The sequence below is a fragment of the Mesocricetus auratus genome, unplaced genomic scaffold (assembly GCF_017639785.1).
Source record: "Mesocricetus auratus isolate SY011 unplaced genomic scaffold, BCM_Maur_2.0 Super-Scaffold_100037, whole genome shotgun sequence".
Taxonomy (NCBI): Eukaryota; Metazoa; Chordata; class Mammalia; order Rodentia; family Cricetidae; genus Mesocricetus; species Mesocricetus auratus.
Genome location: NW_024429215.1, coordinates 4,099,960 through 4,212,770, shown reverse-complemented (window position 1 = coordinate 4,212,770; position 112,811 = coordinate 4,099,960). Strand labels below are relative to the sequence as shown.

The window sequence follows — 112,811 nt, the reverse complement described above, 5'->3', positions numbered from 1 at the left end:
AGCATCTTCAACAAATTGTGCTGGTATAACTGGGTACTGGTATGCAGAAGACTGCAGATAGATCCAGGTTTATTGCCTTGTACAAAACTTAAGTCCAAATGGATCAAAGATCTCAACATAAATCCAGCCACACCGAAACATTTAGAAGAGAAAGTGGGAGATACTCTTCAACGAGTTGGTACAGGAGACCACTTCCTAAACATAACACCAGTGGCACAGGCACTGAGATTGACAATTAACAAATGGGACCTTCTGAAACTAAAAAGCATCTGTAAGGCAAAGGACACAGTCAAAAAGACAAAAAGGCAGGCCACAGAATGGGAAAAGATATTCACTAACCCTACATATGACTAATTTGGCTAATCTCCGAAATTTACAAAGAACTCAAGAAAGAAGTCTCCAAAACACCTAAGGATCCACTTGAAAGGTGGGGTACAGAGCTAAATAGAGAATTCTCAGTAGAGGAGGCTAAAATGGCCAAGAGACACTTAAGAAAGTGCTCAACATCCTTAGCCATCAGGGAAATGCAAATCAAAACAACTCTGAGATACCATCTTACTCCTGTCAGAATGGCTAGAATCAAAAACACCGAAGACAATTTATGCTGGAGAGGATGTGGAGAGAGAGGAACACTCCTCCACTGCTCGTGGGAATGCCGACTCATACAGCCTCTTTGGAAATCAGTATGGAAATTCCTCAGGAAAATGGGAATTAATCTACCACTAGACCCAGCAATTCCACTCTTAGGCATTTATCCAAATGAGGCAGGTTCATACAACAAGGGCATCTGCTCCACTATGTTCATAGCTGCATTGTTTGTAATAGCCAGAACTTGGAAGAAACCTAGATGCCCCTCAACTGAAGAGTGGATAGAGAAAATGTGGTACATTTACACAATGGAGTATTACTCAGCAGAAAAAAACAATGGAATCTTGAAATTCGCAGGGAAATGGATAGCACTGGAAGAAACCATCCTGAGTGAGGTAACCCAGTCGCAAAAAGACAAACATGGTATGTACTCACTCATATATGGATTTTAGATATGGATCAGGATAGTGCCAGTCTGCACTTCCACAGATAGAGAGTCTGGGAAACAGGAAAGAACCTAAAAGATATGCATATATGGATAGTACCCAAGAGAAGAGGATGGAGACAAGATCCACTGAATGGATGGGGAACACGGCGAGGGGTGGGGGGGAGTGGGACCTGGGAAGAATAGAGGGGGTAAAGAGGAAGGGAGTTGGTCATGGGGGAACAGGAAGTTGAGGGGGTGGGGGTACAATAGGGGGAAGAGGGAATCAGGATTGAAGATAGATCACGCACCAGAGTGACCTCGAGTGATCTAAAGGTATAACATCAATTGGCAAGCTAAGCAATAGTGGAGAGACCACCTTGAATGCCCATTCCTGATAATGAACTTGATGTCTATATCCATCCGGGAGCCTTCATCCTGTGACTGATGGAAGCAGAGGCAAACACACAACTAAGCACTGAACTGAACCCAAGGAACCCAGTGACAGAGAGAGAGGAGTGATGAGCAAATTGGCAAAGAATGGGCTGGCAAAACCAGCAGAGACAGCTGATCTGAACAGGGGAGTGCTCTTGGACCCCAGACCGACAGTGGGGAGGCCAGCATGGGACTGATCTGGACCCCCCAAATGTGAGTGTCAGCAAGAAGGCCTGGGCAACCTATGGGGCCCTGAGCTGTGGATCAGTGTCTATCTCTGGTATACAGACTGTCTTCATGTGCCTATAGCACAAAGAGAGATGCTCTCTCAGCCTGGACTCTTAGGGGAGTGCCTTGACCCTACCAAGAGTAAAATGGCAGACTCTAGATATCCCCTATGTGGAAGGATTTGGCAATAGTGTGGGAGGGAGGGGGGAAGGGGAGTGTGGGAAGAGGGGAGGGAGAGGGAACTGGGATTGACATGTAAAACAAGCTATTTAAAATTAAAATTAAAAATGATAAAAAAATAAAAATAAAAAAATATTTGATCTAAACAATGTGTTAATATTATAACAATGAGAGTTGAACTGAAGAAATCCAGTGGCAGAGAGGGAGGACTGATAACCAAAGGGGTTAAGACTGGGCTGGTTTAACCTCCAGAAACATCTTACCTGACAAGGGTTAGCTCTTGAATCCCAGACTAATGCGTGGGAATCCAGCATGGGACTGATCTAGACCCCCTGAATGTGGGTGTCAGTGAGGAGGCCATGTAATTTATTGAGCCTTGGGTATTTATCCAGGGTATACAAATGGACTTTGCACAGCCATACAAAAATGAGAGATGCACTCTTGTGGGGACAACAGACCTTGGCCAAAGACCCACTTCCCCATCAGCCTGGGACCAGGCAGCTGTAAGACAATGTTTACTAAAAACAATACAATGCCCAGGGCAATAAGTTCCTGAAAAGGGCTTGCCCATGGGAACTTCCTTGACCTAGACCTTTTCCAAAAACTAACCTCCTCTTCTGACATGCCCAAGTCAGTTTTCTGGTGTCAGAGCAGAACCAGCCAGGGAAAAGGAGAGAGCAGAAGCTTTTCTGGAGGGAGGCCTTTCTTGGGCGAGGGTCTAGGCCATGCATTGGATGAAATAGCAGACTATGGACACCCCCTGGAGGGCCTCACCTTCCCTGGGGTAATGAGGGAATATTGGCGGGGCGGGGGGGGGGGGGGCTGGTGGTAGGGCACGGGAGGAGAGGAGGGAATGAAAGAGGGACCTGGAATTGACATGTGAAGCAACCTTGTTTCTTATTTAAATTTAAATTTAAAAGGAAAATATATAAGAAGAGGTATAACAATGAAAGGATTTTTTTTTTTTTTTGGTTTTTCAAGACAGGGTTTCATTATGGAGCTTTGGAGCCTGTCCTGGAACTATCTCTTGTAGATCAGGCTGGTCTGAACTAGGAGAAATCGGCCTGCCTCTGCCTCCTGAGTGCTGGGATTACAGGAGTGCACTACCACCATCCAGCCAATGAAAACATTTAATATTGTGTGAAGAGACAATCAGCAATGGGAAATGGGAGAGTGACAGCATCACTCACTAGCAAAGTCAAATAAAATTCTATTTTCTCTGTGCATTAATTTTCACATAGAGTCTTCTAATGCCCACAATAGGAACATTCTGATATGATCCTCTGGAATTCTCTAGAAAATTTTGACTGAGAGAGAATCTGGCAAAACCAGTTTCATGTCCTGTTTCTACCATAACTTCAGCCCTTACCTACCCCTGCCTCAGTCCTGCTAACAGACTTGGATCCTCTGCTACTGTCTCCTCTCTTCACCATCCAGGATTCTTTGTTCTGCATCACAGGTGATCAGGACTGACTGAGCAATGTGAGACTGACTGCACAGAACAAAGAGATTTGAAATAAATCACCAGGAAGTTTTCATGCATGAAAAATAAAAGATGCTAATAGCTGCCAGAAGGACAAACTTGAAGGAGAGAGTGTTGGGGTACCCCACATTGAGGAGGGGTCCCCAAGCTGAATTTGTCACCCCACGAATCAAGAGTCCATGTGCCAATTGATGCAACACGCAAGAGGCTTTATTTAGGCATCTGCAGATGGGCCTCTTGGTCGGCTTTTAGACTGATTGGCCCCGAGGTTCAGTTACAATCAGCTTTTAAAGACAAAAACAACAAGCCTTTGGGAGGGGTCTCTATCTTGTGATGGGGGGGTCACTACTGACCAGGGGAAGTAGATGTCTTCCTGACCTATACGTTGTAAATTCCTCAAACCTTGGTATGAGTTAATCATCTCTCCCTAAGTAAATGGTGGTTATCTCCTTGTTTCCCATGAATCTTGTTTGCCCATCTCTGATGCCCTGGTCAGTTCCTCACAGGTGGTCAGCAGCCCGGAATTGGCCTTTTGTGTGTTTACAGCCCTTCTGCAATTAAGGTTGCTAAACCATACATTCCATTCTGTGGTTTGGCCAGTTCCTGGGATGGGGTCCTTTGTTCACTTCCCAAGTTCTCTAGTGGGGTGCCCTCCCTGTTTAAGCTTATATTTTATTTCTATAAATTCAGGGTCTTTCAAGACAAAAGGTATGGGGAAATGTCTCTCTTCCTCTCTATGAGGATGTCAATTTATTCTCTGATATGTGGACTCACATTCACACAGCTCACACACATGCAGAGATGTTTCCTCAGGAACCCAAGAAACATAAAGGCAGAGCTCTTCTTACTCACAGAAATGAAACTGTTGCAATTTTGCATCAGGAGATCTGTAAAAAGGACTGAAAACCAGAAAATGGCTCCACCAAGAAGCACATTCCCAGCACAGAAACCAACAATCCTGGGGATAAAATAGAGCTGACCGACAGGATATTCAACGTGGGTCTGGTGGACACCTAGGAGAAAGGTGGAGGACAGGGTATACAAAGAATGGACACCAAGACAAGATTCTGAACAAGGTGACAACTTTATTTCATCCTAAAGGGGTTTATATAGGAGAAGTGAGGAGGGGAAGCGGGGAAGTTGTACTTGCAGCTGCAGGGGCAAGAGGTCAGTGGGAGAGGTGGTCTGCTGTGTTGCCTGGCTACCTAATCTCCAGGGCAAGAGGTCAGGATTAGGAACTACTATGTTGCTTGGTAACCTGACAATAGGGTCCAGCCCTATCTATTACAATTTACTACTGCTCAGGCCTATCTCCTGAGGACCTTGTAGTTTTCCAATTATGCTAATCTTTAACTGACAGATGAACTGCAGGCTTGTTTCTTGGAGTTTGCTTTATGTCACAAGGGGTAGCAGGGTGGTCTTAGTGTCACGTCTTCTCTAAAAGTTTGTGATGCAGCCTAGCTGACTGATGGCTGGAGGTCCCTGACATCTCCCCCTTTCTGGTTAAACAGACATTAGGTGCAGCCAGAGTATAAGTTACCCGAGAAACACAGTGATGATGGAGCCTTTCTTAAGTTAGATCTGAGAGGCTTCCACCTTACGAGTATGGATTACTTTGCCAGCTGTCAAAGCTCTTGACTTAGGGGGTGAAAGCATCATAAGGGAGCCCATCCTCAGTCTGCCATCAATTGGTGTGGTTATTTTCGTGGGTAAAGGGGATTTCCAAGGCCCCGGCTGGGGCTGCAAAGGGGAGCATGAGCAGATTATGTGCCCTGGGGGAGTTTGTATCATTTTTGCTATGCGAAGACTGGGAACATTAGGCAAAAGTTGCCTTCCTCCTTGCCACTACTATCTTCAGCTTTATGATAAGGACCACTCTCCTTCATGGCCAGCCTCTGATAGTGGATCTGGATAGGCCTTGTGACATGATTATCTATTTGCTGCTTAATAAAATCTGTCAGACGCCTAAGGGCCCATGGGCCAAAAGAAATAAACAATATAAAGCCCCAAAATGTTGGGCAATAAGGTAGATAGTCAGGGAGAAGTAGAAAACTCTACTGTTGCCCCTCTCTTTTCTCCAAACCCTCTCTGTTTTTCCTCATATTATCTTTGACTCTCCCTATTTGTTAACATAGAAACAGCATTCTTCTTTATGGCTGCATAGATTCCTCCTTGTTAGAGAGCAAGGAATGAAATCCTAGTGCCTGCTCCTGTGGCTCCCAGCCCCAAAAGCACATCTTGTTTAGATTAATAGTTAAAGCAGGGAACTAATCTAACTAAAATATAAAACAGGGACAGAATTTAGGAGGTGTGAGTAGATGCAGGTGATAAGGCAATTCTGACAGGCCCACCATTCCCAGGGATCAGATAAGTAGAGATAGTATCAGGAAGAGAGTGAGGTTGCAGAGGTGAGGATGGGTAGAGGAAATTTGGAAACTGGGCAGGGGAGGGGGCTGTGCAGTCAGGAACTCTGGTTCAGCATGTTTCACTGGAGCTGGTTTGGACAGCTTTCCATGGTTTCAGGTCCATTTTTTTCTTTGCTCCATGCATCCCACCAAGTTTTTGGCAGCCACAAAGCTTTTTTTCTTTTCCTGTAAGAAACCACAAACTTTTCCTCCACCCCAAATTGGGCCTTTTCCACTGTCTTGTGTATGGATGTTTTATATGTTGCTCGAGTTCCATCATGCCAGAATCTGTCTGTAGTTGATTGTTTGACTATCATCCACATTTTAAAAATTTAAATGAATAGTGCATGAATCAATACATCCTGTAGAGAAAGGTGATTTTACAGACATTTTTTAGGCGGCATGTGACTAAGGTTCATTGTGGAATATATCTGAATAGCTACTCCCATGCCTGGCTAAGGCCGGATACTCCAGGTCCCACTAAAAGGGGCATGAATTAGATGGCTCGCTTATGTCTAGGAATAAGATAATCTATGGGCTCACTTCCTGGAATAAACTCTACATCTGGGAGGAGGGTAGATAATACACATAACCCTGTCCAATTTGTAGGCAACATGGAATAAGGCATTTCATTTTCACATGTAAACATTTAACAGGTGGGGTTTAGTGACATTACTATTACTCCTCCTTTTTAGTTTTGTAGAAGTCGCATTTTTAAGGAGCTATACGCATGCTCCACAACTCCCTGAGGACTGTAAGGAATACCTGTTGTGATTAATTTTTAATTAAGTATAAAATAGCTGAATGCTTTATTCAAATATCCAGACCTATTGCCTGTTCTTTATCACTTTTGGAACTCCCATGTAAGCAAAACATCTTAAACATTGATCCATCACATGCTTGGTAAATCTCTCAGTTGTGGTCACCATCAGAGAACCTGAATACCTATCAGTTGCCATGCGTACGTTTTTTAATTTGTCAAACCCTGTAACATTTGTCATAAATGATTAGGAAATAGGCCTCTAGGGCTCATGTTTAAGTTAGTTACAGATAAATATTGTGGGCACACCTCACTGTTTGACGATTTTGACAAGCAGCCTCTGTAGTTAGGCCAAACTGCTTTTCTAGATCTTTGCTATTTTGATGATGACAATTGATGAGACTGTAGAGCTCTCTCCACCAGAGTTAAAGTGACCAACTTTGTTACTTTATCTGTTTACTCATTTCCCCTGGCCAGTGGGCTGGGAAGGTTTGCATGAGCTCTTATGTTACCCACAAAACATGGCAGTTGCATTTTTGATTTATTTAAATAATATTTTAACCTGATCATTGTTAGTTCCAATGTACTGAATTATCTTCATTATTTGAAGAGCCTTAAAAACATAATGATTGTTAGTATACAATTAAATGAATCATTTATTGGAACTTGGAAAACCACTGTAACAGCTTGTAACTGGAGTATTGGAGCTGAAGGCAGAGTTGTTTGTTCCACATATTTCTTTCCATCTGTACCATAAGCTGCTTTTTCATTAGAATAACCATTAGTAAAAACTAGTACAACTTTTTTTAAGGGACTATCTTTTACTATTTTGGAGGATATAAAATAATGTATTAGCTCAAACTATAACAGTCTATAAGCTGTAAAGTGTTAATCAATTTTTCCTGAAAACTGAGTGAAAAGCAACTGTTCACAAATCACTGTTTTGAAACAATAAATTAGGAGTACCTGGGGCCCTGCCCTCAGAGGAGTGGAGGCAGCTGTCCACTATTGATGTTAACATTCCCGTGTTAATTATAAATCATAAAGATCCTCTGCTAGTTGTAGAGATTCCCTGGCCCAGGGGATAATCAACAGACCCCATGTCCTCAGTATCTCTGTAAGCCTTATCTTATTTATATGCACCCTGCCCAAAACATGCACTGTTTTACTCCAGATCTTGTATGATCTTAAGCAACCCATGGAAGGTGAACCCTGTGGTCCTTTAATTAAAAGCTTCCCCGCTGCTGATGGGCATCTCATCTCTGTCATAGAGAGAATCCAATCTGACTAGCCTGAAGTAAAGAAACCATTTCCTTTGCATCAGAAGTGTCAACTCCTTGGGTTAGTCTCTGGGAACCCACAAGCCTGGCACAACAGTATTATATTTTGTTGTCTGTCAAAATATCTCCCAGATTCCATATGGTATTTCCACACCATACAGATTACTGCTTTAAAATAAGGATTTAACACTTTGCCTCGGGAAAGAGCATAAGCCTCCCATGGTTTTGTATTGTGAATATAACATCTGCTGATGCCAGACTTTAATAGACTCATTTGTGCCACCTTCCTTTCTACAAGGTCTTAGCATGGCCTGGCATGCTGTATTAGCATTCTCACAAGCTAGTTGTCTCAATCAAGAGTTAACACCTGTATCTCCCCTTATTTTGGATGATGTTTGTACTTGCCTAAAGACAAATTTGAAATAACTCCTTAGGTCCTTGCCTGCTCTTTCCAAAACCTCCAGCCTGTGTCTTGGTGGCTGAAAGCCTGTATTGAGTTCTGGCTGCTGGGCCAATCTGCCCATACACTGCCATAAAAAGTTAACTGCTGATCTACATCTTTGCCATTCCTTAGCTAGCACTTTATAACAAAAGGGAGGGAGGTTTTTGTACTCTCTCTCTCTCTCTGTCTCTCTCTCTGTCTCTGTCTGTCTGTCTCTCTGTCTGTCTGTCTGTCTCTGTCTCTGTCTCTCTCTCTGTCTCTCTCTCTCTCTCCTTTGTTTGTCACCTCTAGTGGTGTGGGGCCTAACAGCTAACCTCCTGGGTCAGGATATACTTGGAGAAGTTGATGCCTGTATTACCACTGATCACAAGTGCTTCTATGAGGGGATATTAAATCAAGAAGAGTAAGAGAGCAACAATTTGAACAAGGGCAGGCCATCCACACTAACTACAGAGATGATCCTTATTTTGAGAAAATTAGACAATATTCTCAGTTCCAGCCCCAATCTTAAGGGCCACTGCTCATCCCCCCATACCAAAACTTCAGTGGGTACCTGTGGACCCCATATGGGTTAAGCAGTGGTCTAACCTTACCCCTAAACTACAACAACTTCATACACTAGTTGAACAACAGCTAGCATTGGAACATATACAATGTTCAGTGAGTCCTTGGAATTCCCTGATGTTTGTTATAAAAAAGCCCAATGGATCTTGGAGGGCTTTTACATGATTTAAGAAAAATCAATGAGAGGATGATACCTTTTGGGACCCCTGCAGAGAGGACTCCGCTGGATTCCACCTATTCCCAAAACTCATTATGTAACTATTATTGATATTAACAATTATTTTCTATCCTGTTACATCCAGATGATGTAGAGAAATTTGCATTTTCCTTACCCTCAACAAACTTTTGTGGACCAGTCCTGAGATTTGAATATACCATCCTACCCCAAGGCATGGCCAATAACCCTCCCATTTATCAGTACTACATGTCACATATCTTTTCTTCTTTGATTAATCATTCTAATGTTTTATTTTATTTTTATATTTATATGGATGATATTATTTTGGGTTGTTCCAACCCATCTGATATCCAAGACCTTACTGCCAGACGTCTTGCTATTTTACAGGCCAATGATTTTTACGGTGGCTCCTGAAAAGATTCAGAACTATTTGCTGTCGTTCTTGCTTTGGGCATTATTCAAGAGTCATTAACTTATTTTCTGACAGCCTGTATATTGTTAACCTATTATCCAACCCAGCTGAGGCCCCTATTAGGCTGGATTCCAACTCCGTTTCTCCTCATATGATTCAAACCTGCTCCCTACTCAAACAAAGGATCAACCCCATTTTTCTTCAACATCTCAGGGGTCTTCAAATTTTACTGGAATTTCTCTCTACAGGAACCATTTTTTTTTTTTAAAAATGGCTTCTATGCCTCAATATACTACTGTTGCAGAAGCTACACACATCCACCTACTGACCCATGCCAATTGGAAGGTTCTTAAACACAAGTGTCTACACATACCAGTTAAGGACCTTAAAAGTATTGTCTGAACTTGTAAATCCTGTGAGTTTTTCCTCCAGATACCTCCCCTTCAACTACAGGAAGCAATCCTTGAGGGTGCTGCCCTAATCATGTTTAGCAACTTAATGTTACACATTATTCCCTATTTGGAAAACTTAAATATCTTTTTCTTTCTGTTGATATCTTTTCCTATTCCTGCTGGCCACTGACACACACAGGGGAAGAACCTAAGCATGTTATTAGCCATATGCTTCAATGCTTTGCCACCCTTGAATTACCAGATCAAGTCAAAACTGATAATGGTCCCTGCTTTGTAAGCAAGGCCTTTGTAGATTTTGTCCAAACATGGGAAATATCACCTTCGACAGCATCCCATATAACCCCCAAGGCCAGGCAATCAGTGAAAGATACAATCAATTCCTCAAGTCTCAATTACAAAAACAAAAGGGGGATCCTTACCCCCACACAACCAACTAAAAATCATTATTAAGCCTAAATATTTAATTTTTTCTATAGAAGATAAGCATTCATCGCCTTTTCAAAAACACTGATCCTCACCCATTTGCTACTGTTCTATCTGGGTCAGATGGAGGGATCCCTTAACTGGGACCTCCTGGGGAAGCCCAGATCCCTCCTCACAGCTGGGAGAAGATTTGGATGTGTCTTCCCTCAGGAGGAAAAAAGACCCATCTGGGTACCAGCGAGAGACATAAATTATTTATCCAACAAGAGGACAATGACAATCACTTCTACAGGGAGTATTCTACCCATGAGGATTGTGTCTCTGTTTTTCCCCCAGAAACGATTGGTGATGTGGATGCTGCTACCTTTCCTGGTGCTGGCAATACTCATCTTGCCCAGTGACAGAGGTTTTGGAATCCCACAGGACACCAGAGATATCTTGACCAATCAAATGGGGAAACCCTGTGACTTCTAGGATAGAACGTATTTTGTATCTCCCATAAGTGGAAGAGTCATCCATCAGGTGGACTATGGCTCTAAGATAGCAGTAAGTCACATCAATACCTCTGCACCCCTACTCTCCTCATCTAACAAATAGGTATGCATAGAGAAACCCCAAATTATGCCCATGATGGAGGACAAGCCAGGGCCCTGCCCTTGTCTTCTGGAAGCTTGACCCAGGAGGGGAGTTCTAGATAAAATTAGGAAACAACAAGTCCAAAAAGGATAGAACAACTTGTTTTGGCCCAGTATCCAGAGCTTATCTGTCACCCTATTGCTCTTCCTGAAAATCAGGGCAACCTGGTCCTGGACCGCCATACAAATGGTAAAGAACATTGTTAAACCATAGGGCTCCCTCTCTTATGGAGAGTTGCTGACTTTACCTCTGATCTGGACCTCCCAGGCCGCATGCAGTGGTCACCAATGATGTGATCACAGATGTGGACATTATTCTTGGAGATGAAGCCATCATGTGCCCTCTTTCTATTATATAGGAGAGAGACCCAAAAGACATATACAATGATACCTCTACTCACAGGATTGGTAATATCCATGGGTATGGCTGCCAGAACAGCAGGGATAGGTACAGCAGTCCATCTCCATAGAAAGTTCTCTCTCCAGTTGATCAGTGACATAAAAACTGTGTCCAGTACTATCCTTCATCTCCAACAACAACTAGATTCCTTAGCTAATGTACAAAACCGAAGAGCACTAGACCTGTTAATGGCTGAAAAGTGAGACATATGCTTGTTTTTACAGGAAAAGTACTATTACACCAATAGATTTGGAATTGTTCATGACAAAATCAAAAGGCTTCAAGTGGGCTTGGAGAGGAGACTGCAGGACCTCCAGGACAACCCACTGTGGACAGGCTTACATGGCTTCCTAACCTACCTCCTCCCTTTGCTTGGACCTTTCCTTCTCCTTCTCCTCCTGCCGCTCCCCTCCCCCACCTCCTCCTGCTCCTCCTCACTGTCATACCCCACATGATAAATAAGGTTGCACAATTCATTTGCCAATGGCTAGCAGTAGTAAAACTTCATCAGGTCAAAGTCCATTATCACAGGCACCAAACTACTCGAATGATTGTCTGTATGCCTAGGAGCATTCCTTCCTCACCCTGCATCTGACCAGTGATGGATAAGATCTCAGACAAGCTGGGACAACCTAATGCAGGGCATGGAATAGATTCTGAATGAGCTGGATGCCTGGTACCCAGTGATGGGTAAGACAAGTGCCATGATTTCTTCCATGCTTACAAAAACAAAAGGGGGAGATTTGGGGCCTAAAGAAGTCCAGGCAGAATGCCCAGTGCAAATCCCTGAGCCTGGTTAGAATTTGGCAACCTGTCTTTGGCTTATAACTTCCACATAGGGATGACTCAGCAAGGCCTAATATAAAACTGTCTCTGCCAGCTACTGCTAAGATGCTAACATGGTAAAATAGTATTGGCTATTACATTTTACCCCATCATATTCAAAAAATCTTAAATTCAAAAAAAAGTGAGTGAGCAAGCTACGCTGGTACACAGCTTTAACTGATCAATCATGATGCAGATGCAGGAGGATACCTGTGAGATGAGGTTTGGACTAGATGGTGATTCAGAGTCAGATGCCAACAGAGTGAGACACTTATTCAAATAGTATGGTCTGACACCCCCAAACTTAGCAGACATACTGTGCTTTACTCCAAGATTTAGCATTAAGAACTCCGCATAAGAATACACATTTCCAGAGCTAGGTGTGGTTGTTCATACCTATAATCCCAACACACGTGGGAGGCAGAGGCTCTGTTGCCTCTCATGGGCTACTGACTATCCCAAGCCATGCTTAGAGGTCCAGTGGATTCTGGGACGTTTCATGTTCCCAGAAGACCATGTTTCATGTCATCCTCCAGCCCACATTCTGCCATCAAGGGATGCCCAGAGAACTAGTAGGAAATTGCAGGTTTTTGTGTCCCTTCAAAGTTTAGTATCGCATAGCCTCCTCTAGTCCTGCTCACTACACAGTTTCTAGTCCCCTAGTCACATTGTCACCCACCCACCTCAACATTAAATTTCCAACCCTCCTAATTGTGGCTGATCTTGAAAACAGCAAATGTCCACAATGAACCTCTGATGACTTTTGGCATTGGCGTCTTTTCTGAGTTTCCTGTGAAATTCCATTCATCCTCCTCCCACTTCTCCAGTAAGGTCTTTTGGAAACCTTGGCTGCTTGAAGAAACTATTTCTATTCTGCCTGCTGGTTCGCTCACTCTATTTAACAAGTTTCACAATTGAGCTATACTTTCATGAGATGCTGTCACAAGCCCCATTGATCCAGTCTGGGAGGCCAAAGGCATTCATCCTTTTGGGAAAGAATGGGGCAAAGATGAATATCTTTTTATACCCAAGCAGGAAAAATGTAAAAATTCTGCACCATTCCATATTAATTACTTGAATCCAATTTTACTTTGTGCTGGAATTATTGAAACACATATTCAGATGTCACTGAGTACTGCTAGTGCTAAACTATCTTTTGACCAGTACTGGTTTGGCCTATGGAGGCAGCATTTTCAGCCAGGATGTGGACTGTTCTATTAGTCCCAATATTCTACAGATATGCACAAGTGAGTAATTTATTAATGTCATCAAAGAGTAGTTTTTATCTCTGTATTTCACTGCAGGGAGAATCCATCCATGACAGTTGGTGTACTGGGTGGCTTTCTATGTCAACTTGACCCAACATAGAGTACTCAAAGAGGAAGGAGTCTCACTTCAGGAAATGCCTACTTGGGATCCAGCTGTAAGACATTTTTGCATTTAGTGATCAATGAGGGAGTGCTCAGCCCATGATCAGTGGTACCAACCCTGTGCACTGCTCCTGGGTCCCGCAATATGATAGGTTGAGCAAGCTATGGGAAGCAAGCCAGTTAAGGTTCCCTTCCATGGCCTCTGTGTCAGCTCCCGCCTCCAGGATCCTGCCTTTATGAGTTCCTGCCCTGACTTCCTTTACTGGTGAACAGCAATGCGGAAGTGTAAGCCAAATAAACTCTTTTCTCCCCAACTTACATTTATGTCATGGTGTTTTGTCACAGCAATAAAAGTCCTAAATGACAGTGGGTATAATAATCAAACAGTGGCAAAGACAACGAAACAGAGTTGCTGAAGTATTCAGGATGTACCTTCCTTAAGTTTCGCTGCTGAAAGAATCTTCCATGTTGATTCTTTTCATATACTTGAGATATTTGTTTTTCAACTGAGGATAAGATAATATCAGATGTACCTTTGAAAAAAATGTTTACCTTAAAATCTTCTAAGCAGGGTGGCAGAAGCTTTTATCCAAGCACCTGAGAGGGAGAGACAGAGGAGAGGGAGGGAAGGAGGGAGAGAGGGGGAGGGAGACAGAGAAGAGAAGAGAAGTGAACAGAAGAGAACAGAATAGAAGAGAAGAGAGAAGCATGAAATTATCAATGAGTTCAGTCTAGCTTTGCCTCCAAAGAAAGTTCCATTCAGGTAACATGGTGAGTGTAAGCATTGAAAGTCCAATGGAAAGAGATCCTTGCTGTTGGGAGCCAAGGAGTACCATGAAGTCCCTGTAAGTATAGATACTTATAGACCTGCTCCAGGGAAAGTTTCCCACAGTGTAGCAATTATGGTCCTGGAAGGAGAGGACTCCCCAGTCAAGTCATCACTGTTCTGCTCCGGTTCCCTGAGTATAACAACTCTGCTCTACTAGGGAAAATTTTCCCCAGTGAAAATTTTAAGAGTTCTGTTGTGCTCTGCTCTGGCAAAAGATGCTCCTTTGATGCTCCACTCCATTGCAGTGAAAGAAGGTCTCACTCAGACCTCATTAAAGTGATTTGTTAGGAGGAATGAATCCTGGAGGTCAGCTGCCTCTGTCGTGGTAGAAAAAGGCTGCAGCAAACTGAACAGGCACAGAGATTATGTAGGTTTTATTGGCAGAGATTTAGAAGGTGGACAATTTCAGGGTGGGAGTTGGTCAGATACCAATCCCTGAGCTTGGACAAACTCAGAGTTTGGCTGGAGTTCACACTCAGGGATTGGCTGGTTTTTTTCTGCTCAGGTGTTGGTTGGTTTTTATACTGAGTTGGTCAGGGGCAGAGTGTGTTTCTTTGGCTCTGGTTTCAGGGCTAAAGTGTGTTTCTTTCACTAGCCCTTTTTAACCTTTTGACTCTGATTTCAGGGCCAGGCTGTGTTTCTTTCACTGGCTCTGGTTTCAAGGTCAGGATGTGTTTCTTTCACTGACTCTGGCTTCAAGGCCAGGGTGTATTTCTTTGGCTGGCCCTTTTACCCAAAGTGAGACCCGGTCTGAAAAAACAAAAACAGCTGAAAAAAAGTTGTTTAACAGCAACACTTTGTCTGGCAATTTTTTATACCCAATTCATTGATAATGGCTGATGATCTGCCTGAAATCATTTCTTAAAATTTCTGAGCTAGGCTTAAGAAGTGCATCACTGATCAAGAGCAATTGTTGTACTTGAACAGAATGATGGCTTGAATCCCTCATTTATATTTTGCCTGCAGCAGTCTGTAATTAGTATCACAGGTGCCTCAGGACATCTGAAACTCCTCTGATCTTTGCACGTACTGGGCACACAGATACTACACAAAACCAAAAGTAGTCAAAACACACAGCCACATAAATTAACACTTTATAGAATCTGAGAGAATAATAAACGAAAACCCGCAAGTTGGTCATGGATGTCTTATTATAGATCCTTGGGAATATAAGTCATATTCTATTCTCAAGTGTATCACATGCACAAAAGCAAAACATAATTTTCATAGCACAGGGTGCTTGAGAAACAAGGAGATAAGATTTCAGTTGATGGTTGGAATTGAAGTAGACTGAGGCACATAATATCATTTATTACATGGTGATTTATTGATTTATTCAGTGACTTACAAATAAGAGCTTCATAATTAATGTAGCGTCCTGGGTGTTCATTTGGGATTGAAATGGATTGGGGACCAGGCTGGAGGGAAGAATGTACACTACACTGATGAACAACCTTTTTGCCTCCATTTTGTCTCTGTTTTGTTCTGTGTATGTGACTCTAGACCTCAATGAGTCAATCTCTCTATTTTCCATTCTCTCTTTCCACATTCAGGAGGGCTGCCCTCTCTGCCACATTCTCCCCAGACCACAGCATTCTATTTCCTCCTATTCCATAACAAGATAACCAATTGTAGTTTGAAGAAAGTTTACATTCTCATTTAATAACCCAAACCCTCATGGTTGGGCAGACCATCAAGTAACTTCCAATTATGTCACATTTAGAAAAAAAATGTTTTCTGGCATTCTCAGAGAAAAAATTACATTTGAAATTGGTTCTAAATTAACACATTTAATTTTACTCAAATGAATTTCCTTTTCTTTTTTGATTTTTCGAGACAGGGTTTCTCTGTATTGTTTTAGAGACTGTCCTAAAACTCGCTCTGTAGGCCAGGCTGTCGTCAAACTCACAGAGATCAAATAAATTTGGAAATAATAAAAGTCAAAGTAGTTTGGTTGCTTCAGGCCTTTAGTCCAAGAATTTTGGAAGTTGAGCAGATCTTTGAGATTGAGGCAAGGCTTTTTTACCAGAATGTAATAGAATACTCTGGTCTACACAGAAAAATCATGTCTGAAAATGCAAACAAGATAAAACAGAAATTAAAGTCAAAAATACAGAAAAGAACCAGACATGAATTATCCGTGTGAACACAGGAAAGAATATTTTTCATGTGGGAAATACATGAATAAAAGGGATCTGGGAAACCTATCATGTACAACACAACAAATCACTAGTCCTTACAAAGAGTGGACAAAAGTATAACCAGTAATCTAGTAGCCCCAACGCCACCTGTGAGCCCTGCCCTACAATCCTGAGAAGATATCTTTTTCCATTCTAAGAGGCTGTGTTTCACAACTACAAAATCATTGTGTGCTGGTTTTCTGAAGTCCTTGAGATACCCTATATTCCCCGTTTGCCTTACTGCTTGATTATCTTACTGCTTAGTTTGTTACATGGTCCATGCCTCCAAATTCCACCCCTCACTTCCTTTCTCTCCAAATCCACTCCTCCATTGTGCTTCAGAAAAGAACAGGCCTCCCAAGGATATTTCCCAAGCTTGGGATAACCAGATAGTAAGACTAGGTACAAATCTTTATGTCACAGTGGAACAAGGCAAGTCAGGAAGAGGAAAATGGTCCAAAGAGCAAACAAACAACCAGAAACAGCACAACTGCCATTGTTAGGAGTCCTACAAAAACACTAAGCTAAACAGCCATATTCAATATGCAGAGGATAGTGTAGACCCATGCAGGCTCCATAGGTGACATTTAAGTTTCTGGGAGCCCCTATGAACCCTGCTTAGTTTATTCTGGGGGCTTTGTTCTTCTTCAACATTACAGGGTCACACAATTTTCCTCTCTGTACAAGGCTCTGCGATGCTTTTGCTTATGGCTCACATGCCACATCTTTACCCTTCCAATCAAATGTCATAATCTGTAACCTGCTGATGCATTTGTTTGCATTTTTGCTCACTAACCACCCATAATTTCCTTTTCACAAGAAACAAGGTAAAAAGAGAGATGCTCATGCACTGTGCCTCTCATGATGGGCTTTTGTTGCAGCTGGTCAGTGGGTGTCACTCATCCAAGTCAGCACTATCTTTTCTTTCCGACAGATCCAACCTGAAGACATTCTTCAGTCTGGAATTTCCATGCTACAACACACTCATGAACAACATTCTCAATGGTGTACATTGAGATCTACACACTACCTAGTGAGTGTCCAGACTCAAAGTCCTCAACAATGACAAATCCTTCTGACAAAGAAACAGGAAGACACAGTGTCAGTGGTAATCAACTTACTTCAGCCACCATTCAAGTCATGTGCAGTTTCTTCAACCACCAAAATGATTAACGGTAAGATCCAATTATATCACATGGGTTGTTTACAAAGTGACTAATTATATTGTAGCACATTCTTGCAATAATGAATGATTATTTACTGAACAACAAGCATAGAAACAGAAACAGAAAAATATATATTTGACATGAAACCCTGACATGCTTGTAGCATGTTCTCACTCAAACTTCAAAACACAATCAGTAAGAAGGTCTCTCATCGACAGGTGGTTGTGGACGCCCTTAATCCCAGCACTCAGGAGGCAGAGTCAGGCAGGTCTCTAAATTTAAGAGCAGCCTGTTCTACAAGAGCTAGTTCTAAGACAGACTCCTGTGTCGACTCCCCCCCCCCCAAAAAAAGAGAAAATCTCTCTTCTCTGATGATGCGAATCAATCAAGAGAAATGGGGAGTTTCTATAAAATAAAAAAATAATGCTAGAAGATATGGAATTCTGAAAAAGCACAGAGACTTCAAAACAATATGGACATTAAACAAAGATCACAGAATCCTTTGCAATTATTGCAGTGAAAAATCATTGTATAATGGTGTAAAGACACATATCAAGATATATCAATGGGAAAACAATGGAGACTGAGTTAAATCCTCTGTAGAGGACCTAAGTGATTTTTATCAAAGTCCTGCTGGCATTATATTACCTGAGGGGATTACTGACCTGAAAAGTAGACTCTAAAGAAAGTACTAAAACCTTCAAAGATCAGGAAACAAAGAAAGAAGCACAGATCATATAAATGCTTTTAAATACTTTTGTAGTATGAAAAAATAAAAGAAATAAAGTTTATACAATACTGAAGTGGTAACAGCAGAGCAGTGCAAAGGTAATGGGAACATCATCATTCCCATTCACTGTCAAATAAATTATATTTCCCTTAGTATTAATTTTTACATTAAAATTCAGTAATGTATAGAGTAAGATAATCTTGAGATTATTTACAAACACAATCGAGAGGCATTTAAAGAGAAACAGAATGTGGGAAAAAGATGAACTTCTTTTGCAAAGTAGCACGTTCTTAGACTTAAAATTTGAGGTCAAGGCATTTTTAAAATGTATAGGTTGTATTAATCCAGCAGCATTTATATTAAAATGTCTTTTAGCATGTATTGCTCCTTGCTCAGCAGTCAAACAATTCAAAGACAACACAATAACATACAGTACCCAGACTCTGTGTATTTTTCATCTTTACCTAGCTTTTTTAATGATTATTTCTTTTACATTTTTTGATACAGAGTCTTTCTGTGCAACATTTGGTGTCCTTGAACCCACTTTGTAGATCAGGTTGTCCTTGAAATCACAGAGATCTGTCTGACTCTGCCTCCCAAGTGCTGGGATTAAAGGCATGTTCCACCACCACCAGCTACTCTATTTCTTTTTTAAGGACTTCATCCTTTTTCCTTTCTCTCCCCAGACCATATATATATATATATATATATATATATATATATATATATATGCTGTAAGCTGTTTAGAGGTTTCTCTCTTTTCTGAAAATCAGTCTTTACTGTATATATCTATCATTTTCTGACCAGGTGAGTCTTTAAGCTGCTAAGTAGCATGCTAAAATTAAAGGAGCAGCTGGCCCCGCCCTATTCCATCAGTTTCTGAGAATCTAGAGAATCTGGGCTTCATGGTGGAGTTTTGTGTTCATGTCACCACAAAGAAGCATGCTGCAGGCTGCTCATAAACACCACTTAGTTTGCCTCTAGCAAACAGAGCCCACCCAAGAATATGTTGCTTCCAAGTAGGAGGGCTTGACTTTGTTCTTTTGTGTTTAGAAACTTTGTTTAACCTTTTGTCAGGTTTTACATGGAAATTCTTATCTTAAGTTTGGTGACATTTGTGGACAGTGTTTCTCTCTCACCAGGTCCTGCAGCCATTTCATTCCAAATAAATACACAAAGGCTTGTCTTAATTATAAACTGTTGCCCATGGCTCAGGCTTCTCATTAGCTAGCTTTCTAATAATTATTAACCCATTTCTATTAAACTATCTATTGCCAGGAGGCTGTGCCTTACCCTTAATGCTCCAGCATGTTACCTTCAGCAGCTACATGGAATCTCCCTCAAGACTCCTCCTTCTCCCCAGTTTTTCTTCCTGAATTCTGCTAGTCTCATAGCCAAGCCTATACTGCCTGTCTGGCGACTGACCAATCATCATTTATTTATCAACCAATAAGAGAACAGCATACAGAAGAACATCCCCCATCATATAAATGCTTTCAAATACATCAACACATAAGACACATGAGAAAATTAAGTTTAAAAGTATTTTCTATTATAACGGTATGCTACATTGTATATTCTTTCTCTGTGGAAACAGGACAATACAATAGTCTCTCAAACAGTAAAGTTTTGGGAAATATAAGATATACATTTGAGAGGTAGGCCAGCATCCCATTGATCTTCTCTCTCATTCCATTCTCTTGGGCAGACACCCCCTGCCCAAACCACAGGCCACACCTGCCAGAAGACCAGGTAGGCTACATGACTACAGAATTTTCCCACTCTCTAGATAAAAGCAGATCCAATGCTCAGTTGTCATTCCTACCCTTTTCATTGTGTCTCAGCCATCAGCACTTGTAGACACCCCTTGCCTTAACATAGGTCATACCTGCCAGAAGACCTGGGTAGCCTGCCTACCCATGAACATCCTCATCTGTCTTTGTGCCATCCTCTGACAATAGCTCCATTCTTCTTTCTCTCCACATAGCCAAATACCAGCCTCCAAGTCTGTGAGAGAATCCCTGCTGGACCAGAAGACTCACAAGAACTCAACAGTGGCCATCTATGCACAGACATCCCCAAGTCTATCAGTGTCCAGCTGTGTCACCAACCATTCGTCCCTCCTAGTCAATGTGTTACAGTCCACAACTTGGGTGGTGACACTCTACTAAACAAGAGATCATGATGCCCACTGGAAGTCCTACTCCCTCAAAGACCACACAGGCAGGAAACAGCAACCAATAAACAAAACCCCCATTCTTCAAAGACAAACCCAGATATCAGCACTTAGACCTATAATCATCCCAGACCCAGATGCTTATATACCAGCATTAGAACACAATCAACAACAACCAGGGCAATATGTCACAAGCAAAACTCAGCTATTCTACTACTGCAAGGTCTGGATATAATAACACAACTGGGGCATAACACAATAGACGTCTTTAAAGAAAAAGTGAATACAATCCTTCAAGAAATCAAGAAATATGGTCCATCATGACAAAGTAGGCTTCATTCCAAAGATGAAAATCTGTCAAGGTAATCCACAATATAAAGAAACTGAAAGAAAAAAAGCACATGGTCATCTCATTGGATGTTTAAAAATTCTTTGACATAATCCATCACCCCTTCATGATAAAACTGTTGGAGAGCACAGGAATATAAGGAACATTCCTAAACGTAATAAAGACGATATGCAGCAAGCCAATGGCCAACATCAAACTAAATGAAAAGAAACTCAAACTAGTCCCATTAAAATCAGGAACAGCTGCCCACTCTGTCCCTATCTATTCAATATAATATTTGATGTTCTGGCTAGTGTAATAAGGCAACAAATGAAGACCAAGGGAATACAAATTGGAAAAGAAGTCAAACAATTGCTATTTGCTGATGATATGATAGAACACGAAAGTGACCACAAAAATTATACCAGGGAACTTCTATGACCAATGAACACCTTCAGAAATGTAGCAGGATACAAGGTTAACTGAAAAGAACAATCAGTAGCCCTCCTACATACAGAAGATAAATGGACCGAGAAAAAAATCAGAAACATTACCCTTTATGATAGCCACAAATAACATAAAATACCTTGTGGTACCTCTAACCAAATAAGTGAAAGACCTGTATGATAAGAATCTTAAGTCTTTGGAGGAAGAAATTAATGAAGATATCAGAACATGGAAAGATTCCCAAGTTATTAGATAGGTCAGATTAACACACTAAAAATGGCAATCTATCAACAATCTACAGATTCAATGTACTACCCACCAAATCCAAGAAATGTTTTTTTTACAGATCTCCAAAGTACAATACTCAGATTCATATGGAAAAACAAAAAACTATTAATAGCCAAAACAATCCTGTACAATAAATGAACTTCTGGAGGCATCACCATACCTGATTTCAAACTGTACTCTAGAGTGACAGTAATTGTAAAACAGCTTGGTATTGGAATAGAAATAGACAGGTAGTACAGTGGAAGATTATGATATCAATCCACAAAGAAGTTCAAACTATAAATTAGAAAAAAGAAAGCATCTTAAACAAATGGTGTTGGCATAGCTGGAGGTCAATATGTAGAAAAATACAAGTAGATCCATATCTGTGGTCATGCACAAAACCAATGTCCAAATTCATCAAAGACCTGAACACAAAGCCAACCATACTGAACCTCAGAAAGAAAGCATTAAATACCCTTGAACACATTGGCACAGGAGATCACTTCCTAAATATAATTCCTATAATACAAACATAAAGAGCAACAATGAATAAATGGGACCCCCTGAAACTGAGAAGCTTCTGTAAGGCACAGGACATGGTCAAAAAGAGAAAACAACAGCCTAGGGAATGGGAAAAGAGCCTCACCAACCCCACATCTGACAGAGAACTGATATTGAAAATATACAAAGAACTCAAGAAACTAGAATCAAAAGTCCAAATAATCCAACAAAAATGGGTTAGATGTCTAAATAGAGAACTCTCAACAAAAGAACCTCAAATGGTTTAAAGACGCTTAAGAAAATACTCAGCATCCTTAGTTATCACAGAAATGCAAACCAAAACACCTCTGAGGTACCATCTTACACCTGCCAGAATGGCCAAGAACAAAGTCTCCGATGACGGCTTATGGTGGAGAGTTTGTGGAGTAAGAGAAATACTCCTCTACTGCTGGCTGGAGTGCAAAGTTGTACAGCCACCTTGGAAATCAGTATGGTGGTTTCCCAGAAAACTGTAAATAAATCTACCTCAAGACCAAACAATACCACTTTTGCACATTCACACCACAAGGACATGTGTATATCTATGCCCATAGCAGCATTATTTCTAATAGCCAGAACCTGGAAAGAACCTAGATGCCCCATAACCAAAGAATAGATAAGCAAAATTTACACAGTGGAGGACTACTCACAGGTAAAAAATAATGACATATTGAAATTTGCAGGTAAATGGATAGAACTAGAAAAAGCCATTCTGGGTGAGGTAACCCAAACTGAGAAAGGCGAATGTAATATGTACTCACTCATGAGTAGATGTTATGCATAAAGCAAAGGATAACCAGACTACAACTCAGAACCCGAGACAACCTAGGTAACAAAGAGGACCCTAAGAGAGACCTACATGTTTCCACCCCAGAAAGGGAGCAAGACAAGATCTCCTGAGTAAATAGGAAGCATGGGGGGCAAGGAAAGGTATAAGGGCAGAGGGGAGAGGGAAAGGGGAGCTGGGAAAATGTATGAGTCAATAAAAAATAAAATCAAAACCCCACAACCCTGGGAATTCTGGAAATGGAAATTCTAGATAAGTGAACATGAACTAGAGATATAAACATCACCAGCAGAATACAAAGTAAGGGAGAATCTCAGGCATAGAAGATACTATAGACATTTGGTTGTTCAGTTTTTCAATACAGGGTGGCTCTGTGTAGTCTTGGAGTCAATACTTCTGCGTTTTTCTTCAGTACTTGAAAATGAATTCACATATGACCTGGGGATGTTGTTTTGTTTTCTTTTGAGATATGATTTCCCTCTAAAGACCAGGCTGGCCTTGAACTCAGAGATCCACCTGTCTTTGCCTACTAAGTGTTGTTTTAAGGTTTGGACCACCAGGCCTAGAGATAAGACATTTTTTTGTTTTTTTGGGACAGGGTTTCTCTGTGGCTTTGGAGGCTGTCCTAGAACTATCTCCTGTAGACCAGGCAGGTCTGCCTCTGACTCCTGAGTGCTGAGATTGAAGGTATGAGCCACCAATGCCCTGACTGAGTAGACACTTTTTAAACATTGCTACTTCCTAGAGATAAAGAAATTTGTTGGACCTTGTCCACTGCTTATGACAGCCAGGGTTTATGCTGAGGTCCAAGACATATGTTGTCTACAAGGCCATGGGAATTCCCAGGTATGGGACACCACCTGTGGCCATTTTGTTGTTCAAGGGCCATGTTACCACCTGGTCCATGTTGAATGGAGTGGTCTGTCCTCCCACTGGGGGGGGCATGATGACATGTGAGCCTGTGATGCTGCCAGGGGCCATTTCTGGGTCAGGGCTGATGTCACTAACTCCCAATACCACCAAAGGTTTTGCAAATATCTGGGGTCTGATCTGTCACCTAGGGCCATGTTGGTGTATGACTGCCACACTGTCACTGGAGCCCTAATAACTAGAGGGGCCTCTTGCTACCAGGTGTGATGATAACATCTGAGCTTGGGCTGCTGCCTGGAACCATGTCTGTGTCCATGGTCCTACCCCAGTCGAGCTCAGTGATGCCTGTGACCTGTGGTGCCAACAATGGCCACATAAATATCTGTGGTCTAGGTGACATGCTGTGTCCATGTTGGTGTCCACAGCACATGCTGTGAGTGGGTCCATGGTGTCTTCTGGGCCTGAGCTGCAGCTGAGGGCCATGTCTAGGTACTCCAGACAGGATCTATGTAGATCTCTGTGTCTCCTGATACCATCAAAAGCAATGCCAATGCAAGGGGTCTGGGCCAGCACTTGGGGCCATGTTGATTTCCAGTTGTCTACTGCCAAGGAGACCATGCAAATGACAGGAGCTACTTGCATGAGCATTCTCATTCTTTTAAATACATTTGTTTTGATAACAGAAAACATTTCTAATTCATCTGAATGCATTGTCTCATATGCCTTGTATTTACATATACCTATTCCTAATTATTCTGTAGCAGAATCCATGAAATTGTTACTTTTAGTATTCTTTGTGTCAAATTTTAGAAAACTTCAAATAACATTAATGTTTTCCAATTCTTGTTTTCCGTCTACTTCATGGTGGTAAATATTCCTCATAAAATAGCCTCAGAAGTTATTTGATTCTATGTGTTTGGACCATTGAATATATGCAATGATTTACACTCCTTCCTCTCAATAAAAACCTGAATTTAATGCATCTATTGATTCTGCATTCCATATTCTACTTCTTTTGTCTAGACAGGGTGCAACATTGTACCTAGGCCTCAGCATCTGAACTGAGCATTTCGGAATAGATTCATGTGAACCCAGCTTCAGACAGTACTGATGTAGTTTTTGTATTTAAGCAAGGTCAACAGGTGTACAAATTGAAAGCTTACTTTTGCGCATTATAACTTGACCATCTGAGATGTGACAATGAGATTCTGTTGATATCAGCACATATTTCAGGAAGTTGAATTCCTGCATCTAGATCTCAAATGTGTATGTGTCGCACCTGCTGTGCGGCCTGCATCTGAGAATGTAGCGAGGTGGTCGGGATAGATGACACAGAGACCGGTCGGTTGCTTTAAGAAAACTTTATGCTTCCCAAGTCAGCTTAGGAGGAGATTCCAAGTCCACTTAGGAGAGAGAAGTCTCAGGAGAAGTCTCTCTAAGAAAAAAAGAGCTTCCCTTTTTAAGGACTCTTGCCATCCATTTACATACCATTCTTTCCAGACTTCTCACCCTCCTGGCTGGTGGTTTAATCTCCGGCCCCAGAATCGGGGAGACACCGCAGGGGGGGACAGGAAGAGGCATCTAGCCGCAGGGAGTGTGAAAGTCATGGTATCTCAGTGAGCGAGCCTTTATCTGAGCCCTATCAAGAGCTTTAAAGCACTGAATTGTTTTCAGTAAACATTACACAGATGCCTGCTCCCAGGCCAAAGGGGAAGTGGGTTTCTGCTCAAGGTCTGGTGTCCCCACATGTATGTTACATTCCCTAGAAGTTTGCTGATTGCAAGACTATTATGTCATCCTGTTTTTCACAGAGATTGAAAGTACAATGCCACATCCCCTGTGCAGCCTGTATCCGAGAATGTGGGGAGGATGTCGGGATTGATGACACAGAGACCAGTCGGTTGCATTAAGAAATCTTTATGCTCCCCAAGAAGGCTCAGGAGAACTTCCCAAGAAAACTCTTCTCTCCAGAAAAGCTTCTGCATACATACACCCCCCCCCCCCACACACATCCTCCTTTCTCCTCCTAGCTGGTGGTTAAATCCCTGGCACCAGAATCGGCAGCAGTAGGGGGCAGGAAGAGGTGGCTAGCCTTTGGAAAGATCAAAGTAAGGGTGTTTCAGTCCGCAAGCCCTTATCAGGAACTTATAGCTCCAGTAAACATTTCTTAGGGCACTGGATAGTTTTCAGTAAACATTGTCTCACAGCTGCCTGCTCCCAGGCTGATGGAGGAGTGGGTTGCCAGCCAAGATCTTTTGTTCCCATAGTACAATAGACTCTGAATAGTTTAGAAAGTATCTTTGATTAAAATCAAATTGTATTTTATCTATCTACATATATTTGCCATAATGTATGTGTCCTGTGTATGCCTGTAAGTTGCAGCACTGGATCCCATGGGTCTGAGATTAACTTGTGTTTTGTAGTGCCATGAGTGTACTGGGAATCAAACTGCATTTTCAATCACTTTAAGAAATTACAGACTGCAAACTGGAGACAAATTTTTCAAATTCAGTGATTGTGGCAAATCTTTTATCTATTACTTAGGTCTTAGAGAATACCTGAAAATTCATGGAGGAGAGAGACCTAAGGATATAAGCAACATAGTATGTCTTCCTATACATTGTCTTTGAAAGAGTAACAAAGCAACAGTTCTAGAAACCTCTTGTCCTTTAAAAATTGCTATGCCTGATCTATATAATAAACATGTATCAATTTCATTAATTCACTTTTACCCAAGAAATAATTTTGTGAAGCAGTGTATGGTAATTAGGTAATTTTCTATTACAGGGTCAGTTATCATTCAAGGATGTCTGTGGACCTCTAACAGGAGGAATGGGAATGTCTAGACTGTGCTCAGAGGGCTTTGCACATGGATGTGATGATGGAGAATTACAACATTCTGTTTGTTGTGGGAAAGTGTTCTCCTCTCATAGGATTCCTTTTTCATCTTTTAATTTCCTCACTTTGTGTATCTGTAAAATCTCTGAAACTAGAAAATCCCAGAAATGAGGGAAAATTTGGTTACCTATACACCTTTTTATTTTTTATTTATTTTTTGTTTATTCGAGACAGGGTTTCTCTGTATTGTTTTGGAAGCTGTCCTAGAACTCACTCTGTAGACCAGGCAGGCCTCGAACTCACGGAGATCCACCTTCCTCTGCCTCTGGAGTGCTGGGATTATAGGCATGTGCCATCAATGCCAGGCCCAATACAACTTTTTTATTTATTTATTTATTTTTTGGTTTTTCGAGACAGGGTTTCTCTGTTGCTTTGGAGGATGTCCTGGAACTCATTTTGTAGACCAGGCTGGCCTCGAACTCACAGAGATCCACCTGCCTCTGCCTCCCGAGTGCTGGGATTAAAGGTGTGTGCCACCAACGCCTGGCCCAATACAACTTTTTAATGGTGCTTCATTTAAATTTTCTGTGATCCCTTGAAGAATAGCAAAAGCTATCGTTAACAGAAAGTCAGAAATATGTGGCTGAAGCTGCCTGATTTAGCTGCTTCCTGGGACTGGAACATGGACCCCTTGTTCAACCCCGCCCTGCCACCTTTCTGTCCACACTGAATAACCTTGGCTATTCTGAAACTTGTTCTGAAGCTCAGACAGGTTGTGCCTTTATTGTGCTGAGGCTTACATGCCATTTTTGTGTAATTTAGAGACAATTCTGTCTCTTTGTCAATCCTTTGAACTGGTTTTCAATTTTTAATTTTTTTGCAAATGTTTGTGTGGGCTCACCTGATTTGGATGTTTTGGTAAAAGCCTGATTTGTGTCGTGACTTTTTGGCATTTTCTTGTGTTTTGTGCATCATTCTCCTTGTGGTATAGTATTCAGTTTGTCTCATGGAAAGCAGAAATCAGTGCAAGAGGAAATTATTACTGTTTTAGTTTCAGCTCTGCTTAATGACTCCTTTAAATAACATACAAGGTTGAGGTGCTTAGTTCTTCTAGAATATCATCTTTTTTAATTCCGATTTCTTTTTGTAGGGCTGGTAGCCCTGCTCATACTTCCTTCTGTGCCTCCTGGGCAGCCTGTATCCAAGAATATGGTGAGGTGGTCGGGATAGATGACACAGAGACAAGTCGGTTGCATTAGGAAAACTTTATGCTCCCCAAATTGGCTTAGGAGAAATTCCCAAGAAAAACGCTTCCCTTCAGAAAGACTTCTGCCTCCATACACGCACAAATCTCCAACAGACCTCTCACACACACACCCCTCTCCTCTTTCCTCCTGGCTGGTGGGTAAATCTCTGGCACCAGAATCGGGAAGAGCAGGGAGTAGCTAGCCATTGGGAAGATCAAAGTCAGGGTGCTTCAGTGACCAAGCCCTTATCATGCCCTTATCAGGAATTTATGACACTGAATTGTTTTCAGTAAACATGTTTTCAGTAAACATTTCCTTGCAGCTGCCTGCTCCCAGGCTGATCAAGGAGTGGGTTTCCGGCCAGGGTCTGTGAACCCCACGATTCCTCCTTTTCTATATTCTTATGAGGCACTCCTGTCTTAGGTCAAATGGGGTGGCCCCCCATCCCATCATTAAGGTACCCGACTACCCCTGCCTTAAGTGGGGGGGAGGAGAGGGGGTGCCTCTACCCCATAAGTTGCCCATCATCAGAGAAACCTCATCTTAGAATCATCTGTTATCAGGGTTTATGGCTATCAGGATTGCCATTGGCTAAGGCACGTTTGAACTCAGCATGAAGCGAGAATGCCTACTGCTACTGTCACCATTCCTACGACGCCCACTGACATAGCACCTCTCTGTCATCTACCCATTCCCCGATCTGGGCCATAGCATTCTACCACCAGCTTTCTGTGCTACAAGGGTGATTTACAGTCACAATTTGACAGCCAAAACAGTGATAAAGTTTACATTCATTCCAAGATATACTTAGGAAAGCATTTAGAAAGTGCACTTGCACAGATACATTGGGTACAATCATTCATGTTACGCATGTAGCATTATAAAAAATATGAACAAGACGCTTGTTGCACTATTTACAGAGTACCAATTTGTTCCTGTGGTGATGCAGTTTGTTGATTTAATGTCAGTAGCCTCAGCTGGATATGTAACTTGAGTCAAAGTCTTTTTGTCACAATAGGACAAATTGCATTTCTCCAGAAAAAATACACTGGCATAGGTGCGATTCCAGAAACAAGAACCACGAAGTCTATACTTCAAGTGACCATGTCCTGTTCAAATACTGAAAAGAGTCTTTTGCCACTCATCACAGTCCATACCAATGTCCAAATGTTTTAAATGGGTCCTTTTTTCCTCCCAAAAGGAAAAACTGGCAAAATGAATTCTGTTGTTTTAAAGTGTGTCAAGGGCAAACTGCTAATCTTCCAGTTTCTTGTTGGCTTCGGGATGAAAACTCACGGGTTCAGAGGTTGATGTAGCAGGCCTGATGAGAAACTGGAAATCTCAAACCGGCTGTTTTATTTCTTTCTCTGGATGTAGATTTGATGACATCAAGGGTCAGGAACACTGATTTAGGAGATCTCGAACTGGCTTGGGCAGGCTCCCACTGTCTCAGGTCCAGTTTTTTTCTGCTCCATGCATCTCACCAAATGTTGTAACAGCTGCCAAAGCTTTATTCTTTTCCTGCAAGAAAACACAAACATGCCCTCGACCCTGTGGGGACACCAGACCTTGAGCAGAAACCCACTTCCCCTTTGGCCTGGGAGCAGGCAGCTGTGTAATGTTTACTGAAAACAATTCAGTGCTAAAGCTCTTGATAGGGCTCAGATAAGGGCTTGCTCACTGAAATACCATGCCTTTCACACCCCCTATGGCTAGATGCTTCTTCCTGTCCCCCCTGTGGTGTCTCCCTGATTCTGGGGCCGGAGATTAAACCACCAGCCAGGAGGGTGAGAAGTCTGAAAAGAATTGTATGTAGATGAATGGCAGAAGTCCTTAAAAAGGGAAGCTCTTTTTTTCTTGGAGAGACTTCTCCTGAGAACTGTCTCCTAAGTGGACTGGGGTCTCCTCCTAAGCTGACTTGGGAAGCATAAAGTTTTCTTAAAGCAACCGCCCGGTCTCTGTGTCATCTATCCCGACCACCTCGCTACAATCTCGGATGCAGGCCACACAGCAGGTGTGACACGACCCCAAATTAGGGTCTTCTCCACTGTCTAGTGTATGGATGTCTCCATTTGACCTGAGTAATAGTTGTTCAAGTTCCATTATGCCAGTATCTGTCTGAAGCAGATTACTCACTGGCATTTACATTTTAAAAATTTTTAAATGAGAAGTGGATTATTCAATGAATCATGTGGGGACTGGAGATATTGCTCCCCCTTTTCAAATTTTTTTTAAAAATTTTGTTTGAACTGTTGACATTGGACCATAACAGTAGAAGTATTTGTCTACCCTCCTTAGTCAACTATCTAGGTGAATTGGGATCAGTATTTAAATTATTAGTATATATCCTTTAAAAGGGACATAACCATTAAGTACTTTTGAGAATCATTTAAGGATTGTAAACTATACCATGTCCCAAAAATTTTTGAAAATTATCTGAAGTCTGTGAGTGATTTTTTTTTCTAACAGGGAGCTCTCACTAGCTGACAAGGCCTTGTTTGCATCTGAGCTGACAAGGCTTAATTTGCTTCTACACAGACACCTTCGAGGGTGGGGCCTGGCATCAAAACAGTGGGAGGGGTTTTCCTCACCAGTGCCCATACTTCCCTTACCTGAGTTTGGCAATGTTTGGATCACTTTTATCATGGCAAGCATTCATAGTGTCGGGAGCACTATCAGGGTAGACATGCCTGGTGCACCGTTTGGGGACCCAAATAGGCTTCTCACTTCCTGGAGGGAAAACACAAACAGCCCCTCGGACCCTAGTTAATAGGAGAATGGGTGGCTGCCATTTTCCTGTAATTAAGTCCTTCCATCTGACCCATCCCAAAGACTAGGAGGGTTTGTTCCAATGTCTCTCCATAGCAGACAAATTATTAGTGTCTATGGTCAAAAAATTTAAAATATAAAGTATGGTGGATAACTGAATATTGGGGGAGGTGACATATTCCCCCTTTTTTATTTTTTTTTTAAATACTGTTTGAGAGTGGCATGGGTACGCTCCACAATGGCCTGTCTGGTGGGGTTGTGAGGAATACCAAAAGAGTGGACAATGTGATCTTCACTGCAAAAGGCAGCAAAGTGATTGCTGACATAGGCAGGGCCATTGTCTGTTTTTAGGGCATTGGGAATGCCAATGTAGGCAAAGGCCTGCAGGCACTGAGAAATAACATCTTTAATCTTCTCTCCTGAGTAGAGAGAGGCAAAAATCAGTTTAGAATTCGTATCTATCGAAACATGCATGTATTTTAATTTCCCTGCCTGTGGCAGGTGAGTTATATCCATTTGCCAAAGATAGTTAGCCCCGAGGCACCAGGTATTTACCCCCCATTGGGAGAATTATGATAAGAGGCACAGACAAGGCACTGAGAGGTAATCTGTGCAGCCATGGATAGGGGGCACCCAGTATGAAGTTTAATGGAGCTGGTATTTAGATGTTATCGCTCATGGAGCTGGTAGGCAAGCTGCTCCTGAGTGTTTAAGACCCTAGGGCGGGTCAAGGAGTCAGCAAATTGATTGCCCTGGGCAAGGCGTCCTGGAAGGTTAGTATGTACATGAATAAATCCCACATAAGCAGGGTAGATGCGCTGCCAAATAAGATGTTGGAGCGGAACTAATAAGGAACGAACCTGAGAGGTTGGAAGAACATATCGAGAGGTTTCTAAAGGTCTGACAATGTTGGCAACATAGCCACTATCAGTAAATAAATGAAAGGGCTCCCCCTCAAACATTTGGAAGGCCATCAAACAAGCAAACAACTCTGTAGCTTGTGCTGACATTTGCCCTATGGGTACCCTCTTCTGCACCTGAGAAGAAACCACCACCGCGAAACCTTTAGAGGAACCATCTATAAAGACTGAGCGAGCACCAAATATAAAACTCTCCTTTAAAACCTTGGGAAAAATCACAGGGTGTTGTTTAAAAAAAACATCAAGGGTGGCGCACGCCTTTAATCCCAGCACTCGGGAGGCAGAGGCAGGCGGATCTCTGTGAGTTCGAGACCAGCCTGGTCTACAGAGTGAGTTCCAGGACAGCCTCCAAAGCCACAGAGAAACCCTGTCTCGAAAAACCAAAAAAAAAAAAAAAAAAAAAAAAACATCAAGGGGCTATTGGGATACTGATTATCAAACCTGTAGATGTAATAAACAGGGTCCACCCATCATGGAAGGTCTGTAGATGTTCCATCTTCTCTTTATCATAAGGAAGAATACTTTTATCAGGACTCTTTCCAAAGGTTTGAATGCTAAACTTGTGTGCCTTCCATAACAATTGTAAAATCAGATTATAGTAGGGGATCACTACCTTCTTAGGGAAGGCTGACAAATGTATCCAATATATAGGACCAGTCTGCCAAAACACGGCAGTGGGCAAAAAGCTAGATGAAAGTACAACCAGAACAAGAGGCTGCCCATAATCTATACGCCGAATGTTGGCTTGCTCTATACTTTTTAACAAAAATTGTAGGGCATCCCTGGCCTCTGGGGTAATCTGTCTAGGGGAAGTCGGATTGGGATCCCCAGGAAGAATATCATAAAGGGGTTTAAGAGACACTGTTTCAATAGAAATAGAAGGGCGAATCCACTGCATCTCTCCCAAAAATCTCTGCCAGTCATGAAGCATTGTTAAATTTGAACAATCAATTTGGAGTCTTTGGGGTCAGAGGCCAGTTTGTTGAATTTGATGACTCAAGTAATTATAAGGGGATCTCTTTTGGATCTTTTCAGGAGCCAAAATAAATCCACAGGCTGCCAGGAGCTCTTGTAGCTCTGCTAAGGCTATGTAACATTGCCTCTCCGTGGCTGCGGCCAAAAGAACATCGTGCATGTAGTCGACAATGTAAACATCAGGGAACTTACATCTGAGGGGTTCTAAGCAGGCAGCTACATAAATCAGGCATATAGTTGGATTGTTAGCCATCCCTTGGGGGAGCACCATCCATTGGAACCGAAGTGCAGGCTCCCTAAAGTTAATTGCAGGAAGACTAAATGCAAACCGAGGACTATCTTGAGAATGTAGGGGGATGGAAAAGAAGCAATCTTTCAAATCAATGACAATCAAATGCCAGTCTTTTAGGAATGGCCACAGGTGAGGGCAAGCCAGGCTGGAGCGCCCCCATGGGTTGCATGGTCACATTTATGGCCCTCAGGTCTTGTAGTGACCTCCATTTTCCTGATGGTTTTTTAATTACATATATGGGGTTATTCCAGGAGGACGTAGAGGGGACCAGATAGCCCACCTCCAATTGTTCTTGAACTAGCTGATGAGCCACCTGGAGTTTTTCTGCTGGTAGGGGACATTGTTCCACCCATACCGGATCATCTGATAGCCATGTGATCTGTATGGGGGCTGACGGTGCAACAGGGACCCTCATTAAAAATGGCCTGTCCCCTGGGGCCCTGGTATTCAAAGGGGGGATGCCACCGGTCAAGCCTCTCCCTGCTCTAGTTTATCTAGTCCCTTCCCCTGACTCCAGCCCATCCCTTGCTGGGGGGATCCACTTTTGGACCTTGGTTTTTGGTGGTGAGGACCACTCCCATTTCTCGTAGGAGGTCTCGTCCCCCGAGGTTGGTAAGGAGGCTGGAGAAACCATATGGTTGCAAAACCCTGTGTGGCCATATGGTTGCAAAAACCCTGTGTGGCCACCATAGCATTCTGAGGCTTTTTTGTGGCACAGCCTGTCCTATTCCCTGGAGGGTCACCAACCCTTCCTGCTTGGCCCAGGCAGGGGGCCAGAATTTGTCTGAGAGGATAGAAATGTCCGCAGCAGAATCTAAAATGCCTTTGAAGGACTTGCCTTCTATCTGTAATGGAAGCTGGGGGCGATTACTCCATGGTGGCTACTGAAAATACTGCTGGGCCAGTAGTTCCAAAACCTTGGTTACCACTTTTCTCTTTAATTTTTCGAGGCTTACAATAAGCTGTAGGGAGGAGGAGTAACTGTGCAATCCATTCTCCTGCTGGGATGGCAGTGCCCCTCACTAATCTCCATAAGGAGAATGTGGATGAAGGCAGGGACTCGGGTCCCTCTATTCATTAAAGTTGCTGAAGATCACGGCAAACCTCCTCCCAATCTGGGATATTTAAGCTTCCCCCAGTAATGAATCATGGACTCGCTCGTTCAATGGATTTTAGAAAGTCTTCTTAGGTTTTAGACTTTACTGTAGTCACATGTCCTTCAAGTAAATTTGTAACTTGATATTGTAATTCAAGCTTCCCGGAACTATTTCCCATCGCTTATTTTCTTATTTTCCCCAATCTGTCCCTGGCCAGAAAAGAGAGACGATACCTGCCCAGTTACCTCGCTTTCATGATCTCGGTGGGACCTCCAATTGCCTTGACTCCTGCACAGCCTGTACCCAAGAATGTGGCAAGGTGGTCGCGATAGATGACACAGAGACCAGTCGGTTGCATTAAGAATACTTTATGCTCCCAATATTGGCTTAGGAGAAATTCCCAAGAAAAACGCTTCCCTTCAGAAACACTTCTGCCCTCTATACATGCACAAATCTCCAACATACCTCTCACACATCCCTCTACTCTTTCCTCCTGGCTGGTGGTTAAATCTCTGGCACCAAAATTGGGAACAACAGGGAGTAGCTAGCTATCGGGAAGATCAAAGTCAGAGTGTTTCAGTGACCAAGTACTTATGGCACTGAATTGTTTTCAGTAAACATTGTCTCACAGCTGCCTGCTCCCAGGCTGATCGAGGAGTGGGTTTCTGGCCAGGGTCTCTGGTCCCCACACTTCCTGCCTGACTACATCCTGCCTGTCCACTAACTGAAACAGGTTTATTCATCAAGCAGTAAGAAAAATATATTTTCAGAATACAGGACATCCCCCATCTGTATGTGATTCATTGTAGAGTGGGAATCAGACCTGTAACCATATATTCTCTCTGGTAGATAGTTTTGTCATTACCATTGACTGATGAGGCTGACTACTGTGTAACACCAGTGCTTTATGTTGGTGACACTCATGTGGTCATTATTGTTGTTCTGCTTCTGGAACTGATGCTCCCTAGCATTGGTCTGTGTCTTTATACTCTTATGTTTTCATCTTCTGTTGCTCCTATGCCTCTGCACTGCCATCTGTAATCACAGCTGGGATAAATGATATTCCCTGAGAGTGTACTGTACGCTCAGCTTCTTTGTGCTGCCTCAGCTGTTTCCAGAATATTCTTCTTAATATTTAGTATATTTTTTTCATAGCTAAAGTTCTTAGTCTTTTGATTCCATATGTTGTCCCCTCCTCCATTATACTCCCTAGTATTTGAACCAGATCTATGGATATTTTTCTTTATGGCTGTGTAGACAATTCTCACGCAATCTCTTTATGTGGCAAGTGATGAATCCCTGAAATAATGACCACATATTGCATATAAAGTTTATTGGTCAGAGGCTGAAACAGAACCAGGTTGTGGTGTGCAAATAATCATGTGAACTCAGTTTGAGCATCTATACAAGTAGCATAATATCATGTGTGTACTCTCTCTCATGGCCTGTCACCATCCCCGTCATAGGCTGTTGGTCAGGTTTCCAGTGGTTGGCATTTCCCTTGAACTTGCCAAAAATTCAAACAGAATTCATTTCAATACACAGAAAATTGTCTTCCCACTATGACACTGCTTTTGGAAGACAAGGGAAGCAACAACCAAGCTGTGACTTGTTTCACAGTTTTTGTATATAGTGCTCATGCACATGGGACACCTGATGTATGTCTAAATTCTCAGCCTTGACTTCAGTTAAATAGTGTTTTGTATTCATTTATTTCTGTGTATGCCTCTAAATGTCACCCACATCCCAACAACACAATGAGACTCAGATTCAGACTGGCTCTTTTAAGCTTGTTCAATAGATTTTTTTGAAAGTTTTCATATGCATAATCTTTTCTGTAACAGAATTCATTATGAGCATGTGTACAAGTGAGGTTCAAGGAGAAGATATTGGTTACAAAGAAGACAAAGAAGGAAAATACATTGGGGCTGACCAGCCTACTGCTGATTGATTCTGGTAGCTCTTGTGGCCCTGTGCTTTGTCAGTGTAGGAACACACTGCGCCTGGCAGGTTGGTGTTATGTCACAGAGGGTTAACATCTGAGCAAGGTCATTGACAACTCTTCTCCCCACAAATGTACACAGTACCCTTAGCACTTTGGGTGCTATCATTAAGGTATCTAACATGTTTCTTACACACTGGTCCTAGTGCTCTGCCCTTTTTTCCCTCCTGACTGAGGGAGAAATCACCAACGATGATCAGAACAGGACTTTCCCACAGAATATTTGTAACTATTGATATTGAGTTGTATGTCAATAACAGTTTCTGGTAAGGTATTTAATCCTTTTAAATGGCCAATTTTGTCCTGTCAGAACAACAACTGACACTCTGTGCTGAATTAATTTATAAACAGTGGATTCCCATACCCCTGCTTTGAGGTGTCAACAAACAGTAGTCTAATGAGCTTTCCACTTCAAAAAATGAGAAAACAAAATAAAGACAAAATATCCAGTCAAACAAAAAGGTAATGGTCACAAATGACACTAAGAAAATGGTACAAGGACGCTTATTCTAAAGACTGGAGGTAATGTAACTTATGCAAATAGAGAAATGCAATCTGAGATTGCAGAAATCACAAGGTGAATGGCCATCTATCCTTCTCTCCCAAGATGAAGCATTAAAAAAAAACTTTTTAACATGTACAGATTTACCCATGTAAGTCATCAAATTTTAGGTTCTGAAAGAAGGAAAATGATTAATTTAATATAGTCACAACAGACATATGGTAAATTTTCATCTTTAGTCATTGTGAAGGATTTTAAGATTCATGCAATAGGAAGAACATACTTCAGTGCAAGGTACATTAGAAGCCACAACCCTATATACACCATTAAACCTAACGTGGAAAAATGGAAAGAGTCCAGACACCTCAAAACAGAGTGGTAATCTGCTCTTTCCAAATTAAATCAGTACATGGTGACAATTGTTGCCCAGACAAGAGAAAAATGTCCATTTTAGAGCATTAAATAACTTTTCCCAAACTGATAGTAACAGAAAACTGAATATCAACAGTTACAAATATTCTATGGGAAAGTCCTGCTCTTATAATCTATAATCTAAGACAGCCTTTTCTGCTAAATGATTTGTTACACTCACTACAATTGTAAGGTTTCTCTCCTGTGTGGATTCTCAGATGAGTTAAAAAATAACATTTCTTGGAAAAGGATTTGTCACATTCACTACATTTGTAAGGTTTATCTCCTGGGTGCATTCTCTGATTAGTTCTAAGATAGTCTTTTGTGATAAAGATTTGTCACATTCACTACATTTGCAAGGTTTCTCTCCTGTGTGGATTTTTCAGATGAGTTGTAAGATAGCATTTCTTTGACAAGGATTTGTCACATTCACAACATTTGTAACGTTTCTCTCCTGTGTGGATTCCCTGATGAATTTTAAGATGGTCTCTTCTGTTAAAGGATTTGCCACTTTCACTACAATTGTAAGGTTTCTTTCCTGCGTAAATTCTTTGATGAGCCCTAAGATGATCTTTTGTGTTGAAGGATTTGTCACTTTTACTACATTTTTTAAGGATTATCTCCTGTGTGGATTCTCTGATGAGTTCTAAGATACTATTTTGTATTAAAGGATTTGTCACATTCACTACATTTGTAAGATTTCTCTCCTGTGCGGATTATGAGATGAGTTGTAAGATATCAGTTTTTGGAAAAGGATTTGCCATATTCACTACATTTTTGGTTTATATATTGTGTGGAATTTCTGATGAAGTGTAAGATAGTATTTCTTTGAAAAGGATTTTTCACATTCATTACATTTGTAAGGTTTCTCTCCTGTGTGGATTCTCTGATGAGTTGTAAGGTTACGTTTCTCAGTGAAAGATTTGTCACATTCACTACATTTATAAGGTTTCTCTCCTGTGTGGATTCTCTGATGAAGTGTAAAACTGTATTTATTGAAAAAGGATTTCCCACATTCACAACATTTGTAAGGTTTCTCTCCTGTGTGAATTTTCTGATGACTTGTAAGATTGTCTTTCCTGGAAAAGGATATCCCACATTCACTACATTTGTGAGGTTTCTCTCCTGTGTGGATTCTGTGATGATGTCTAAGTCTGTCTCTTCTGTAAAAGGATTTGCCACATTCATTACATTTGTAAGGTTTCTCTCCTGTGTGGATTCTGTAATGATGTCTAAGTTTGTCTCTTCTGTAAAAGGATTTGTCGCATTCACTGCATTTGTAAGGTTTCTCTCCTGTGTGAATCCTCTGATGAGCTCTAAGATTGTCTTTTGTGTTAAACAATTTGTCACATTCACTACATTTGTAAGGATTATCTCCTGTGTGGATTCTCTGATGACTTGTAAGATAGTATTTTGTGTTAAAGGATTTGTCACATTCACTACATTTGTAATGATTATCTCCTGTGTGGAATCTCTGATGATTTCTAAGATGGTATTTTGTGATAAAGGATTTGTCACATTCATTACATTTGTAAGGTTTTTCTCCTGTGTGGATTCTCTGATGAATTCTAATATGGTATTTTGTGTTAAAGGATTTGTCACATTCATTACATTTGTAAGGTTTCTCTCCTGTGTGAATTCTCTGATGAAGTACAAGATTTCGTTTAGTGGTTAAGGATTTGTCACATTTACTGCATTTGTAAGGTTTCTCTCCTGTGTGAATTCTCTGATGAGCAATAAGGTGATCTTCTGTGTTAAAGAATTTGTCACATTCACTACATTTGTAAGGATTATCTCTTGTGTGGTATCTCTGATGATTTTTAAGATGGCATTTCTTGGAAAAGGATTTGCCGCATTCACTACATTTGTAAGGTTTTTCTCCTGTGTGGATTCTCTGATGAATTCTAAAATGGTTTTTGTTGTTAAAGGATTTTTCACATTCATTACATTTGTAAGGTTTCTCTCCTGTGTGACTTCTCTGATGAAGTATAAGATTGTGTTTTGTGGTTAAAGATTTGCCGCATTCACTGCATTTGTAAGGTTTCTCTCCTGTGTGAATTCTCTGATGAGCTTTAAGATGCTCTTTTGTATTAAAGAATTTGTCACATTCACTACATTTATAAGGATCATCTCCCGTGTGGATTCTCTTATGACATCTAAGATAGTATCTTGTGTTAAAGGATTTGTCACATTCACTACATTTGTAAGGATTATCTCCTGTGTGGAATCTCTGATGATTTACAAGATGGTATTTTGTGAGAAAGGATTTGTCACATTCACTACATTTGTAAGGTTTTTCTCCTGTGTGGATTCTGTGATGATGTCTAAGTTGGTCTCTTCTGTAAAAGGATTTGTCACATTCATTACATTTGTAAGGTTTCTCTCCTGTGTGGATTCTCTGATGAAGTGTAAGACTGTATTTCCTGAAAAAGGATTTCCCACATTCACTACATTTGTAAGACTTCTCTCCAGTGTGGACTCTCTGATGATTTGATAGATGGTATTTCTTGGAAAAGGATTTGTCACATTCACTACATTTGTAAGGTTTCTCTCCAGTGTAGATGTTGAAATTTCTTTCAATCTTTGATAAATAATTAAAGAACTTGCCACAATCTGTACATTTGTCGGGATTTTCTCTACAATGGATTTTGTAATACATACTGAGTTGTGAAAAATTCAGAACTGATTTACTACAACCATGATACCTAACAAGGTTTGAGTGAGTCTTGAAGAATTCACATTGCATGCATTGATGTGGATTCTCTCCGCAATCAGTTTCTTTAAGTTTGGTTTCAGTATTAGACTCAAAAGTTGCATCATGCTCTGCATTTTTGTAGATTTCCTTTCCTATGTGAGTTCTTTGATTTTGGCTAAAGATGGAACACAAATACAAAAACTTTATACAATCTTCATATTTGCAAGTTTCTTCCCCAGCATTCCCAATGTTGTGTCTGTTGAGGTTTAAGGTTTCATTAGAGGCATCTCTGTGGTTACCAAATCTGTACTTGTTGACATTTTTGGCAGTATCCATTGTGTCACAAGGTGTACATTGGCAGGATTCAAGAATCACTTTGCCAGACTCATTACATGTGTAAGACTTCTCTTGAATAATTTCATGGTCATGGATAAAATGCTTTGTGCCTTGGTGCAAGATGGTCTCCCATTTGCCACATAGGTGATAGAACTCTGAAAAATTAGAACAATTGTGAATAATAGCAATTAATGCATGAGTAACAGATTCAATACCTGATGTTATCTTAGGTTTTCTATGACATATAAACTAGTAACTTTCAGGGACAGCACTATTAACAGAGGACTTTTCTGTTTAACAATCAATAAATGGATGTTCAGAATCTCCAATTTGATCTACAGCAAACCACAGTAACCAATATTGGTCTACTCATTGTTTTTTTTTTTTAATTTGTTTTTTTTTTCATTTGACATCGTTCTACAGTCCCTTCCTCACTCTCTGTGTGTTACCTCTCCCTGGCTCGCCATCATGCCCCCAATAAGTCCTCCTCTGTGTTCTAAAAGAGGCAGTTCTCACATTGATTTCAACAAAGCATGGCATACTAAGTTGAGGTATATCTAAGTTCCTCCCTTTGCATTAAGTCTATTTGAAGAAACCAACTCCCAGGAATAGTTTCTGGATACCAATTCAAAGTATTAGGGAAAGGCTTTAATCCTACTGATAGAAGTTCCACAAATAGACCAAACTAAACAACAGTCATACAAATTTAGATGGCCTAAATCATTCAGGTGAAGAGTCTTCAGGTTTTATATAAACACTGTCCCTTGCAGCTGGTCAGATTGGGAAGGAAAAAACTTGAGAAAGAAGCTCTGAGAGGGATTATGAGAATGATTCCCTATATCTTTAGATTTGAGACAGAGTAACATAACGTGGAATTCAAAAACCACATTTGCAGGGAACTAAATTTGTCTTCTAGATTCAGGCTGTAAAGTAGAAATATTAATATCATGTGATGCCAGTACTAAACATGGTAATCATAAAATAAATTAGTTAGCCACACAACTTTCTTATAATCAACAGCCCTTTCTCTAAAACCTTTTGCATTGTTTATAATAAGAAATAGGTGAAGACTGAAATCCAGTAATAAAATTAAAATATTCTAATTATGATAAGTACGACAATATATTTCCATGCCCTGACAAGTCAATATTCTTTGACCTTTGTAATGTTCTTTGCATATTAGATAGTAGGTAGAAAGTATTCTTTACTCTTCTAGAGAACACAGAAAATGTAAATGAAACACCAGTTATCTGGTAACCAAAACTTTCTTCATTTCTGGGATTTTCTAGTTTCAGAGAGTTTACAGATACACAAAGTAGGGTAATGAAAAGGATGAATCAGGAGTTCTATGAGACTAGAACACTTACCCACAATAAGCAGATTGTTGTAATTCTCCAACATCACATCCAAGTACAAAGCCCTCTGTTCACAGTCCAGACATTGCAATTCTTCCTGTGAGAAGTCTACAGACACATCCCTGAGTGATAACAGACCCTGCAATGCAAAATTACCTTTTTACCATGCACTGCTCCACAAAATGATTTCTTGTGTAAAAGAAACCTAATGACCCATGAAGTGATGGCACACACGTTTAATCCAAGCATTCAGGAAGCAGAGGCAGGCAAGCTTGGTTGCAGGACAGCCTTCAAAGACACAGAGAAACCTTGTCTAGAAACCTCCCCCATATCAAAGAGACCTAATGAATTAGAGATATGCTTGTGATATAGATGAGGCATGTCAATTGTTAAAGGTCATGACTTTTCTACAAGTCCCCCATGCCTACTCTTTCAAAGACAATGTATAGGTAGACATAGTACATTGCTTACATTAATTTGGTGTCTCTCCTCCATGAATATTCTGATGTTTTCTAAGACTTGAGTACCATAAAATATTGCCAAATGAGTACATTTGAAAAATTTTGTCTCCTGTTTACAGTCTGTAATATCTTAACGTCCTTTTATATAGCTTGATTGTCAGAACAAACATGGCACTACAAAACAAGATGTTATCTCAGATCCTTGAGATTCTATGCTGCATTTTAGGCAGGAGTCATACACACTACACATACTTTTTGGGAAACATATGGAAACACAAAAAATAATGATACAATTTAATTTTAATAAAAGACACTTTCTATACCATTCAGGGACTATTGTCCTTTTTGTCTGTGTAAAAGCAGAATGACATAATAGTCTTGCAATGAGCAAACTTTAAGGAATACAACATACACATTTGAGATCTAGATGCAGGAATGTACCTTTATGAAATATGTGCTGATATCAAACAGAATCTCATTGTCATGTCTCAGATGGTAAGGTTATAATGAGCAAAATTATGCTTTGAATTTGTACACCAGTCAACCTTGCTTACTATGGACACTACATGGATGCTGTCTGAAACTGTGTTCACATGACTATTCCAAAATGCTCAGTTCAGATCCTGAGGCCCAGTTATAATGCTGCACACTCTCTAGAACAAAGCGGTTGGATTCAGAATGCAGATTCCATGGATAAAATAAACTCACTTTTTTCTTGAGTGTAAAGAACATAAAATCATTGCATATGACCAATGCTCTTAACAACACATAGAATCAAGTACATTGTGAAGCTATTTCATGAGGAAGAATTACAACCATGAAATAAACAGAAAACCAGAATTAGATAACATTAGTGTTATTTGAATTTTTCTAAAAGTTGACACAAACAATTTTGAAAATGACAATTTCATGAATAATACTTCAGAATACTTGGAAATATATATGGAAAGAGAATGCATATGTGACAAAGCAATCAGATGAACAAGAAATATTTTCAATAACCAAAATAAATGTATATAATAGCAATGAAAAATAATTGTAACAAGAATTTAGCATAGACAGCTATCAATTATGTTTACTCCTTTATTTTTGAAACTAGAATATACAGTGTTATATAATATCACAAGCTCCCACCAGCATGAAGACATGGCTCAGATGTAAGAGCCCCTTTCTGTACCTATAGAGAAACCTAATTTAATTCTCTATATACACATGACAATGACTACAATGTATGACTTCAGTGCCCATGGTTTTGTGCTGACCTCAGAGAAACAGAGGCATAATGCATCATGACGTTTGCATAAAAATGTGAACATGACACTGACCTGGGGAGCATTTACCACAGAAGCATCCATTGTTCTTGTGGCTCTTCTCCGAGTGTCTTAGGAGAAAACTTGAGCTCTTGTTGAAATTTTACATCTAGATGTCAAAAATAGGAGGAAACACTATAAAATCAAAATATATACTTTCCAAAAAAGTATTTCCTTCAAATATAAGGATGCAAAGTGCTAAAGGTGAAGGAATTTTTCAAAAAAGATTTCTTGTGAAGAGAGTTGGACATGGTGACGGTAGCTAATACAAAAGTTGATTCTATAAAATTGCAAAACAAAGACTATTACCAGATGACCAAATCGTACATTTCCAGAAAGCTATGTGATTGGGATGAATGCATTTCCTGAAAATACTTTCCAAATCTACGAAACCCTCCATGACAGAATTGTTGGAAGCAAAGAGACAATGTTCCAGAGAAGATTCAACATCTGCATTAAGAATGAAGACTAGCACAGAAAACCAATAATGACTAGCAGGCTTGCAGAGAATCATTCATATAACAGAAAACGCCCAGTCACCTCAACCTTTCAATCAGCATGGTATACTGTGGCATTTTCTTAGGAATACAACAAATCTTCAAACCTACTAAAGATCAATGTTTAAAAGTATCTTCTCCTAGAACCTTGAATGCTAACAGCATCAGTAGACAGAAAAGAGGAAGAAAAAAAAAGACATAGGAATACTACCTAACTCAAACCATGATAGCATGTTTTCATTCAAACTTGTGAGAATACATGAAATGATGTTTATGTTCTGTGAAGATTCAAAGACTTTATACCAAGATCTTCTTTGTTTGTTTCTTTTTGCACAAGGAAAAGAAATTTTGTGAAAATCACCTAGAACTTCCCATGGAGCATAAATGAAAGGTACTTAATTCTTTCCAGTAGGATAAACATGGGGAGAAAATATCAAGGGAAATCTGTCTTTGACTGAGGATTTCACTTTAACCGTGATATGTGAGACCATTTCACATACAGCTCAAACACATGAATAGTCATTTTCCCAGGAACCCTGAGGAGTGAGGGAGACTGCAAGAAACTATTCTCACCCCCAGAACCCTCACTGCTGCAATTCTCCAGCAGGAGATCTCTGTAAATGCACTGTGAGTATGGCTGAGGCATTCCCACTCCTTCTCCAAGAAATGCACAGTCACAGCATTGATATACGCACAACAATCCTTGACATAAAATGAGTCTGGCCATGTATAAATGGACAGGGAAGGTTTCTTCAACAAAAAGGAACATTTTCTGATAAAGTTGACTATATACATACATACATACATACATACATACATACATATATATATATATGCCTTATAAGTTCCTTTACATCTAAACCGAGTTTGGTAACTTTAAAATTGTGTGCCATGAAATATTCTAACAGCATATAAGTTGGCATTGTCTCTACTTAACAACACAGTAAATGAAGACATGTTTCTGAAGTCAGTATTTACATCTTAGACTGAATATGATGATGAGGGAGAATTATTGGAATGTAAAATTTTAATGTTTATAACCATGTGTGACCCTGTATGAAATATATTTTGTTTAATCATATCTGCATTGGTTCTTCGTGTTATTATTATCTACAAAGCTCTCTCAGGATGCCCAGTCTCAGAGACAAAGGACACTGTCTGGAAGAGGCAAGTGGTAAAACAGGGGTTTCAGAAAGCATGGATGAATTTAAATTACATGAGCCCTGGAATTGCCACCATAACAAACATATCCTGTTTGCAAACAACAGCCAATGCAAATGCTCTATGAGGTCATTTTAAGAATTATTTTATGACAGAATCATCTGGGCGCCATTAGTGAGAAAGAAAAAAGAGTCACACAGTAATCCCCAGTTCATGGTATCTGAAACCTATCATCCATGGTAACATATCAACGACAGAATATCCAAAGCTGTGTCTGTAATGGTAAGCAGAAAGGTGGCCGGTCCTTGGCCCCTAAGAGCTCACTCCATGAGCAACAGGTCTAGGGTGAGCATGTGCTTGGGGAGGAGGATGAGCATAAGAGAAGACCATCTGGAAGCAAGGACAGGAGAGAGAAGACCCCCAGACAGAGAACCGGTCAGAGAGCAAACGAGGATCTAGAGAGAGAAGAAAGACAAAGGACACTTTTAAGGGGCAGGTGTGGTGCATGGGGAGGCGCCTGGCTCATGGGGATGGAAAGAATGGCACCTGGCCATAGGCGACGACCTGAGCCACTGCCTTCAAAGCCAGAGGCGCCAGCGGAACTGATGGTGTCCTTGTGAGCAGCTTAGAGGGCACAGCCCTGTCCTCTCCCTCCGTGGTCACAGCACTGGTCTCCGCTGACCTGGGAGGTTCCAGGGGGGGCCAGTGTATGGTTCCCACCACTGAGCTCCTGATTCTGACTTTCCTAGGCCACCCCACAGGCACACTGCAGGCTCTTCCTCACCTGGTTCCCTCCACGGGTAATCCACAGACCTACAGAAAATGGAAGAATTTCCCCTGAAGGCAGGGCAGTTCCTTGGAGAGGCTCCTCATGGCCATGCCCACTAAAATTGGCTTCTGGTTCTGAGTACTGTAAACCAGCCCTCTACTGGCTAATTTACATAATAGCTTTCATCAGGCACACTTGCTGCACAGGCATAAAAGCTGCCCACGCAACAAACACATCAAATCAAATCAAAACAAAGGAAACTGAACAAAACTCCAGAACCTAATATAGCATTGTCTGCTGGTGCCACTTTAATCACAACACTCAACATGCAGAGAAATGTTTACCTTTTTTCCTTCTAACCATGTCTACATAGAGAGTTTCTGAGGACCAAAAAGTCCAGCTCTATAATGAACCCTCCACTTTAAAAAAACAACACCAAAAAGAAATGGTTACAAATGCTGTTCAGAAAACAGCAAGGCCTAGGGACAGCAAGCAGGTCTATGCTCCCCACCCCACTCACCAAGCAACTGAGAGTCAGCTGATAACACTCTCCTAATCAACCTTTGTGCACCCACAGTGGGACCAATCAGAGTAGTGGATATGCTTGCAGCCACCAGAAAAGAACCTCGGACTGCTACCCACCAGGAGAGGAAGACACCCCACATGAACCCACTGGAAAAAGGGATGGGAAGACAATATAAGAATGCATTCAATAGCAGGGTGGTGGTGGCACACGCCTTTAATACCAGCACTCAGGAGGCAGAGGCAGGCGGGTCCCTGTACGTTGGAGGCCAGACTGGACAGACCTCTTCCAAAACAATATAGAAAATCCCTGGCTCGTGAAACCAACGACAACAAAAAAAGAATGCATTCAACAATAGAGAAACCAATATGAGGCCACCAGAGTCTAGGGACTCTATACCGGCAAGCCCTCAACATCCCAACACAGATGAAACAGAAGAGAATGAGCTTACAACCAACTTCTTGAAGATTATGATAGAGACCCTAAAGAAGAAGTGAGAAAATCCTTGAAAGACATGCCAGAAAAGGCAATCAAAAAAGTGCAAGAAGTAATTCAATCAGTGCCAGGTTTGAAAGCTGAAATAGAAGCAATTTTAAAAAAAAGTCTCAAGGAATGCTGGAAGTGTAAAAGATGGGTAAACAACAGGAACTACAGACGCAAGCATAACCAACAGACCACAAGAGAGGGAAGAGAGAATCTTAGGTGTTAAAAACACACTAGGAAAACGAGATTCATCAACCAAAGAAAATCTTAAGTCCAACAAATCCCTAATACAAAATATCCAGGAAATATGAGACACAGTGAAAGGCCAAAACTAAGAAAAATAGGGATAGAAGAAGGTGAAGAACAAGACCGCAGAGGTGCAGAAAACAAATGGAACAAAACCATAGAAGAAAACTTCCCCAACCTAAACAAAGACATGCGATGAAAGTACAAGAAGCATACAGGCCGAGCATTGGCGGTGTTCGCTTTTAATACCAGCACTGGCAAGGCAAAGGTAGGTGGATCTCTGTGAGTTCCAGGCCAGCGTGGTCTGCACACCGAGTAACAGGACAGGCCACCAAACAATAAGAGAAACCCTGACTGGAAAAACCAAAAAAAAAAAAAAAAAGCCTAGATATCACCAAGTAGAGTTGACCACAAAAAGGCCCCTCAGCCCATAACAATCAAAACACAATAAAGAAACAATATTAATATCAGGAAGAGAAAAAGGGCAAATAATATAGAAAAGCAAACCTATCAGAATCACACCTAATTTCTCCATGGAAACTCTGAAAGTCACAAGGTCCAGGAGAGATATTCTTCCAACACTAAGAGACCATGGATGCCAGCACAGACTAGTATATGCAGCAAAGCTATCAATCACTATAGATGGAGAAAACAAGATATTCCATGACAAAGCCAGATTTAAACAATACATACCCACTAATACAGCACTCCAAAAATACTGGAAGGAAAACTGCAGTGCTTGTTGACATCATGACTACCAAGATTGCCATGGGCTAAGGTGGGCAATTCTTGGTGATGAAACTGTTGTCTATGGAACAAGGCACATTTGAACTCCGCATAAAGCCAGAATGCCTACCGCCATTGCCACCATTCCCAGGACCCCCTTTGATGTTTCGTATGAAGTTCCAGACGTTTTCATAGACAGGTCAAGACGTTTGCTTGTACATTTGGTACATTTGTAACTTTTCTCTTCCACAGGGAAACTCGTGGTGATTCTGAAGACAAAAGGTTTTTCATACTATTATGCTGGTTTGAACAGGTATAGCCCACATGGCCTCATGTTTGAATCCTTCACCCACAGGTCTTCTAGCTCTAGGAGGAGGTCTGACACGAGGCAAGCAGGGACTGACGTCTCATACATGCTCAAGCCATACCTAGTACACAGCTCACTTTCTCCTTCCTTAGGATCAATACATAGTTCTCTCAGCTCCTTCTCAAGTACCATGACTGTCTGCATGTCACTACATTCCCCATAACAAAGACAGTGGACTACATTTCTGAAACTGCAAACAATCACTGAATGTTTTCTTTGAGAAGAGTTGCCATGGTCATGGTGTATCTTCAGAGCAAAATGACCCAAACAAAGATAACTACCACTCTCAGGGTTCTCTCTCCAAAGAGTTCTGTAATGTATTCTTTAAAAAAGTAAGCACAGGCCTGGAGAGATGGCTCAGAGGTTAAGATCACTGACTGTTCTTCCAGAGGTCCTGAGTTCAATTCCCAGCAACCACAGTATGGCTCACAATAAAATGAGATCTGGTGCTCTCTCCTGTCTTTAAGGGAAACATGCAGGAACACTGTATGCAGAATAAACCGATTTTTAACAACAAATGAGAATAGACTAACGAATTTCTCGCATTTGCTAGATTTATACTATTTCTCTTTTCTATGCATTTTCTGACATGTTCATGTTGTTTTTCTGTGTCCTCAGTGGTTTCACCTGACTGTGGTCCCACAGCCCTGCATTCAATATCCTGTTGCTCAGGACCAGGACTGGTGGGATTTCTGGTCTTGATGTCACTGGCTCGGCCACAGCCTCCATATGTAGTATTTAACTAAATCTCTATTGTTTTATTTACCTATACAGACTCTGGAGTTAGATGTTGGAGTGAAAACCTGCCCGTTCATAGGGCATGAAGCAACCTGCTCATCTTCCTCTTTGCACAGAGACCAAGCAAGAGAGTGTCCCTCCAACCACCTCAAACCAAAAAGACTGAAAAACTCCCAAGTCACTTCCTTCTCCTTCCTGTGTATCTATCTGTCTCCCACTCACCTCCATGTACTCTGGCAATTTCATGTCAACTAGTTCTGAATTCCACCCCTAATCCAAGGTTGATATTATTATCACTCAGGTGTCTGAGGGCGATCAATTTCCTGCAACATATTCTGAGAGAAAGATTTTCTCACATTTGCTACATTCTCAACTTTCTCAAAGGTTTACATTCTCTTTTGAGTTCAAAGCTTGTATTTTTTGAGTAAAGGATTTCAAGCACTCACCACATTGTGAAAGGTTTCTCACCTGTATGAGTTTTCAGATGTCTTCTAAGATGTGAGACAACAAAAAGGATGTCACATTCACTATATTAATAAGGCTTTCATCATGTAGGAATTATGTGATGATTTATAAGATTCCCTTTCCAGGAAAAGGATGTCACATTCACTACATTTGTAATGTTTCTCACCTGTATGTATTCTATAATGTATTCTAAGCCTGCCTTACTTGGTAAAATGAGTAAGGCTTCTCTCCTGTATGGATTCTCTGATGATCTCTAAGATAGTCTTTCCTGGAAAAGGATTGACCACAGTCACTACATTTCTAAGGTTTCTCTCCAATATAGATTCTCTGATGAGTTCTTAGACAGCATGTTGTGGTTAAGGATTTGTCACATTCACTGCCTTTGTAAGTTTTCTCTCCAGAATGCATTCACTGATGAGTCCTAAGACTGTGTTTTGTGGTTAAGGATTTGCCACATTCACCACATTTATAAGGTTTACTACCTGTAAGGATTCTATGATGAAGTCTAAGACTGCTTTTCTATGTAAAGGATTTGTCACACTCATTACATTTATAAGGTTTCTCTCCTGTATGAATTTTCTGATGATCTCTATGTAAGTCTTTCATTGAAAAGGATTTCTCACATTCAGGACACATGTAAGGTTTCTCTCCTGTATGTATTGTCTCATTGAATTGAAGATTACATTAATGGGCAAAAGATTTATCACATTAGAGAAACACTGGAGACCTGAGGACTGCACACTGCAGTGTGGGATCCCCGCCAGAAGGGATGCAGCCCGCACAGAGATTGGCAGCTTTCAAGTTCCAGTTTACACCCATGGGACAGGGGAGTTGAGGCAAGCTTAAATACCCATGGCCTGAGCAGAAAAACGGAGACCTGAGGACTGCTCACAGCAGACCCAGATGCCACACCAGCGGGATTGAGCCTGCCCAGAGACTGCCAGCTTACAAGTCAGAGTCTCCTCCAATAGGATAGGCTAAGCAAGGGTCCAGCCTACCCAAAATTTGCTAAGGTCCCGATGCTAGGATGGCCTTTATTCACAAAAGAGGAAAGCCACCATAAAGTACCTGCTCCCACCCACTGGAAAGGGTCACATACACACCAGTGGAGAAAGAGCCTCATTCTGCAATGATAGGAAGAAATAATGGGAAGGAGACAATACAAAAACACACCCACCAAAAGAAAAACCAACCTGACACCACCAGAAACTAGAGAATCTACTCCCGCAAGACCTGAACACTCCATAGCCGAAGAAGCAGATGAGAAAGACCTTAAAAGCAACTTCATGAAAATGATAGAGGCCCTCAAAGAAGATATGAGAAAATCCCTTACAGACATGGAAGAAAAAACAAACCCCAAAAATACAAGAACTGCAAGAAATGGAAAAAAGCAATCTACAAAATGCAAGAAATAGAAGAAAAGACAAACCAAACACTTCATCAAATGCAAAAAAGAGAGGCAAAGACAATACAAAAATTACAAGAAACAATTCAAAAAGCACAAGGCTTAAAAGCTGAAATAGAGACAATAAAAAAAACACACTCTGAAGGAATGCTAGAAATAGAAAAACTCGGCAAACGATCAGGTATTACAGATATGAGCATAACCAAGAAAAAACAAGAGATGGCAGACAGAACCTCAGGTGTGGAAGTTACACGAGGGGAAATATATTCATCGACTAGAGACAAGCTAAAGTACAACGAATCCATAACACAAAATATCCAGGAAATATAGGACACTGTGAAAAGACCAAACCTAAGAAGAATAAGTATAGAGGGAGGTGAAGAAATCCACCTCAAAGGGGGAGAAAGCATATTCAACAAAGTCATAAAAGACAACTTTCCCAACTTAAAGAAAGACATGCCATAGTAGAAGAAGCCTACAGAACACCAAATAGAATAGACCACAAAAGGAAATCCCCTCACCACGTAATACTAAAACCCCCAAACATACACAATAAGGAAAGAATACTAAGAGCAGCAAAGGAAAAACGCCAAATAACATACAAAGGCAAACCTATCAGTATCACACCTGACATCTCCATGGAAACTCTGAAAGACAGAAGGTCCTGGATAAATATTCTACCAACACTAAAAGAAGATGATGTCAGTCCAGACTGTTATAACCAGCAAAGCTTACAATCACTACAGATGGAGAAAACAAGATATTCAACAAGAAAACCAGATTTAAACAATATGTATCCACTAACCAAGGCCTACAGAAAGTTCTGGAGGAACATCCCAAAACAAGGGAGTTAACTACAACCAGAAAAACATAGGTAATAGATAATGTCGCCTTACCAACAGCCAAAAGAAAAGAGGTGGATATCCACATATATTTCCAACACCATCAACTATTTCAAAACAAACAAGAATGAACAATCCATATTAATTAATATGCCTCAATATTAATGGTCTTAACTTGCCCATAAAGAGACCAGGCTAACAGAATGGAGTATAAGAAAAGGACCCACACATCTGCTGCATACAAGAATAATACATCACCCTAAAAAAGAGACATTACCTCAGTGTTAAGGGTTGGGAAAAGATTTTCCAATCAAATGGACCTAAGAATCAAGCAGGGATAGCAATCCTAATATCTACAAAATTAGACTTCAAAATAAAATCAAGGAAAAGGGATGAAGGAGGGCACTTCATATTCATCAAAGGAGAAATCCACTAAGATGAAGTTTCAATTTTGAACATCTATGCCCCAAATAGAAAGGCACCAACATTCATAAAAGAAACATTACTAAAACTCAAAGCACATATAAACCCCTACACATTTATAGTGGGTGACTCCAACTCCCCACTCTCACTTGTAGACAGGACTACCAGACAGAAATTTAACAAAGAAGCAAAGGAACTAATAGAAGTTATGACCCAATTGGGATTGGCAGACATCTAAGGAACATTCCACCCAAATAAAAAAGAATATCCTTCTTCTCAGCACCACATGGAACCTTCTCAAAAATCCATCACATACTTGGCAACATATGAAATCTCAGCAACTTCAAAAAAAATTGGAATAACCACATGCATCTTATCAGACCACCAGGCTTTAAAATTAGAATTCAACAACAACACAAATTGCAGAAACCCTACAAACTCATGGAAATTGAATAATGAACAATTGCACCATTCCTGGGTGAAATAGAAATTTAAAAAAGAAATGAAAGACTTCATAGAATCCAATGAGAATGAAGACACAGCATACCCAAACTCAAGGGACACTTTGAAAGCAGTGCTATGGGGGAAGAGCATAGCACTAAGTGCTCACATGAAGAAACTGGAGAATAGTTATACTAGAGAATTAACGGCACAGCTGAAAGCTCTAGAACACAAAGAAGTAAACACCCCCAGGAGGAGTAGATGCCAGAAAATAATCAAATTGAGGACTGAAATCAATAAAGTAGAAACTAGGAAAAGAATACAAAAAATTAATGCAATGAAGAGTTGGATCTTTGAGAAAATCAACAAGATAGACAAACCTTTGTGAAAAATTACCAAACAGCAGAGTGTGAACATGAAACTTAACAAATTCAAAAATGAAAAGAGGGACATAACAATGGACTCTGAGGAAATGCAGATACATCAGTTCATACTTTGAAAACCTGTCCTCCAAACATTGAAAAATGTAAAGGAAATGGATGACTTCCTGGAGAGTTATCACTTGCCAAAATTAAATCAAGACCATATAAGCAATTTAAATAATCTCCAACAATGTGAGATGCAATCTCACCCTGAACTCTTGGGGGAGGGTCTAGGCACTGCCCTGGATGAAATGATAGACTATGGACACCACAGTGGAGGGCATCACCATCCCTGGGGAAATGAGGGAATATTGGGAGGGGTGGAGGGATGGCACGGGAGGAGGGGAGGGACACAGAGGGAAGAGGAAATGACTTGTGAAGCAACCTTGTTTCTAATTTAAATTTAAAAATGAATAAAACAAAACAAGCACATACATTATAATAAAAATATATTCATTAATCAAATCATAATTACATTCTCAAAAGTCATAGAAAATTGTTTATTTGAAAACAAAAAGAGTAAATAATTACACACATAGAGAAGACCGTCTATAAGTAGATTTTTCAGCATGTGTGTTTCAGCAAGAGAATAGGAGGAAATACTGCAAAAGTTGAAAGTCAACCAAAACTAAAAGAGATCACAGAAGGAATCTTGTGAAGACAAGGGAAATAGGAAGTCTCATATACTTCCTTCCTGCAGCTAAAAGGAAGTCAAGAGATTTCTCAAAAACTACCTATGTATCACATCATATGTCTAAAAAGGGGTGGACATTCTTGAATGTAGGGAGAGATCTTAGATAGCGTACCTGTGGCTCTGACCACACTCATTTGGTCATAGTCACAGAGACCTTGAAGGTGCATGGAATAAAGAGCTGAGAGGAAGGGGACTCACTCTCTTTTCAGGTTCCAGTCAGGTGTCAGAGTGCAACTGAGAATGGCTTTCTCTGAGCACTACTCTGGTTATTGGCTTCTCTCATGAGTGGTTTTCCTTAATAAATTGATCATCAATAATCATTAAAAAAATCGACCACATACTTGGCAATAAAGCAAACCTCAACATACACAAAAAAATTGGAATAACACCCTGTATCTTGTCAGACCACCAAGGCTTAAAATTAGAATTCAATGTCAAAACAAATTACAAAAACCTCACAAACTCATGGAAATTGAACAGTGCTCAATTTCATCAACCTGAGTAATGGAAGAAATAAAGAAAGAAATCAAAGACTTCCTAGAATTCAGTGAAAACGAAAGCAAAACATACCCAAACCTTTGGGATACTTTGAAACCAGTTCGAAGAGGATAACACATAGAAGTAAGTGCCCACATGAAGAAATTGGAGGATTGCCACACTAAAGAATTAACAGAATACCTAACATATATAGAACAAACAGAGGCAAACTCATCCAGGAGGAGTAGACACCAGGAAATAATCAAATTGAGACCTGAAATCAATAAAGTAGAAACAAAGAAAACAATACAAAGAATCAATGAAAACAAGGGTTAATTTTTGAGAAAAATCAACAAAATAGGAATAACTTTATCCAACCTCACCAAAACACACAGAGAGAGCATGCTAATTAATAAAATCAGAAATGAAAAAGAGAACATAACAACAGACACTGGGGAAATCCAAAGAATAATCAGGTCATACTTTGAGAACCTGTTCTCCACTAAATTGGGAAATTTAAGGGAAATGGATGATTTTCTGGATACATATCACGTAACAAATTAAATCAAGGACAGATTAAAAATTTGAACAGATCTATATTCCCTAAAGAAATAGAAGCAGCCAAAAAGGCTTCCGCCCAGAAAAAGTCAAGGACCAGTTGGCATCAGTGCAGAATTCTACCAAAAATTCAAGGAAGAGCTAATACCAATATTCTTCAAATTGACTTTACACAATAGAATTAGAGAGATCACTGCCAAATTTTTCTTACGAGTGTACAATTACCATAGTACCAAAACCTTACAAAGATACAACCAAGATAGGGAATTACAGACCAAACTCTTTCATGAACATTGATGCAAAAATACTCAATAAAATACAGGCAAATTGAATCCAAGAACACATAAGAAAAATCATCGACCATGATCAAGTAGGCTTCATCCCAGGGAGGCAGGGATGGTTCAACATATGAAAATCCATCAATAGATTCCACCACATAATTAATCTGAAAAAAAAAAAACCACATGATCCCACTAGATGCTGAAAAAGCCTTTTACAAAATCCAACACCCCTTCATGATAAAGGTCTTGGGAGAGATCAGGAATAACAGTAACATACATAAACATAATAAAAGCTCTATACAGGAAAACAACAGCCAGCATCAAACTAAATGGAGAGAAACTAAAGGCTAAACAGCTAAAATCATGAACAAAACAAAGATGTCCACTCACTCCATATCTCTTCAATATTACACTTGAAACTCCTTCTAGAGAAATAAGAAAATAAAAGGAGATCAAGGGGGAACAAAGGCAGGGAGACCTCTGTAAGTTCAAGGTCATGCTGGTCAACACAGAGAGTTCGAGGACAGGCTCCAAAGCGACACATAAAAAATGTGTGTGTGTGTGAGTGAGTGTGTGTGTGTGTGTGTGTGTGTGTGTGTGTGTGTGTGTGTGTGTCTTTAAGGATGAAGACGTGGCCCGGGACCAGATGGGCAACTGACATCCAACAGGTCTAGGGGGAGATTTATATAGTGGGCAGATGATGAGTAAAAGAGGGAACGGCCATCTGGGATGGGCACAGGAGAGAAGCAGACAGCTTTGGAAGAGCAAGAGAGGCAACAGCATGGACCACTATCATAGGCAGATTTGAATCCTTTTTGCTATAATCCCATCCTGCCAGGCAAGAAATGCCCATTGTTGTCATTGGAGCAGGACTATTTTTGGGATAACAGAAGGCTTGCTGGTTTGATCTGAAGCACGCTCCACACATGGAAATATATGCATGGCATGGACAACCTGGCCAAAAACCTGTGAGGGTGAAGGTGGCAGGCCCTAGGAGAGAATCCACTACTGACATTCTGCTACATGTATACATACTCAAACTGCCTTTCACTGACTGCAATACCACCAAAGCCAGGGGCTGCTTTTGACAGGGGTCTAAGAAACCCTGTTCTAAATGGACAATAGTTATTTCACAGACTTATAACTCATCAAATATTGAGAACAACTGACTGCTTACAGCACAGGCTCTGAAAGGAATTCCATGTTCCCACATCTACACTGCAGGCTACGTTAAAGCAAAGGAGATAAAAGTTGATAAGAGCTGGAGGATGAGGAGGCCACTGATGAAAAATTCTGACTTATGACATGGCAATAGAAATTACTGATATATTACAGCCTTATTACCTGGCCCAAACACACACAAAATCATACATGAAATATGCAAGGGACAACTGGGAGGAAATCATGTCTAGCCAGTATATGACAGAGGGTGAAAACAGGGTAAAGAGCAAATAACATTGCACAATCATTATATATCAATATTTCCTAAGTGTAAAAATTAAAAACAAAGCATACAAATAGAACTTGAGGCGTCAATGGCTTTATAGAGGCAGAACTTTTGTTTGTTTTTCTCATACATAGAACAAACCAATTAGAGAAGATTTTTTAATCTGTTTTTGCTTCTATTTAATTTACTCCAAGTAAACAATAAACAAAAAATAGATGAAAAAAGAAAAACAGTTAACCAAGCACAAGAGACAAATAAAAAAATTTCAATTCGCACTAAGAATACAAGTTGATACTGGAAGACAGGAAAAACTTGTCTGCCCACGAAACAGACTTCATTATTGTGAAAATGACAGTGTTAAAAGACTTATTACTTTTAACTAAAAATTTGTGACAATCAAGGGACACAGGAATTACTTAAGAGTCAGTAAAGAGAAAATTACTAATTTATATTATTTACAAATTACAAAATTGCAAAGAAAGGCCAAAAAAAGAGAGCGAAACTTCAGTGATCCCAGCTGTGATTACACATGACACTGCAGATCCACAGGAACAACAGCTCCAGGACAGTGGCAGAAGAGTGGACACGTAAATTATTAGGGGCAGCAGATTCAGAATCAATTTCATCTGCTGCAACCAACAGAATTTCATCAAAATGCCAAAAACTTACTTACCTTACAGAATAAGCAGACTCATCAACCACTATTATAGGGAAAGTAAATAAATATACACATATAAAAGAAGGAACGAGGTCTAACTCAATGAATTGATGAAATTTGACTATGTGTAGCTGGAAAAAAAACTAAGAAATTGTAATAACTGAAACTAGGAAGAAACAGACTACAGGACGCAGACATTTATTAGGAAACACTTCATAATACAATGCATAAATACCCCGTGTTTACCAAGAAGCTTAAAAGATACCAAGTAAATACTATAAAGAAGAAATAAGGCCAGGCACTGGTGGTGCATGCCTTGCATCCCAGCACTTGGGAGGCAGAGGCAGGCAGGGTTCTTTTTTTGTATGAGGTCAGCCTAGTCTACAGAGTGACTTCTAGGACAACCAATTCAAACACAAATCACAGACAGGCTGAGTAGTTTTCCAGGAACTCTGAGGAAGATAAAGGAAGACTGCAAGAAACTATTCTCACACCAGAACAGTCACGGTTGCAGTTCTCCAGCAGGAGATCTCTGTAAATGCACTGTGAGCATGGCTGAGACATTCCCACTCCTCCTACAACAGACCAACAGTCACAGCATTGATCATGAAAGAAAAGAAAAACCACACTCCGGCAAATGTGCATGGGCAGAGACCCTTTCTTCAACAAAAGAGACATTTTCAGATACAGGTGAGCGACTATAAATATTCAAAAGATGCTTCACAATTTCATTTTCATTCAAAGTGAGTTTGCTAATTGAAAATTATGTGACATGATATATTATCACAGCATGCATGTTGACCTTGCCTGGATCTATGATGTAACATGAGAACACAGCACATGAAGACACATTTCTGAATGCTGTATTTACATCTAAGATTGAACATGGATATGACGGAAAATAATGGGATGTAAATCGTTTCATTAATGTTTACAAGCGTATGTGTGGCACTCCATAAAATATATTCGCTTTAATCATATCTGCACTGGTGATTGTTATCTACAAAGCTCTCTCAGGATGTCTAGTGTCAGGGTCAAAGGACACTCTCTTGAAGTAGAAGCAAGTAGTAAAACAGGGATTTCAGAAAGCATGGATGAATTTAAATACCAGTAGCTGCGGAATTGCCACCATAGCAAAGATTCCCTGTGTGCAAACAAACACAATGAAAATGCTCTACCAGATGATATTAAGAGTTATTTTATGACAGAACAGTCTGGCAACGGTATGTGCAAAAAGGAAAGGAAACACAAACTAATGACCACTTCATGGTATCTCAAACCTGCCGTCCATGGAAAGATATCAACGACAGGGTATCGAAAGCTGTGTCTGAAAGGATAAGGCGGTGGAAACTGGGTACCTAACAGCGCACTCCATGAGCAACAGGTCTAGGTGAGCGCGTGCCTGGGGAGGAGGATGAGCAGAAGAGAAGGCCGTCTGGGAGCGGGGCCAGGAGAGAGGAGACCCCCAGACAGAGAAGCGGTCAGAGAGCAAACCAGGACCAAGAGACAGAACCGGGACAGGCGGCACTTTTAAGGGGCGCGCGTGGAGCACGGAGAGGCGCCTGGCTCTTTAGGACCGAAACGACCGAACCCAGCTACGAGTGACGACCTGAGCAGCAGCCTACACGGCCACATGGCCGGCAGAGCTGAAGGTGTCCTTAAGAGCAGCATCAGCGGGCACAGCCCTGTCCCCTCCCACCCGGGTCCCAGCACCGCGGCTCCTATGACCTGGGAGGTTCCAGGGCCGCCGGGCTGCGGTTCCCGCCACTGCGCTGCTGCTGACGCTGACTTTCCCAGGCCTCACGCCGCGTGCGGACACTGCGGCTCCGGACTTTCAGTTTCCCTCGGACCCGGCCACAATTTCTTACCTTGTTCTGGACCATGAGGATCCCCGAGTACAACAGGGAATGGAGGAATTTCCGGTTCCTTCAGCCTGGTTCCCCAGAGAGGCTCCTCCTAGCTCCGCCCAGATCACCTGGCTTCTGATTTCCTGTCCTGTAAAGTCGCCAACCACGGGATCATTTACATAACGGCTTTCATCAGGCAAGCTTACTGCACACACATACAAGCTGCCCAAGCACCCAAACACATCAAATCAAATCAAACCAAAACAAATCCCCAAACATAGTGGAGCATGGTCTGCTAGGACCACTTAAATCTCAACACCTAACAAAGAGAGAAACGTTTAAATTATTTGCTTCAAACTTTGTCTGCATAGAGAGTGTCTGATGAGCAAACAGCTGTCTAATGAGCTCTCCACTTCAAAAAATGAGAAAAAAAATCCAATAAAAAAAGTAATGGTCACAAATGACATTAAGAAAATGGCACAAGGATGCTTATTCTAAAGACTGGAGGTAATGTAATACATGCAAATAGAGAAATGCACTCTGAGTTTGCAGAAATCACAAGGTGAATGGCCATGTATATTTCCCTCCAAAGATGAAGTATTAAAAAAAAACCTGTTTAACATGTACAGATTTATCCATGTAAGTCAGCAAATTTTAGGTTTTGAAAGAAGGAAAATGATTAATTTAATATAGTCACAACAGAAAAATGGTAAAATTTCATCTTTTGTCATTGTGAAGGATTTTAATATTCATGGAATAGCAAGAACATACTTCACTACAAGGTACATTAGAAGCCATAATCCTATATCTAACATTAACCCAATGTGGAAAAATGGAAAGAGTCCAGACACCTCCAAACAGAGTGGTAATCTACTCTTTGCAAATTAACTCAGTACATGGAGTCAATTGTTACCAACACAAGAGAAAAATGTCCATTTTAGAGCCTTAAATAATTTATCCCAAACTGTTAGTAACAGAAAACTGAATATAAACAATTACAGATATTCTATGGGAAACAACTATTCTGATAATCTTTGAAATAAGCCACAAAACTCAAGTTCTAAATCAGCTTGTGATTTATATATCAGCAAGTTAAGAATGAGAAAAGGGTAAATGCCCTAGGACCAGCAGAGTGTTTAAAAAATATGTTAGATCCCTATTGCTAGCATTCAAAGTGCTCCAGGTGTTGTATGCATTTGTGGGGGAGAAGACTTGTCAATGACCTTACTCAGATGTGGACACTCTATGACACAACACCAACCTGCCAGGCACAGTATGTCCCTATACTGACTGGTAGACACAGGAACAAAAGAGCTCCCAGAATCTATCAGCAGTAGGCTGGTCAGCAAAGATGTGCTTTCCTTTTTTTGTAAGCAACACCCTCTCCTTGAACCCAAGTAGTATAAATGATTCTATGTAGTTTGTTACTTACAGAACAGTTTCTGCATATGAAAACAATCACAAAATCTATTGAACAAACTGAAAAGACATGGTCATAATCTGTTTCTCTCTGTGTTGTTGGGATGCTGAGGAGACTTAGAGGCGTACAGAGAAATATATGTATATCAAACACTCTGTTTAACTGAATGAACTGAAGAATGAGAGTTTTGGCATGCAGCTGGCTTGTTGCTTCCCTTTGCTTCCAAAAGCAGTGTCCTATTGGGAAGACATTTTTCTATGTAACGGAATGCATTCTGTTTGGATTTTTGAACTGATCCACAAAAAGAAATATTTGCAAAAAATTGGAAACCTGGCCAAAAGCCTATAACTGGAATGGAGACGGCCCGTAAGAGAGGATACACACATGATATTATGCTACATGTGTAAGTGCTCACAGTGCTTTTACAAGACTATTTTCACACCATAACCTGGTGCTGACCTCAGCATCTCATCAAGCAACTTGTTATGAAATATGCAACCATTATTACTGGGATTGATAACTAGCACACTCACAGATTGAGTGACAGTTACCTACACAGCCATAGAGAAAAAAATCCATACATATGGATCAAATCTTATGTTTCTAACAGATGAGTTGACAAAGCATGGGATCAGAAAAATAAGGAGTATGACTTTGAAAATTAATACACTAATTTTGCTCACAATAGTAATCAGGAGACAGCTAAGGAACGAAAAACACCCTAAGAGTACAGAACAATGTCAGGGAATATCTTGACACTGATTCTTCCCACCTATGATTTCACCAATGCCACACAAACAATAGAACCGTGGGAGGAACAGGAAAGAAGAAAATCCACGCTTTAAAAACAGCAGATACAGAACCTTCCCAAGGAGCTGTGAGTATCTGAATTTCACCAAAACACTTAAAACGTATGTTAAAACAGAAGGCCTCATCAATTAATCATATGTGAAAATAATTATGCTCAAATAAAAGAATGAAACTTGGACCAATTCAGTGATGCGTGAAACCTAAAGAGTGACATCAGGAGCAATACACAGACATGTAGACACAGGAACCTAGTTTCTTTTCTTTTTTTTTTTTTTTTGTTTTTGGTTTTTCGAGACAGGATTTCTCTGTATTGTTTTGGAGGCTATCGGTCCAGCCCAGCTTGAACTCACAGAGATCCGCCTGCCTCTGCCTCGCGAGTGCTGGGATTAAAGGCATGCACCACCACTGCCCAGCTAGGAACCTAGTTTCTAAATAGGACTATAAATGAACAGGGTAAAAGAAGAAGGATGGAATAGTAAGACTGCATGCAATAAAGATCTTGCCAGGAACATAAGCAATAGTGGAGAGGCAGCCTTAAATGGCTTTCCCCTATAATGAGATTGAAGACTACTTTATATGCCATCCTAGAGCCTTCATCCAGTAGCTGATGGAAGCAAAAGCAGAGATTCTCAGCTAAGCACTGAGCTGAATCCTGGAATCCAGTTATACAGAGGGAGGAATGATTAGCAAAGGGGTCAAGGCCATGCTGGAGAAAAACACCCAAACAACTTACCTGACGAAGTGAGAGTGCAAGGACCCCAGACTGACAGCTGGAGAACCATCATAGGAGCAAACCAGGCCCCCTGATGTCAACTGGGTGTGTGGGCAGTGCAAACAGCCTTTAACCCTAGTTCACAAACATGCTTTGGGAGCCCATTCCCTATGGAACAACACTCTCTATGCCTAGGTACAAGGGGAAGGACCTAGGTCTTGCCCCAGGTGATGGGAAACACTTTGAAGATTCCCCCAAGGGAGGTCTCACCCTCCCTGAAGAGTGGATGGGGTGTGGAATGGGTGAAAGTGGAGGGAACAGAAGGAAGGGACGGAGAGGGAACTGGGACAGGTGGGAAAACTAGGATGGTTTTTAATTTAAGTAAAAACTAAACAAGAAATCTTTCCTGGAGATGGTAATAAATAAAAATATCTCTTTTCCTCTCTGAATTATACTTTACATTGTGAGATGTGAGACTCAATCACACAGACCTAGGAAGCAGGAAGAGATATTATCCCAGGAGCAATAAGGAGCAATAAGAGAGAGTTCAGATCTCCCACAGGCACCAGAGTGCTGCAATTCCGAGGAAGGAAATTTAAGTTCAAAGACCTGAATGCAGACTCATGGCATGCTGACAACTCTTCAAAGAAGTGCAGTTACAACTCTGTAGGCAACAACAACCACAACAAAAACACTTTTTCCATATGTTCATGGGCAAAATGCTTCGCATGAAACAAAGGAGATTATCCTGATACAGGTGAGTGATCTTAGTAATTCAAGTGATGCTTTCTAAACATGTTTTAATCTATAGTGAGTTTTCCCATTATAAAAACAATGCGGCCTGATTTCCTCCCACAGCAAGCTTACTGAGATTGCCTTGATATAAACTGTTAACAAAATAACGCAGCCCATGAAGACACATTTCTGAATACTGTGTTTACATTCTTGATTGCTGGCACCTTCATGGAAAATTAATGGGCAGTAAAAAGTAACCTTAGTAAATGTTAACATTTCACCCATTATTGGAAAACTCAATAAAGTACATTTTCTGATACAATAAAATCTGTATAATTTCTTCATGTGATTACTATCTTCAAAGCTCACTGTGAATGCCAATTCCCTAGGCCCAAAATTCACTCTGTTGATGTCAAAGCCCCATGTTGCCAAAAAGACCATGGGGATCCCCAGTTGTGGATCATGGACCATGGTACTAGATGGGCCATATTGATCAGGGTGGCCACTCCTCCCACTGGGAGACATCTGGTCATGGACTGAAGCCGGGAGATATGTCTGGTTCCATGGCCCTACAGTCCTCAGCATCTGGCTTGATATCCATTACATCCAATACCACAAAATACAATGCAATATCTGGGGTATTGGCTGGGACCTTGGGCCATGTTGGTGTGTGTTTGCCACACTGCCACTGGAGCCTTACCAATTAGAGTGGCCTTAGATGCTACCAGGTACCATGGTCACACCCAAATCTGGGCTGCTGCCTGGGGACAAATCTCTGTACATCTTCCTCCACAATTAGGGCCAATAATGCCTGTGGCCCATGGTAACAACATGGCCACATAGATGTCCGTGGTCTAAGTGGAATGCTAAGTGGCCAAGTTGCTTTCCATTGGCCGTGCCATGGTGTCATCTGTGCCTGGGATGCTGCTGAGGACCATGTCTGTGTCCATAGCCCTACCATAGTCAGTATCTGTGTTGATTTCTGGAGCTGATGATATCATCAAAAACAGTGCCAAGGAAAGGGAAATGTTTTACTTCAGTCAAGAAAAACAACTGAGTTTAGGCAGGTGGCAAAGGAGTTCCTGTGAGGCCAGAGAGAGCCATTGTCTGGAATTGTGATGGTGAATCCTGGAAGGCCTTGAAGACTCCAATTTGTTGGAGATGCCAGGTCTCTGAGGTAATTGTATAGAAGTGCTGCAGAAAGGCAATAAAGCTAGCCCAACACAGCAGGAATGGAAAGACCTTCTAAGTCTACTGCACTGAATATGGACTAAGAAGATATTGACTTCCCCACCTTTTCTTTGGCCTTACTTTAAAATTTTTTCTCACTATGAAACTTTACCTCCATTTTGGAGTGGTAATGTGTATTCCTTTCCATTTCATGTTGAAACAATATTTTTGTTTTTGAGCATGTTACATTGAAGAGATTGCCTTGAGACTTGGATAGACTTCACACACTAAAACTGTGTTAAGACTATGAAAGATTGTGGGGAATTTTGTGGTCCCACTGAATGAATTTCTCATTAAATATGGCTATGCATACATGTGGGTCAGAGGTTAGAATGTGATAGTCTAAATGGTAAAGTACTCGGATGTTGGAATATATTGCTTGTGGTTTACAAAATAAAGTTTGCCTGGAGATCAGGGTGAAGCGATAGGCACTAGAAAGCCATTGAGGCCATGAAGTGATGGCAGACATCTTTAATCCCAGCCCTCCTGAAACAAAGGCAGGTAGATAACTGTGAGTTCAAGTCCATCCTGGACTACATGATATTGATTCTGTCTATAAGAGTCAGGTACTGGTGGCTCACACGTTTAATTCCAGAAGTTGCGAGTCACACTCCTTTAAACCCAGCTCTAGGGAGGTGGAGATGCATGAGGCATGGCGGATGAGAGAGAAATATAAGGTGGGAGGAGACAAGAGCTCTGTATTGTTTTTGAAGCTGCCCTGGAACTGGCTCTGTAGACCAGCCTGGCCTTGAACTCAAGAGATCCAGCTGCCTCTGCCTCCAGAGTGCTGAGATTAAAGGTGTGCTGGGATTAAAGATGTGCTGGGATTAAAGCAGTACTCAGATTAAAGGAGTGATCACTTAAATGCCTGCACCACCACCGCCCGGCGATTCACGAATTTTCAGTCCATCCTCTAACTCAGTATTTTCCCTATGCAAAAGCCTTAAGATTTACTCAATCCAACCTCAAACTGAGGGCAATCTCTCAGGTTCCCCTTCCTTTCCTGACCTCAGTGTCAGAACTGATGATTTAATCCAGGAAATATTAAATATTTTTAATAAAACAGAGATTCCCCTTTACGAGGGGTAAACTCAGAATGTTTAGTTTCTGACCTTTTAATCTCTCATTGGCAGCAGCCATTCCCAATGTATTATTGGTGCTATAAAAAGCCATGAACAGGGAACTGGAATGATTAACTGGCATCAAATCGGGGGGATTCTTCACCAACGCCCATACTACCCTTACCAACCTAAGACAAAGAAGTGTGTTCCAGTCAACAAAACTGAATGGAGTTGGAGATGAGGAGTGATTTGACATCAGACTCGGTGATGCAAAATTGGGAGATTGTCCAGCTGGTGTTCAGTCTTCCATTTGTGCAGCATTTCCTCACAATGTTCCCTTCCAAGTGTTTAAAAATGGCATCACACAGCCCATGCCATTATATGCTTGAAGTATGTGATGTACTCTTTGATTTGATAATTGCAGTTAAGAGCCTTTGAACTTTGGATTTTAAAACATTGTTGAGACTGTGAAAGACTGTTGGGGTCTTTTGAAGTTGGACTAGATAAATTGTACATTATGATATTGTTCCAGATATGTAGACCAGATCAGACATGCCTGTATAAGTAACTCAAGGCCCAACTATTTTGGATCCACTCACAACCCTCTGGACTCATGAAAACAACTTGGTCTCTTCTCCTCTACTCTTTGGAGCTCACAATACATGTTCTTTAGGATCCAACTGGCTCCACTCTGCTGCTCCTGCTGTTTCTCTGCTGGTCATCCAATCAATCATACTAGCATTTCCAAAAAGCTGGTGATTCTCTCATTAACTGGGCTATGCTATCAACAATAGTCTCTCATAGGCTCTCATCATGGTGCTAAGCCTCAAAATCTTTGCATGACCCCTGCAGTGTGGGACTTTTAAATGCCACTGGGCCTTTAACCAATGGTCTTTTGTGGCCTCACACAGTGACAAGCATCTGCTGTTTTCCATGACCTTTTCAGATCTTCACCAACAATATTACCTGGGTGAATCTTACAAATTACCAACTCTGGCTGCCAGCATGACTTACAAGCATGACTTCCTCTGGAATACAGTTTCACTGTGCTCTCAGGAAACACTACCCAGAAGATTTCAGCTCAATGATTGTGGTCTCAACATAATCACCACTAATTATGTAGCTCCAGTAAACCAGCATCAATTGTCCCATGAAAAGAAAAATTTGTATTTAGTAGTCAAGTATCCTGGTAATGAAAGTCAATTCCTCAGTCCCACCTATCTATAATTATAGAACCTTAATGTACATTGACAAATATCCCTGGTACATAATTTCATCTTCCATCTAAACTTAAACAAGCCAGGGTAGAGTCTTTAATCTTCCTTGTAAATTTTCACACACAGAAAACAAACCAACAAACAAAACAAACAAACAAAAACAATATATTGGGAGTATAACAATGAAAAGTTGTTTTTTTTTTTAAAAAGGGTTTCTTGTGGAGCTTTGGAGTCTGTCCTAGAACTATCTCTTGTAGATCAGGCAGGTCTGAACTCAAAGAACCCCGCCAGACTATGTCTCCTGATTGCTGGGATTAAAGGCGTGCAGTACCACCTTCCAGCTGGTGAGAAATTTTATTAGTGTGTGAAGAGAAAATCAGTGATGGGAAATGGATAAAATTCTATTATCTCTGTGTATTTATATTCACATACCATCTTCCATCACCCACTATAGGAACATTCTGATATTATCCTCAGTGGAATTCTCTAGAAACGTTTCGACTGAAATGGAATCTGGCAAAACCAATTTCATGTACTGCTTCTACCATTACCTCAGTCCCTCGCCACTCCTGCCAATACCAAGCTGTCTTCAGGATTATACCTCTGTAATAGATCTTGATGTCAGGGAGGGTGATGTCCCTGTAAGTTCCTTTATTATACAGGGTTGTTTTGCCAATCCTGGGTTGTTTGTTTTCCATATAAAGTTGATTTTTGTTCTTTCAAGGTCTGTGAAGAATTGTGCCAGTATTTTGTTGGGGGTTGTGTTGAATCTGTAGATTGCTTTTGGCAAGATTGCCATTTTTACTATGTTGATCCTACCTATCCAAAAGCATGGGAGATAATTTCAAGTTTCTCGTATCTTCTTTAATTTGTTTCTTTTAAAGGCTCAAAGTTTTTGTCATAAATGTCTTTCACTTTTTTGTTAACAATATCCCTGGATATTTTATTTCGTTTGGGGCTATTGTAAGGGGTGATGTTTCTCTGATTTCTTTCTCAGCCTATTTATCATCTGTAGATAATAGGACTACTGACTTATTTTAAGTTAATCTTGTATCCTGGCACTTTGCTGAAGGTGTTTACATGCTGTAGGAGTTTCTGTGTAGAGTTTTTTAGGTCACTTATGTAAACTATCCTGTCATCTACAAATAGTGAAAGTTTGACTTCTTCCTTTCTGGTTTGTATCCCCTTGATCTCCTTTTCTTGTCTTATTCCTCTAGCTAGATCTTCAGGTACAATATTGAAGAGATGTGGAGAGACTGGAGAGCCTTGTCTTATTCCTGATTTTAGAAGAATTGAATTGAGATTCTCTCCATTTAGGTTGATGTTAGCTGTTGGTTTACTATATATTACTTTTATTATGTTCAGGTATGTTCCTGTTATACCTCGTCTCTCTAGTACCATTATCGTGAAGGGGTGTTGGATTGTTTTAAAGGCTTCTTCAGCATCTAATGAGATGATCATGTGGTTTTTCTTTTAGAGTCTGTTTATATAGTGAATTACATTGATAGATTTTCATGTTGAACCATCCCTGCATCCCTGGGATGAAGCCTACTTGATCAGGGTGGATGAATTTTCTGATATGTTCTTGGATTTGATGTGATAATTTGAGTATTATTGTATCAATATTCATGAGGGAAATTGGTCTGTAGTTCTCTTTCTTAGTTGTGTCTTTCTATGGCTTGGCTACCAAGGTAATTGTACCCTCATAAAAAGAGTTTGGCAATGAAGGTCCTACTACTATTGTATGAAACAGATTGAGGCACATTGGAATAAATTCTTTTCTGAATGACTGTACTGAAACTATCTGGGCCTGGACTTTTTTGGGTGGGAGGCTTTTGATGAGTGTTTCTATTTCAGTAGGGATTATAGGTTGGTTTAGATTGCTTACCTGCTCTTGATCTAATTTTGGTAGGTGATATCTATCCAGAAAATTGTCCATTTCCTTTAAATTTTCAAATTTTGTGGTGTACAAGTTTTCAAAATATGACCTGAAGATTCTCTGGATTTTCTCAGTGCCTGTTGTTATGACCCCCTTTTCATTTCTGATTTTGTTACTTTGCATGTTCTCTCTCTGCCTTTTGGTTAGTTTGGATAGAGGTTTGCCTATCTTGTTGATTTCTGAAAGAACCAATTCTTTGTTACATCGATTCTTTGTATTGTTTTCTTTGTTTCAATTTTATTGATTTCAGCCCTCAATTTGATTATTTCCTGGCATCTTCTCCTCCTAGGTGCTTGTGCTTCTTTTTGTTCTAGAGCTTTCAGTTGTGTTGTTAATTCTCTAGTGTGACTATTCTCCAGTTTTTTCATATTAGCACTTAGTGCTATGAATTTCCTTAGTACACTTTCAAAGTGTCCCATAAGTTTGGGTTTATTGTATCTTCATTTTCACTGAATTCTAGGAAGTCTTAAATTTCTTTTAATTTCTAATTTCCCCAGGAGTGGTACTATTATTCATTATTCAATTTCCATAAGTGTTTTGGGTTAATGCAATTTGATTCAACAGGATAGGACATCCTTTATCCTGTGGTTGTACATGCAAGTGCAGATTGTGTTCCTCTTGAGTAGTATCTGTGTAATTTAGAGTTTCATGATGTCAATTATCTTTGAGTCTCTTTTGTCCCTGTAAATGTTTCCTTCCTCATATTATTGTATGTAATCCTGGTGAAGCTCAATGGGTCAACAAGGTGAACATTACTATCATCCACATTAGTTTCTGTTGTGTGTTTTTAGTTTAGTGAGTAGATGGATTTGCATTATCCCAGGAAATGATTCTCATGCAACATGTGCTGACACCATTTGTTTATCCTTAAGATTTCTTGTCCAAAGACTTTAAAGAAACAGTTGGAGTCAACTACAGTAAGGAATATTTGTATTTGCTGACTGTTCTAGGATTACTGCAATAGCAATACCAGGTGCTGTTAAAGGGACTCAACACAGGCAGATTGTATAGGCTTAGGGAGCCTCTGAAAAGTAGGTGCTTTATAGCTACATTCAGGGAAGACAGAAAGCAGTCTGCTGATGGGGGAAGTCCTTCTGTGTATGTGTTTATCTTATTGGTTGTTGACTAAAACACTGTTGGCTAATAGGGAAGCAAGATAGGTGGGACAAGGAAACGAGGATTCTGGGAAAGAGAGGAACAGTTAATCGCCAGGTCATAACTTCTATTAGTTTCTTTGTTAAGTTTCTGTCTGGTATTCCTGTCTAGTGGTGAGAATGGGGTGTTGAAGTCTGCCACTGTAAGTGTGTGCAGCTTTATATGTGATTTGAGTTTTAAGAAAGTTTCTTTTGCAAATGTGGTTGCCTTTGTATTTGGGGCACAGATGTTAAGAACTGAAATTTCATTTTGGCGGATTTCTCCTGTGATGAGTAAGAAATGACCTCCTTCATCTCTTTTATTTTAAAGTCTAATTTGTTAGAAATTAGGATTGCTACCCCCACTTGTTTCTTGGGTCTAATTAATTGGAAAATCTTCCCAACACATAACTCTGAGGTAATGTCTGTATTTGAGGTTGGAGGTGTGTTTCTTTTTTCCTTTCAATATATGTTTTTATTTAAGTTAGAAACATGCATGCTTTGCCTGTCAATCCCAGCTCCCTCTCCCACTCCTCCTCCCTTGTCCCTCCAATAGCGCCCCCAGCCCTTGGCCCAATCCCTACATCATTCCCCAGGGAGGGTGAGGCCCTCCTTAGGGGGATCTCCAGAATGTGTCATTTCATTCGGGGAGGACCTATGGCCTTAACAATGTGTCTAGGCTGAGAGAGCATCCCTCTATGTGGAATGGAGTCCCAAAGTTCATTTGTATGCCATGGTGAACACTGATCTACTACTACCCAATGATGGGAGATGTCATTCTGTAAATCAGTCTCTTTTATTGGTTGTTAAATAAAGCACTGTTGGCTAAAAGGGAAGCAAGATAGGTGGGACTAGGAGTCAAGGAGAATTCTGGGAAAGAGAGGCAGTCAGATATGATGTAATCCACCAGAGGAGTAAGAGGTCCAGACCATTATCTCTGGTAAGAGAAATACTTAGATTAACAATTATGTGTTAAATACTTAAGTCAGAGCTAGTCAGTAAGAAACCAAGCAAATGGCCAACAGCTTCACAGTTAATAGTGTCCTGTGTGCTATTTGGATATTCAGACAGCATGGTAGGGCCCAGGAGACTCCTGGGGAAACCTACACTCCACAACCCAAGGCCTCAGAGATTTCTGAGGCCTCCTCACTGACAATGCATTGGTGGAGGCTGGATCAGTTCCCTGTTGACCACTGAGCCACCTGTCTGGGGTTCAAGCACTCCCCCTTGTCCGTTCAGCTGTCTTTATGGGTTTCACCAGAAAGATCTTGACCCCTTTGATCATAACTCCTCCATCTCTGTGACTGGGTTCCAGGGATTCAGTTCATTGTTTAGCTATGGGTATCTGTCTCTGCTTCCATTCTAGGATGGCATATGAGGTAGTCATCAACATTATCATCAGGGATTGGCTATATTAATAGACATTAGTAGTCTCTGCACTAATGCTTAGTTTGCCAGTTGGTGTTATCCTTGTAGATGTCTGGAAATCTCACCAGTGCCAACTCTGTCCTCAAACCTATAAGGATTCCATCTATTATGTATCTCTCATCCTGCTCTCCTCTATTCTTACCCCAACTAAACCTTCCTGCTCCCCCATGCGTTCTTTTCCCTTCTTCTCCCTCTCTCTTTTTCCTGGTTTCTCCCCCCCTATATTCCCCATCTGCTCAGGAGCTTGCCTCATTCCATTTCTCTGGGATATCATGCATATCTCTTGGGAACCTCCCTGTTTCCCAGAGTTATTGGCACTGGGATTGTAGGCTGACATTCCCCTGATCCATGTCTAAAATCCATATATGATGAGTACATACCATGTTTGTCTTTTTATGACTGGGTTACCTCACTCAGAATGATTTCTTCTGGTGCTATCAATTTGCCTGAAAATTTCAAGATTCCATTGTTTTTTTCCGCTGAATAGTACTCCATTGTGTAAATGTACCATTTTCTCTATCCACTCTTCAGTTGAGGGGCATCTAGTTTGCTTCCAGGATCTATCTATAACATATAATGCTGCTATGAACATAGTAGAACAGACATACTTGTTGTATGAATGTACATCTTTTGGGTATATGCCTAAGAGTGGAATTGCTGGGTCTTGTGGTTGACTGATTCCCATTTTCCTGAGGAGTCTTCATACTGATTTTCAAAGTGGCTGTATGAGTCAGCACTGCCACCAGCAGTGAAGGGGTGTTCCCCTTTCTCCACAACCTATCCAGCATAAACTGTCATTGGAATTTTTGATTTTAGCCATTCTGACAAGAGTAAATTGATATCTCAGGGTTGTTTTGATTTGCATTTCCCTAATGGATAAGGATTTCTGAAGTGTCTCTCAGACATTTTAGACTCCTCTATCGAGAATTCTGTATTTAGTTTAGCCCCCTGATGTTGCAATGATAAATGGCATACTTGAGGGTATAGGTAAATGTTTACTGTAGAAATTACAAGAGAGAAATGAGCAACCCTGTTGAGTTGAGCAGTTTCCCACCACTGAACTGGAAGCTGGAAAAGTGGCGAGCACACTGCTGTTCCTTCTTTTATTCCTTCCTCCATACACGCCCCTAGCCATGCCCAAAAGTGTGTATGGTTAGCGACGCAGTTCTGCCCTTTCATTACCACATCCATATGCGTCTTTAGAGTGCCACATGCTAATGGCAGAGTCCTTTCCCCCCCCCAATTTTTAATTGGACCCTTTGGTGTTTTGGAGACTTGCTTCTTAAGTTCTTTGTAGATTTTGGAGATCAACCCAATGTCAAATGTGGGGTTACTGAATTTCTTTTCCCAATCTGTGGGTTACCTTTTTGTCTTGCTGACTTTGACCTTTACCTTACAGAGCTACTCAGTTTCAGGAGGTCCCATTTATTAATTGTCAATCTCAGCGTTTGTGCTACTGGTGTTATGTTGAGGAAGCATACTCCTGTACCAGTTCGTTCAAGGGTATCTTCCACTTTCTCTTCTAACATGTTCATTTATGTTGAGGTCTTTGATCCATTTGGACTTAAATTTGGTGCATGGGGATAAACATGGATATATTTGCAGTCTTCTACATGCCAATATTCACTTATGCCAGCACCATTTGTTGATAATGCTATCTTTTTTAAATTGTATAATTTTAGCTTCTTTGTGGAAAATCTGCTATTCATAGGTTTGTGGATTAATCTCAGGGTGTTCAATTTGATTCCATTGTTCGATCTGTGTATTTTTGTACCAATACCAAGCTGTTTTCAGGACTATATCTCTATAATAGAGCTTGAAGTCATGAATGGTGATGCCTCTAGATGTTGCTTTGTTGATCAGGTTTGCTTTATATATTACTTTACATTTTTCCTAAGTTGCTCTTAATATTCTTTATTTATTCTGTATGTTTATGGTCTTTATTATGTGACAAGGGGACTTTTTTTGGTCCACTCTATTTGGTGTTCTGTAGGCTTCTTGTACCTTCATTGTCATGTCTTTCTTTAGGTTGGGAAAGTTTCCTCCTATGATTTTGTTGAATATGTTTTCTGCCCCTTTGAGGTGGTTTTCTTCACTTTCTTCTATCCCTATTATCCATTTTTGTTTTTTGTTTTTGTTTTTGTTTTTGTTTTTTTTTTTGCTTTTTTGAGACAGGGTTTCTGTGTAATGTTTTGTAGACTGTCCTGGAATTGGGTCTGTAGACTAGGCTGGACTCGAACTTACAGAGATCCACCTGCGTCTGCCTGCCGAGTGCTGGTATTAAAGGCGTGCGCCACCAATGCCCGGCTATCCCTATTATTCTTAGGTTTGATCTTTTCATGGTGTCCCATATTTCCTGTATATTTTGTGTTAGGAACTTGTTGTACTTAAGATTTTCTTTGGTCAATAAATCTCTTTCTTCTAGTGCATCTTCAACACCTGAAATTCTCTCTTCCATCTCTTGTATTTTGTTGGTTGTGCTTGCATCTGTAGTTCCTTACCATTTGCCCCGCTTTTCTATTTCCAGCCTTCCTTCAGACTGTGTTTTTTTATTGTCTCTATTTCAGTTTTCAACCCTTGCACTGTTAGAAGTGTTTCTTGTAATATTTGATTTGTCTTTTCATCCATTTGTTGCACTTCTTGTCTTTTTTTGGTTTGTTTTTTCTTCCATTTCTTTGAGGGATGTTCCTATATCCTCTTTGAGAGCCTCTATCATTTTCATGAAGGTGTTTTTAAGGTCATTCTCTTCTGCTTCATTTACATTTTAATGTTGGAATCTTGCTGTTGTGGAACCTGTAGAATCTGGCGCTGTCATGTTTGTTTTACTGTTGCTTAGTATGGTTCTGTATTGTCTCCTTCCCATCCCTTCTTCAGGTGGGTGCAGATAGAGCCTCTTCCTTGCCCAGGGGGTTAGGGGAACAGATACATTTAATAAAGTACATTCATGGAAAATATACAAATCAAAAGTTAGAAGACAAAGCCTAGAGCACAGATACATTTATTAGTAAGTTTTTCATGTTGTAGAATGTCAGTTCCAGAATATATCATAAAATAAAAAGAATCAAAGGCAATAAAAGAAATTAATTTGTATGAATAAGCAAATAGTTTGAATAGATTATGCTAAGAAGCTGCTACAATGACCAGTAAGTACCCATTAACAATGCTGTACACATTCGTCATGAAAAATTGCTCACCAAATATACACTGAGATCCCCTCTCTGCTTAGTCACTCTCCACACTAAGTATTTCAACAAAATATAACCTGCAGAAAATACAAGAGAAAGAACTCAGAGAAACAATGGCAGTGAGAATCCAACCTACTGCAGCTGCCATTCAGGTCAGTGTAAAGCTTCTTCAATAACCAAGTAAGCAAAAAATTCATGTAAGTATCCATTCCATTTCACATGCAGTTTTGCAGTCTTGTAAAGATGAACTACTCAGTGAGCAATGTGTGTGCGAACAGCAACAGCAGATAGAGAACAGAATAATGCATTTCAGCACTGACACACATTTCATGTTCTCCTTCAAACCTGAGAACGTAACTGATAGGAGCTTTCTCTGATATAAGGATGTGGAGCAATTTATTTCAATAGGAATGGGGCTTTTCTGCAAAATAGAAACCTGCAAAATTCTATTCTGAGTTGATGTGAAATCTTGAACAAAAATCAAGGTAAAAAACTTTTAGAAGATGAAATGTTTTCAAATCTATTATATACACAAATATACATGGATATCTACTATCAAAATCTAAAAGTATATTTTTATATGAAAAATTCACTTCAATTTTAAGGATACAAAATGTGAAAAGGGAAGAAATTGCAGGGCAGTGGTGGCTCCAGACTTTCAGTTTCCCTCGGACCACCCAGAAATTCTTAACTGGTTCTGGACCATGATGATCTCTGAGTACAACAGGGAATGGAGGAATTCCTGGTTCCTTCAGCCTAGTTCACCCTAGAGGCTCCTCCTGGCTCTGCCCAAAACTCCTGGCTTCTGGTTTCCTGTCCTATAAAGCAGCCACCAACCACGGGATCATTTACATAATAGCTTTCATCAGGCAAGCTTACTGCACACACATACAACCTGCCCAAGCACCCAAACACGTCAAATCAAATCAAACCAAACCACATCCCCAAACCTAGTGGAGCATGGTCTGCTAGGACCACTTAAATCTCAACAAAGAGAGAAATGTTTAAATTATTTGCTTCTAACTTTGTCTGCCTAGAGATTGTCTGATGAGCAAACAGCTGTCTAATAAGTCTCCACTTCAAAGAACGAGAAAAAATAAAGAAAAAAAAACCCCAATCAAACAAAAAAGTAATGCTCACAAAAGACATTAAGGATATGGCACAAGGAGGCTTATTCTAATGCCTGGAGTTAATGTAACTCATGCAAATAGAAAAATGCAATCTGAGATTGCAGAAATCGCAAGGTGAATGCCCATCTATAATTCCCTCCAAAGATGAAGTATTTAAAAAAAACTGTGTAACATGTACAGAGTTATCCATGTAAGTCAGCAAATTTTAGGTTTTGAAAGAAGGAAAATTGATTTAATATAGTCACAACAGTCATACGGTAAATTTTCATCTTTGGTCATTGTGAAGGATTTTAGATTCATGAAATAGGAAGAACATACTTCAGTACAAGGTACATTAAAAGCCACAATCCTATATACACCATTAAACCCAATGTGGAAAAATGGAAATATTTTGAGACACCTCAAATCAGAGTGGTAATCTACTCTTTGCAAATTAACTCAGCACATGGTGTCAGTTGCTGCTCAGACAAGAGGAAAATGTCCATTTTAGAGCATTAAATAACGTATCCCAAACTGTTAGTAACAGAAAACTGAGTATCAACTGTTTCAAATATTCGATGGGAAAGTCCTGTTCTCATAATCTTTGAAATAAGCCACAAAGCTCAAGTTCTAAATCAGTTTGTGATTTATATATCAGCATGTTAAGAATGAGAAAAGGGTAGATGCCCTAGGACCAGCACAGTGTTTAAAAAATATGTTAGATCCTTAATGTTAGCATTCAAAGTGCTCCAAGTGTTGTGTATAGTTGTGGGGGGGAAGAGTTGTCAATGACCTTACTCAGATGTGGACACTCTATGACACAATACCAACCTGCCAGGCACAGTATGTCCCTACACTGATAGACACAGGACAATGAGAGCTACCAGAATCGATCGGCAGTATGCTGGTCAGCAAAGATGTACTTTCCCTCTGTCTTTTTCTCAAACAATATCCTCTCCTTGAACCCAAAGAGTATAAATGATTCTATGTAGTTTGTTACTTACAGAAAAGTTTCTGCATATGAAAACAATCACACCATCTATTGAACAAACCGAAAAGACATGGTAATAATCTGTGTCTCTCTGTGTTGTTGGGATTCAAGCAGATTTAGAGGCTTACAGAGAAATATGTGAATATCAAACACTCTATTTAACTGAAGTCAATGCTGAGAATTTTGGCATGCAGGTGGCTTGTTGCTTCCTTTTGCTTCCCAAAGCAGTGTCCTGTTGTGAAGAGAGATTTCTATGTAATGAAATGAATTCTATTTGGATTTTAGAACTGATCGACAAGAAGAAATATTTGCAAAACATAGGAAACCTGGCCAAGAGCCTATGACTGGAATGGTGACAGCCCATAAGAGAGGATACACACATGATATTATGCTACACCTGTAAGTGCTCACAGTGCTTTTACAAGAATATTTTCACACCATAACCTTGTGCTGACTTCAGCTTCTGTTCAAGTAACTTTTTATGAAATATGCAACCATTATTTCAGGGATTGATAACTAGCACATACAGAGACAGAGTGACAGTTGCCTAAACAGCCATAAAGAAAAAAAATCCATAGATATGGATCGAATCCAATCAATCTATCAGAAGAGGTAAGAAAGCATGGAGTCAGAAGAATAAGGAGTATGACTATGAAAAATAATACAGTAAATATTGCTCACAATAATAATCAGGAAACAGCTAAGGAAGCACAAAAAACCTAAGAGTATAGAACAATGTCACGGAATATCTTGACACTGATTCTTCCCACCTATGATTTCACCAACGCCACACAAGAAATAGCACCAAGAGAGGAAGAGGAGATTTGAAAACCCAAGCTTTGAAATCAGCAGATACAGAACCTTCCCAAGGAGCTGGGAGTATCTGAATTTTACCAAAACACTTAAAATGTATGTTAAAACAGAAGGCCTTATCAATTAATCATATGGAAAAATAATTATGCTCAAATAAAAGAATGAAACTTGGACCAGTTCAGTGATGCGAGAAAACTAAAGAGTGACATCAGGAGCAATACACAGACATATAGACACAGGAACCTAGTTTCTAAATAGGACTATAAATGAACAGGGTAAAAGAAGTAGGATGGACTAGTAAAACTGCATGCAGGATGGACTAGTAAAATCCTACCAGGAACATAAGCAATAGGGGAGAGGCAGCCTTAAATGGCTTTCCCCTATAATGAGATTGATGACTGCCTTATATGCCATCCTAGAGCCTTCAACCAGTAGCTGAAGGAAGCAGAAGCAGAAACAGAGATTCACAGCTAAGCACTGAGATGTAGTTCTGTAGGCAACAACAACAACAACAACAAAAAACAAACAAAAGAAAACCTTTGTCTATATGTGCATGGGCAAAATACTACGCGTGAACCAAAGGGAGATTTTTCTGATACAGGGGAGTGATCCTAATTATTCAAATGATGCTTTATAAATATGTTTCAGTCTATGGTGAGTTTCCTATGATAAAAACAATGTGGCCTGATATCCTCCCACAGCATGCTTACTGAGATTGCCTTGATATAAACTGTAACAAAATAACACAGCCTATGAAGACACATTTCTGACTATTGTGTTGAAATTCTTGATTGCAGACATCATAGATGGAAAATTACTGGGCAGTAAAATGTAACCTTTGTAAATGTTAATATTTCACCCATGATTGGAACACTCACCAAAATATAATTTCTGATGCAATAAAACCTGCACATATTTCTCATGTGATTACTAACTTCAAAGCTCACTGTGAATGCCAATTCCCTAGAGCCAAAAGACACTCTGTTGATGTCAAAGCCCCATGTTGCCATAAAGACCATGGGTATACACAGTTGTGGGCCACCACCTGTGACCAGTTTAGTGTCCAAGGGCCATGCTACCAGATGGGCCATATTGATCGGGGTGGCCAGTCCTCCCACTGGGAGGCATCTGTCTTGGGCTGAAGCCAGGAGATATGTCTGGTTCCAAAGCCCTACAGTCCTCAGGATCTGACTTGATATCCATGACATCAAATACCACAAAATACAACTCAATATCTGGGGTATGGACTGGTATCTTGGGCCATGTTGGTGTCTATTTGCCACACTGCCACTGGAGCCTTACCAATTAGAGTGGCTTTAGATACTAACAGGTACCATGGTCACACCCAAATTGGGGCTGCTGCCTGGGGCCAAGTCTCTGTACATCTTCTTCCACAATTAGGGCCAGTAATGCCTTCAGCCTATGGTAACAACTATGGCCTCATAGATGTCCGTGGTCTATGTGGCATGCTGTGGCCATGTTGAATTCCATGGTCCATGCCATGGTGTCATCTGTGCCTGGGATGCTGCTGAGGACCATGTCCGTGTCCACAGCCCTACCATAGTCAGGATCTGTGTTGATTTCTGTGCCTGATGATATCATCAAAAACAGTGCCAAGGAAGGGGAAATTTTCTACTTCAGTCAAGAAAAGCAACTGAGGTTAGGCAGGTGGCAAAGGAGTTCCTGTGAGGCCAGAAGGAGCCATTGTCTGGAATTCTGATGGTGAATACTGGACCGCCTTGGAGACTGCAATTCGTTGGAGATGCCAGGTCTCTGAGGTAACTGTCTAGAAGTGCTCTAGAAAGGCAATAAAGCTAGCCCAACACAGCAGGAATGGAAGGACCTTCTAAGTCTACTGCACTGAACATGGACTAACAAGATATTGACTTCCCCACCTTTTCTCTTTGGTCTTACTTTAAAATATTTTTCTCACTATGAAACTTTACCTCCATTTTGGAGTGGTAATGTGTATTCTTTTCCATTTCATGTTGAAACAATATTTTTGTTTTATAGCATGTTACATTGAAGAGATTTCCTTGAGCCTTGGACAGACTTCACACTCTAAAACTGTGTTAAGACTATGAAAGATTGTGGGGAATATTGTGGTCTCACTGAATGTATTTTTCATTAAATACAGCTATGCATACATGTGGGTCAGAGTGTAGAATGTGATAGTCTAAATGGTAAAGTACTCCATGCTATTGGAATATGTGGTTTTTGGTTTACAATATAAAGTTTGCCGGGAGATCAGGGTGCATGGATAGCCAATATATAGCCATTGAAGCCATGCAGTGTTGACAGACACCTTTAATTCCAGCCCTACTGAGACAGAGGCAGGAAGATAACTATGAGTTCAAGGACATCCTGGGCTACATGATAATGATTCTGTCTATAAGAGAGAGTCAGGTACTGGTGGCTTACACCTATAATTCCAGAAGTTGGGAGTCAGACTCCTTTAAACCCTGCTCTACGGAAGTGGAGATGGGTGTGGCATGGCCGCTGAGAGAGAAAAATAAGGTGGGAGGAGACAGGAGCTCAGCTCACTCTGTTTGTGGTTTTTTAGAATCAGAGTAAAGTTTGAGGATTTCTAGAGACAGGATTGTCCATTTGGTCTGAGGATTTGGTATAGAGAAGAAGGAGAGCCTGGTTGCTCTGCTCCTCTGATCTTTCAGCTTTTACTCCTATATCTCACTTGGGATAATTATTATTAGGACCAAATAGAATTTGAGCTACACTACCCCTAATGTTCATATACTTGAATGCTTGCATTCCAGTTAGTGGAAATATTTGGTAAACATTAGGGCATGTAGATTTCAGCCCACTGCACACATAAACAGGCACATTTAAGTGCATTTATTCTCCTCTTCCTCCTCCATCTTATTTTTTTGTACTGAGAATGGAAAAGCTGACTTCCCACTGCCAAGACCACATACTCGGGTCTGCCAACCAGAGAGAATCATATTATTGCCACATTGAATAACATTTCTCACCTGACTCACACATGCATGCAGCTCTGATACGAACTCTTTGTTCATAACACAATGTCATGTCAGGGTTGTAAAAAGTTAAGAATGCAGGCATAGCTGATCTGATTTATATATCTGTCACAGGAATGTCACTGCATGCACACAAAAAGCCTGTAAAAAAGATTAACCAAGCTCAAATCCCACTATGGGTGAAAGGGTTACCCACACCATTCTTAAATGTTACAAGGATATATACGCATGGCACAGGAAAACTGGCCAATAGCCAGTGATGGTGAAGGGCACAGGCCCTATGAGGGAATCTGTTCCTCATATTTTCTTACACGTACATATGTTCAAACTGCCTTTGACACTCATGTCTTGGTCCTGCTTTCAATCTAGGTCTAAGAAACATTGTTTTTACTGGGCAAAAGTTATTTCAATGAATCATAACTGGTGAAATACAGATCGCAATCCACAGTTTACTGGGGAGGCTACGAGCAGAATTCCATATTCCCCTTCTAAATTACAGAGAACATTAGAGAAGAGGGGGAAAACAATTTTAAGATCTAGAGGATTGGGAAGTGACATATGAAAAATTCTCACGCCATATGACATGGCAGAAGGAATTATGGGTATATCAAGGCCTGGATGCCTGGCTACCTTGTCCAAAACCATAAATGAAATTGGAGGAAAGCTGGGAAGAAGACATGTCTAACTAGGAAGGGAAGACAGAGGATGACAAAGGGGTAATGGTGAATGAATCTACCTATGACATAATTAAATATCACTATTTGTTACTGAGAACATTTGAACAGAATTAATACTACAAACTATAAGAGGACATATCAATGTCTGTTTGGAGGCACAATACTTCATCATCTATATAACTAAACAGTAGGAAAAATTTTACAATACTTTTTCTTGCTTCTATTCTTGAACCAAAGCTGAACAGTAAGTGAAACATAGCTAAAAGAAATGAAAAGGAAAAAAGCTAACCAAGTACAAGATACACATGTAAGATGGAAGCTTGGGTTCAGCTCATTACTTAACCAAGGGAGTCTGTCTCTTCTACCATCAGCCACTAAATGAAGTTTCTGTTTCCCAGACTCTCTGGCCATGGGATTGTAGGCTGGCATTCCCGAGATCTAAGTCTAAAATCCATATATGAGAGAGTACATGCCATGTTTCTCCTTTTTTAAACTGGAAAATAAAATTAAAAAAATCAAACATTCTAAGGTGATACAGTCCAAAAAAATAAAAAATAAAAAAAATAGAAAAAAAAAAGATGGAAGCTTGGATTTACTGAAGGATTTGAGGGCAGCAAATTAGGCAAATTTGCTTTTACATGCAATAGAATATGTTATTGCCAAAATCACACGGATAGACTGATGTGGATGTCCTGTGTATATGTCAATAAAGCACTGTTGGTCAATAGGTAAGCAAGATAGGTGGATTCTGGGTAGGAGAAACACAGTGAGTCAAGATGTAAATGCCATAGGGGTAAGAGGCCAGAAAACTTTTCCCTGGTAAGAGAAATACTTACATTAACAATTATGCGATAAATACTTAAGTCAGAGCTATCCAGTAAGAAAAAAGCAAGGCCAACAGCTCCATAATTAATACAGCATATTGTGTATTATTTGGGGACTAAAACATGGCACAGCCCATGTGACTGGCAGAGAAAAAGCAAAGCAGCTGGCTGGCAAGGAAAAGGCTTCTTCCTACAAATTGTGTCACCATGTGGGATTGAATTTCCATGTAGAACGACAGAAGCTTTAAAGGAATTTTAGAAACAAAAGAATGGGAGTCTTCCTGACTCAGCAGAAGCAAAGACAAAATCCAAAAACAAAACCAAAAACAAAATAAAAAACCAGCATGGTTCCTTTAAGGACCTCTGCTAAAAATTAACAATTGAAAAGTTGTACATATAGCTGGATGTGGCAGTGAACACATCTGCAAGCCAGCAGCTTTTGCTGGATGTCAGCGTAGACTGAGACAATGAGCTGGAATCATGCTTATGCCCACCATTTGGAAAACTACAGTTTAAACAGCCACGATTTTAACAGATAAGACACGTGGCCAGAAAAACATAAAGTTTTACAGTAAAGTCAGACTTGGATGAAGAAAAACCTATAAAGGTTTACAGTGTGTTTAAAAATATACATAGGATTGACAGAGAAAAAGAAATGACATAGTGGTAAATAAATAGAGAAGCCAGCTGTGGTGGCACACGCCAGTAGGATTTGCTCCAGAGGCCGAGGCAGGCAGGTTTCCAAAGAGAAACCATTTCTCAGAGAAAAATAAATAAAAGTAAAAGAAATAATGTAATAATAGATAAATAAATAAGCCACGTGAAGATCGAAAATAAACAGACAGTCTGGATACTGTATGCTATTGCGTTTTTCAGTTTTTTGATTGCTCAGAAAGGAACAACTATTAAACTACACTTGAGTATAAATGCTGCTAAGTTAATTCAACTTATACCTTTTAAAAATGCCTTGACTTCAAAATTTAAGTCTAAGGATATGTTACTTTGGAAAAGAGTTTTTGTTTAAATTTCTATAGAAAATGAATAGCTGTGGATTCCTTCCAGGCTTCTGTGGTTTGATGAAACAAGACCCCCAGAAGCAATGGCCCAAATGATTCAACATCTAAAACAGCTAAGATGATACACACCCCGAAAATAAGGACTTATACAGGTTTCTGAGTTTTGTCATGATCCTCATGGTATGAACAGCACCCCCTTCCTGCACAAAGCAGTTTGGAATGAGCAGCATCAAAATCCCCATATTGTTTATAAATCTTTGTTTACATTTGAATGGAGGTGCTTATAATTTGTTAATGATCACAACCAATCTATTTTAAAGGAAAAAGGGGATTATGGTATGGAAATGAGTACTTTGTATTGGAATGGTTTTTCATTTATTGATACAAATTCAAGGTCAATTTTGTGATATGTATATTTCTCATTTTGATTAATTATTGTGCTTTTACTGGTCTTTTAGCATATAATGCATAATCAAATACAGACTATAGATAGTTATTTATATAATAGTTAGAACTTATAGTTAGGTCAGTTAGGTTTTCGAGATATACAGAGATATATTTGAGATAGATAGAAAGTCTTCAAACCTTTCAAAGACTTTCTGAAAATGGCATTTAAAATGGTTCAGGGTTTTTCTTGACAATGAGAAATGTCTGTTCCTGGTATCCCAATTATGTCTGAGAGGAAGATAGGCATTGAAGAAACTCGTTATGGAGTTTGCTTTCAACATGGCAAGATTAGCCATTTAGGCAAGAAACTGCTCTTTCCAAGACTGCTGGAATGTTGCTGTATAAACTGGATATGCAGTACCCACAGGAAAGTGACTGCTGAACTCAAATAATCCTTCAGGGTTCCTGCTTCATGGAAGACTCTACGAGACTTTCTGCAGGACCCAGAAAAATGACTGACAGACTGCCAATGCAGATGGACAGTTTGAAATTTCCTGCTTTGCTGAGAAGTGTTCCAGACACACTGTGGCCTATGGGCTGAAGATGGATGCCCCAACATTATAGAGGAACTACGGATGACTGTCCAGGAAGCAAGATGTCTCTGTCAATTCTAGTGATTATGTATTATCATTCTGTGGCCTTTGATGGAGTTGAAGACAGATAGTTATAATTGTAGTTTTCCTTAGTTATGATACCAGATGAGTGACCTATAGAACTTTGGACTCACAAGTATCAGATGGATGATATTTTCTTTAAATCTTGCTAAAATATTGTAAATGTGTTCTTCCTTGATAACTGTTCTGTTACATATAATTTGACTATGTTAAAGTTAAGACCTTACTTTTTGTTTAGACAGAAAAGAGATGATGCGGAAGTCCTGTGTATATGTCAATAAAGCACTGTGGGCCAATAGGGCAGCAAGAAAGGTGCGACTAGGAGTCCAGGAGGATTCTGGATAGGAGAAACACAGAGAGTCATGATGTAACTGCCATAGGGGAAAGAAGCCCGGAAACTTCTCTCTGGTAAGAGAAATACTTAGATTAACAATTATGGGATAAATACTTAAGTCAGAGCAAGCCAGTAAGAAACAAACAAGGCCAACAGCTTCATAATTAATACAGCATTTTGTGTATTATTTGGGGGCTACAACATGGTAGAGCTCAGGCAACTGGCATAGAAAAACCAAAGCTGCTGGGAAGGAAAATGTTTCTCTCTAGAATAAACTTTATATAATTAACTCAAATTCCACAACCACGATGCTCCAGATGACTTAGTTCACACACAAAAGAAAAGTGAATCTGACACATTTATACACAGAGCCAAGAAAGGCATAATATCTCAGTTATTAAGATCATTTGAAATATGTTATATTATATCTTAGGAACCCATGTGAAAGTGTCTAGAATCTCAAATGAGTCACAGACTATAGGCTGAGAACTGCTATGGTATTATCAAGTTCTTGTTTTCAACAAATTTGGAGAAACAATTAGTAAGTTGGGCATATGTTTGTGAAATACAATTCCTGGGGAGGTACAACTTGCGCATTCATCTACTTGCCCCATCTGGAAAATATAAACAAAATGAAGCTCAACTCAATGAACTAAAGAGCTTTATTAGAATTGAGTACAGGAATATGTGGAACCAGTTGCTTATCAGAGCATGAGGGACTCAAACACAGTTGCTATCATGGAATTCAAAACCAGCTATGAAACAGCTTATGAAAAATTCACACTGCATACATGTAAGCATATGTACAAGTTAAAGAGAATCCTTTCTTAGTGGTTAAATTATTCTTCTAAGGGTTATGACTTCTCTCAGCTTCTTCATTTGAGTTAAACACATTGAATCTTGTCAGTGCTGGGGAGTTCTTGAAGCTGTTTTGATTGCTGTGGTACTGCCCTAATCAGCTTTCTTTGAGAATGGATCATTCTCGTCTCCAGGACACTTACACAACAGTTCATACTTCAGGATTCTGCATTTCACCTTCATTAAGAACTATTTGAGGTTGAACAAATAATGTTTTAATCAAAATTGTCACAAATATCGATGCTTTCTAACATTTGAAAATAACTTAAAATTCTTTCATAAATTTGTCATGTTCATGATTCCGTAGTGTGGAGTGTCAGGTTTAGCAAAGGACAGGGTTTGATTGAAACACATAACAATTTTTTCCCATTGGAAATTTATCTGTGTTATGAATTTTCATAAACGTTCTTAGATCTGAGAGTCTGGAAAAGTCTTTTGCGTGTATATTACATTTTTAAGTTTTCTCTCCTGTGTGAATACTTGTATATGTAATCAAGATTATTTTTAGACAAAATATTTCTCAGGTTGATTTTTCTGGTGGTTAATATTATTAAAACATGGTTTTCACACTGTGTTGAAATATTCCAGAACACTTTCTAAGAACTGGAAACAACAGTAAAGGATTTCTCAAATTTGCTACATTTCTAAGGTGTTTTTGTGTATTCTGTAATGAGTTATAAGACAGCTTTTTCTGCTAAATGATTTGTTACACTCACTACATTTGTAAGGTTTCTCTCCTGTGTGGATTCTGTGATGAGTTCTAAGATGTTCTCTTCTTTTAAAGGATTTGCCACATTCACTACAATTGTAAGGTTTCTCTCCTGTGTGGACTCTCTGATGAGTTTTAAGTTTGTCTTTCTTGGAAAAGGATTTGTCACATTCACTACATTTGTACGGTTTCTCTCCTGTGTGGATTCTCTGATGAGTTTTAAGATGGTCACTTTTGGAAAAGGATTTGGCACATTCACTACAATTGTAAGGTTTCTCTCCTGTGTGAATTTTCTGATGAATTATAAGACTTCGTTTTGTGGTTAAGAATTTTTTGCATTCTCTATATTTGTAAGGTTTCTCTCCTGTGTGGATTCTCACATGAGTTGTAAGATAACATTTCTTGGAAAAGGATTTGTGACATTCACTACATTTGTAAGGTTTATCCTCTGTGTGGATTCCCTGATGAGCTCTCAGATAATCTTTTCTGTTAAAGGATTTGTCACATTCACTACATTTGTAAGGTTTCTCTCCTGTGTGGATTCTCAGATGAGTTGTGAGATAGCATTTCTTGGAAAAGGATTTCTCACATTCACTACATTTGTAAGGTTTCTCTCCTGTGTGCAATCTATGATGAGATGTAAGATCGTATTTCTTGAAATAGGATTTGTCACATTCACTACATTTGTAAGGTTTCTTTCCTGTGTGGATTCTCTGATGAGCTCTAAGATAGTCTTTTTTGAAAAAGGATTTTCCACATTCACTACAGTTGTAAGGTTTCTCTCCTGTGTGGATTCTCTGATGAGCTTTAAGATTATGCTTCTCAGTGAAAGATTTGTCACATTCAGGGCATTTGTAAGGCTTCTCTCCAGTATGGAATCTCTGATGAGTTGTAAGATGGTATTTCTTGAAAAATGTTTTGTCACATTCACTACATTTGTAAGACTTCTGTCCTGTGTGGAATATTTGACCAGTAGTAAGATTGTGTTTCTTGAAAAAGGATTTGTCACATTCACTACTTTTGTAAGGTTTCTCTCCTGTGTGGATTCTCTGACGTGTTGTAACATTACATTTCTCTGTGTAACATTTGTCACATTCACTACAATTGTAAGGTTTCTCTCTGGTGTGGATGTTGAAATTTCGTTCAAACTTTGATAAATAATTAAAGCACTTACCACACTCAGTACCTTTGTCAGGATTTTCTCTACAAAGGATTTTGTAATATATACTGAGTTGTGAAAAATTCAGAAAGGATTTACTACATCCACAATGCCTAATAAGGTTTGAGTGAGTCTTGAAGAATTCACATTGCATGCATTGATGTGGATGCTCTCCCCAATCAGTTTCTTTACGTTTTGTTTCTGTATTAGACTCAAAAAATGAATCATACTCTGCATTTTTGTAGTCTTCCTTTCCTATGTGAGTTCTTTGATTTTGGCTAAAGATGGAACACAAATACAAAAAGTTTACACTATCTTGATATTTGCAAGGTTCTTCCCCATCATTTCCAATTTTGTGTCTGTTGAGGTTTAAGGTTTCATTAGAGGCATCTCCGTGGTTACCAAATCTGTACTTGTTTTCATTTTTGGCAGTATCCATTGTGTAAAAAGGTATACACTGGCAGGATTCAGGAATCACTTTGCCAGATTCATTATATGTATAAGACTTCTCTTGAATAGTTTCATGGTCATGGATAAAATGCTTTGTGCCTTGGTGCAAGACTGTCTTCCATTTGCAACATATGCGATGGAACTCTGAAAAATTAGTACAATTGTGAATAATTGTAATTAATGCATGAGTAACAGATTCAGTACCTGATGTTATCATAGATTTTCTATGACATATAAACTAGTAGCTTTCAGGGACAGGACTCTTAACAGAGGACTTTTCTTTTTAAGAATCAATAAATGGATGTTCAGAATCTCTAATTTGATCTACAGTAAATCACAGTAACCAATAATGGCCTACTCATTGTTTTTTTCATTTATTTGACATCCTTCTACAGTTTCCCTTCCTCATAATTGTTGTATTCACTCTGCATGGCTCGCCATTATGCCCCAATAAATCCACCTCTGTTTGTGTTCTAAAAGAGGCAGATCTCACATGGATGTCAACAAAGCATTGCATACTAAGTTGAGGTATATCTAAGCTCCTCCCTTTGCATTAAGGCTGCTTGAAGCAATGAACTCTGAGGAATAGATTCCGGTTACCACGTCAAAGCATTAGAGAAAAGTTTTGATCCCACTGCCAGGAGTTCCACAAATAGACCAAACTAAACAACTGTCATACAAATTTAGATGACCTAAGTCATTCCGGTAAAGAGACTTCTAGTTCTAGATAAATACTGTCCATTGCAGCTGGTTCAGATTGGGAAGGAAAGAGCTTGAGAAAGACGATCTGTGAATGATCATATGAAGAATGATTCCCTACATCTTACGATTTGAGACAGAGTAACATAACTTGGAATTCATAAACCACATTTGCAGGGAACTAAACGTGTCCTCTCGCTTCAGGCTCTAAAGTAGAAATATTAATATCATGCTGTGCCAGTACTAATCATGGCAATCATAAAATAAATTAGTTAACCTCACAACCTTCTTATACCCAACAGCTCTTTCTCTAAAACCTTTTGCATTGTTTATAATAGTAGAAGAGTTAAATCCAGTAATAATATTAAAATATTCTAATTATGATAAGTATGGCAATATATTTCAATGCCCTGACAAGTCAATATTCTTTGAACTTTGAAATGTTCTTTGTATACTACAAACGAGGTAGAAAGAGATCACAGAGAAGAAAGCTTTCGTTACTCTTCTAGAGAACACAGAAAATGTAAATGAAACACCAGGTCTCTTGTTAACCAAATTTTCTTCATTTATGGGACTTTCTAGTTTCAGAGAGTTTACAGATACACAAAGTAGGGAAATGAAAAGGATGAATCAGAAAATCTATTAGAAGAGAACTCTTACCCACAAAAAGCAGATTCTTGTAATTCTCCAACATCACATCCATGTACAAAGCCCTCTGATCATAGTCTAGACATTCCCATTCTTCCTGTGAGAAGTCCACAGACACATCCCTGAGTGATAACAGACCCTGCAATGCAAAATTGCCTATTTACCATCCACTGCTTCACAAAATGATTTGTTGTATAAAAGAAAGCTAACGACCCATGAAGAGATGGCACACACCTTTAATCCAAGCATTCAGGAAGCAGAGGCAGGCTAGCCTGGTTGCAGGACAGCCTCCAAAGCCACAGAGAAACCTTGTCTGGAAACCTCCCCCTTATCAAGGAGACCTAATGAATTAGAGAGGTGTTTGTGATATAGATGAGGCATGTCAATTTCTCAAGGACATGTGTTTTCTAGAAGTCCCCCATGCCTACTCTTTTAAATACAATGTATACGTAGATATAGTACATTGCTTACATTAATTTGGTGTCTCTCCTCCATGAATATTCTGATGTTTTCTAAGACTTGCATACCACAAAATAATGCCAAATGACTAAATTTGTAAACTTTTGTCTCCTGTTTACAGTGTGCAATATCTTAAAGTCCTTTTAAATGTAACTAGATTGCCAGCACACACATGGCACTACAAAACAAGATGTCATCTCAGATCCTTGAGATTCTATGCTGCAACTTATAGGCAGTATTCATAGACAATACACATAATTTTTAGGAAACATATGGAAACACAGGCAATAATATTACAAATTAATTCTATTAAAAGATACTTTCTTTACCATTCAGGGACTATTGTACTTTTTTCTCTCTGTACAAACAGGATGACATAATAGTCTTGCAATCAGCAAACTTTTATGGAATACAACACACACATTTGAACTCTAGATGCAGTAATGTACCTTTATGAAATATGTGCTGATACCAAACAGAATCTCATTGTCATGTCTCAGATGGTAAGGTTATAATTAGCAAAAGTATGCTTTGAATTTGTACACCAGTCAACCTTGATTAAATATGGACACTACATGGATGCCGTCTGAAACTGTGTTCACATGACTCTATTCCAAAATTCTCAGTTCAGATCCTGAGGCCCAGTTATAATGCTGCACACTCTCTAGAACAAAGAGGTTTGATTCAGACTGCAGAATGCATGGATAAAATAAACTCACTTTTTGTTTAGTGTAAGGAGTGTAAAATCATTGCATATATCCAATGCTCTAAAAAACACATCTAATCAAGTACTTTGTGAAGCTGTTTTATGAGGAATAATTACAATGAACAGAAATGAAAATTTAAACCTCTTCTTTTCAACTGTATCTTCCTCTTCAGTATTTGAGCTAATTCATCTAGCAAGAATATAGCATAGACAATTATCATTTATGATTACTCCTTTTTTTGAAAAACTAGAATATACATTGTTATATAAAGTCACAAGCTCCCACCTGCATGAAGACATGGCTCAGAGGTAAGAGCCACATGATGTTCCTACAGAGATTCCTAATTTAATTCTCTCTAAACACATGACAATAACTACAATGTATGACTTCAGTGCCAATAGTTTGGTGCTGACCTCAGAGAAACAGGGGCATAAGGCATCATGAAGTTTACATTAAAATGTGAATATGACACTGACCTGGGGTGTATTTACCACAGAAGCATCCATTGTTCTTGTGTCTCTTCTCTTAGTGTCTTGGGAGAAAACTTGAGCTCTTACTGAATTTTCACATCTAGTTGTCAAAAATAGGAGGAAACACTATAAAATCAAAATATATACTTTACTAAGTAGTATTTACTTCAAATATAAGGATGCAAAGTGCTAAAGGTGAAGGAATTTTTCAAAAAGATTTCCTGTGAAGAGAGTTGGACATGATGACGGTAGCTAATAGAAAAGTTGATTGTATAAACATGCAAAACAAAGAGTATTACCAGGTGACCAAATGGTACATTTCCAGAAAGCTATGTGATCAAGAATGCATTTTCTGAAAATAGTTTCCAAATTATGAAACATTCCATGACAGAATTGTTGGAAGCAAACAGACAATGATGCAGAGAAGATTCAACGTCCCCCTTAAGAACGTCCCCCAGAAAACCAATAATGATTAGCAGGTTTGCAGAGAATCATTCATATAACAGAAGACACTCAGTCTTCTCAAACTTCAATCAGCATACTATACCGTGTCCCTTTCTTAGGAATACAACAAGTCTTCAAACCTACTAAAGATCAATGTTTAAAAGTATCTTCTCCTAACAGCATCAGTAGACAGAAAAGAGAAACATAAGACATAGGAATACTACCTAACTCAAATCATGATAGCATGTTTTCATTCAAACATTTGAGAATGCATGGAATGTTTATGTTCTGTGAAGGGTCTAAATAGTTTGTACCTAGAACTTCCCATGGAGCATAAATGAAACATAATTCTTGCCAATAGGATGAACATGGATAGAAAATATCAAGAGAAATGTCTCTTTGACCAAGGATTTCACTTTAACTGTGAGATGTGAGACCATTTCACATACAGTACAAACACTTGAATAGTAGTTTTCCAAGGAACACAGAGGATGAGCGAGGAGACTGCAAGAATCTATTCTCACCCCCAGAACCCTCACTGCTGCAGTTCTCCAGCAGGAGATCTCTGCAAAATTCACTGTGAGCATGGCTGAGGCATTTCCCACTCCTCCTACAAGAAATCCACTGTCACAGCATTGATATACACACAACAAACCCTGACATAAAACCAGTCTGGCCATGTGTAAATGGACAGTGAAGTTTTCTTCAACAAAAAGGAACATTTGCTGATACAGGTGACATATATATATATGTATATATATATATATATATATATATATATATATATATACCCTTATAATCTTTTCATCTAAACTGAGTTTGGTAACTTTAAAATTATGTGGCATGATATATTCTAACAGCATGTAAGTTGGCATTATCTCTACTTAACAACACAGTACATGAAGACATGTTTCTGAATGCTGTATTTACATCTTAGACTGAGTATGATGATGATGAATAATTTTGGGATGTAAAATGTTTAATGTTTATAACCATGAGTGCAACTATATGAAATATATTTTGTTTAATCATATCTGCATTGGTTCCTCATGTCATTATTATCTACAAAGCTCTCTCAGGATGCCCAGTCTCAGGGACAAAGGACACTGTCTGGAAGAGGCAAGTGGTAAAACAGGGGTTTCAGAAAGCATGGATGAATTTAAATTACAGGAGCCCTTGAATTGCCACCATAACAAACATATTCTGTTTGCAAACAACAGCCAATGCAAATGCTCTATGAAGTTATTTTAAGAATTATTTTATGACAGAATCATCTTCCCCTCCCTGCTAAAAGTGGCTTCTGGTTGTAAGTACTGTAAACTAGCCCTCTGCTGGTTCATTTACATAATAGCTTTCATCAGGTACACTTGCTACCCAGGCATAAAAGCTGCCCAAGCAACAAACTCATCAAATCAAATCAAAACAAATGAAACCAGCCGGGCGGTGGTGGTGCACTCCTTTAATCCCATCACTTGGGAGGCAGAGGCAGGCAGATCTCTGTGAGTTCGAGGCCAGGCTGGACCGACAGCCTCCAAAACAATACAGAGAAACCCTGTCTCATAAAACAAGCAAACAAACAAACAAAAAAAACAACAAATGAAACCAAACCAAACTCCAGAACCTAATTCAGCATGGTCTGCTGGTGCCACTTTAATCTCCTTTGTTTTTGTTTTATGTATATGGTATTTTGCTTTCATGTATATATATGCATCATACATGTACAGTGTCTGCAGAGGCCCAGAAGAGGGAGAGGTGGATCCCATTGGACTAGAGTGAATTAGTTGTGAACTGCCATTTTAATCTCAATACTTAACATGCAGAGAAATGTTTACCTTTTTTGCTTCTAACGATGCCTCCCTAGCCAGTTTCTGAGTAGCAAAAAACAACTCTATAATGAGCCCTCCACTTTAGAAAATGAGAAACAAACAGAAAAGGAAAAAACAACACCAAAAAGAAATGGATACAAATGCCCTTAAGAAAAGGGCATGGCCTAGGGACAGCAAGCAGGTCTATGCCCCTCACCCCACTTACCAAGCAACTGATAGTCAACTGATGGCACTCCTCCTAATCAGACATTCCTGCACCCACAGTGGGACCAATCAGAGTAATAGATATGCTTGCACCCACCAGAAAAGAACCTTGGACCGCTACCCACCAGGAGAGGAAGACACCCCACCTGAACCCACTGGAAAAAGGGATGGGAAGACAATATAAGAATGCATTCAATAGCAGGGTGGTGGTGGCACACTCCTTTAATACCAGCACTCAGGAGGCAGAGGCAGGCGGATCTCTGTGAGTTCGAGGCCAGGCTGGACCGACATACTCCAAAACAATACAGAAAAACCCTGTCTCGTAAAAAAACAAAAAAATTGCATTCAACATCAGGGCGGTGGTGGCATACACCTTTAATCCCAGCACTAGGGAGACAGAGGCAGGAACATCTCTGTACATTCGAGGCCAGACTGGACAGACAGCCTCCAAAACAATACAGAGAAACACTGTCTCCTAAAACCAGCAACAACAACAACAACAAAATGAATGCATTCAACAACAGGAAAACAATATGATGCCACCTGAATCTAGGGACTCTATACCAGCAAGTCCTCAACATTGCAACACAGATGAAAGAGAAGAGAATTAGCTTACTAACAACTTCTTGAAGATTATGATAGAGACCATAAAGAAGAAGTGAGAAAATCCTTGAAAGAAATGCCAGAAAAGAGAAACCAAGAATTGCAAGAAGTAATTCAATCAGTGCCAGGTTTGAGAGCTGAAATAGAATCAATTAAAAAAATGTCTGAAGGAATGCTGGAAGTGGAAAAGATGGGTAAACAGCAGGAACTACAGACTCAAGCATATCCAACAGAATACAAGAGAGGGAAGAGAGAATCTCAGGTGTTAAAAACACACTAGGAAAAACAGATTCATCAAGCAAAGAAAATCTTAGGTCCAGTAAATCTCTAATATAAAATGTCCAGGAAATATGAGACACAGTGAAAGGCCAAACCTAAGAATAATAGGGATAGAGGAAGGTGAAGAATCAGAGCTCTGAGGTACAAAAAACACATAAAACAAAATCATAGAAGAAAACTTTCCCACCCTAAAGAAAGACATGACAATGAAAGTAGAAGAAGCCTACAGGCTGGGCGTTGGTGGCACACGCCTTTAATACCAGCACTCGCAAGGCTGAGGCAGGTGGATCTCTGTGAGTTCGAGCCCAGCTTGGTCTACAGAGCCAGTTCCAGGACAGCCTACAAAACAGCAAGAGAAACCCTGACTGGAAAAACCAAAAAGAAAAAGAAAAAGGAAAAAAGCCTAGAGATCACCAAATAGATTTGACCACAAAAAGTTGCCTCAGCACATAATAATCAAAACACCAAACTTACCGAATAAGGAAACAATATTAATCTCAGGAAGGGAAAAATGCCAAGTTTTATATGAAAGCAAACCTATCAGAATCACACCTAATTTCTCCATGGAAACTCTGAAAGCCACAAGGTCCTGGATAGATATTCTTCCAACACTAAGAAAGCACAAATGCCAGCCCAGACTAGTATACACAGCAAAGCATTCAATCACTATAGATGGGCAAAACAAGATATTCTATGACGAAACTGGATTTAAACAATACATACCCATAAATACAGCACTATAGAAAGTATTGGAAGGAAAACTACTGCGCCTGCTGCTCAGCCTGTGTCCCAGAGTGTGCCGAGGTTGTCCGGATTGATGACACAGAGACCAGTGGCTTCCAGAAGGCTCCTCAAGAAGGCTCTACTTTATTCCTACCCTGGCTGGTTATATATACCCTTACACCAGAGGCGGCGGTGGGTGGGTCAGAAACAGGAGGTTGGTCGAGGTCAGGGCGTTCCGTGGGAGAGTCTTATCAGGAACTTATTGCTCCGGGCACCATATTGTTTTTAGTAAACATGTTTTTATTAAACATTGTCTTACAGATGGGAATGTGGGCCTCTGGCCAAGGTCTGTTGTTCCCAGAATTCCCCCGTTTTTATTTTTTAATGAGGCACTCCTGTCTTAGGTCAAATGGGGTCACCCTCCCTTAACCATCTATGGTGGACCTGGCCAACCCTGTCTTACATGGAAGGTCTCTTCCCCACAGGTTGTCCGTCATCAGAAAACCTCATTCTTGAACCATCTGTAACCAGACTTCATGACTACCAGGATTGCCATGGGCTAAGCTGAGCAATACTTGGTGATGAGTCTGTTGCCTATGGAACAAGGCACATTTGACCTCGGCATAAAGCCAGTATGTCTACCAACACTGCCACCATTCCCAGGACCCCCAATGACATAGTGCCCCTCCTTCATTGTACCCATCACACGATCTAGGCCGGAATATTCTACCAGCCTTCCTCAGTTACAAGGGTAACCCGCATATGATTTACAGGTACAATTTGGTGGTCAAAATGAAAACCCCTAACCAGGGCCCCCTAGGAAAAGAAAAACAAGGCCAGGCTGTTACCTAATGGAAAAACCCAGACCAGGTGCCTCACCCAGCTGGCACCTCAAACAGGATGTCAAACAGGATGTTTGTGGTCACCAGAGCAGTCATGGGACCCAGATAATAATTGCTGAAGTGTGCCTGGGTCTTTCATGAGGTAATACCAGGAAACCTAGTCCGTGGGAACTACCTCTGCCCCCAAGATGAGCCAATGAAATGCCTGTTGCCATGCTAATACTTATGTAACTATTAAAACTCTGTAAATATTGTGCACCCTGCAAGCCCGGTATTGCTCTGTACCTGTGTTGCAGTAGCATCCACAGGCGCCTGTGTACTCAATAAACCACCTCTTATATTTGCATCCAGCGGTCTGGCCCCGGTTCTTGGGCAGAGGGTTCAGTTTTGTGCCTGGTGCTTTGATGCCGAGGTCTTTCAAAAACAGTGATTAAGTTTACAATAGTTCCAAGATCCACTCAGGAAAGCATTTAGAAAGTGCACTTGCACAGATACATTAGGTACACTCATTGATGTTACACATGTAGCATGATAAATCATATGAAGAGGCTTGTTGCACTATCCACAGAGCACCAATTTGTTCCTGTGGTGATGCAGTTTGTTGATTTAACATCAGGAGACTCAGCTGAATATGCAACTTGAGCCAAAGTCTCCTTTTTGTCCCATTATGACAAGTTGCATTTCTCCAGAAAAATACACTGGCATAGGCAGGATTCCATAAACAGGAAACTACAAGACTGACATTTTATGTGGCTGAGTCCTGTACAAATAATGAAAAGGGGCTTTTGACACTCATCACGGTCCACACCAGTGTCCAAATGTTTTATATGGGTCCTTTTTTCCCCAAAGGGAAAAACAGGAAAAATGAATTCTGTTGTTTCAAGGTGTGTCAAGGGCAGACTGTTAATCTTCCAGTTCATTGTTGGCCTCAGGATGAAAACTCATGTGTTTGGGAGGTTGATGCAGCAGGCCTGTTGAGAAATTGGAAGTCTCCAACCCACTGTATTCTTTCTTTCTTTGATGACATCAAGGGTCAGGAACACTGATTTAGGAGATCTCACTCAAATTGGCTTAAGGAGGCTCCCACGGTCTCAGGTCCAGTTTTTCTCTGCTCCATGCATCTCACCAAATATTCTGACAGCTGCTGAACTTCATTCTTTTCCTGCAACAAAATGCAAACATGCCCTCGACCTGAAATTATGGTCTTCTCCACTATCTAGTGCATGGATGTCTCCATTTGACCCAAGCAAAAGTCGCTCAAATTCCATCATGCCAGAATCTGTCTGAAGCAGATTGCTCAGTGGCATTCACATTTTAAAAAACTTTTTGAGGAATGATTTGATGAATAATGTGGGGAGGGGAGACATTATTCCCTTCCCCCCCTTTTCTTTTGTTTAAACTGTTTGCAAACATCTGTTGAAGCTGGACCATAACAGTAGAAGGCTTTGTTTACCCTCCTTAGTTAACTATCTAGGTGTATTGGGATCACTATATAGATTATGTAGATGCCCTTTAAAAGGGACATATCCATTAAGTATTTCTCAAAAATTTTGAAAATCACCCAAAGATTGTAAACTATACTGTGTCCCAAAAAATTTTTGAAAATTACTTGAAGTCTGTGAGCAGTCTTTCCCAATCTAACCGGTAGAACTCTCACCAGCTGACAAGGCCTCATTTGCATCTTCACAGACACTTTTGGGGGTGGGGCCTGACCAAGTGGCAGTTGCCTGAAAAAAAATTGACTGGCTATGAAGACTTAAATCTTTTAACATTTCTAGTAAGACAGTACCCGACTGGCTGGATGTTCCTTTTGGCTATATCTAAAGCAATTTACAGAGCTTTTTATCTATTTTTGAAGGGATTCAAGTATCATTTTAATCATATAAGCAGTTCACACTCATGCATTCACAATCACATTTTATATATACCAGTGTGGCCACACCATACATTCAGAACATACATACATCTTTCAGTCACCCTTTTTCCCTAGGTCACAATTACTCTGTTGAAATAAAACTTCCTGAATTGAAATCTATGTAAAAGAACAACTCCAGCCAATTCCTGAGCTAAAAAGATTAAAAAAGTCCTATATGCCACTCATCATTCCTCCATTTGAGCTACAGCCATACCTAATCCTTGTAATTCTGTAGATGCAAGGTGAAGAGGCCAGGCTTTTGGACAAAAGTTCTTAGAGATGACTCACAAAATTGATCTTAAATGAAAACAAACTTTTCCATTCCTTATACCTTTGTCTTTTCCTTTTTCTTTACTTAATACCAGTACCTTGTTTACAGTTACCAATTTTTTTGATTCACATATTTTCTTTCTTTTGTTTTTCTTCCAGACAGGATTCCCTGTATTGTTTTGGAGTCTGTCCTAGAACTCGTTTGGTAGACCAGGCTGGCCTTGAACTCAAGAGATCCACCTGCCTCTGCCTCTAGAGGCTGGGATTAAGGGTGTGCTGGAATTAAAGGAGTGCTCAGATTATAGGTGTGCTTGGATTAAAGGTGTGCTGGGATTAAAGACCTGGGCTGCCCGGTGATTCACCCATTTTCAATCCATCTTCCAACTCAGCATGTTCCCTCACACAAAAGCCTTAAGATTTACTAAATCCACCCTCCAACTGAGGGCGATCTCTTAGGTTCCCCTTTCTTACCCAACCTTGGTATCATTTGGTGGCCTGCAGATTTTATCCAATACATCCTACATCTGAGGGTGACCTCTTAGGTTCCCCAATCTTTCCCGACCTTTGTGTCAGACAGAGGACTGGAGATTTAATCCAATCAATCCTCCATCTTAGGGTAACCTCTTAGGTATCCCTTTCTTTCCTGACCTTAGTGTCAGGGCTGGAGATTTGATCCAGGAGATATTAAATACTTTTAACAAAAGAGAGATTCCCCTTTAGGAGGGGGGAATTCAGAATGTTTAGTTTCTGACTTTTTAATCTCTCAGTGGCAGCAGCCACTCCCAATGTATTATTGGTGCTATAAAAAGCCATGAACAGCCAGGTGGTGGTGGTGCACTCCTTTAATCCTAGCACTTGGGAGGCAGAGGCAGGCAGATCTCTGTGAGTTCGAGCCTGAGCTGGACTGATAGCCTCCAAAACAATGCAGAAAAACCCTGTCTCATAAAAACCAAAAAAAAGCAATGAACAGGGAACTGGAATGATTAACTGGCATCAAAATTGGGGGGTTCCACACCAGCGCCCATACTACCCTTACCAACACAAGAGAAAGAAGTGTGTTCCAGTCAACAAAGCTGAATGGAGTTGGAGATGAGAAGTGATTTGCTATCAGACTCAGAGATTCAAAATTGGGAGATTGTCCAGCTGGTGTTAAGTCTTCCATTTGTGCAGCATTTCCTCACAATGTTCCCTTCCATGTGTTTTGAAATGGCAACACATAGAGCATGCCATTATATGCTGGATGTATGTGATGTACTCTTTGATTTGATAATTGCAGTTAAGAGCCTTTGAACTTTGGATTTTAAAACATTGTTGAGACTGTGAAAGACTGTGGGGTCTTTTGAAGTTGGACTAATAAATTGTACATTATGATATTGTTCCAGATATGTAGAGCAGATCAGACATGCCTGTATAAGTAACTCGAGGCCCAACTAATTTGGATCTACTCACAACCCTCTGGACTCATGAAAACAACTTGGTCTCTTCTCCTCTGCTCTTTGGAGCACACAATACATGTTCCTTAGGATCCAACTGGCTTCACTCTGCCACTCCTGCTGTTTCTCTGCTGGTCATCCAATCAATCATACTACCATTTCCAAAATGCTGGAGTTTCTCTCATTAACTGGGCTATGCTGTCAATAATATTCTCTCATAGGCTCTCATCATGGTGCTAAGCCTCAAAATCTTTGCATGACCCCTGCAGTCTGGGACTTTTAACTGCCACTGGGCCTTTACCAATGGTCTTTCATGGCCTCTCACAGTGACAAGTGACTGCTGTTTTCCATGACCTCGTCACACCTTCACCAACAATATTACCTGGGTGAATCTTACACATTACCAAGTCTGGCTGCCAGCATGAGTTACAACCATGACTGCCTGTGGAATACCCTTTCACTGTGCTCTCAGGAAACACTTTCCAGAAGATTTCAGCTCAATGATTATGGTCTCAACTTAATCACCACTAATTATGGAGCTCAAGTACACCAACATCAATTGTCCCATGAAAAGAAAAATTTGTATTTAGTAGGCAAGTATCCTGTTAATCACAATCCATTGCTCAGTCCCACATATCCATAATCATAGAACTTTAATGAAAATTGACAAATAGCCCTGGTACAAAATTTCATCTTCCATCTAAGCATCAAAAAGCTAGGGTAGAGTCTTTATTCTTCCTTGTGAATTTTCACAAACAAAACAAACACACAAATAAAAAACAATATATCTAAAGTATAACAATGAAAAGTTGTTGTTGTTGTTTTTGAAAAAGGGTTTCTTGTGGAGCTTTGGAGTCTGTCATAGAACTATCTCTTATAGATCAGGCATGTCTGAACTCAAGGAAACCCACCAGTCTATGTCTCCTTAGTGCTGGGATTAAAGGCATGTAGCACTACCTTCCAGTAGATGAAAAAATCTTAATATTGTGTGAAGAGAAATTCAGTGATGGGAAATGCATAAAATTCTATTATCTCTGGGTATTAATTTTCACATAGCGTCTTCAAATACACACAAAAGGAACATTCTGACATTATCCTCAGTGGAAGTCTCGAGAAACGTTTTGACTGAAATAGAATGTGGCAAAACCCATTTCATGTCCTGTTTCTACCATCACTTCTGTCCCTCCACACCCCTGCCTTAGTCCTGCTAACAGACTTGGATCCTCTGCTACTGTCGCCTCTCTTTACCATCCAGGATTCTTTCTTCTGCATCACAGGTGAGCAGGACTGACTGAGCAATGTGAGACTGACTGCTTCGAACAAAGAGATTCAAAATAAAACACCAGGAACTTTTCATGTACCAAAACTAAAAGATGCTAATAGCTACCAGAAGGACAAACTTGAAGGAGTGAGAAAAGGTGTGGGGAAATGTCTCTTTTTGAGGATTTCAATTTACTCTGTGATATGTGAGACTCCCATACACACATCTCACACTCATGCAGAGATGTTTACTCATGAAGCTAAGCAGCGCAAACGGAGAGGTTTCCTTACTCACAGAAATGAGAACACTGTAAATCTGCATCAGGAGATCTGTAAAATGGACTGAAACCCAGAAAATGGCATTCAAACTCCTGCAAGAAGCACATTCCCAGCACAGAAGTCAACAATCCTTGGGATAAAATCAACAGGTTGCCCATGTATGCATGGACAAAATGCTTTTATTTAACCAAGGCGACCTTATACTGATGTAGGCGAGTGGTCATAATTACACAAAAGATGCTGTCTAATCTTGTTTTTGGCTATCGTGTTTTCTACTTATAAAGTAGTGTGGCCTATTATCCTCTCACATAGTGGTCACTGCACTTGCTGGACCTAAGCTGTAACTTAAGAACTCAGCCTACATAGACACATTTCTAGTTTTTTGGTTTTTTTTCCAGGCACTGTTTCTCTGAGGTGCAACCAGCTGTTTTGCACAAATCTTGCCTGAAACTCAGAGAGATCTGCCTGTCTCTGCTTCAAAAGTGCAGAGATTAAAGACGAGTTCCACCATGACCATCCGCTGAAGACTCATTTCGGGAAGTTGTACATACAGGGCCAAAGGCACTCTCCTTAGTAAGTAAATAGTAACACAGGGGAGTTTCAAAGATGAGGAATTAAAATTCCAGGACCTCTAGACTTCCAACAAAGACAAAGAGAACCCTGTTTCTTTTTTTTTTTTTTTTGGTTTTTTGTTTTGTTTTGTTTTGTTTTTACAAGAAAGGGTTTCTCTGTATTGTTTTGGAGGCTGTCGGTCCAGCCTGGCCTCGAACTCACAGAGATCTGCCTGCCCCTGCCTCCCAAGTGCTGGGATTAAAGGCATGCACCACCACCACCTGGCTGAGAACTCTGTTTCAAAACCGCATGGAATACAGATGATCTATGAGACTGTTTTATGATATATTTTATGGCAGAAAATCTTGCTAAGTGTAAAATAATTTTTAAAAATGGCAAGGCACACATTTTGGAATCTCAAACTAACCGACAATGGAAAGAAATGAACAACAGATTATTTATTGACTGCTCAAAAAAACAGAAAAACAACTGTCAGTGGTGGCACACACCTATAATCCCAGCACTTAGGCTGGCAGATCTCTGTGAGTATGACACCATGCTGATCTGAGAGCAAGTTCCCCAACAGCCTCCAAGGGTTCAGAGGGAAACCCTGTAGAAATATATATGTGTGCGTTGTAGAATACAGTCGTTGAAACCGGGGAGCCTCTGAAGTCCAGGAAGGGTGGGCAACTAAAAGAACAGGTAAGTTCCAACAGGGTCTATGAGGACATATTTTTAGTGGGAGGAGGATGAGTAAAACAGGGAAAGGTCATCTGGGAATGGGAACAGGAGAGAGGCAGACAGCAATGGAGGAGCATGAGAGACAATTGTGATGGACCAACACTTTCAAGGGGTGCCAGTGCCGGACTAAGGGAGGCGTCCAGCTTGCAGTGAATGAAAATGGGCCTCACCTGGTTACAGGTGATGAACTGATGCACTGCAGTCTCCGCCATCCCAGAAAGGTAAGTGAGAAAACAAACCAACAAATGATACCCACTTAATGGGATCTCAGTCTACCCGAAACGCAAAGGTATCCACGACAGAATTTTGAAAGCCCTCTCCTTCTGAACAGTCTCAGTGGACACAGTCCTGTCCGCTCCCTACCGGGTGCCAGCCCCTTGGTTCCTCTCACCTGGGAGGTTCCAGGGCCACTGGGCTGCGGTTCCTCTCACTGAGATATTGATGCTGACTTTTGCAGGCCGCCCCCCCCCACATAGCCAGGTTTTTCTCACCCAATATATAACCTCGCAGCCCCTGGGTCCAACACGGAATGGATGAATTTCCAGTCCCTTCAATTTAGTTCTTGGAGAGGCTTCTCCTGTCTCCACCCAGTACACCTCACTGCCTGTTTACAATTATTCTCTAGAGTGGAGTCTCACGTGTAGCTAAGAACAGAGTTTGGTTAAAACACATGCCCAATTTTTCCCTTAGAAACTTGTCTCCCAATATGAATTTGCAGATATTATCTTAGATCTGAGAGAGAGGTAAATATGTTTGCTTGTACATTTGTAACTTTTCTCTTCCATACGTAACTCAGTGTGATTCTGAAGACAAAAGGTTTCTCATACTATTATGCTGGTGGGAACAGGTATAGCCCATGTGGATTCTTGTTTGAATCCTTCACCAACAGGTGGTGTAGCTCTAGGAGGAGCTGTGACACCAGGCAAGCAGGGACTGATGTCTCAAACATGCTCAACCATACCTAGTACACAGCTCACTTTCTGCTTCCTTAGGATCAATACACAGTACTCTCAGCTCCTTCTCAATCACCATGACTGTCTGCATGTCACTACCTTCCCCATAACAAAGACAGTGGACTACATTTCTGAAACTGCAAACCAACACTCATTGAATGTTTTCTTTGAAAAGAGTTGCCATGGTCATGGTGTATCTTCAGAGCAATAAAACCCAAACTAAGATAACTACCACTCTCAGGGTTCTCTCTGGAATGAGTTCTGTAATATATTGTTTAATGAAATGAGCAAAGGGCTGGAGAGATGGCTCAGAGCTTAAGATCACTGACTGTTCTTCCAGAGGCCCTGAGTTCAATTCCCAGCAACCACAGGATGGCTCACAATAAAATGAGATCTGGTGCCCTCTCCTGTCTTGTGGTGATACATGCAGACAGAACACTGTATACAGAATAAACAAATTTTTAAAAAAATAAGAATAGAATAAATTATTTCTTGCATTTACTAGATTTATACTATTTCTCTTTTGTATGCATTGTCTGACATGTTCATGTTGTTTTTCTGTGTGCTCAGTGGTTTCACCTGACTGTGGTCCCACAGCCCTGCATTCAATACCCTGTTGCTCAGGACCAAGCCTGGTGGGATTTCTGGAGTTGATATCACTGGCTTGGCCACAGCCACCATATATAGTATTTAACTAAGTCTCTATTGTTTTATTTACCAATACAGTCTCTGGAGTTAGATGTTGGGGTGAAAACCTGACAGTTCAGAGGGCATGAAGCAACCTGCTCATCTTCCTCTTTGCACAGAGACCAAGCAAGAGAGTGTCCCTCCAACCACCTCAAACCAAAAAGACTGAAAAACTCCCAAGTTACTTCCTCCTGCTTCCTGTGTGTCTATCTGTCTCCCATTCACCTCCATGTACTCTGGCAATTTCCTGTCAACTCGTTCTAAAATCCACCCCTAATCCACGTTTGATATTATTATCACTCAGGTATCAGAGGGTGATCAATTTCCTACAACACATTCCGAGAGAAAGATTTTCTCACATTTGCTGCATTCTCATGTTTCTCAAAGGTTTACATTCTCTTTTGAGGTCCAAGCTTGTATTTTTGAGTAAAGGATTTCAAGCATTCACCTCAATGTGTAGGGTTTCTCACCTGTAGGAGTTTTCAGATGTCTTCTAAGATGTGAGACAACTAAAAAGGATGTCACATTCACTATATTAATAAGGCTTTCATCCTGTATGAATTATCTGATGATTTATAAGATACCTTTTCCTGGAAAAGGATGTCACATTCACTACATTTGTAATGTTTCTCACCTCTATGTATTCTCTAATGAATTCTAAGCCTGCCTTTCACTGTAAAATGACTTGTCACATTCACTATATTTGTAAGGCTTCTCTCCTGTATGGATTCTTTGATGATACTAAGACAGCCTTTCCTGGAAAAGTATTGATCATAATCACTACATTTCTAAAGTTTCTCTCCAATATAGATTTTCTGATGAGTTCTTAGACTGCTTGTTGTGGTTAAGGATTTGTCACATTCACTGCCTTGGTAAGTTTTCTCTCCAGTATGGATTCTCTGATGAGTTCTAAGATTGTGTTTTGTAGTTAAGGATTTGTCACATTCACCACATTTATAAGGTTTATCACCAGTAAGGATTCTATGATGAAGTCTAAGACTGCTTTTTTGGGTAAAGGATTTGTCACACTCATTACATTTATAAGGTTTCTCTCCTGTATGAATTCTCTGATGATCTCTATGATAGCCTTTTTGAAAAGGACTTCTCACATTAACTAAGCTTGTAAGGTTTCTCTCCTGTAGGTATTGATCCATTAAATTGAAGATTACATAAATGGGCAAAAGATTTATCACATTGTAGAAACACCAGAATCCTGAGGACTGCACAAAGCAGATCTGGATCCCAGCCAGAAGGGATTCAGCCTGCACAGAGACTCACAGCTTTGAAGTCCCAGTTTCCACCCATCAGATATGGGAGATGAGGGAAGCCTAAATTTCCATGGCCTGAGCAGAAAAAATGCTGACCTGAGGACTTGGCACAGATTATCCAGATCCCACACAGATGGGATTCACCCTTCCCAGAGACTGCCAGATTCTACACCTCAGTTTCCACCCATAGAGTCCAGCATACCCAGAGTGTGCTAAGGTCCAGATACTAGGATGGCCTTTATCCACACAAGAGGAAAGCCACACTATGGGACCTGCTCCCACCCACTGGAAAGGGGTCACATACCCACAAGTGGAGGAACACCCTCCTTTTGCAATGACAGGAAGAAATAATGGGTAGGAGACAATACAAAAACACACCCATCAACAAAAAAAACCAATATGACACCACCAGAAACTAGAGATTCTACTCCCGCAAGACCTGAACTGTCCATTGCCGAAGAATACAAGAACTTTAAGAAATGGAGGAAAAGCAATCTAAAAAATGCTAGAAATGGAAGAAAAGACAAGCCAAAAACCTCAACAAATGCAACAAAGAGAGGAAAAGACAAAGCAAACATTACAAGAAACAATTAAAAAAGTACAAGAGTTGAAAGCTGAAATAGAGCCAACAACAACAACAAAAAAAAACACTCTGAAGGAATGCTAGAAATAGAAAAACTTGGCAAATTGTCAGGCATAACAGATACAAGCATAGCCAACAGAATGCAAGAATGGAAGACAGAATCTCAGGTGTTGAAGATACACTAGGGGAAATATATTCATCCACCAAAGACAATCTAAAGTACAACAAATCCCTAACACAAAATATCAAGGAAATATAGGACACCATGAAAAGACTGAACCTAAGGATAATAGTTATAAAGGAAGGTGAAAAAACCCACCTTAAAGGGGGGAGAAAACATATTTAAAAAATTCATAGAAGACAACTTTCCCAACTTAAAGAAAGACATGCCAATGGAAGTACAAGAAGCCTACAGAACACCAAATAGAATAGACCACTAAAGGAAATCCCCTCACCACATAATAGAAAAACCCCCGAACATACAGAATTAAGAAAGAATACCAAGGGCAGCAAAGGAAAAAAACACTAAATAACATACAAAGGCAAACCTTTCAGGATCACCCCTGACATCTCGATGGAAACTCTGAAAGCCAGAAGGTCCTGGATAGATATTCTACCAACACTAAAAGCATACCATGCCTGCCTAAACTGCTATATCCAGCAAAGATTTCAATCAATATAGATGGAGAAAATAAGATATTCTGCAACAAAACCAGATTTAAAAAATATGTATCCACTAACCCAGTCCTGCAGAGAGTTAACTACAACCAGAAACTCATAGGCATTAGCGAATCCCTCTCTACCAACAGCCAAAAGAACAAAGGGGTGAAATTCCACCACCAACAGCCATTGCAAATCAAAGAATGAGCAATCAATGGTCATTAATATCCCTCAACATTAATGGCCTTAACTCACCCACAAAAAGACACAGGCTAGCAGAATGGATTCGAAGACAGAACCCCTCCTTCTGCTGCATACAAGAAACACACCTCACCCTCAAAGACAGACATTACCTGAGAGTTAAAGGTTGGGAAAAAAATTTTCCAATCAAATGGACCTAAGAAACAAGCTGGGGTAGCAATCCTAATATCTAACAAAATAGACTTTAAAATTAAATCAATCAAAATAGATGAAGGAGGTCATTACATACTCATCACAGGTGAAACCCACCAAGATGAAGTGTCTATCCTGAACATCTATGCCCCAAATACAAAGGCATCCACATTCGTAAAAGAAATATTACTAAAACTTAAATCACATATAAATCCCCACACAGTTATAGTGGGAGATTTCAACACACCACTCTCACCACTAGACCTTCTCAAAAATCGACCACATACTTTGCAACATATCAAACCTCAGAGGCTACAGAAAAAATTGGAATAACTCCATGCATCTTATCAGATCACCATGATTTAAAATTAGAATTCAACAACAACACAAACTGCAGAAAACCTACAAACTCATGGAAATTGAATAATGCACAACGGCACCATTCCTAGGTCAAAGAAGTGCCCACATGAAGAAACTGGAGAATAGTTATACTAGAGAATTAACAGCACAGCTGAAAGCTCTAGAACACAAAGATGCAAACTCTCCCAGGAGGAGTAGATGCCAGGAAATAATCAATTTGAGGGCTGAAATCAATAAAGAAGAAACTAGGAAAACAATACAAAGAATCAATGCAATGAAGAGTGGGTTCTTTGAGAAAATCAACAAGATAGACAAACCTTTGTCCAAACTTACCAAACAGCAGAGAGTGAACATGCAAATTAACAAAATCAGAAATGAAAAGGGGGACATAACAACAGACTCTGAGGAAATCCAGAGAATCATCAGGTCATACTTTGAAAATTGTACTCCACAAAATTCAAAAATTTAAAGGAAATGGATGACTTTCTGGATAGATATCAAAACTAAATCAAGAACAGATAGGCAATTTAAATAGACCTATAACCCCTATGGAAATACAAGTAGTCCTCAAAAGTCTCCCAACCAAAAAAATCCAGGTCCAGATGGCCTCAGTGCAGAATTCTAACAGAAATTCAAAGAACAGATTATACCAAGTCTTCTCAAATTATTCCACACAATAGAAGCAGAAGGGTATTTGCCAACCTCTTTATATTATTCTTCAATAACCTTGATCCCCAAGCCACACAAATACACAACTAAGACATAGAACTTCAGACCAATATTCCTCATGAACATTGATGCAAAAATACTCTATAAAATACTGGCAAATCGGATCTAAGAACACTGCTCTTGGCAGTGGCAGGATTAATTTTCTCCCCCAGAGCAACCCTTTCATATCTCTGACCTCCTTAGAGCCTCCTCAGGGAGGGCACGATTGGACCTTGGTCCTTCTGCCCGGGCAATCCTAACACCGGAAATGGGGATCCAGGCCCTCCCTACTGGCATGCATGGGCCATTGCCCCCAGGCATGTTCAGACTACTCTTGGGATGGTCTAGCACTAGTCTTTGAGGCATCTAGGTACACCCCAGTGTTATAGACCAGGATAGTGAGGGAGAAATTAAAATAATGACATCAGTAGGCAGTGGGGTTGTTACTATCCAAGCAGGAGAGCAGATTGCTCTGTTACTCCTCCTCCCTACAGCTCTGAGTGTAGGCTCTGCTTGGGACCACAATTCCCAGCACCTGCCTTCTTCAATTTTTCTGGCTGTGACCCGAACCTGGAGCGGATCAGCCCCACAAGGAAAGAACACCCTAAGTCTGGCCACACTTCAGCCTTGGTAGCCCTCCTCCTGAAGAAGGACATGCCTATGAATGTACAAGCAGCTTACAAAGCACCAAATAAACTGGAGAAAAAAAACTCCCCTCACCACAAAATAGTCAAAACACCAAACATACAGAATAAAGAAAGAATATTAAGAGCAGCGAGGAAAAAGGCCAAACAACATATAAAGTCAGACCTATCGGGATTTCACCTGACTTCTCCATGGAAATTATGAAAGCCAGAAGGTCCTGGGTAGATGTTCTCCAAACACTAAGAGACCATAAATTCTAGGCCAGACTGCTATACCCAGCAAAACTCTCAATCACTATAGATGGAGAAAACAAGATATTCCATGAAAAGCCAGGTGTTGGTGGCCTACTCATTTAATCCCAGCACTTGGGAGGTAGAGGCAGGCAGATCTCTGTGAGTTCCAGGTAAGCCTGGTCTACAGAGTGATTTTTTGGGCAGCCTCCAAAACAATACAGAGTGACACTGTCTCAAAAAACCAAAAAATAAAAAAAATAAAGATATTCCAACCCGATGTACACAATATATACCCACAAATTCAGCCCTACAGAAAGTCTGGAAGGAAACTGATTCTACCTTAAGATCCAGCAATTCCTCTCCTGGGCATATACCGAAAAAATGCATATTCATACAACAAGGAGGACAAATGTTCCACTATGTTCATAGCAGCAATCTTTGAATAGCCAGAACCTGGAAGCAACCTAGATGCCCTTCGACTGAAGAGTGGCTAGAGAAAATGTGGTACACAATTGATAATGATCTTAACTTGCTCATAAATAGACCCAGCCTAACAGAATGGACTGGAAGACAGGATCCACCCTTCTGCTGCATACAAGAAACACACCTCAGCCTAAAAGACAGACATTACCTCAGTGTTAAGGGTTGGGAAAAGATTTTCCAATCAAATGGACCCAAGACACAAGCAGGGGTAGCAATCCTAATGTCTAACAAATTAGATTTCAAAATAAAATCAATTGAAAGGGATGAAGGAGGGCACTTCATACTCATCACAGGAGAAATCCACTAAGATGAAGTTTCAATTTTGAACATCTATGCCACAAATACAAAGGTACCCACGTACACAAAAGAAACATTACTAAAACTCAAATCACATATAAAGCCCCACACACTTATAGTGGGTGACTTCAACACCCCATTCTCACTTGTAGACAGGACTACCAGACAGAAACTTAACAAACTAGCAAAGGAACTACTAGAAGTTATGACCCAATTGGGATTGACAGACATCTATAGACCATTCCACCCAAATAAAAAAGAATATCCTTCTCCTCAGCACCACATGGAACCTTCTCTAAAATCGACCACATACTTGGCAACATATCAAACCTCAGCAGCTTCAAAAAATTCGAATAACTCCATGAATCTTATCAGACCACCATGCTTTAAAATTAAAATTCAATGTCAACACAAATTGCAAAAGCCTCACAAACTCATAGAAATTGAACAGTGCTTAATTTCTTCAACCCTGGGTAAAGGAAGAAAGACAGAAATCAAAGACTTCCCAGAATTCAGTGAAAACGTAGGCACAACATACCCCAACCTTTGGGATACTTTGAAACCAGTTCTAAGAGGAAAATACATAGAACTAAGTGCCCACATGTAGAAACTAGAGAATTGCCACACTAGAGAAATAACAGAATACCTAACATCTCTAGAACAAACAGAGTCAATTTAAAGCAGGAGGAGTAGACACCAGGAAATAATCAAATTTAGAGCTGCAATCAGTAAAGTGGAAACAAAGAAAACAAAACAAAGAATCAATGAAAAAAAGGGTTAATTTTTGAGAAAAATCAACAAAATCGAAAAAAACTTTCTCCAACCTAACCAAAAGACAGAGAGATAACATGCTAATTAACAAAATCAGAAATGAAAAAGGAACATAACAAACGACTCTGGGGACATCCAAAGAATCATCAGGTCATACTTTGAAAACCTATACTCCACTAAATTGGAAAATTTAAAGGAAATGGATGATTTTCTGGATAGATGTCACTAACCTAAATTAAATCAAGGACAGATTAAAAATTTGAACAGATATATATCCCCTAAAGAAATAGAAGCAGCTAAAAAGTCTTCCACCCAAAAAAGTCAAGGACCAGTTGGCATCAGTGCAGAATTCTGCCAAAAATTCAAGGAAGAGCTAATACCAATATTCTTCAAATTGTTTTTACACAATAGAATCAGAAGGATCACTGCCAAATTCTTTTACCAGTCTACAATTACCATAGTACCCAAACCACACAAAGTTACGTCTAAGATAGGGAATTACAGACCAAACTCTCTCATGAACATTGATGCAAAAATACTCAATAAAATACTGGCAAATCATACAAATGGACTTTGGGTGCCCATCCAACAATGAGAGATGCACTCTCAGCCTGTACTCTGTTGGAGGGTCCAAGCCCTGTTCTGGATGAAATGACAGACTGTGGAAACCCCCCGTGAAGGGCCTCACCCTCCCTGAGGAAATGAGGGGGTGTTGGGGGGATTGGTGGGAGGGATTGGGAGGAGGGGAGGGAAGGGGACAGGAACCTTTGATTTACATGTGAAGCAAACTTGTTTCTAATTTAAATATAAAATTAAAAATTAAAAAGTATAAATAAAAAACAAATCAAAAGAAAAATATGTGGTAGAGAGAGTAAATATTAAGTATGACAAACTTGTTTGTGGCTTATTTTGAATAAACATTCTGTTTCATTAAGTTTTCAAAAAAAAATACTGGCAAATCGAATCCAAGATCACATAAGAAAAATCTTCCACCATGATCACGTAGGCTTCATCCCAGGAATGCAGGGATGGTTCAACTTGTGAAAATCCATTAATGTAATCCACCATATAAATAATCTGAAAAAGAAAACCTACATGACCCCACTAGATCCTGAAAAAGCCTTTGACAAAATGCAACACCCCTTCATGATAAAGGTCTTGGGAGAGACCAGGGATAACAGGAACATACATAAAAATAATAAAAGCTATATACAAGAAACCAACAGCCAGCATCAAACTATATGGAGAGAAACTAAAGGTGTTTCCTCTAAAATCATGAACAAACAAGGATGCCCACTCTCTCCATATCTCTTCAATATTGTATTTGAAACTCCTGCTAGAGCAATAAGACAATAAAAGGAGATCAAGGCGGTACAAAAGCAGGAAGATCTCTGTAATTTTCAGGCCATGCTGGTCAACAGAGAGAGTTCAAGGACAGGCCCAAAGTGACACAGAAAAATTGTGTGTGTGTGTGTGTGTGTGTGTGTGTGTGTGTGTGTCTTTAAGGATGAAGAGGTGGAAAACATGGTACCTCTGGCCCCAAACCACATGGGCAACTGACATGCAACAGGTCTAGAGGGAGAATTTTACAGTGGGCAGATGATGAGTAAAAGAGGTAACGGCCATCTGGGATGGGCACAGGAGAGGCAGACAGCAAAGAAGAGCATAGAGACAACTGCATGGACCACTACCATAGGCAGATTTGGATTCTTTGTGCTATAATCCCATCCTACCAGGCAAGAAATGCCCATTGTTGTCATTGGAGCAGGACTATTTTTTGGGTAGCAGAAGGCTTTCTGGTTTGATCTGAAGCACGCTCCACACATGGAAATATATGCATGGCATGGACAACCTGGCCAAAATTCTGTGAGGGTGAAGGTGGCAGGCCCTAGGACAGAATCCACTACTGACATTCTGCTACATGTACCCATATTCAAACTGCCTTTCACTGACTGCAATCCCACCAAAGCCAGGGGCTGCTTTTGACAGGGATCTAAGAAACCCTGTTCTAAATGGACAATAGTTATTTCACAGACTTATAACTCATCAAATATTGAGAACAACTGACTGCTTACAGCACAAGCTCTGAAAGAAATTCCATATTCCCACATCTACACTGCAGGCTACAATTAAGCAAAGGAGATAAAAGTTGATAAGAGCTGGAGGATGAGGAGGCCACTGATGAAAAATTCTCCTGACTTATGACATGGCAATAGAAATTACTGACATATTACAGTCTTACTACATGGTCCAAACACACACAAAATCATACATGAAACATGCAATTGACAATTGGGAGGGAATCATGTCTAACCAGTATAGGAAAGAGGGTGAAAACAGGGTAAAGAACAAGTAACATTGCACAATCATTATATATCAATATTTCCTAATTGTAAAAATTGAAAACAAAGTATACAAATAGAACTTGAAATGACAATGGCTTTATAGAGGCAGAACTTTTGTTTGTTTTTCATATAGAGAACCAACCAAGTAAATACTATAAGGAAGAAATAAAACTAGGTATTGGTTGTACATAGCTTTTATCCCAGCACTTGGGAAGCAGAGGCAGGCAGGGTTCTCTTTTCCTATAAGGTCAGCCTAGTCTACAGAGTGACTGATAGGACAACCAGAGCTGTTGCCCTGAGAAACCCTGCCCTCCCTCCCCCAAAAGAGACATAAACAAAAGAAAGTGACAATGCAGAAATGTTTACTTAGTGAAAATGTAAACAACACCAGCTCCAGACTTTTACTAATGAAGAAAATGCTCATCTAACATACACTGAGAACTCTGTGCCCAGTCAGTATCCACACTCAAGGACTTTAATAAAAACAATCCCTGGAGAAAATGCAGGAGAAAGAAAGCACAGTGTCAGCGGGAATGCACCTACCTGCTGACACCAGGCAAGTCAGTGTGTAGTTTTGTGAACAGCAAACAAGACAAAGAGAAAACCTAGAGAAACTAGTAGTCAGGTTTACAAAGGACTAAAAGACACTGCATGCTTTCTTTAAATAGAAACAATCTTAGAAAGAGGAAAAGAAACACAACAGAGAAAAAATAACAAACTACTATGTGTTTATATTTTAATTCATGCTGTCTTCAAATCCATATGTATAATATGCCCCAAACCAAACATGATATCGAGTGTGTCTTCAACAGAACGATATGGATTTTCTTTAAAAAAGGAAAAAATATACCTCTAAAATCAAAATGCATACTTCCTATGAAAGTATTTACTTCAAATATAAGGATGCAAACTGCTAAAGGTGAAGGAATTTCTAAAAAAAGATTTCCTGTGAGGTGAGTTGGTCATGATATGGTTGCTATTAGAAAAGTTGAATTTATCCATATATAAAACAAAGAGAATTAACAAATGACCAACTGGTATATTTCCAAAAGGCTATGTGACACACAAGAAAGCATTCTTGAAAGCAGTTTCCAAATTTAAGAAACAATCCATGATACAATTGTTGGAAGCAAACTGTCGAGAAAGAGATTCTTCAAAATATCACCCAGAATTTCCCATGTAACATAAATGAAACATGCTACAAATTGTCAATAGGATAAACACGGAGAGAAAATAACAAGAAAAATGTCTCTTTCTCTGAGGATTTCACTTTAACTGTGAAATGTGAGACTAATTCAAACACAGCTCATAGACATTCTAGGTATTTTTTCAGGAACCCAGAGGAGGAGAGAGGGAGACTACAAGAAACTACTCTCACACCAGAACAATCACTGCTGCAGTTCTCTAACAGGAGATCTCTGTAAATGCACTGTGAGCATGGCTGAGACATTTCCACTCCTCCTACAACAGACCAACAGCATTGGTCATGAAAGAAAAGAAAAACCACACTCTGGCAAATGTGCATGGGCATAGACCCTTTCTTCAACAAAAGAGACATTTTTCAGATACAGGTGAGCGACTATAAATATTCAAAAGATGCTTCACAATTTCATTTTAATTTAAAGTGAGTTTGCTAATTGCAAAATTATGTGACATGATGTATTCTAAGAGCATGATTGTTTACCTTGCCGGGATCTATGATGTAACATGAGAACACAGCACATGAAGACACATTTCTGAATGCTGTATTTACATC

General features: G+C 40.1%; 2 protein-coding genes across 2 annotated transcripts; both read right to left on the bottom strand.

Annotated features, from left to right (window-relative positions):
• Positions 1-34,258: 34,258 nt before the first annotated feature.
• LOC110339479 (zinc finger protein 665-like) lies at positions 34,259-58,829 on the bottom strand. The gene is made up of 4 exons (XM_040733812.1): positions 58,470-58,829; positions 42,994-43,087; positions 41,220-41,346; positions 34,259-40,007 (listed from the first exon to the last, which is right to left on the bottom strand). The coding sequence occupies exons 2-4, from the start codon at positions 43,021-43,023 to the stop codon at positions 37,591-37,593; spliced, it is 2,574 nt and encodes an 857-aa protein (XP_040589746.1). The 5' UTR covers positions 43,024-43,087; positions 58,470-58,829; the 3' UTR covers positions 34,259-37,590.
• On the bottom strand, positions 47,384-89,334 carry LOC101825891 (zinc finger protein 260-like). The gene is given in 7 exon segments (XM_040733825.1): positions 47,384-49,616; positions 57,865-57,881; positions 84,681-85,658; positions 85,725-85,909; positions 86,096-86,459; positions 87,675-87,801; positions 89,305-89,334. Coding segments are annotated over 7 exon segments (2,175 nt in total). The 3' UTR covers positions 47,384-49,142.
• Positions 89,335-112,811: the final 23,477 nt, after the last annotated feature.

What these genes read in the sequence shown, in the direction of transcription:
- LOC110339479 (XM_040733812.1), bottom strand. Translation starts at nt 43,023, where the DNA reads ATGGATGCTTCTGTGGTAAATGCTCCCCAG. An exon ending in CTGTGGTAAATGCTCCCCAG is followed by an intron (nt 41,347 to 42,993) that starts GTCAGTGTCATG and finishes TTTGCATTGCAG; the next exon opens with GGTCTGTTATCACTCAGGGA. An exon ending in CAACAATCTGCTTATTGTGG is followed by an intron (nt 40,008 to 41,219) that starts GTAAGTGTTCTA and finishes CTAATTTTTCAG; the next exon opens with AGTTCTATCACCTATGTGGC.